At 40.7% G+C, this 143,675-nt stretch overlaps 4 protein-coding genes across 7 annotated transcripts; all 4 read left to right on the forward strand.

Moving 5' to 3' along the window:
• The first annotated feature begins 740 nt into the window (after nucleotides 1–740).
• LAPTM4A (lysosomal protein transmembrane 4 alpha) lies at nucleotides 741–18,495 on the forward strand. Its single transcript, XM_026014962.2, has 7 exons — nucleotides 741–1,419; nucleotides 9,232–9,352; nucleotides 12,655–12,731; nucleotides 12,837–12,959; nucleotides 15,751–15,846; nucleotides 16,400–16,498; nucleotides 17,820–18,495. Exons 1-7 carry the CDS (start codon nucleotides 1,309–1,311, stop codon nucleotides 17,892–17,894), a joined length of 702 nt encoding a protein of 233 aa, XP_025870747.2. The 5' UTR covers nucleotides 741–1,308; the 3' UTR covers nucleotides 17,895–18,495.
• An 11,868-nt stretch (nucleotides 18,496–30,363) lies between these two features.
• MATN3 (matrilin 3) lies at nucleotides 30,364–46,548 on the forward strand. The gene is made up of 8 exons (XM_026014948.2): nucleotides 30,364–30,589; nucleotides 35,334–35,900; nucleotides 38,468–38,593; nucleotides 39,308–39,433; nucleotides 40,146–40,271; nucleotides 41,698–41,823; nucleotides 44,238–44,348; nucleotides 46,350–46,548. The coding sequence occupies exons 1-8, from the start codon at nucleotides 30,370–30,372 to the stop codon at nucleotides 46,403–46,405; spliced, it is 1,458 nt and encodes a 485-aa protein (XP_025870733.2). The 5' UTR covers nucleotides 30,364–30,369; the 3' UTR covers nucleotides 46,406–46,548.
• A 2,982-nt stretch (nucleotides 46,549–49,530) lies between these two features.
• Nucleotides 49,531–107,103, forward strand: WDR35 (WD repeat domain 35). 4 transcript variants are annotated; one of them, XM_026014933.2, is made up of 28 exons: nucleotides 49,540–49,756; nucleotides 50,448–50,565; nucleotides 52,174–52,245; nucleotides 53,482–53,574; nucleotides 55,063–55,191; nucleotides 58,255–58,388; nucleotides 59,631–59,796; nucleotides 59,933–60,078; nucleotides 64,618–64,743; nucleotides 67,575–67,760; nucleotides 72,696–72,728; nucleotides 73,086–73,146; nucleotides 80,421–80,565; nucleotides 83,354–83,423; nucleotides 84,428–84,481; nucleotides 86,588–86,697; nucleotides 87,167–87,377; nucleotides 92,446–92,526; nucleotides 94,909–95,045; nucleotides 95,591–95,794; nucleotides 96,733–96,879; nucleotides 97,742–97,874; nucleotides 99,795–99,905; nucleotides 101,455–101,619; nucleotides 102,495–102,635; nucleotides 103,285–103,441; nucleotides 105,632–105,872; nucleotides 106,177–107,103. In XM_026014933.2, the coding sequence occupies exons 1-28, from the start codon at nucleotides 49,733–49,735 to the stop codon at nucleotides 106,325–106,327; spliced, it is 3,546 nt and encodes a 1,181-aa protein (XP_025870718.2). In that variant the 5' UTR covers nucleotides 49,540–49,732; the 3' UTR covers nucleotides 106,328–107,103. The 4 variants fall into 4 exon arrangements, with proteins under 4 accessions (XP_025870719.2, XP_025870718.2, XP_025870720.2 ...); XM_026014934.2 differs by lacking the exon at nucleotides 72,696–72,728 and having other exon boundaries at nucleotides 49,531–49,756; XM_026014935.2 differs by lacking the exon at nucleotides 55,063–55,191.
• A 3,084-nt stretch (nucleotides 107,104–110,187) lies between these two features.
• Nucleotides 110,188–118,043, forward strand: TTC32 (tetratricopeptide repeat domain 32). The gene is made up of 3 exons (XM_026014947.2): nucleotides 110,188–113,007; nucleotides 116,740–116,906; nucleotides 117,658–118,043. The coding sequence occupies exons 1-3, from the start codon at nucleotides 112,856–112,858 to the stop codon at nucleotides 117,789–117,791; spliced, it is 453 nt and encodes a 150-aa protein (XP_025870732.2). The 5' UTR covers nucleotides 110,188–112,855; the 3' UTR covers nucleotides 117,792–118,043.
• Nucleotides 118,044–143,675: the final 25,632 nt, after the last annotated feature.

Consider the following 143,675-nt stretch of genomic DNA (forward strand, 5'->3'; position numbering starts at 1 on the left):
AAACCATGCATTTTTTTTTTTTTTTTAAAGGTAAAAGCCTTAAGCCTCATGCAAATACGAAATGAACACGTGTCAAAGATTACATTTACCCAATGGGGAAACCAATAAACATAGCAGAACCAGTTTAAAAGGAAAATTTAAATCACCCATACTGTGGAATTGTGTGAATGAAAGATGAATTTACAAATAGATGCAAAATGGCTTTCTCCAGGGAGTGGTTAAGACTCAAAGTCCAGTTTGACGGGCAGGAGTGTTTCCTCCTGTGTCGTCTGCAACAGTTATACAGAGCTCCACAAAGACGGACGGACACCCACAGAGGCTCAGGACACCCAGAATGACGTGTCGCGCCGGGGCTGGTTTTCCCCTGAAGGCACCCCGTAGTACGCGATCTGTCGGTCCGTTTCAACGTATTCAATTTTTCCCGATTAAAAAAATCACTTTTCTCTGTATAAACCCAGCAACTAAGCAGTTCCTCCACTTTAGCTTTTATTTCCCTCAAGCTTCTTGCCTCTTAGTCGCCTAAATGTTTGGTGGCACTTAATTGCTCCCAGCAAGGAGCCTCCAGAGCGAGGGAACGGGGAAACCTAAACCTGCACTCCTCCCACAAACCCCAATTCCCACCCCCGCGGCGAAGGAGGCCCGGGAGGGGGCACCGGCCCCGCCCCTTCCCGATGGCCCCGCCCCTTCCCGATGGCCCCGCCCCCGGCCAGCCAAATAATCGAGCGGCGCGCAAAACGGTCACGTGACCAGTCGCGGTCCCGTGACGCCTCCGAAGCAGTACGTGGCAGAGACATCACTCAAAAAACGCCCTTCGTGCGCATTTTCTGCCACCAACTCATCTCGTCCCTGCAGCTACTCACTAAATGCCTCTTTTCTTGCCGCTCTCGCCCCGGGAATGGTAAACTACCAGGCCACCCCGTACTCTTCCGAGCCTACGAGCCAGCCCCTGCCCTCGCGCAAGAGGCGGGGATCCATTAGCGCTAAGGCGAGTCGCACTTCTGATTGGGCGTGACGTCCTGTCAATCTCCAAGGTCTTCCAATCAGGGCCCACGTCCACCCCGCTTTCTGCTCTTCCATTGGCCTGTGTGCGGGGAAGGTGGAGAAAGAAGGGTAAACCGAGGTCGCGCGAGAGCGGCGCTCGGCACTCAGTGCGCAGGTGCGAAGGAGCTGGCTGGGGCCCGGGCCGGGGGCGGGCTTGAAGACGCGTCGTTTGGTTTTGGAGACTGCGGCGGAGCTATCTGGGTTCGGCCTCTGGGCGGAAAGCGTTTGTCAGGGGCCCGTCCTAGAACGAAGCCTGTGGGATTCCCGATGGTGTCCATGACTTTCAAGCGGAGCCGCAGCGACCGGTTCTACAGCACCCGGTGCTGCGGCTGTTGCCATGTCCGCACCGGGACGATCATCCTGGGGACCTGGTACATGGTAAGGGCGGGCGGGGCAGGAGGGTTGGGGCTCGGGGCAGTGCGCATGAGCGGGAAGTGGGGGAGCCCGGGCTCGGACGGAGGGGTGGGCCTGGAAGCGGGGTGTTGGGTGGAGCGGGAAGGCATAAGCGGACTTCTTTTTTAGGTTCCTGTAACTTTGAGGGAGGAGAATGTGGCCGGGAGTCGGGGGTGGGGGTGGGGGTGGGTAGGAAGGGGGAGATCGTTCCTCGGCTCCAATTAGAGGAGAAAATCGGAGCCGGAAGGAGCCGGGGCTTTGTGGGCGGGGGCGGGGCGGGGGAAGAGGAGTAGGGGTGGGAAGGAGGGATGAGGATACTGGGGTTTCGTGGGGATTACTGGAAACTACCTGGTGTCGGTTCTTTTTTCTACTTCCGTGATCAGAAGGGTTCCCCGGCTCCCACCTATGCTCCCTGGGATTTTTTCTTTTTCCCCTACAAAACAACCAGGAGTGGACCTTGAGAAGTGCGACGCTTTCGACGTTGTGTTGCCTGAAAGGAAATGGAAAGATCCTTCTGTAAACGCAGTTGCCTGTGGCTTCGGACGTTATTTGTTACGGTGTGTTTGTGATGTGTTAGGCAGAAAGGCCTCTGTTGTGAATCTGGATTCTCTTGGAGGCGGAGCCTTTTGCCAGGATTTACACTCCCACCTGCCTTTTGGACGCTTTTTTGTATCAGGCTCGTTCTGTTTTTTTTTTAAGAGACCTTTATTGAGAGCCTTCTCTCTTCTGGCCACATACACTAAGCCATTTCCTGGATTCCAAGATCTATGTCATTCTGTGTCATAACCAAGTTGACAGTAATACTTTTGTGATTTCTCAACCACCATCTCCAGTACCCGTACACATTGAAACTAATTTGTGACTGTTGGAACTAGCTTGAGGCTATAATGATTTCACTGAGGCTTTGACAAACTTCTCATCCTGTTGACTTGATGAGCTGCTTTCACTGACAAGTTTGTAATTTGTTGTCTTTGTGTTTCGGTATGGAGGGTTGTGGTGCAGGGATACCGTATGGTTTCTGTTAACTTCTGTCAACTGCAAAAACAAAACACAAAAAAGGAAAAGCTTATCACATTCTTTTTGCCTGTTATCATTACTTCCCTACCCAGTTACTTGAAAACATTATTGTTTGAACAAACACCAGATGAGAATAATCTTAGGCAGATTTCATGGCCCTCAGATTATTTCTGACCACCTTGGTTTTTTTTTAGTTTGGCTTTATTGATGTACATTAAAAACAATAAAACTTGAATGTGTAGGCTTATTTGCTTGTTTCTAAGCTTATTTTAATATCTCCTGTACTTTCATATTCAGAAACCTCATTTTATTAGTATATCAGATTTTCCCCCAAAATTCCTTCTTGTTTTATATTCTAACTGATTTAAATTAATCAATTAACGGCAGTAGCAGTATTATATTTCTAACTTTCTTTTATCTCTTCCCCATTTTGCTGAGGGTCTGGGTCTTCAGTTTCTTTTGTCTTTAGCTCTGCCTTCCATTCCCCTAAATGAATCATTCAAATATTTAGGGTCCTCAAGCCTCTTATTCAACCCTGTCCCCCTCATCCCTAGGAGATGACCCTTCTCTCTGCTACTGAACTGAGAAAGTGGGTCCCCCAGCTGGAACTCTTTGCCTGCAAACCTAATCTTCCCGTTTCTTCTCAGATCCTTCCCTCCATTCACAGAACAAAGGATTTCTAACTCCGCAAGGGAATAACCACCATCCCAATTTCAACCATCTGAATATAATTGGCTGTATTTCTTTCCAGTCTTTTCTAGGCAGATTTAAAAAAAATTTTTTTTTTTTTAATGCTATGGGCTCAGCTCATAAAAATGAAAGGAATAGCAGGGAAAAATTTTGGTTATATACAGCAAAACCCAAAATGCAGAGAGAAAAACTTTAGTAAGGATATTTATTCTTATAGGGAGTGAGAAGTTTAAATTTATTCACCACTGGAGGTACTTGACGTGAAAACAGTTTACATCTCTCCCTTTTCCCCTGCTTTAGTTTTTGCAATTTTAGAAGGAAGCCGTAGCTGTTCTTATATTGCATGGACTTTTGGGTTAACAGAGCAGTATAAGTTGCTAGAATCAATCTGTTTTAAGTAAGGGACTTGTTGATGATTTGCAATGTAAAAGGCTTTAGTGGATATACAGAAAGAATAAATTGCAGGGACCATGTATTGTCTTTTGTATTTCTATTACCTGCCACACAAAGGCTCTCAAAGGTTCCTTGTCTTGAAAATGATGCTCTGCCTTGGGGAACGGTATTACAGAGATTTGTGGAGCACATGTACAAAAATGAAACTTATGGTACAGTGACAAAGAAGAGAGGAAAATGTGATTAGTAACATCAGATTCTAATTGGATGAAGGACTGGGAAAAGGCTATTGAATTTGTGGTGACTTTCAAAAGTGTAGCTTCAGTACCACAGCAACATAAGCACAAATATTGTCTAGTTGGGAAGACGTGTAACCTTTGAGAGAACAAGGCCACCTAGACAAAAATGTAGTATAATGCCTCTAATCAAAGAAGACTTGTCCAAACTGTTATTTTCTTGCTAGAAGCTTCTTTACTAAGAAGTAATAAGGGATTGAGGGAGGTAGAATGTTACGTGCATCCTCCATTACCTTGTCAAGATACTCCCTTAGTTTCAGGTGGGAAGATATTTATGATCTTCAGATTGCATCTGTGCTGTTTGAAACCTGGGATTGGGGGGTGCAGGGGACAGCCCTGCCTCCTGCTGGGCCAAGACCAGGTACGGTGAATGTATCTGATACAGTGACATTGCTTTCTGGCAACTGGTCTACTGTTAACACCATTCTGACACTGTATACTAAAGTATTCTGTGGTATTAAATAGTGCAGTAGGACATAGAGAAGCTGGAGCCAGTTTTATGCATGAGAGAGGTACTGGCCCTGAGGCGTTAGCATTTGGGGTTTTAGATTGGAAAGAAGCATAATCCCTAGTTAAGTAATACAAAATTTCAGAATGAGCTCTAGTTTAAATTCTAGCATTCCTCAAATTGTTTTCTCTATTTATTAAAAAATTTGAGAGGCGCCTGAGTGGCTCAGCTGGTTAAGCCTTCGGCTCAGGTCATGATCTCAGAATCCAGAGAGGAAGCCCTGCATCTGGCTCCTAGCTCTGAGGGGAGTCTGCCGCTCCCTCTCCCTCGGCCTGCAACTCCCCCTGGTTGTGCTCTTCCTTATTCTCTGTCAAATGAATAAATAAAATATATAAAAATAATAATAAAATTTGAAGCCATATGATTTCAAACAACTTTGTTATGTAGCATAAGTTCAAATGTTCATTGAATAATTGAAAATAGGCTTACAAGTGGGCCGTAGGAGGTGCCCTTCATGTTTGAAGGGCCCCTGGGTGGCTCAGTTGGTTAGGCATCTGCCTGCCTTCTGCTCAGGTCATGATCCCAGGGTCCTGGGATTGTGCCCTATGTCAGAGGCTAAGCAGAAGTAGGGAGCCTGCTTCTCCCTCTCCCACCTGCTAGAGCTCTCTCTCTCTCTCTCAAGTAAGTAAAATCTTAAAACCAAGAATACATTTTGAGCACTTGTAATAATTATAGGTCTTGGAAAGACTTAATATATATGGCTGATTTTGCATGAATGTCTCAGACATAAAATGTCTGTCTGAAATTCAGTAGCTGTGTGAGAAGTGAGGACAGGTTTCCTCAAGCTCTTCCTTTCCAACCCTAATTCCTGGTTCCTTTAAGTAATTGTATAACCTATTTATATTTCAGAGTTACTGTCTTTCCTCAAACACTTTTTTTGTGCCTCAGTACTTTTGCATGTACTATTTCTTCCCTCTCCCTGTCACTTTTTAAAAACTTTATTAAGGAAAATTTCAGATATAAAGAATAGTGAGGTGGTATTAACATCTCCCATTTACTCATCACCCAACTGTGACTATTAACTTTTTGCCAGTTCTGTTTAATTTTTTAATGGTCAGCTCAAATGTTATCTTGGTAAAGCTTTTCTTGTTTCCCAGCCAGAGAGATCTGGTTCCCTCACTGTGTACCGGGAAAAGTTTCTACATACCACTTGTATGTACTTATTAAATACTACTTATTACATGATTACTAGTGATTATTTTTCTCCCCTACAAGATGTTCTTGAAGTAGAAAGTTGATAGATCTTACTCTATAAAAGTGTATAGTAAGCTAGCTTGCTACTTAGAACATTTGAAGTATTCATAAGACATTTGTAAAATTAATTGTCTCATCCCCAAAATAGTAAGAATAACTCATTTGTAACTGCACATACCAGTAAACAACAAAGTTTATATGTGAAACATTTAACATAATTTTTAAAGATTGGCCATTTTGATCTTTATCTGCTGACAGTTCTTCACTGACTCACTCCCAGTGGAGATACTCTGCCTATGAAACCCTTATCAGAATGCCCTGAAGCACATACATTGTTTTAATTATAATCTCAGCCTGTGCTGGGTTGTGGCAAAATATACTGTGGGAACCTAAAGAATAATTATTTAAAACAAAAATCAGCCCCCAAAGAATCTTCTGGAATGGGTGTGGCAGTGAGATGAGAAAGCAAAGAGGAATTCCTCTCTGGAGGCTGAGTACTTCCAGGAGTCTGATAATTGTTCCTTTGTAACAAGTAAAGTCTACACTCTGGTTTTTGTAATTGTTCACTTATACAAGGTATGCAAAAGGCTTGCAAAAATAATGCAAACCATATAATTTGACCCAATAAATTTACAGGACTGCTTCTACATTGAATGGTATGTCCGCCCATGCCGTTAACATATTTGCTATATTCAGTATCCTCCATATTGAGAGCTTTAGAAGTTAATTATTTTAATTGCATTTTTGTTTTCTTTACTGAAATTAAAGGGGAAAAAATCAATTGGGAATAAATATCCTAAAATTGAAGATACTTGCTATTTTCAGAGAAATTGTATATCAGAAATTTTATATTGCAAGACTATAAAGCTGATTTTATGTATTTGTTGGAAAATGCTATGTGGAACTTAGTCAAAATACCCATCAGAAGTAAATAGCACAGGGCCTAAATAGGAGCTCAGTTTAAGATCACAAGGATGGATTTTCCAGGAAAATGCTCTAAAATGTAAGTTGAAGTTCTAATGAAATCCAACTCAGTGAAGATTTGAAGAATGGTTTGAGCTTTTAAAGAAATAACACTGCTATTTATTTTATCATTTCTTGATCATTTGGTTAGAGCTATGATTTTTGTTTAATACTCTGGGTTGTGACAGTGCAATGAAACTTGAAGTGTTACTAATACTACAAGAGAAGATAATAGTGGATGAGTCTGGCTTATCCATGTAAGAGAACAGGTTTTTATAAGTCCAACATGCAATAAAGTATTTAGGAAGAGAAAAATTAAGCTCCTGAGTATTTTGGTTGTGTCTTTTCCTTCATTTACTCATTTAGTTTGTGTGTTTCTCTTGATAAGAGAATGTTTTTACTGTGCAGAGCTTTTTAACTAAGACTGTACTGTTTAGCAAAGGATACTTTGCTGAATTGATTTCAAACTGATTTCAATATGCAGAATCTATAAGATTTCAGTAGATACATCTAATTGTTCAATAATTAATTTACCGAGTTGTATGAGCTCCTACTTATACACAACATGGTAGCCAAAACCCATTGCAGTGAAAATGGGGGGAAAAAATCAGCCTTACTAGAGTCACCTTGTGAGTATGATTATCCTCTGTGAGACCTTTCAGGAGTTGAAAAGTAAAGTACTTTGCTTTGGAGCATTGCGAGGGAAAATGCATGTTACCAAACATACTTATTTGGACAGTAAAGTATAAATATTTTATAACCTTAGATAATGGTTTCTTTTGGAAAGACCTCAAAACAGGAGTTGCTTAGGAATAGGCATAACTAACCATGTGCTATGAAGCAGGTTGTTTTAAAAAATCAGCTTTGTATCCTAGCTCTATCCTCTACTAGCTCAGTGAACTCATCACAAATTATTTCGCTTAACTTTCCACATCTGCAAATGGGCTTTAGTAATATTTGCTTCACCAGTGGTTGTGAGGAATAAGTGAAATAATATATGTAAATATAACTGGTGTATAGTATAGATTCAGTAGATGTCAGTTGATTCTGAATTTGATATTGTGACATAGTTTAGATCCCCTAATCTTTTTTTGATCCCCTAATCTTACTGAATGATAAAACCTGGGTTGCTTGTTTAAAGAATATGAAGTGCCTTCAACTGAGAAACTATTATCACCTAGTTGTATGAGCTTAGGATGAACAAGAGAGCTACATAATAGAGTTTGTTTAAAGTATCAAATATTCAGATTTCACAAAGGGAAGAGGACAGATTTGGTAAACTTTTAAATAGGAAGCCTAACTCCAATCCAGGTGGTTTTCTGTATTGAATCATTAACAGTACTGTTCTTGAGCATCTCAAGGAAGTCGTGCTTCCTGGGATACTATAGGGATTCACTAACCATTAGAGGCATGAGTAGTTTTTGTTTTTTTTTTAATAGAGTAAATTAGGAAAATACATCAGATATTATGATGGAATTTCAGCAGTAAGTTTGACAAAAACTCAAGATGTTTCTCTGAAAGTGATAAAGAATTATATTCAAAGATTTCTGATTAATGCAAAGAGGACAACCTCTGGATACCTCCTGTGGTTGGTCCAGTTCTCTTTTACTAGTGACTGAGATGGAGATACTGATTGCATGCTGATCATATTTTCAAATGCTGGAAGCTAAAAGAGATAGGAAATCGGTGGGGTGTCTGAATCTAGATCCAGAACATCTTGATGGGCAAGTATATAATGAGATTCTAGTGTGAATGTATAAAGGCTTATGCTTGGGCCTCTGAATCTAACTGTATGGGTTCAGGTGGTAGCTTAGCAGAATCAAATGTGAAAAAGAATGAAGGGAAAAAAAAAAAAAGAATGAAGGGGTTTAGGGAGTTACTCTTATATGACATTCCATTTATCAAGCCAGTACCATTTCAGGCTGTGCAGGTTAAACTTTATTAGCTTAGGCTATAAGAACCGAGATCCCTATGTGCTGTGACCAGGCTGATCTTAACTCATTTTAATGGTATGTCCAACAAACTGGAGTGTGTGTCTAGAGGAGAGCAGAAAGGAAGTAGTGAGGTAGCTGGACAGTGTTAAACCATTAGAGAAATGGTTTAAGTACCTGAATGTTTATTCTAGAAAAGAATATTTGGAGGCTCGTGTCTACTCCCCTTAGGTGTTAGAGGAGCATTTACTCAAAAGGGAGAGTACATGATCTCAAAAGGTAGAATTAAGGCTAGTGGGTGAGAGTCAAAATGACATAGTTAAAATCTTGGAAAGTCTTAAGCATTTGAGTCAGGTCTAAGAGAAAATAGTTTTCTATCATTAGGACACAATGTGGAGGAGTGTCAGGCTTATCTGATAGATTACATATATATATTTAACTGATGGGTATTCTGTTTTTCTGCTGGATGAGTATATTGGATGAGCTGTAGTTTCTTCAAGCCCAGAAATTCTTAGATTGGTGTATGAATAAATACATAACTCTGAACACAATTTGTAATGATTCCTATTGTTTATTAACAGAGGTTCAGCCAACACATCTTGTCTCTGAAACATTTCGGTTTATACTTCAAGAAATACTATTTTTCAACTATTTTTAGAGTGGTATTGCATGTTATTTTATCTATAAGTAGTCTGCTTCTATTTTCTGTCTTTGTTACTTCAAGTAAAAAACAGTTTAAACATGGGAAGATGACTGAAGATGGTTTCCTGATTAATATAATTGGTAACATCTTTATCTCTCACAGGTGGTCAACCTATTGATGGCAATTTTGCTGACCGTGGAAGTAACTCATCCAAACTCAATGCCAGCTGTCAACATTCAATATGAAGTCATTGGCAATTACTATTCATCTGAGAGAATGGCTGGTATGTTTTTAGTTGAAAATATCTCCTGCTAATTATACACACAAAATATTTAGAGAATTGATTATATTTAAGTTATTCTACTTGCTGTGGCATGAAAGTGTTTTTATGGGTTTTTCAAAGATATCCAGAGAGAATTATAATTGAGAACTTCCGGCCAGAAAATGCTACAGACTACTAGAAGATTTCTTGAGAAATATACATTGTGTACCGTGATTCCTGTCAGTCTTGGGATGATAAGGAATTACAAAAAGACCTGTGAGCCTTCTAGGGTCAGCTGGCAAGTGTAGAAGAGGATGGCGAGCAGATAAGGTTACAGGAAAATAGGAAATATGAATTACTGGAATATTTGCTGATATCCTTCCAGGGTCACAATTCTAAAGATATTTCTATCATTTAGATGAAGGAAGACGATGTTGCAGTTAAAAGTAGAAGATATTTGTGGAAATTACCTTTTTAAACTTGTTTATTCTTTGACGGCATTTTCATTACCTTTCTCTAAACAGGTGCAGAAAAATTCTAGTTTTTGTATTATAAATTGTTAGAAATTTAGTGTTCAAACAGAAAATTATGCCTCAAACTTTTCAGTGTAGAGTTTTTGCATGTTTAAAATTTCACTTCAGAAAAATATTGAGTTTTTTTGTGTAGAGTTATAATATTACAGGATCTAAGTTTATTTTTAGGTTAGTAGCTCTTATTATAAATTCTTGAGTTTCATTATATTTATGATCTCTGATAAATTTATGAAGTTTTTTAAACAAAATTTTGGTTAATTCAAATAATTTACTGTCCATAGGGCTCACTGGTGTATCTAGGATTCAGTAGAGTTTTGTGGCCATCTATTGACATTGTAGTATGAGAACATTTAAAATTGTTTACACTGTTTTAAGTGCTTTTTAAATGAGTCTGCTGATTGTCTATTCAGATGTCTATAATCCTTTAATTCTGTTGTCAAATGCGATAAAAGAAATAACCAAGAACATATTAGAAACATCCCTCGTGGTGTCGGTTTTTTCTTCCTGAGTTAGTCTATTTCTATTTAAAAATCAAAATACAAAAATGAATAAAACGTTAGTTTTTAATGGCTATTTTTGGTACTTTAGGCTGTAAAATTATACAAAACCTGATAATGTCAGCATTTTTTTCAGGATGCAGTGTCAGTATGTGTTTCTCTTAAAATCAAGGTGTAGGGATCCCTGGGTGGCGCAGCGGTTTAGCGCCTGCCTTTGGCCCAGGGCGCGATCCTGGAGACCCGGGATCGAATCCCACGTTGGGCTCCCGGTGCATGGAGCCTGCTTCTCCCTCTGCCTGTGTCTCTGCCCCCCTCTCTCTCTCTCTCTCTCTCTGTGACTATAATACATAAATTTAAAAAAAAAATTTTAAATCAAGGTGTAGAAAAAGATTGATGGCTGTTGACATTCATGTAGGTCTGTAGAAGTGGCTGCCTTGGCTAGAGCTGCAGGGATGAAGTCAGGGGTTTCCTGCATGTTGCATGAGTGCTGTGCCTGCTGTTGAGAGAATCATATGTATTTGTTATCATACTTGTGTTGCTTGCAATTGTGCCAAAGCCCCGATGCTTGAGAGAATGTTAAAATGCATAGTTCTTGGTCATATGGTAGTTTGTGTCTCTTTGGAAGTGGAAAGTTGACTTTCCCACGGACCCAGTGTTAAAATGGCAAGTTGAGTTCTGATCTTTGGCCTGCTGGGTGATTTAATTTTAATTTTTTTTTTTAAGACTTCATTTGAGAGAAAGTGAGTGAGAGAGCACAAGCTAGAGGAGAGGCAGAGGGAGAAGCAGGGACCCTGAGATCATGACCTGAGCTGAAGGCAGATTGTTGGAAGGCATATGGTTAACCGTCTGAGGCATCCTGGCTTGCCAGCTCATTTTAAATGATAAGGTTCATGGTTAGTTATTTTTAATCAGCTAAACAGGATATATCCCACTCAATATGTATGAAATGCTTTTGCAACACATAAAAGCCGTTTTTCAATCATGAATTTAACTTTATTTACATTCACCTTGGTAATGGGTGAACAGTTGGAGCCCCCTGGAGGAGGTTCTTGAATGTGGTGGTGGCTGGAAACCTGAGATTCATATATGGGTATTTAGCCCTCATATTTTGTTTGCTTTATTGACTCACAGATATTGGAGCGTCTCTTATTTTTCTAGGTATTATATATGTATTTTTCCCCCATCATCCCATTTCTCCCCTATTTTACTACAGAGCATCTAGAGGATATCCTATATCCTCTAAAAAAAAATCTAAAGAGGGCTATATTTACCCAATTTATTGCCAGATACTGATGTTTGTACTGCCAAGTGACAAGATGATACCACTCTTCTTGTTCTTAATAATCTATCTAAAGTCAAAGGATTAATTTTAGATCTGTGTTAAGAAACTTGGGACACCTGGGTGGCTCAGTGGTTGAGCATCTCCCTTTGGCTCAAGTTGTGAGCCCCCAGGTCCTGGGATCAAGTCCCGAATCAGGTTCCCTGTAGAGAGCCTGTTTCTCCCTCTGCCTATGTCTCTGCCACTCTGTGTCTCTCGTGAATAAATAAACAAAATCTTAAAACAAAAAAACCCTCAAGTCATGTGTGGCTTAGTAATGTTGAGATGTTGTTTTGTGAGACAAATAATGAACTTGGGTAATGTAGAAGAAGGGGACAACCTGAGAAAGAGGCCTGTAAAGTCACAGAGAATCTTGAGGGAAGGAACAGGGAGTAGTGAGTTCATATGTTGGGGTGGCAAGGAGGTTGTTAGTGGAGAACCTTGAATTTCTGATGATGTATTTTATCTGAGGTCAGAGAGGGGCGCGGCTGTGGCACTCTCTATTTATTACATCTGTGTGTTTCAAGTAAGTACCAGCCTCTCCCTCCTGTTGAACCCTGACTCAGCCTGCAAGACCCAACTTGTGTCCTTTCTTCCATATTTTCTTCCTGATTCTGCTTTTGTTGTAGCACTTGCTACATTGGATTATCATTCTCTTTTTGCACACCTTCAGACTTTAAGACTCTGGGCAGAGATCTGTCTTCCTAGCTGAGTGACTGATGATCAGAGTTCAGTGAATTGTAGCCAATTTAATAAACAAGAAAAACAAATGTGAAGATTCTTCAAACATTGTTTCTTAATGCTGAGACAGATTGTTTTTTTTAACATGCCTGGTCTTAGATTTTTTTATTTCATAGCCAATCTTGAAAATACTTGTTTTTTTAAGCTAGCTTGAAAACATGACTTTGACATGAAGAGTTTTGTTCTTTTTATTATGTAAGTGGCTTAATTAGATTTTTGTTTTTGTTTTCTTAGATAATGCCTGCGTTCTTTTTGCTGTGTCTGTTCTTATGTTTATTATCAGTTCAATGCTGGTATATGGAGCAATTTCTGTAAGTATCCTCTATTTTTGACCTTTAGAGTTTGACCTTTACCGAGTGGTACTTAATAATTTCTTATTTGTGCTGTGACTTTGTGGTTGTTATTTTTTTCTTCAGTATCAAGTGGGTTGGCTGATCCCATTCTTCTGTTACCGGCTTTTTGACTTCGTTCTCAGTTGCCTGGTTGCTATCAGTTCCCTCACTTACTTGCCAAGAATCAAAGAGTATCTGGATCAATTAGTAAGTGTGTTTGCCAACTAAGCTTTTTTTTTTAAATTTTAAGTAAAATATTTAAATCGAAATTTTGAGTTAACTTTAGGGACTATTTTTAATCTACCCTACTTATTTTTGAAAGTGTTTTAAAATAATCATTACTACTCTTAACTACCGTGTTGAAACCAGTAAGGTGTAAGTAGCATATTTTCTTGCCATACCATTTGGATATTCCAGTATTAAAAGTCTCTAAAGATGGATGTCCTAGAACATAAGGTGTAGTTGAACTTTTGTTTTGAGCATTCTGGTTATGTAATAATTTGGCTCTAGAGGTTTCCCCCTCTATTCAAAAGTAGAGCATTCCTGTGAAATCTTTTGTAAGCTGAAATATTGTAAATGTTTGTTCCCAAACCCTCACCCCCAAATAATCTTGTTAGTCTTTTCTGATACCCAAGGGCACATCTCGCTAAGGGATGCACAGAATAAATAGAGATAAAGCACAGATATGCACAGACAGTTCAGAGCTCTGGCGGCTGGTTGCTGAAGATGCCGAGTGTAGCTCTTCAAGAAGGAGCTGGGCGGGGCCACTCTGGCTGCTGGGGGTGTGCCCTGCCTCTCTAGCAGCTTGCTACAGCACAAAGCTGGATGCTGGTTTTGCTCTTCCTCTTTTTTCTTTGTAGGCATCCATAGCAAATACTTGAGTACTTACAGTATCCTTTACTCTATTTGAGACAAATCATTGGTGAATGGTGTACCTGTAAGCATAGCTTCCCTCTCTTTGAGGAGCAGCCCATGGATTGGAGGAGTTAAGACATGAAGAGGTTATCTGTGATAATGACCTAGAACTGTCACAGGACAGCATTAAGTGTGGAGCTTAGATTAGCACTGTATGATGAAGCGAATGGGAACTCTGTGGGCTGGGGTATGGTCTGGAAGGATGCATGGAGTCCAGATAAATGAAAGTTCATTTCAAAAGTGCTGTCTTTTAGGAATTTTCTCTCCACTTTCATATTTCCTGCCTAGTCCATCTTGCATATGACCACATTTATCATTCATTCATTCAGAAAACATTTGGTAGTTTCTTATGTGGATGGCACTCTGCTGGGTTCTTGGGATACATCAGTAGAACTTATTTGCTAGTGAAGGAGTTAGAAAATTGACAATTACTGCATTAAAACTGGTAAAAAGCTGTGAAGGAAAAGTGTGGGCTGCATGAGTAGATGTCACACAAGGGTTAGACCTGGGCTGGGAAGCAAGACTTGAATTGTGCTCAAGAGTCTTGAGTAGGAGGTTAAGACAGGGCAAATACAGAAGCAAATGTTCCAGGTCACAGAGACCCCTCAAGGCTGGAAGGAACATGGTGAGTGTAGTCAGAGGACTAAAAGGTGACCATGGCAGCTGGCACTGAGTAAGGGAAGGAAGCAAAGCAGCATATGATTAACGGGAGAGAAGTAGCTGAGGGCAGGGTCTAGTGTTTTGATTGGCAGTGGTAGAAGCTTCCTCATTCTAGATCTCTCTTGTCATGTCTGGCTGAAAAATTGCAAACCTTCTGAATAAAAGCTATAGCATTTCCCCATGAGCTGGTCGCATTCAGTTTTGTCTTTTTGTTTATGAATGAAACTTAAAGAACAATTGTATCTCAAGGATACACTTAGCTAGTTGGTGCGTGCATACTTTTTTGGTCCTTTGGGATTTTTGCATGCTGCTTTTTAAGGAAAATTATTTGGGCCTTTGTGTTGACATTTCCATTAAAAACATCAGATTTTAAAAATTAGATGAGCTTTAAAGGAGAACATTAGAATGAATTTTTTACTATTCTGTTATAGACTCCAGTGGTTTCTCCCCTCTGTTATATTCACTTGGTCTCTCATATTGGCAAGTACCTTTACTATTGGCCAGCTTGTAAATCCTAAATTATTCTTTGATAATGCCTTTTTGGAACTCATCTTAATTGCCTTGTACACAGTAAATGCTATATAAATATTTAAGTAAATAAAATTGACCCTTCACAGTAGAATGTAGTATGTCTGCAGTAAATCAGAGTCTTGCCTGCTTTGATAACCAGGGATGTTCCTTATATTTGCCCCTTTCTGAGGAACGTTGAGATTGATGATTGGTTTTTAGAAAAATTACTTTACCAGGTAGGAGTCAGTGACCCATGGAACTTAGATTTAGCACCTCCTGACTTAGTGACCCAAGGACAAATCTGCAGTTGTATACAGGAGGTGGTGTTTCTCCAAAGGCCAGAAAGATCTAGAATAGTGAAAAGTAGAGAGAAGATCAGCTCAATTTGGACAGCAGTGTTCAGATGTGTTTTAAGTGTTCAGTGGCGTGCTTTGATGATGATGAGGCTTAAAAGTACTATGAGTTAAGTGCTGTTTTTAAGTTTTTATTAAAAATAAAAACTTCTGACTTTAGTGCCTTTTTTGGTGTATTTTTAAGATACTCTCTAGACTATCATAAAGTGCAAGTGCCATAGCTGAATTTTGAGTGTGTGTGTTAATAAACTTCATGGTTTAGAGCAGTTATAGGTTAACAGCAAAACTGAATGGAAAGAGCCACCCCCCAACCTCCCCCAATGACCACATCCAAACCATAGTGGTCCATTTGTTACAGTTGATGCACCTGTACTGACACATGACTATCACCCAGAGCTCGTAGTTTACCCTAGGTTCACTTGTGTGCATTCTGTAAGTTTGGACAAGTGTGTAAAGATGTATATTCATCACTGTGGTATCAAACAGAATAGTCTCACTGCCCTAAAAATCCTCTCTACCCTGCCTGTTCACCTCTTCTCCCCACCTCCCTTTTTTTATAGCCTGATTTTCCCTACAAAGATGACCTCCTGGCATTGGACTCCAGCTGCCTCCTCTTCATTGTTCTTGTGTTCTTTGCCTTATTCATTATTTTTAAGGTGAGTTACTGACTAAATACTTGGGCGACCAGTTAGACTGTGACACTGTCTAAACCTTTTTTGCCTTTTCTCTTTAGCATTCACAGTGAGGGGACAGTATTTATTATGACACGGTAGTAAAGATAGCATCTGGGGGGATGTCTTCCCTCTTGTTTCCAGAGAATGGTTGGAAATGGCCAGGATCCTCCTGAGTGTAAGGAACATCGTATTTTTAGTTCATGATTTTATTTTAGTTCATGTTTTAGTTCATGATTTGACTGAAAATCTGTTAAAATTCCAAAGGTTCAGAGACACAATTTCTTTTGCAGCACAGTAGTTACCGCACCTGAAATGAAACCTCATTTATGGTTTCTCTGTAAAATACTGTCAATAAAACTTGGGATATTTAAGTGGGAGCAGGTAGGCAAAGGGCCTGGCCTGTGCTAGGTTCCAAATGGATATCTGTTCCCGTCTCTGTAGAGCACATGTGGTGGAAAGCATAAGTCCCCCTAATTTTAGAGTAGGTGATCTGTTGAGTTTCTAGCGTATGGAAATTTTGTTTGCATTCTTTCAGGCTTATCTAATCAACTGTGTTTGGAACTGTTATAAATACATCAACAACAGAAACATGCCAGAGATCGCCGTGTACCCTGCCTTTGAAGCACCCCCACAGGTGAATGACCTTTTAATATATTAAATCTTCAGTAGCCATTGACTATTCTCAGGAGCCTAGATCTTGACTTCCTCTCCAATGCCATATGATTTTGGGCGTGGGTAGCTTACATCTGCAAGATTTAGCATTTCCCTTTGGAAACCTGGGTACTGGGGTGAGAGACCCCCCTGCACTGCTCATTCAGCTTCACTCCTAGGTTGTCTCCAGGGCGGGGGGTTGCATTTTGTAGGAGAGATCAGACAGGAAGTGGCCCTGTGAATCATGCTGGCCCCTGGAACTTCTAAGGATGGGGTGCCATCATGTGCAGCTTGTGTTGCTTTCAGAAACATCCACGTGATCAAAACCGGAAACTGTTTGTTTTGTGGGGAGATGGGTTCTGTGAGTCTGTGGGGAGATCTACTTTTAGGGGCCTTTAGTTACTGCTGTATTAACTTCTCTACGTTTTCAGCAGAATATATATGTGACCCCTGTAGGGCCAGTCTGTCACACTTGGAGTCACTTGGGTTGGAATGGCACAGATGTGCCCTTTTACCCTAGAGGAAATGATAAAAGTGCCTGATGATAGATTCTGATGAAATTCAGGATCCAGCATCATTTATTGGAGGCTTCCTTGAGCGTGATTCAGCGGTTCCCTTAACCTGGATTCACAGCCCCCGAGGCACTGGTCCTTAGTCACACGGAGAGCCATGCCACCTACTTCCTTTCCCGTCAGGGCTTCCTAGTAGCCTCTGTCTGTTCAGAAGCAAAGTTCTGCTGCCCTCCCCGCCATCCCTCGGTCTTTAGTAGTCTCAGACCAGACAGCTCCCCTCCATTACCAGTCCTCTCTACACCCAGGAACTCTTCAGCTAACAGCTTCTTCAGCTAAAATCTGAAAGCTGGGGGCACCTGGGTGGCTCAGGGGTTGAGCGTCTGTCTTCCCCTCAGGGCGTGATCCCGGGGTCCTAGGATCGAGTCTCACATCAGGCGCCTCCTGGCAAGAAGCCTGCTTCTCCCTCTGTCTGTGTCTGTGCTTCTCTCTGTGTCTCTCATGAATAAATAAAATCTGGAAAAGAAATCATTATTTAAAAAAATGAAATCTGAAAGCTGAATTATTCCAGGTAGGATTTTTTTTTTAAAGATTTTATTTATTTATTCATGAGAGACAGAGACACAGGCAGAGGGAGAAGCAGGCTCCATGCAGGGAGCCTGATGTGGGACTTGATCTCAGATCCCGGGATCACGCCCTGAGCCGAAGGCCGAAGCTCAACCACTGAGCCACCCAGGCATCCCATCCAGGTAGAATTTTAAGTGCTTTAAGTCCAATATTTTTTTCTCTCCTCAGTATGTTTTGCCAACCTATGAAATGGCCGTGAAGATGCCTGAGAAAGAGCCACCACCTCCTTACATACCTGCCTGAAGAAATTCTGCCTTTGTCAATAAACCCTATACCAGCTTTTTGTCTTGTTTATTTTACAGAATGCTGCAATACCGGGCTCTTCAAACTTGTTTGATATAAAATACATTTTCCTTTGTTTAAGCATTTATTTTTAAACACTAATAAGCTTTTTGGACATCTATTCAAAGTCAGGAAGTCAGGTTTGGGGTTTTTTGTTTTTGTTTGTTTTTGTTTTTGTTTGTTTGTTTTTTTTTTTTTTTGGTAAGTCTATTACATTTTAATAGTTTCTGGAGACAATCTAGGTTAAGCAAGAGCAAAGTGCCATTGTTTGCCTTTAAGGGGGGGAGGGGGTATTCTCTACACATTTTCTTTTTTAACTTTGCACTTTCTTTATATAATAGTTTGCATTTTGGTTATTTGCTACCCTGGATACTTTCAGGAAGAATGAATTAAATATTCAGGGTGAGTGAGTTAGGTATAAGATCTGAAGTTTTCAGCTGTGAAAACAGGAAAAATATATAACATTTTAACTTGACTGTGGAAAATGACGGTTGCATGTTTCTAATTTGTATGTGTTTCCATCTTTGTGATAAGATGCTTTAATAAATCTCTTAAATATTGACTGTTGTCATTTTTTAAAAAAATCTATTACCCTTTTTTGGTAGGTAGAATCTTAACATTTTCCATTACAATGAACTCAGACTGTCAGGTCTTTTGGCACTTGGAGAATACAATGCAGACTTAATTAGAAGGCATTTCTTTAGTCTGGTAGCTCACATATTATTTAAAGTTATGGTGAAGATATGCTCAAATCACAGGCCAGAAATTAATATTGATGTTTTGTTAGAAAAATCATTGGATGAGGGTAGCAAGCTGTGGTTTATGTGGAGATTTAGTATTTAGGTAATGAGTTCATCGAGAATAATTCAAGAATAATTTAAAAGTGCATCAGTTGGCCTTCAGAGGAAAGCCAAAGGAAAAAGCAAGTGAACTGTGGCTTATAGACCACACAACTAAAAATTTTCTCCTGAAAATATTCCACCTTGCATCTTGCTAAGAATGTAGCAGTAGTGGCCTTATACACATCTACCATGTAGACACATGAGCGTATTTCACACATTTCTCAAAGGATGAACAGAATTGTTTGGCTACAATAACACTTTTATAAACACCACCACCAAAATAAAGGGTAGACAATATTTAGGAAGTACAGTTGTGTCTGGGAGTATACCCAGTATACTGGGTATATAAGATATTTTACTGACCTTAAAATTTTAGAACATTTTGGGATGCCCAGGTGACTCAGTGTATGAGCGTCTGCCTTCAGCCCAGAGTGTGATCCTGGAGTCCTGGGATCAAGTCCCACGTTGGGCTCCCTGCATGGAGCCTGCTTCTTCCTCTGCCTGTGTCTCTGCCTCTCTCTCTCTGTCTCTCCTGAATAAATAAAATCTTTAAAAAAAAAAAAAAAAAGATTTTAGAACACTTGAAAATCGGGGTAACTTCTCTGGGCTAGGTCTTAACTTTGTTTCTTTATGAAAACTACAATAGAAATCTCAAATTCAAGTTTCCTTAGATATTACTGTTGGGTTTAATTGTGTTTTCTGTTGAAGATCATGCTAAGCAGTATTTGGATACTAACCGAACTCTTACTAGCTCTTTATTAATGATGGGATTACATCAAAATGTGAACACATCAGGACCCTGACTTGGGGCTCCTTTTAGGGCTGGGGATGGGAGTGGCATTTGTCCACAATCCATAGCTCAGTGGGCCCAACTGGGCGTTGTTCCTCCTAGAGTGGAAATGGTGAGCCATTATGACCTTTAATCGCAACTTCATTTGAAGCAGGTTTATATTCTGGAAAAGGACACAGGCCTTGAACTTGATAAAAAATAGTCACAATGTGTTAAGCCTAATCATTTCCCCTAAGGAAGGGGAAAAACATGATTGTTAAGGGGTCCTGTTTCCAGTAAAGGGAAATCTGTTGTCACATAACAAATATCCTCGTAAATATGCCAAAACTGTTTAAGAAGGTAATTTTGGAGAAAATTCTGTTTTTTGAGAAAAGCATTAGTAGTTTAGAATATTTTATTCTAAAGTTCAGGTAGATATAACACTGAAAGATAAATGTTTAGATGTTTGGGTTTGTTTTAAAATAGGAAGTAGCTTCAGCTTCAGTAAAGAGCTCATAAATCTCCCCATTCTGATTTCTGAGTTAGGCACTGCCTCTGAAATTCCCACAAAAAAGTCTCATGAGATCCTGATGCCCTCCTAAATCACAAATTCCTGTTATGCTTGCTTGCTTTTTTTTTTTAAGATTTATTTACCCAGAGAGAACAAATGTGTGAGCACGGGGAAGAGCAGGGGGAGAGGGAGAGAGAATCCCAAGCAGACTTCTGGCTGAGCACAGAGTCCAAAGTGGGGCTCAAACCCAGGACCCTGAAATGAGCTGAAGTCAAGAGCCAGATGCTCAACCGACTGAGCCATCCAGGTGCCCCCCTATTATGCTTTCTAACCTCAGTTTTGGCTTTTATCATCCAACGTTGTTAAGTACCCAACCTCAGCTTTCCCAACTTTTTGCTGAGGTTTGCCTTTGTCATCTGTTCAGTTTCCTTCTGTAGCTTTTTACCTCCATCTGTTTTTGTCCACTCTGTGCTCTACTTTGGCCTTCTTGCTTCACTTTCTCAACATTTACTTAAATGAATGTGGCTGGCTATGAAGCTCCATAAAGTTCCAAGTGTTTCTGAGACCTATCAAACAAAACTTGAGCCCTGTGAGGCCCTTGTTTCCAAAATTGAACTCACAGGAGTATGCATATTCCCTGACTTCGTTAGCACACTTGATGTAATGGAAAGAGGATGGTCTTAGGGATTATCTGCTGGGTTCAGTACCCAATTCACACTCTAACTTTGATCAAAAGTTTAATATGTTTTGAGCCTGTACTTTATTCTAAGTGCAAGAGACAGAGTGATGGGCAAAACAGTAAAAGTTCCCTGGTCTCCTTTTGGTGAGAAGAGAGATGATTAAAAACTATATAGTAAGTTACTGATAGAGCTATGGAGAAAAGGAGACAAGAAAGGGGGGGTTGTGGGTACAGTTTTAAAGGATGTCAGGAAAGGCTGCAGTTGGAATAAGGTGACATGTGAAGGAGACCTGAGGGACGAAGAACATCTCAAGCAGAGGGATCTGAGGAGCACACTTGGCGTGCTCAAAGAATAGCCAGCTCCAACAAAGAGTGGAAAGGGTGGCGAGTGGTGGGTAGTAAGTTCGGGGAGGTATGGGGTTGGCCACCATCTGTCTTTATGACTGTCTTTTAGTAGGAGGGGAAGCTACTGGAGGGTTCCAAACAGATGAGAGTCCTAAAACAACCTGTGATAGAACTCTGAATCTATTTTCTCATCTAGAAAAAGTCTCATAACTCACGGAGTTGCAAATAATAAATGATAGAATTGATGTGCAGAATCTAGAACAGTGCCTGGCACAAAAGAAAAAAATCAGTAGATACTATAAAGCAGGTTGTATAGAGGAGTTGTTGAGAAATCAGATCCTGGATTCAGATAAGCTTGGTTTTAAACTTCAGTTCTGCCTCTGATTTGTTGTGTGGGTCTGGCCCTGTCACTTAACCTCTGTGAGCTTTAATAAGCCCCAAATGACTTCCTAAGAGAAGGCATTGTATACAGTGCTTAGCACAACAGCTGACTGACTTGCAGCAAGTCCTCAAAGAATACATCTATATATTGAAATAGGTCAAAATATTACTTAGAGGGTTTCACTACATTAGGTAACTTCTGTAAATTGGCCACTTTCTCTTTTGATCATATGGTAAATGGGCTACCAATGACTATGCTTTGAAGAATGATTTGTTGAATGGGCCTGCTTCTTTTCCTCTAGCACCTAAGACATCCCTCCATTACAGCTTGTGTTTTATTGCGTCTGTGTCTCTGTTAGCGAAAAACCTAGAGGTGAGGCCTTGCTCTTTTTTCCATTTACAACACTTGGCACAATGACCCACACAAAGTTGGGAGGGAAAAGGAGAGTGGTGAGTGTTCAGTGAATGAAATACTTTGTCTCCATAAAACTTTACACTGCTAATAGACTATTTTCAATATGAATTGGATATGATCTAGATGTCGAGGATACCACACCTACATTTAAGGGTACTTGGTATACAAAACCAAGAGACTTTCCACAGATGAATTGTACATTTTCTTCCATCTGTACCTAATCCCTGTTTTTTAGTCTGACTAATCTGTTCATAGTCATCGTGAACATCGAATTGTTTCGATGTCCCTTGCAAAAAATGATAAAAGTCGTGATACTTTCTCATACTTCGAGTATGAGCAAATAATTTAGAAGTAAGATGAGTGCCAAACAACATGGAATTCAGGCACACGAGAGGCAGTAGGGGCTGGTGAAATGAGCATGCAATCTGGAGTCAGAAGATTGAAATTTCAGTCCTCACTCAAGCTATGAATCCCTTATGCTGGGGACTTTAACTCAGGTCTGAGATTTGATTTCTGCATCTGTAAAATCAAGAAGATGCACCCCTGACGTACACACTTCTGGGAGTTGTTTTTAGGATCAAGTGAGGACACAGAGGAGTTGGGAACTAAAGTGTACATACTATCACAATGGGTGTGTGTGAGCAAGACAGGGCCAGAGGAAGGACTCAAAAGAGAGAAGAGAATGTGACCTGGAAACCAGAGAGAGAGCAACTGTTTCTGGTCTCTTAGGAGTTTGGTACCTGCCACCATTCAGTGAGGTAAGTTTATAGGAAACCTGATTTATATTTCCTGGCCCTCCCACCATTCAAATGACAGTCAGTAATTAATTTGCAAATGAGTGGCTGACTAGGTTCCTTCTTGTTTTGACTTTCTGTAACACTTATTTTTAGTTACAGTTAATTATCTTTTAAAGAAGAAGATAATTTTTTAAATTACATATGTACCCGTTCAGTTACCATTTCTGGAGTTTTTCATTCTTATTGTAGATCTACATTTCCACTTGGTATCATTTTTCTTCTGCCAGAGAACTCCCTTTAACTTTTTTTTTCAATGTGGTTCTGCTGCTGCTGAATTTGTTTGGCCTTTGTATGTCTGACTATGTCTTTATTTTACCTTTGTTTTCAAACAATTCTGTCCCTGGATTTTGAATTCTTGGTAGTCAGGTGCTTTGTTTTGTTTTGTTTTCCAGTGCTTTGAAAATGCTTCTCCACTGTTTTTTTTTTTTTTTTAAGATTTTATTTTTTTATTCATGAGAGACACACAGAGAGAAGCAGAGACATACATAGGCAGACTGTCTTCTTGTACACATTGTTTCTACTTAGAAATTTTCCATCATCTTTAACTTTATTTTTTTCCTTGTCTTTTGGGGATTAAAAGTTTTGCTCTGTCACTGGTTTTAAGCTTTTTTGTTTTTATATGTTCCTTGATTTAAATTTTTTTTTTGAGATATAAGATAGACAAAAAATGCAAGGTTTTGTGTGTGTGTGTTCCTTGTGCTTGAGGTTCATTGGGTTTATCAGTTTCATCAAGTTTCAGATGTTTTTCAGCCATTATTTCTTCACATATTTCTTCTGTCTTCCCCTCCTTCAGGGATTGCGTACAGCTGGAAAGATAAGGATAAGCTTCTGTATTGAAGTGATTTGAGATAGGCTTTGAGAACTGGACATTTGAGAATTGAGATTTGAACTGGTGGAGATGTGGGTAGAAGACTTGGTAATTTTATTACTTTTTTTTTTTTTAAGATTTTATTTACTTATGACAGACAGAGACAGAGGCAGAGGGAGAAGCAGGTTCCCTGCGGGGACCCTGATGTGGGACTCGATCCCAGGACCCAGGGATCACACCCTAAGCCAAAGGCAGACACTCTACTACTGAGGCACACAGGCGTCCCAAGACGTGAAACTTTAACACAAGGGGATCAAGAGAGGATAAAGGACATCAAGCTTCATGCTCACGTGGCTGAGAGAATGCTGATTCCACAGGCGAAGATGAGGTGTAAAAGGGAGCTTGTTGGAGAGGAAGATGTGGAGGGTCACCTGGCTGGCTCAGTCAGTGGTGCATGCGACTCTTGATCTCAGGGTCATGAGTTTGATCCCCAAGTTAGGGCTTTAAAAAAAAAAAAAAAAGGAAGAGGAAGATGTTGAATTCATTCATGGAGATGGCTGAGGTGCTTTTGTGACTTTTGAATGGAGCGTACAATAGGCAGAGTTATCAATGTAAGTCTGTTGCCCAAGAGCAGGACTGGGACAAGAGATATTGATTTGAGAATTACCACTCAAAGAGAGAGGTGGCAGCTGAAACCACACGCAATGGAATTCCTTTTTTTTTTTTTTTTTTTTTTTTAAGATTATTTATTTACTTGAGAGAGAGCACAGGCACTAGCTGTGGGGAGGAGAGAGGGAGAGGGAGAAGCAGACTCCCTGGGTGGGGAGCCCAACATATGGCACCATCTTGGGACTCTGGGATCATGACCTGAGTTGAAGGCAGATGCTTAACTGACTGAGTCACCCAGGCACCCCTCAGTGGAATTCCTAATCTGATAGTACACAGAGGCCCAAGAAGGCCTAGTCATTGAGACATTCTACTACCAACAAGTTCTTCTATGGAAAGAATAATAGTTCATAATGATTCATAAAAGGAGATTCATTGAAGCACTGTTTATAATTAAAAACAAGTAGAAACTGGGACGCCTGGGTGGCTCAGTGATTGAGCATCTGCCTTTAGCTCAGGTCGTGATCCCAGGGTCCTGGGATCGAGTTCTGCATCGGGCTCCTCTTAGGAAGCCTGCCTCTCCCTCTGCCTGTGTCTCTGCCTCTCTCTCTGTGTCTCTCATGGATAAATAAATAAGATATTTTAAAAAATTAAAAACAAGTAGAAACTAAGTGTCCCACAATGGAGAACTGCAGAAATAAATGGAATATGATGGAATACAATACAGCCATTTAGAATGATGTATTAGAAGAATATAACAAAAATGTTCACTATACATTAAGCACAAAAAGCAAGTAATAAGATCACAATATACAGTGTGATCTCATTTTTAATAAAAATATATGAATATATAAGCAGAGAAAAAGATAATACCACATAGCTTATCTTTGGACGGTAGTGTTTTGGACAGTATTTTCTTATTTTTTCTGATTTACATTTGCTAAACTCTCCACAGTAAGTTGCATTACTTCTATGGTTAGGAAAAAAATCTATTACAATTTTTTAAAGGCTGACCTAGAAAAAATCTTGTGGATGTCTAGACTGTGGAATATGGGAAGCAAGAAAGGCAGTAGAAAAGGATTTAGACAATTCATGTAGAATCAAGATTACACACCAGCTTTGCTGAAAGGTGCTAAAACTGGGACACTTGCCAAAAGTGGAGCTGTCTGAACTCTCCGAAGAAGACTTTGGATTTGGTGATCTGAATTTTAGTGACTGCTCTTGAGAAATGTGATGAAGGAGAGAGACTATAGTCACTCCCAGGCCCAAGATGTCTTATGACCACACAGTCAGTCCCTCAAAGGCCGTCTGTGTTGGGTCACCACTTCCTTGCACCTGCCCTTGCATTGGATCCTGGTCTGAGCCCGGTGTTGAGACCATTAGAACCAGGACATTGCAAATTCCCTGAGGTGGCAGTTGCCTATGGAGATTGTTGAATGCAGATTCCTAGGCCCAGTCCCAAACCATCATTATAAAAGAATCTGGGTACTTGCCTTTTAATTCCTGAGTATCAGGAAGCTGCCTTTTAATAAGCCTCCTGAGTGATTCTTAGGCTCAGCCAAGTGGGAGAACCTCCGCCTTCAGGCATGTACAATAGGCCTCCTTCCTTTAGGTTTCTGGCTCACAGAGTTAGAGAGAATTGAATCTGGGAGTTTCTTAAATTAGCATAACTAGGTGTTTTGGTCACGAATCAGTAAGTCCAGGATGTGAGAAAATAGCTCTTGGAATCCAACTGACACTGTGGCCTTGCCTATGTTCTGGAAGCCTTTTGGAGCTGGGCAGCAGTACACAACCTGAGGGTAAGAGGGGGGCGTGGCCCTGGTGGTGACAACATATCAGAATAGGCTTTCAGAGACATTTTGCAGTGGGTCTGAGCTGAGAGCTAGTGTGGCTCCCCTACTCACAGGATACCAAGCAGTAGAAAGAAATCAATCTACTGAGGCTCTCCACCTGTGTAGCTGGACAGCTGTTAGAAAGTGGTCAGGATTAGGGAAGCCTGGCTGGCTCAGTTGGTGGAGTGTGGTGCTTTTGATCTCGGGGTTGTGGGTTTGAGCCCCACCTTGAGCGTAGAGATTATTTAAAAATAAAATCTTAAGAAAAAAAAGTGGTCAGGATTAGATGGCCCAAAGGAAAGGGCCTCAGGTGAGAAGTCGATCGGGATTTGGAGGCCAAAGATTCTTACTAATCCAGAGAGGAGACATCAGGGGGCACCCATCCATCCCATTATAAAAGATGTATAAATAAATTGTGCTAGATTGTATTATGGTTTGCAATGATAGGCTGTAAAAGCCTTCTACTCCTGGAGGATAACACAGGCAGCAACCTTTGTGACCTTGGCCACAGCAACTTCTTACCAGACACATCTCCAAAGGCAAGGGAAACAAAGGCAATAACAACTATTGGGACGTTATCAAGATAAAAAGCTTTTGCACAGCAAAGGAAACAGTCAACAATACCAAGAGACAACCAACAGATGGGAGAAGATATTTGCAAATGGCACATCAGATAAATGGCTAGTATCTAGGATCTATAAAGAACTTATTGAACTTAACACCCAAAGAACAAATAATCCAATAAAGAAATGGGCAGAAGACATGAACAGACATTTCTCCAAAGAAGACATGCAAATGGCCAACAGACACATGAAAAAATGCTCCACATCACTTGTCCACAAATCAAAACCACAGCAAGATACCACCTCAAACCAGTCAGGATGGCTAAAATGAACAACTCAGGAAATGACAGATGTTGGTGAGGATGCAGAGAAAGCGGAGCCCCGGTACACTGTTGGTGGGAATGCAAGCTGGCGCAGCCACTTAGAAAGTAGTATGGAGGTTCCTCAAAAAGTTGAAAACAGAAGAGCGACCCTAAGACCCAGCAATTGCACTACTGGATATTCACCCCAAAGATATAAATGTAGTGATCCAAAGGGGCACCTGCACCCCAATGTTTATAGCAGCAATATCACAATAGCCAAACTATGGAAAGAGCCTAGATAAATTGAAATCTTGCTATTTGCAATGATGCATGGATGGAACTAGAGGATATTATGCTAAGTGAACTAAGCCAATCAGAGAAAGACCATAATCATATGATCTCACTCATATGTGGAATTTATGAAACAAAGCAGAGGGTCATAGGGGAATAGAAGAAAAAATAAGATGGAAATAGAGAAGGAGGCAAACAATAAGAGATGGTGAACTGTAGGAAACAAATTGAGGGCAGCCAGAGAGGTGGGGATGGGGGATGGGGTAATGATGATGGACATTAAGGAGGGCAGGTGATGCAATGAGCACTGGGTATTGCATAAGCTTGATGAATCACTGACCTCTACCTCTGAAACCAGTAATATGTTAGATGTTAATTAATTGAATTTAAATGAAATAAGATTTACATTAAAAAAAAACTTTCTAATTCCCCACTCCAGGACCTGGCTTGCCCACATGACTTGCTTTGGCCAATCACATGTGATTGGGATTGATGTACTCTACTTCCTTACAGAAATGTTAAGATCTGTCATCTGTTTCTGCTATCTCTCATTTCCTTCCTTTGCCCTAAGACCTGGTTGTCTCAGGTTGGGTCCGCCCCTAGCCCAGATTCCAGAATGAAGACGACATAGGGAAGAATTGCAGCCAGCCTGTGAAAGCCACATAACGGGGCAAGAAAGACATTTTTCTTGTTATGAGCACTTGGGATCTTACGGTCATTCTTACTACAGCCCAACCTAGCCAGAGCTGACCAGTAAAGAAATAGTTTTTTAGGATTGTAAAAACAAAGTGGCAGTGTTATAATGGATCTTTAGGGAAAATTACTCATAATTCCTTCCCTACCCTAAACAGTCTTAATCTTCACATACGCTGACATGCAAATGTGCTGAAACAGACCATTATGTTTTATGTTGCTTCTACCTCTGAGTTTCTTCAGAGGAGCCTGGTGGTGGAGGAGGACCTAGTCCCCACTAGAGGAGGCCAGAGGGAAGGGCTGTCTGTGGAGCCACTGCTCAGCACAGAGCCTCCTGTTGTCAGGCAGTGAAGTGAAACTGAGCAAGACCACTTCCTCAGCATCCTCAGGCTCTTGGAAAAAGGGATGCCAGGTTATTTCTTCTTTTAAAAAATATTTGATTTAAATTCAATTTGCTGACATTTGGAGTAACACCCAGTGCTCATCTCATCATGTGCCCTCCTTAATGCCTATCACCCGTTATTTCTTTTATCACAATCTATTGTGCCTGTTTACTATCCTGCCAAGACCGGGTTAACATTCAGCTCTGTTCTATGATCTTCTATTTCCTAAATATTCAGTCCCACTATAGACTGTGAACCTGCATGCAGTAAGGTGGAATTTATAGGAAGTCAGCACCAAACAATGCAGGCGTCAGCTCTTCCCTTCTGGAGGCTACAGTCTTGTGGGGTGTAAAAATAAATAAATTTAATATATATCAAATAATTACAAATTGAGTAAATCCCCCAAATGAAACACAGGACGCTCTAATAGATTAGAAAGGCAGAGACAGCAGGAAAGAATCTATTTAAGACAGAATTTTTTAAACTGCCAGCTGGGGAATATTAGGGAACCCCAAACTTATGTGCTCATGATCACATTAAAAAAAACGAGGGGGATCCCTGGGTGGCTCAGCGGTTTAGTGCCTGCCTTTGGCCCTCGGGCCTGATCCTGGAGACCCCGGATCGAGTCCCACATTGGGCTCCCTACGTGGAGCCCGCTTCTCCCTCTGCCTGTGTCTCTGCCTCTCTCTCTCTCTCTCTATGTCTCTCATGAATAAATTTTTTAAAATCTTTAAAAATAAAAAAAATTTAAAAATGAAATAGAACTGAATGGAGGTGAATAGAAGAGCATCCAATGTGGTAAGCGTTAGTGTCGTCTTGTGCAACCATCATCTCTGTGGATACACGTGTTATCTATTTATGTAGCTGCTGGCTCATAATATAAAATGTAGTTGTTATAATGGGTTATGGTTAAAAATAAGTTTGAAAAACTAATAAAGAGCTGGCCTCTGATGACCAAGATGGGAACAGGATCGGTGTCCTCCAGGACACGCTGGAAGGCTAGCATGGTCGAAGCATGGAGAGCAGGAATATAGTTCTGGATGTTGGTCAGTGCTGCAGAGGAGGTGGGATTGAATGTCAATGAGCCAGGTTGGCCCTGAGAAGGAATGTGGATTTTGCTGGAAGTGAAGGGGCAAGGTTTAAGAAGAGAAGGGATTTTAAGGTTACTGCCCGAGTGTGGATTTTAGAGGGCTCACAGTCTGGAAGCAGGAAGCCTGGATCGGATCCGTTGGAACTCACATTCATTGTGAGGGATTTTAGGATCCAGGGCAAACCTCACCTGTTTTTAGAAGCCTTCCTGCTTTCCTCAGGCAGAGCCAGTCTCTTTTTCTTAAATTCACCGTGTTCCCTTAAACAGGTAGACCATTTATGCTTTCCTCCCAGTAGACAGGGTCCCCTGGGTGGCCCCCGGGCCTGGGCTGCCACATTACTCTTCGGGGAGGAAATGGGATATGGGGGCGCCTTGGAAGCCTCTGTGGGTACAGGCTGCCCGTCCAGCTGGCAGGGGGCTCCCTGGGGAATGTATGTTTGACTTTCTATTCCTGGTTAATATAAGTTCAAATGTTTACGGATGTTTGAAGCTGGGATGAAAGCATTTCTATTCATGCTGCTCGAATCTGTGAGGCTTTTTTTTTTTCTTTTTTCTTTTACTGAGAGCCCACAGCAAAACTTGGGTTGCTTGGCTGGGGAAAGGAATGCGGTGCGAGGAGGGAGGCGGACCCCGCCGCAGGCACCGCGGGCGGGAGCGGGAAAGCAGAGCCCGGGGCCTCGGCGGCGCCCGGGTCGGGCCTGCAGGGCGCGGGAGGGCGCGGGAGGGCGCGGGGCGGCCGGGGGTCCGCAGGCCCGGGCACAGGGTCGGGGGGCGCGGCGCGGCCAGGGGCGCCCGGCCGAGCCCACCCAGACGGGCCCGGGCTCCGGGCACCGCGCCGCCGCCGTCTCGCCCCAGACATTCCGCTTCTGCCGCCGGAATGCGCCGACCGGCTCCCGCGGGCCCCGGGCGCCGCGCCCGGTGGCTCCTCCCGCGCTCCGGCGGTGGGCGGGGCTAGGGGCGGGGTGTGGGCGGGGCTAGGGCGGGGCGAGGGCGGGGCGCGGGGTGGGCGGGACGGCGGGGCGGCGGGACCTTTAAATTGGCCGCCAGGGCGCGCGGCTGGGGCGCTGGGCTGCTGCCGCGAGCCGACCGACCCTCGACGGCCGACACCTGCCGGAGTGCGGAGCCCGCTATGCCGCGTCACCTCTCGGGACTGCTCCTGCTGCTCTGGCCGCTGCTGCTGCTGCTGCCGCCGCCGGCCCCCGCCGCCCCCGGCCCCCTGACCCGCCCGGGCTGGCGGAGGCTGGGCACGCGCGGCCCAGGGGGCAGCCCCGGGCGCCGCCCCGCTCCGGCCGCCCCCACCCGCGCGCCCCATCCCGGGGCCGGCCAGCCCGGCGGGGCCCGCGGCGCAGGTACTGGGGCGGGAGTGGGCCCCCCGCCTGGGAGGGAGCAGCCGGCCGGGAGGAAAGGGGGAGGGAGGGAGGGAGGCAGGGAGGGATGGGGCGTAGGGAAGCGGAGCATCGAGCTGCAGACGCCCCCTGAAGCCGCCAAGTGCTTGGTCCATCCCAGCCTGAGCCAGACTGCGATGCGGGAGGAAGAATCCCCTCCCCCATGAATCCTGTGGGGAAACAGGTCCAGAGAAGGGAAGGGGGATGCCCAAGGTCACTCATAGTCGGGGCTAGAATTTGGGTCGCCTGAAGCTCAAACTCCAGCCACTTTCCCTGGAAGATGAGGCAGCGAGGGAACACCTGCGCCTCCCAGCCCCCTGTGCCAGCCCCTAACTGTGCAGCTGAACAGACCCTTCCCGAGACTCTGCCTTCGGTTCTCAGGAATCACTTCATCTATAGCCCCAGGTCGGTGTGTGACCCTCCTTCCTCTGGCCACAGCCTTCAGACTGTCTCTGTCCAGTCTAGGATCTGGACCAAAATTCAGACTGGAATTCACACCAGGGAGTGGGGGTGGGAAGCCAGGAAGGAAACCTAAGGAGTCCCCTGGATGGCCCCAGACCTCTCTTGTGACCATCCTGGTCTCCACCTCTTCTTCTGCCCCTGACCAGGTGTTCTGCTTGACTGGGTCCCAATCCCAACCTCTACTCTCTTAGATCCTCAAACACCCAAGACACTGGATCTTTCATGAACAATTCCATTGCCCTTTTTGGTCAGTAGTTGGTTCCTCTGGCGGAGGTTCCTAGAGCAGCAGTTGGAAGATCATCTGACACAACCCCTAAAAGCATATAAACTGAGGCTTATCAAATGACTCAGGAAATCAGTGTCAGAGCCCAGAATAAAACACAGGGCTCCAAAATCCTACACAAGGATCTTTCTGCTGCTACCATCTACCAAGCTCTTGAAATTGTTTATGTAAAATTTGGTCTTCATTACCAAAACGTCCAGTGTCGGTCTTGCTGAAGAGAGGCTGCACCAAACTATTTTCTGCGTCTCCAATCTCATTCATCCAGGGACTCAAGTCAATCTCTTTTGTCTATGCCCTTCTGCACCTTCCTGGATAATGTTGAGAAAGAGCACAAAAGATTCTTTGCTGCATCAGCTCCAACGGGCTGGATCCGAAATGGTGACAGCATTGTCTTTGAGCTGGAGTACCACGGTTCACAAGGATTAAATTCAGAGGGTGGGTGGGTTGGCAAGTGTAGGGAAACCTTTCTTCTAAAAGGCAACCTGGCCTCTGGCCCTGACACACCTCCCTTGGGAGCAGGACTGGGAGAGAGGAGGGATCTGCGCCAGTTGTTCATGTTCCCCCAAAGCAGCACTGGCCCTGCATTACTTGGAATCCAAACTGATCTTGCTTGAGTGATAACCCCTTAATAAACATCATATTTCACTCTTCCCCAAATTCCCTCCTTTTTTGCAACTGGAAATTGCTACGCTTTGCTATGGGCTTTTGTTTCTAGCAGGACTATCAAAAGTCAGCAAAATTGTAAGTATGGAAATCTTTTAGGAAATTCAGATTCTCCCTTTCTTGGTTTCTGAGAAAGTGCTGCAATCTAGTAAAGGGGAGTGAGATTCAAAAACAATGATGTTGCAGAGGGGGTCCAAATCTGGGAGTAAGCAGATGCTCACAGAATTTCCCGCCATCCTTGTTGAAGCCCTATATTAGATTTCTATTGCTGCTGTAACAAATTAGCACAAACTTAGTGACATAAAAACAGTACACAGTTATTATCTACGAGTTCTGTAGATCAGAAGTCCAGTACTAGTCTCAAAGGGCTAAAGTTGTGTCAGCAGGACGGTGTTCCTTTGGGAAAGATTTTGGGGAGGCTGTTTCCTTGCCCGGTTCAGCATGTAGAGGTTACCTTCACTCCTCGACTCATGGCCTTTTCCCTATTTTCAAAGCCACCAAGGGCAGGTTGGGACCTCCTCACATCTCCTCACTCTGATCTCTCCTGCCTTTCTCTTCCACTTTTCGAGGCCTCTGTAATTACACTGGACCCATCCCAATAATCCAGGATAAACTCCCCATCTCCAGGTCATTAATATAATCACATCTGCAGTCTTTTTTTGCCATGTAAAGTAACATACAGGTTCTGGGGGTTAGGACCTGGACATCTTTGGGGGGAGGGAGCTTTATTTTGCCTACCATACCTCCCGTAACCTCTCATAAAGGATTCTGTGTGAGAAGGAAGGAATCCTGCACATTTACCATGAGAATATAACCTTAACATTAGTAAGGATACCATTTGGGTATTAGTGAAATCACTGTCAAATATGGATTTCATATCACCATGTATTTTTCCTTTTATTCCAATTATGTAAAAATACCTACATCTATGTCCAGGAAGGATTTTCATCATAATTATTCTTCCTTGCTCCTGTTTCATGGTAATTAAGGGATGAAATGAAATTCGAGAGTTGTTTAAAAAAAAAACACTTAATTTCTTTTGACTTAACTAAATACATGACATACAGCATATTTCAGGTGGTGGCTCAAAGTCAACAAGCAGGATGTTTATTTACTGGGTACATGAGATAATGTTGATTTTTTTGTGGTGGAAAATATTGCCTCAGAAAGAGAGGCAACCATTCAGTGAAAAGCCCCATTAGGCTGGGAGTCAGGAAACCTGGAGTCCAAACCATGACCTGCTGTTTTCTGGCTCACACACCTTCCAGAACCTCAGGCTTCTCTCCTATAAAATGGGTATTAAAAACAACCTCTGCATCTCTGACTTCACAGGGTTGTTTTATTTGTATCCTGTGATCTCTAAAATGTTGTTGAAAGTAAGGTATGGTTTATTTTCTTAATTGAATACCTCTGGGAAGCAGGATAAAACTGAGAGGATAATTTTCCATTTTTAGAAGAAAACTATAACGGAGGCATCATACCTGTTCCAGATAGGGCTTTTACTGTCATAAACTGTCTTGCCTAGGAGTTTGTTTTGAATCTATCTTTTCCCCTTAGTCACTGAGTAAATCGCTTTCTTATAGTAGCGTCACCGTCCAGATCCTGGAAGGAAAGAACCCTGGTTTGATGCTTTATGCCCAAGCACCAGTCACATTTCCATTTAGGACATTAGGTGTGTGTGTGTGTGTGTGTAGAGGAGGAGGAATGACTCGGAAAAGATGTTTAATTACTGTTTTTTCTCTCAACCAATCCTGACTTTTGGACTTGATTTTGGTGGCTAGGAGAAGAAGGAATGTAGAATGAGATTGGGGGAAAGGGGAAGAAAGAAGAGATGAAAACGAGCACGTGTGTGGTTTCTTTCTTTCTTTCTTTTTTTTAAAGATTTCATTTAGGGGCATCTGGGTGTCTTAGCTGGCTAAACATCTGCCTTCTGCTCAGGTCATGATCTCTGGGTCCTGGGGTTGAGTCCTATGTCAGGCTCCCTGCTCTCAGTAGGGAGCCTGCTTCTCCCTCTCCCTCTGCCCTGCTCCCCTTTCCCCCCCAACCCCCTCTGCTTTCTTGTTTGCTCACTCTCTCTATCTCAAATTTCTCAAATGAGAGAGAGAAAGGGAGAGGGAGAAGCAGACTCCCTTCCCCTAAGCAGGGAGCCTGGTGTGGGGCTCAATCCCAGGACCCCAGGATCATGACCCAAGCCAAAGACAGACGCTTAAATAACTGAGCTACTCAGGAGCCCCAAAGATGTGTGGTGTTATTACAAGGTACTTGGTACTTTTTTTCCCCCAGAGATTTATTTATTTGAGAGAACACACACACACACACACACACACACACACACACACACACACACACAGGATCTCAAGCTGACTCTGCACTGAGCACAGAGCCAACTCAGGGCTTGATGTCAAGACTCTGAGATCATGACCTGAGCCGAATGCTTATCCCGCTTGTGCCACCCACGTGCCTGGTGCTTGGTACTTTTGAGTAGGAAAGATACAAGCTTCTTTGCTTCTGTAGCCCCAGGGTTGAATACATGACATGTCTCCAGAAAAGTATTTGGTGAATGAAAAAAATGGAAGAGATGACTGCGGGAGTTTGTGGGGGGCGGAGGGTAGACACCAGTGGGCATCTCTGCTCCTGAAAACCAGACACACGCAGAGTTGGAAGCATGACAGACATGTATCAGATTAAGTTGTCATTCTTCTTTTCACTTTTAAGTATCTCAGACTCACGGGGTTCACTAAAGCCTGATGAATGATGAGAAGGAGGGGGCGCTGACTGGGGACAGATTTTACCCTGCTGGTGGTGAAGTAGAAGAAGAAAGCCTCCAGGAAAGCACCAGTGTGCTTGTCTCTGATGCAGCCATTGCCTGAGGTATCTGTGAGGCCTGGGCAGGGCAGCGAGGTTGTCCTGAGTTCACCTTTCACGCCATTCAGGGACACTGTTCCATTGCCCTGTCCAATGGTCCCATGGCCCAGGTGCCCAAGAAAGGTCTGGAAACCTTGGGAGTCAAGAGGAACCTTGGGAGCTATACCTGAAGCAGAGGAATGAGGTTGTAGGTGGAAGTTTGGGGTTCAGCCAGCCTGTAGGGAGATATTTGGAGGAACTTCACCTCTTCTTCTGTGAATTCTCATAGGGAATTTGGAAGACCTTGGTGCTTTCAACCTCTAAAGGGAGGATGGTCTTGGGGACGAGAGCAGATAGTAGTGCCTCCAACCCCAGGGCTCTCCGAGGATTGCCCTGTCTCTGATTGGGATCCCATCATTGCTCAGCCGTGCTTGTTGCCCACACCTTTCTCTGCAGGTGTTTGCAAGAGCAGGCCGTTGGATTTGGTGTTCATCATCGATAGTTCTCGCAGTGTGCGGCCCCTGGAGTTCACCAAGGTGAAAACCTTTGTCTCCCAGATAATTGACACTCTGGACATTGGGGCGGCGGACACACGGGTGGCAGTGGTGAACTATGCTAGCACCGTGAAGATTGAGTTCCATCTGCAGACCTACTCGGATAAGCAGTCCCTGAAGCAGGCCGTGGCCCGGATCACACCCTTGTCCACAGGCACCATGTCGGGCCTGGCTATCCAGACAGCCATGGATGAGGCCTTCACCGAGGAGGCAGGTGCTCGGGGGCCCACTTCCAACATCCCTAAGGTGGCCATCATTGTGACAGACGGGAGGCCCCAGGACCAGGTGAACGAGGTGGCGGCTCGGGCCCGGGCATCTGGTATTGAGCTGTATGCCGTGGGCGTGGACCGGGCAGACATGGAGTCCCTCAAGATGATTGCCAGTGAGCCACTAGATGAGCATGTTTTCTACGTGGAGACCTACGGGGTCATTGAGAAACTTTCCTCTAGATTCCAGGAAACCTTTTGCGGTAAGTCTTTGCTCTCAACTAGAAAGGATGTTATTTTCAGATGTTGTGTATCCAAAGAAAAAAAGATTTATTCTTTTTTTTTTTTTTTTTTTGTGGAAACTTTATGGAAAACTGAAATATAAGCAGTGCTTTCCTTGTGTTTTTTCCCAACTTAAACACACTTTGTTGGTTTAGGAATATAGAGTTGCTTTATATGTAACTTGGTTTGCTCATAAAAATCTTCATGTTTGCATTAGAAATGTGAAGTTCTGGAAATATCCAGGATAAATGATCCTGCTGTTCCCTGATGAGCTCAGAAAAAAATAAAAATGAAAAACTCAAGACACCTCTTTTCTCCTCTCTGCCCACAACTCCATTTTTCCTAGATATTTTCTTTAGCTTTACCATCTCAGGATTTGAACAGAACTCTGCTTGTTTTCCTGCAGAAGACAGGGAGCAGTATCTGTCTGCCCATGGAAGGATCAGTTGGTGTTCAGTGTAACTGTCAGGGTTTTGCTTATTCTCTAGATACTCTTAGTTTTCAGATTCTGCTCTTCATCTGATAATTCTTTGTGGAGGGACAGGATTAAGAACCAGGGGTGGGGGGGTGGGTAGGATTTCACTTCACTTGTGAGGTAGCCAGAAGCAGATTAAAAAAAAAAGAAAAAAGATTGTTACTGTCCTTCTGTCTTTTTTCCTTTAGGATGGAGTTTGCGAATGAGCATGCTAATTTAATTGGAACTAATTTAATTCATTTAGCATGTATCAGTCAAATCCATGAATATGAATCCATTTACTGCTGGGCTCTATTTTTAGATCAGAATTATGAATGTATGAAACATATTTTTTTACTTTTAAGTTTCTCTTTTTCTTTGCATCCATCTATCTGTCTATATGTCTGTCTATCTATATTCATGCTTTATTTATTTTTTATCATTTAGAGATATAGTGTTTCAAAGCCATCTGTGGAATTATCCAACAGGTGTGGGCAAATTTCTAGTTCAGGTGAATTTTTAAATGTAGATACCTTTTGCTGTATCACCTACTCCCCATCTCTTTATTTGATACATATTAGTGGATCACTGATGACACAAGGATAAAGGTATCTTTACAAAGACAAAGGTACCTCCCTACTTTCAAGCAGTAGTCTGGAGATGGTGATGAGACACACAAGTGAATCCGTAATTACAATTGTGAATTTCAACGAGACTTTATATCAAAATCACTGTGGAGCTCAGCAATCACCCTAGTTTGTCAGGAAATGGGAGATGAAGTCTTGGTCTGGAGCAAAGTTTGGCCTCAACTCAGCCAGACCTGGCTGGTGGCCCCTTGTCTTTCCTGTCCCAGGACACTGGGCCTTCACAAGCTGTCCTTGGCTTTGGTGGCATCTACTTGGTATTCATTGGTTTCTCAAAAGAACATGGCTTTCTTTCACCCAGGAAAACCCCCTGTGCTTGCGGGTGAGAGCTTTTCCATAAAGACACTGGCCTGTGGCAGAGTTGGGTCTCAAAGCTAGCACCTGGGGTTGGGCTTGCAGGCCATAAAGTAGCAAGTGGTGAGTGGTGATCTTTTCCTTCTGGTACAAAAGACCTGCTTGTTCTGGGGGAAAAAATGTCCTCTCTATGGAAAAAAGACTGAGGGGCAGCTTGTTGTAGTCAACGGGTTGGAAAGATCGCTCCATGAAAAGGCCCTTCTTTGGGAAAATATTAGCCTTGACCTGTTGCCAAAACAGTCGAGGCTGGGTTACCTGCCCAGGGGTGCCAGCCTCCTCCAACAGGCCTCCTTGGTTTCTCAGAAATGACTAAATTCATTGATTTTTCTTTCAAAACATGTCACTAGGAAAAAAAAATCCAACAAGATATAAACACCTCCAGGAGTGAAAAGATGGGGATGCAGCCTAGATGACATAATCTCATTTATTCCATTCTTCCTTTTCTTTTTACCTGCTTGTGTTGAGCATGGGAGCCCATTCACCTTGTAGACGTTAGTGGCCGTGAGGCTGCCTACGTGGACGTTTAGGCTCATGCATCCGTGCTGCTCATTCAGAAGGCAGTTACCTGCCTTGCCCTCCATCGTTTACATGTTCACATCTGTAACTCATCCAAGAATGAGCGAGTTCCAGGCTGAGAGGCCTACCTGTGTGTGAATTCTGTTCTGACCCAAACTGTAGAGCCCTTGGAAAGCAGATTCTGGCTGCAACAGGACAACTAGCTCATAGATCTTCAAGAAGTATGTTGTAGTTCTCCCCATGTCTTGAGTTGGGAAGTAGAAGCCTTCATCCTGGGCTGGGTGGATACATTGAATAAAATATCAAGTTGTCTGATCCCTGTAAGTGTTTGGCTTCAGCTCCAAATTCAAAATTTCCTTTTCCTTTGAGAAAGCTGACAACGAGATCTATAATTTTAAACTAGTAACATGATTAATGTGAGAGTGGTATTTCCAGTGAGCCAGAGGCAGAAAACAGGCAGTTTTTAGAGTGCACTATAATTGAAAAGGAGCCAGAGAGCGAGGTCTTTTTGACATGGAAGAAAGTGTCTGGAATGTTTTTGATGTGTCCATACTGATTCCTGTAAACTTCCCATGCACAGCTTCTGACCCGTGCGCACTTGGCACACACCAGTGCCAGCACGTGTGTGTCAGTGATGGGGACGGCAAGCACCACTGTGAGTGTAGCCAAGGATACTCCTTGAACGCCGATATGAAGACATGTTCAGGTGAGGCCCGCTTCAGGGAGAGTGCCTGGCTGGGGCTTGTCTGGGGACCTACTCTCCTGGCCATGGACCGGCCTTCTGCTTTTCTCCTAATTGCTCTTTAGTGGGTTCCCTGTTGCTTATCAGTGTTTTTCCTCCAAAACTGTTGGAGAGAAGTGAGGTAATACATGAATCAGTTTATTTATAGTTCTTATAATTAGTTTTAGAGAACAGGGTTAGTAGGGAAATGGGTTAGTAAGGAAGGGAGTCAAAACTCTTGGTCCTTTTGAGGATTTGGAACTTGTCCTGGATTTTACTTGATTAAATACAAGCTGCCCCTTTGTCTCTGTGACCACAGCTGCTCATTGGATTTAGACACAGAAGAAAGTTTAGACAGGTTCTTATTTATCTGGTATATGAATATACACACACGATCAGTAAAGATAGGAATTAGGGCCATTTTGGTTTAAATCCTCAGAAAAAGTTTCTGAGAGGAAGGAAACTACTCATTTTTATAGATGATGTAATTGAGAGCCAGGGAAGGAAGACTTACCCATGTCATGGGGTCTGTTAGTCAAAGAGCCAGCACAGAAATCAGTTCCCAACCTCCTGTCCTGGGGCTTTTCTGTTGTGCTAAGCAACCTTGTTTAGGTAGTGAGATGTGTGTGTGTGTGGTACTCTTAATTAATTTGCCACGTTTTCCATGCATTCACCTTTGTCCTGATGATCTTTTGATAGCTATTGATAAGTGTGCCCTTAATACTCATGGATGCGAACACATCTGTGTGAACGACAGGACTGGCTCTTATCATTGTGAGTGCTATGAAGGCTATACCTTGAACGAAGACAAGAAGACATGCTCAGGTAAGTGGGGGAGAAGGCTTTATTTTTGCTACCTCCCTCTCTGCATACCTACCTAGCCAGTATTGGAGGGTAGGTCACAAGGTACTTGGTTTTTCTCTCTTGGGCATTTGCGATTTCTGAACCTTCCTAGAAAAGTCAGAAATGGCAGTGTGTTATGTCGTATCATGGCCCACATGGGGGAGTGTGTTGTGCATTCCATTCTCTGTACCTCGCCCTGGCAGTGCTTTCCAAATGCTAAAGACAGTTTAGTGAATTACAATGAGAGAACGAAAAAATAAAATAAAATCAAAGAATGCTCTGGGGCGCCTGGATGGCTCAGTGGTTGAGCATTTGCCTTTAGCTCAGGGCATGATTCCGGGGTCCTGGGATTGAGTCCTGCATCGGGTTCCTTGCTCTGTGGAGAGTATGCTTCTCCCTCTGCCATCTGCTCCCTCTGCTTGTGTTCTCTCTGTCTCTCTGACAAATAAATAAGATCTTAAAAAAAAAAAAGACAAAGCAGTTGGGAAAGGAAAAAGAATAAGGACTGTGCGCATAGGATTTTATTCAACTCCGCTAACTTCCAATGTGAACCGATAGTACGGATGGCTGTGGAAGGTTTCCAATAGATTTGCTTCTTATCGATTTCTAGCTACAGGTAAGAAGATTTCTACATATGGGTAAGAAAAGACTTTTCCATTTTTAATTTCTTTTCTTCTGGACTTTTGTTTGGCAGCTCAAGACCAGTGCGCTTTTGGTACACATGGCTGCCAGCACGTTTGTGTGAATGACAGAGCTGGGTCCCATCACTGTGAATGCTACGAGGGCTATACTCTGAATGCAGACAATAAAACATGTTCGGGTAAGGTCGCTCTACAAATTCTTTCATAGCTGGCACTTTCTGTGGCAGTGAAACCAACTTGCGATTCACACAGGAAGAGATTCTTGAAGATATTTGAAAGAATCGGGCTTTAGACCTTCCACCACGCTTATAGACTAACGCATGCATTGCTCAGACAGCAGTGAGCTCACTTGATTTTGCAAACATAGCGCACTTTAGAAATGGGTAGGGAGTGAGAGTTATGAGAAACACTCATTGAATGTAGGATCCTTATCCAGGAAAATTTTATGACTCCGTCCACTGGGGACTTGTAAAGCAAATGGGAGCTTTAGAGGAAGTCAGTTGGACAGTAACTGTTTGGTGTGATAGGCTGAACTGATCTTTTTCCAATTAAAACTTGGCCTGGAACTTTTCTGTAGTGTTAATCTTAAAGCTGGATCCTTTTAGTAAAGGAGACTTTGTCAATGACTGAGTTAGGCCCACACAGGTCTTCCAGTAAGTTGGAAGTAAGTTCTTCCCTGACAGTTTCTAGATGATCAATCTTCTGTGAATCTGAGCCTTATGACTTGGCTAATCCTCATTAATTTGATTTAAGCTCACTGGCAGAACAGGGGGCATTTGTAATGTGAAAACACTTCTGAGAATTCCTACCGTTTAAGACGGTGTTTAAAATTTTGGCCTCATCAAACTTTTTAAAGATTTTTATGTATATGCTCCAGGTTTCTCGAGGAGGGATATTATGTGACCCTTTCAAGAGAGACGAAGGGAAATGGCACATCACCAATTCCCTTAAAAAAAAAATCAATTAAAGAGTACTGAGCAACTATTTGGTTCCCAGGACTGTGCAAAGCACTGTGGGGATGTAGGGAAGCACATTTTCTGCCTCTGAGCAATTTACAGGCTGGGCACAGAAAAGAATGAACATCTTGAGAAAGCAGAGACTAGCCCGGGAGAGGGACAGACAGTAAGGGAGGGCCCACTTTGTATGCTATCAAGGGCAGGCCCTTGGTCATCACAGCAGCAAATTTATGTGAGCATCAAAGTTAGTTCCCTGTGCAAGTGGGTCGCTAATATGTTATTTTTGGTGATGGTGAAAATAATCCCTGTGTAGCTGGAGATGCTGGAGGCATTTTTGGGCATTGGGAGAAGCCAAAGGTAAGTTCTGGGATATAATCAAGTCTCAGTGCAGCCCCAGTATCCAGGCAGGAGAAAAAGGGGAGGGGCTCCCAGATATTGGCAGGAAATGAGTAGGCAAGGGGGGAGGCAGTAAAGGGAGGGATGTGGGATGTAGGCAAGGAAGACCGGTTTTCTCCTGAAAGCTGACAACTAAAGGGTTCATTCTAAGCATCTGTTGCAACCAAACCAAAGCTTTTGTCTCTCAGAAATCCATGTTTACTTTCCCATTGTAACCTGGGAATGTTTTCTCTCCTGCCCTGCTCTCGGGCAGTTGGCAGCAAGTGTGCTCAGGGCTCTCACGGTTGCCAGCACATTTGCGTGGATGATGGGGTGGCGGCCTATCACTGCGACTGTTACCCCGGCTACATCTTGAATGAAGATGACAAGACGTGTTCAGGTAAAGGCTGTTCCTTCTAGCCTGTTTTGTTTGGAAGGATCATCTTATAGGAGGAAGCTTTCCTCTGGCCCAAGTCCTCTGGAGGTCCTCGGCTGTCTTCCCAGCCATTCTTCCCTTGTGATTCCTTTCTCTCTCTTTGTGTTTCCTTCTAATCAAAGTCTTTTCCTAAGTTGGATTTTTTTGTTGTGGTGGTGGTGGCAGTAGATCCACATAATGCACAATTTCGCATTTTAACTATTTTTAAGTGTATAGTTCAGCTGTGTTATGTGCATTTCTACAGTTATGTGATGGTTCTGTTGTCCATCTGCAGAACTCAATCATCCCAAACTGAAGCTCTGAACCTGTTCCCTTCTCTCCCTGCTCCTGGTAACCTGTCTTCTTCACCCATTCATTTCTTTTGCCTCTGCTGTCCACATTACGTGGATGAGCAGATATTCCAGGAACGTGCCCTGCCCGTTTCCACCCTTTGCTGGGACCCCTTTCCCTCACCACTTTTACTTGTCAAAATCCAAGGACAACAATCCTTGCCAACATTGGGTTTTGTTGGGTTCAATTTTTGCCAGTCTAGTGGAGGCAAAAAAGTGTCTCCCCATGGTCTTCATTTTTTCATTTCCTGGCTCCTTGAGAGGTTCAGCTCCTCTTCCTGTATTTATTGGTCATTTGAAATTTTTATTGGGAAATGCCACTTATGCACTTACTTTTCTATTGGGTTATTTGTATTTTTATTACTGACTCAAAAGAACCCTTCACATTTCTGGATATAAATTCTTTGTTGTCCTATGTGTTGCAAATATCTTCTAGTGTTTCTACTTTTACTTAAATGATGTCTCTGCAACAGTATTCATAATATTTTAATTCTTAAGTTATGTAGCTTTATTAATTAGTGTTTATTTTTATTATGCTTTATCACTTGCCTAAGTGTTCTCTAAATTACTTTGTGTGAGTCAAATGCTACAAAATAGTGTTTGTATGTATTTCTTTAATTCCCAGGCCTAGTTCAATCTTACCCCTCTTCCAGAGTTCCCCTTTCCCTTCCATTGGGCTATGTCCTCTTTCAGCCCAGGACACCTTGTGTTGGGGTTACTTGTGTGTTCCTTCAACCATTCTATCAGCCATTCAGTAAATAGACCATCTACTATGTTCTAGGCACTAGGTATATAATCGCGAACCAAATGGATATGGTCTTTGATAGCAGTCTAAGGGGAAAAGACAAGGAAATAGCAATTTATGAATGAAGAGCCATGTGAAAAGAACAGGGTCCTGAGACAGTGGGGACAGTGGGGGTTAGGGAACTTACTTCAGGTTGGGAGTGTCTCTCTGTGGAAGTGACCTCTGAAACCCGAGGACTAGCTGTGGTTACGTTGGGATTGGGGTGCTGGCAGAGGGAGGGCGGTGCCAAGGCTTGTGTGGTGGCTTCAGGGGGAGAGGAGGGGAGAGGCAGCCCAGTGTGAGGGAAGCACCACCAGCCCAGGGAAGTGTGGTGCCAACATGGAGAGTGAGGCAGGGGCCACGTCATCCTGATCTGTGGGGAGGGAAAGGAGTTTGTATTTTGTTCTATGGAAAATGGGAAGTTGGGGATCCCTGGGTGGCTCAGTGGTTTAGCGCTCCTAAAAGTTAACAGAATTTGGACAGATAGATTATATTTAATCAAGTGAATTTATGGTCACGTTAGCCCTATATCCTTTGTGGGAGAAAACATAGCAGTGAAGGACCATTCTCTGTCCTCAGATGATGGTAATGCTCAATTGGAAGATTATACATCAGTCTTCAGACCTGGGAAGTTACTCTTATTTCTATTAGGCAACTTTAGGGGCTATGATAGTGAGTAGGAATAGCTGCCTCTCTGTATTTCAGAAAGAACTAGGAGTTAGCGTTATCATTCTCCCAGGTTCTTTACTTAAATGCGGATACAAACCTGAATTTTTACTTCCAAAGTATTTATGGAACTTTCAGTTCAGACCATTCAATAGAATAAGAGTCTGAATAAAAAAATCAGGAATTATCTGATTTTAATTCTTGAAATATTTTGGCCAAAGAGAGAATTGTTCTCATTTTCATTTCTTAATGAGGACATGGTATCATAATAAGATTAATTATCTTAGCTCTGTGTTCTTGGCTTCCCTACATCAACTTTTTACATATTTATATCATTGAAAGTTTCCAACAGTCACAAAAGTATAGTGAATGTAATGAACTCTACTATAATCAACAGCTAGGTTTGACAATTCCCAACAACTAATTCAATTTCTTCTGACATTAATATTCCAAAGTATTTTTTCCTCTATGTGCTCTTATATCCTTTTACCTCCCGGAAAATGCATTTAAGTCTTACAAATGGAAGGACTGAATTGTAGATTTCCTGGTTTGCTATGATTTCTAACGAGCTATAACATTTTGTGTACTGTCGTCATCAGCCATTGAAGAAGCACGAAGACTCATCTCCACAGAAGATGCTTGTGGATGTGAAGCCACGCTGGCATTCCAGGATAGGGTCAACTCATATCTACAGAGATTGAATGCCAAACATATCCTTTCTGGAAGGTTTTCTTCTTTGAGCCATCCTAGGTAGTACAACCGAACCAAACATTTTAGGACATTCCATGGATAAGGGCCCTATTCATTACATTTTAAGATGAGCAATAGTAATAGTGTTTACTTTTTTTCAGTGTTCTTTTAAAATGTTTTACTAGACTGTTTTGCTCACTTAATATTTACATGTTAAAAGCTGCCGAACTATTTCTTTCTCTAGTGCTTTTCCATAGCAGTATATGCTAAGTGAGTTATTAACAGATGGAGCTATTGTGCTGATTCCTTAATATGGGCTTTCTTAGTTCAGAATCTGTACAAGTATGGAAGGAATTGGCTGATCAGTGAGGGGATAGCTCAGATGACACATACTTTATGCTGGCCAGCCAGATGGTCAAAAGCAGATTTCAACATGTAACATGTACCATCCAAGAAACATTCAAAATCAGTTCTTTGACCAAAGGAATAACTCAGGAAAAGTACTTTTTCTTAGCTCAAGTTAACAACACTGTCCCTAGGGATCTTAGAGGAGTGGTATTCAAATTGTGATAGGGATATGGGGGGTGGGGCACAGAAAAGTTTTTACAAAAATCCCTTTGTAAATCCTTAAATTGACCTACCAAAAATGCCACAGGGGGTCAGTTGGCATTTTCTGTTCCCATTCCTCACTTCACTTTGCCATTCTCCTAACTTTACAGAAGGAAGGCATACCTCTTATCTCACCTGAATCTTCTAACGTGAATTTCTTGGAAAAGTAAAATCTCCAGAGAGCCAAACAAAGGGACAGTTCAACAGTTTTGTTTTTTTTTTTATTGGAGTTCTATTTGCCAACACATAGCATAACACCCAGTGCTCATCTCATCAATTGCCCCCCTCAGTGCCCGTCACCCAGTCACCCCCACTCCCCTCCCACCTCCCTTTCCACCACCCCTTGTTCGTTTCCCAGATCAAGTTTTTTAAAATCAAAGCTTCATAAACACCACTTCCCCCAATTTATTCCATTAAGAGGTATTTTTCCAATTAAACTCTTTTATTTTCAGTAATTTTATGTCAACATTTATAATTTATTTGTCATTTGATCAATTATGTGCTCATAATAGTTGTAATGATAACTCAATCCCGATGATTAAAAAAACTGGGGGCCTTATGGTCAAAGAAAACTAAAGGTAGTTTTAATATAAGTGTTTATGTGCTTTTTGTTTGTAAATTTTCCTCAAAGAAACCTTGGCGATCAAGAAAAGATTTTCAAGATTCAAAGTAGAATAAAATTCTGTGGAGAAAGTATACAAGGAAACACAAATTGCTTTGACTATTTTATTTTAGACTTTGGTAGGTATCCATTCAGTGTGGTATTAGTATATAGGATACACTTGAAAGACCAATTTAGATTTTATATTTTAATTAAAAAATGTTTTAAAGACTTATTTATATCTTTCAGAGAGAGAGAGACAGACAGACAGCATGAGCTGTGGGGAGGGGGCAGAGGGAGACAGAAAGGGGATGCAGACTCCCCGCTGAGCGCAGAGCCCAGTGCAGCGCTTGATTTCCAGACCAATGAGATCATGACCCGAGGTGAAACAGAGTCAGACGCTTAACCAACTGAGCCAACCAGGTGCCCCTAGATTTTATTTTAAAAAAATCATTATTTATGATATGGTAGAAATTGCATATTTTGTAACTGAAACTTAGGATGAAAATTTTCATATAGTTTAAATATGCACAGACATCACTTATTTGTCAAAATTATTTTAGGGGATAGGAGCAAAAATGTTTGCAGACAACTGCTGTGTATCATCATCTCTGAGGATCACTGCTTTATAACATGCTCTCTAAAGAATACCATTTGAATTTTAGAGTTTTGATGAGAATATAATTTCACTTTTTCTTTATTTACAATAGAACGTAATTATTTTCTGTTATCTTGTATTGAAGTGTTTGAAAGTGTGTTTATGTTTTCTGATGTCTAAAAATAAAAGGCATTGGCCTTAACAACTAGTCACTTGATGACATTTTGGGGAAGTTGCAAGCAGATGAATATGGACAAGTACGTCGTTGAATTACTCAGATTTTTCACCTGGAAATACCAAGAGCTTGATTTACTTCATATTTTTGCATACTTCAATGTTCCTGCTAATAATTTGCCATTGCAAATGCTTGAATATTACTGGATAAGTAGTATGAGGGTCTTTTTGGAGAATCAGTATTATTTTTTTAAGGAAATAAACGTTCAGATCCTTAAGAGCAAACTTTAGTGTCTCTAAGCTATGACTGTGAAATGATTCATAGGAAATAGAATGAAAAGTTTAATATTTCTTTCTTTACCAATTGAGCCATTTAATTTTTAAATGTTTATTTCATTCATTCCTTTCTTACGATGGAAACTTTTGATCTATTTTCTCTTGGTAGTATTTATAGTATAAACCAGTTTTATTATGGAGAGTGTAAATTATACAAAGTATTTACACATGAAAAAGCTCATATAATTAAACTGAGGTGAATATAATTTACAACTGTTTCTTTAAGGATTTGTTTTTTTGCTCACTTTTTGCTGGAGTATTACTGAAGCTGTGATCAAGGGATTGTAACACACATATCTAGATCAAGTGAACATTACATGAAACATTATATAAGAAACACATAACTAAAGACTTTAGTTTTGAATCTAAGAGTATTATAAACTTTTTACCAAGGACAAAAAAAAAATCTTACCTAATCTTTACTGTTTGACTTTAGGATCCAATCAATAAAATTATGTACCTAGAAATACTGCTCTAACAAGTAACCACACACCTAATGGTGACTTTTTAATTAAGCATAACTTTTCTTACATACTTGGTATATGTCTTTTTTTTTTTTCAGCTTGAGAGCTTATAGTTTTTAGAAGGGAACAGTCTTTTAAATTGTGACTACTCAATTTTTCTTTTTTTTTGGTTTCTATTGTCTTTAGTATAATAAAAAAGTTACTGTCTTTACATATCATTGTTATGACTTTGTTTTTGTGACCTGTATCAATTTTGTCTATTAACATACTTTCTTAAACTGAATTACCAATTATTTTGAATATATAATGGTTTCTTTTCAAAGGACACATATTGTAACTCTTCCTATAATTTAATCTCATAGTTTTAAAGTTAAAAATTAAGTTCAGGTTAAATAGGTTTTTATCAAGAATGTTATGGGAGAGGGAATAAAATGAAATGATTTAAACTTGGATAAAATAATGAAGTACATTTATATAAGCACCTGAAAAGTAAATATAACCTAGAGATGTAAACCTAAAATCAGTCAAAAATTTAAAAAAGAGGGCAGCCCGGTAGCCCAGCGGTTTAGCGCCGCCTTCAGCCCCGGGGTGTGATCCTGGAGACCCAGGATCGAGTCCCATGTTGGGCTCCCTGCATGGAGCCTGCTTCTCCCTCTGCCTGTGTCTCTGCCTTTCTCTGTCTCTCTCTGTCATGAATAAATAAATAAATAAATCTTTTTAAAAAATCTAAAAAAGAAACTTTAAAGGAAGAAATGAAAAATAAGTACATCAAGGCAGTATATATTATATGAAACGTACATTGTCATTCCTCAACATTTTTGAAAGATGAGTTAGAGCAGTATTATTTTCCAAACTTATTTCAACACAGAATTGGTAATATCTATTAATGTATCACTGACAAATGGTGCTGTAGGAGGAATAAATGACAACTCTTGTGCAAGCACTAGGGGAAATTATTTAAAAATGAGATGATTTTTTTAAAAGTGTGGCCATCAGTAACTAGTTTCAACTAATCATCTCTTAAACTTGACTAATTGGAATCCCCTGGCTTAGATAATTCTGATTTGTTTCATGAGCTCAATATTGGGAACTCATCGTGCACAGGTGCCAACAGATCTTAAGGATTGATAGTTTGATGTTGAAAAAAGACACACGTTTGAAAACAAATGTATTATCTGAACGGAATGGGGGTTAAGTTTGGAAATAATTTCTCAGGGAGACCCGATTTGTACACTTGGCTAGGCACAATTGGCAGAGAGGGTATGATCATCACAGGACATAAAACGGCCTTGGAGGCAGAAAGCATATTGGCTTGCTTAGAGTGAGGGCATTTCCCTATTGATGGAAAATCTAATTTAGCTGTTTTTTTTTTTTTTTTTAATCTATTTATGAGAGACACACAGAGACATAGGCAGAGGGAGAACCAGGCTCCCTGCAGGGACCCCAGGACCAGACCTGAGCCAAAGGCAGACGCTCAACCATGGAGCCACCCGAGGGCCCCTTAGCTGGGGGTTCAGATGTGACGGGAAAGGCACCTGATCCTAGGCAATCCTTGACTGTGCTGGGTTAGGCCACAGACTCGCTTCAAAGGCTCTGAACAGTACTTATCTGAAATGTGGAAAGACTACATGGGAGAATTAGCAGTCGCTGCTGCAGCATCAAGTGCCAGCCAGATTATACAACAGCAGTAGCCGCAGAATACGGTAAAAAAAAAAAAAAAAAAAGGAAATCAGACAGAAATGAAAAGATGAGCTAGGCTAAATAATTGCATGGGCCTTTCTGCCCTGTGCCCAAATTGTGGGGCTTTGGAACTCTCCAAACATTCCAAAAGGACAAGGGACAACGAGGAAAAGAATTAAGGTAGAAAAAGAAGAGAAGAGAGAACAGTAGGTCCCAGGCGAGAAAATACCAAACACACTTAAAATGGACTCAAAAACCGGCAGGCTAGGCTTCAGGGGCAATTACAGGCTGCAAAAGCCCAAAGCTCATACACATCCCTTTTACATGAACACCGGGCTGCAGTCATAGCTTATAAGCTGTTAAAAAGTCCTACAGCGAGCAGAGCGAACACCCATCTCCTGCCCCCGAAATGCCAGGGGGTCCCCCGGTCCCCAAAGGCGTTGCGGGAAGGCCCGCGCTTTGCTTCGGCAGCGGCGCCAGCCCCAGCCCATCGAACGCACTGAACGACCTTTCCCTGCAACACGCCGGGGCTCGGGGGCTCACAGAGCCCCCAACCCTGTGACCCTTGTGACCTCATCTCGCCGGGCGCCCGCTCCCGAGCGGATACGGACCCCGCAGGCGAGCTGCACCGTGGCGGTCGGAGGCGCGGCGCCGAGGCTCACCCCCCGGCCCAGCCGCTCAGCCCCGCGCGGGACCAGCGCGCAGCTGCAGCTCCCCCAGGCCCCCGCCCCCCCGACGTCGTCCGCGCAGGCGCACCACGTCCGGCGCCCAGAGGCCGAAGCCGGAAGTGTCCCTCGGCGCCCCGGATGCGCCCGGGCGGCTGTGGTTGCCAGGGCGACGGGCGCTCCCCGGAGCGGCTGGTCCTCGCGCCTGGAGAACTCTTAGACCAGGTTTCCTTTGGCGGGCCCGGACGGTTGGGCTCGTCCTCTCGGAGTTCCCAGAATGTTCTTTTACCTGAGCAAGAAAGTGAGTTTTCCCCGCGGGGGCCCTCGCTTCCCCTTGGCGCTGGCGACCCGCGGGCGACTCCCGCACCCTGCGGGCGGGATCTGGCGTCCTGATGCCCCTTCGCCTTCTCGCGCCTTCCACCCTCCTGCGTCGTCCAGCCTCGGACGGTCCCGAGCCCCGGATCGTCCTCGGCGGAGCCCTCAGCCCTCCGGCCCCGCTCCCCCATCCCTGCCCCCCGCCAGCCCTGCAGGTCGCTGCGTGGCTCTCTCTCTCCCTCCACCTATTGTGTTGTCCAGGTGACTTAAAGTCTTTGGAGTCTCATCCAGAGAGAAAAGTAATTATAGAAGGGTAGCCCAGGTGTTGGCGTGTGGAAAGGGAATATGGACCGATGGTCTGGGTTTATACCTCTTCCTTCCCTTCTTTCCCGTAAAAAATTCATCAGGTCCCCCCCCCCCCCCCCCAATGTTCCTCCGCAATCAATGCCCTAACTCTGTGCACTTCCTTCTGTCTTTCCCAAATGGTAGGGCGCCAGGCAGGGCCGAGGGGATCGTACCATGGCCCTTTTCAGAACATCTTACGCTTTTTTTTTCTTCTGGGGGGCAGTGGAGGGTGGGGTGGGGGTGGGGTGGTGGATTTTCTTCAGCCTTCACCTGTAACTCGCCAACCAGCTCCTTCGTGGAGAGCTGTGCAAGTGGCCGTGGTTGCTTTTCAGATTGCCATTCCCAATAACGTGAAGCTGAAATGTGTGTCTTGGAACAAGGACCAAGGATTCATAGCATGTGGTGGTGAAGACGGATTACTGAAAGTTTTGAAATTAGAGACCCAGACAGGTAAATGAATGCAAGCCCAAGTGTTTGAACCTGATGGAAAATTGGCTAGTTATCATTTGTTCAGTGAGATTTGCTCACGGAGTTTGTCACTATGCGATTTTAATTCTTTTAAAACGAGAAAAAGCAAAACAAAACTCCCAAACGTTTAGTGGTGTTTTGGCAGTAAGTCAGTTCAGAGAAAGTAAAATGTAAAAATCAGATGGCTTTTTCTGAAGTTATTGATGGAAAAGGGAAAAGAATGAAGAATGAGAACTGAATCACTATGTTGCCTTTTGCTCTGTTTACTGTGCCCTGTTATTTGGAGTCTAATAAAAATGATGTGAATTTGCATTTTGGTAAGGTCACAGAATCTCACATTTTGTCAGATTGTTTGCAGGCCTGGATCATCCTTTCTGGTTCTCAGGTGTGTTAATAATTATTCACCTAGTTCCCAAGAACAGAAAACGAGACTTCTAAAAATATTTTTTATCAATACATTTCTTGTGATTGCAGCTTGATTTCTCTTTTTTTTTTTTAGTTTTCTGGAATCATAGCAAACAGTTTCACATTTCCTTTAGCATCTGTAGTGTTTCTCTAGAATGGAGAGAGCTAGACAATCCTCCATCTACGTTGGAGATCTAGATGAGATTGGAGTGGGGATCTCAGCTCTGCCATGCTGGATGACTTTCAGAAAGTTGGTGAATGTCTTTGGGTTCAAGTGCACTCTTCTGTAAAATAAAGGGCCTAACTAAATTCCATTTTGGATTCAAAAGCTCTACACTGCAGCCCCAGAGCCTTTGCACTTGCTATTTCTGAGCCTGGACTACCCTCCCTTTCTCCATCTTTTCCCCATCTTTTCCCCACCTCACTTGGCTATCTCCAATTTATTCATCAGTCTCAGTTTAAACATAATTTCTTTAGAAAGTCTTCCCTAGTTCTCCCTCCCTCCCTCTAATCTAAATGAATCTCCCTCTGTTACTATCTCTTTATTATGCCTTTACTTCCTCAATTTTTAATTTTACATATATGCATATATATTTATGGGAGGGGATGAATGTGTGTTAAATATCTATTCCCTCAGTAGACTGCAAACTCTCTGAAGGGAGAGGCCTTAATATTTGTGTATCATTTTATATTCAGAAGCCTCCACAGTGCATGGCACAATGTAGACATTCAGTGAATGAACTAATGAATAAAAGATTCTGCAAAATATAGTAAAAACCAATTTCCAAAGTCTTTGCTTTCTGATCCCTCTTATGCTTTAGAATTTTCAGTCTATATGTCATAAATATTTCTATTTGTGATCTTTTGGGAAAGAATAAGTAGCAATAATAATTACTAATATATTTAACATACTGGGTAAATAATGCTTTTTAAAAAATATATTTTGCTTTATATTGTCAGAATAATATCTTTATAAGGGGGCACATATTATTGTCCATGTTTCTACCATGAGAAATATAGATCAGAATGAGGCATACTTAAAAAAATTTTTTTTTTTTTTAAGGGGAAAAAAAACTTTCTAATATCATCCAGGAATAGAAACTCCTTTCAAAATAAGCAAGAAATGTCAAAGTCTTATAATTAATGTCTTATTTAATATATTTGCCATAATATCTTTTTTTCTAGATGATGCAAAATTGAGGGGTCTTGCAGCCCCTAGTAACCTTTCTATGAATCAGACTCTCGAAGGTCATAGTGGTGAGTCATGTAATTTTTAAAATCATATTTGAATAGTCTCTAGGCATTTAGAAACCATCTGCTTAAGGCAGAAATGTTACCATTTTTAATAATGGTGATATTCAGAGTAATCATTTCTGTGGAGCATAATTAGTTAATTGAGCCTAGAGTCCTTCAACAACTTTTACATGATTAAACAATATCTTCAGTAAATCTGAAACAAAGTCGGTCTTATTTTATATATTTATATATTAAAAAATACTGTTATTTGTCTATGGATAGAATCCTTTTTTAGAATCTGTCCTATGGTTCCAGATGAGAGTGCACTTAAAGAGATATGACAACTGAATGCACTCTATGATCCTAGATGAGAAAAACAAGTATCTATAAAGGACACTATATATATATATATTTTTTTTTTTTTTTAAGATTTTATTTATTTATTCATGAGAGACACAGAGAGAGAGGCAGAGAAAGAGGCAGAGGGAAGAAGCAAGCTCCCTGCAGGGAGCCGGATGTGGGACTCAATTCCGGGACCCTAGGATCACGCCCTGAGCCAAAGGCAGACGCTCAACCCCTGAGCCACCCAGGCATCTCAATAAAGGACACTATTTGGACAATTGATAAAATTTGAATATGGACTGGCATTAGATAATAACATTGTATCATTGTTAAGTTCCCTAATTTGTAATATGGTTATGAAAGAGAATGTCTTCTTAGGAAATACACTAAAGAATTTAGGGGTTAAAAAAAACTAAAAAAGAAACAGTTGTTTCTATAACCCAGAGGTTTAACATATGCTCAAGAGTATATTACTAATAGAATGGAAAACAAGAGGGGGAAAAAGAGAAATTAGGGCATATATCAACCACAGATGGTCTCCACTCCCCTAAAAAAACCCCAGGTAATTAGTATGATGTCCTTTGGGCATTATTATCCTTGGGAGTCATGCCAGTTGGGTAAATCTTACTTATATGTGTTTCTGTCATTATATCTATGGCAGCTCTTGCATCTGACCATAATAGGTGCCTCTGCTGGCCTGAAATAGGAACAAACATGGAAGTTAGTATCACATGTTGTAGGAAATGAGTAACAAGAGCCACTATGTTCCTATGAATATTTTTGAGTGATATTAAAGATGGGTTTGTTGCACAGGAACTTTATTGATTTTAACATGCACTTGATGTTTATTATAAAAATACAAATTTGAAATTGTCAACTTTTTTTTAGTTTCTAAATTGTTTTATAATTTTTTAGGTTCTGTTCAAGTTGTAACATGGAATGAACAATACCAGAAGTTGACTACCAGTGATCAAAATGGGCTTATCATTGTTTGGATGTTATATAAAGGTAGGCTAGGAGAGCTTATGTAACCTTTCGCAGATTGGAGTCTGAGTTACAGCATTTGAATGGGGAAACAACATATTAGAAATAGACCCCTTTTAACCAGCAGCAGGAGTTCATCCTTGACTGCATAAGGGTAATATTTCTGGATTTATTGTTGCTTACTTTTCCTTTTAACTTTATTTATTTATTTTTTTGAACTGTGACCTTGCATAAAGAAAGTGAACTAGGTGACTGTTGGTTTTCTCCAAAATGAACTTAGGCCTTTAGCAGAATAGTTTCTACTTGAGATAGCTGTTTTTCCCCAGTTTCCAATAAGAATTATTTTCTGTGTGATCAGTGGCTAGATTTAGTCCAGTGGGTAAAAACATTTATTAAGAAGTCAGGGGCAATATTCATTCCCTTTATTGAATCATTTACCTTCTTTTTCTTTTATGGTACAGATTTTATCTCAGCTTTGACTATTGGCTCATGATTTGTACCTTTTGCCTACAAGAGAGAGCGAGAGAAGGATTAATTTAGGTGCATCACTATTACTAGAAAATAATGCATAATACATGATCTCTTGGGGCCTGTAGCCATCATCTTTAAATTAGAAGGCTACCTTAGTTCCTGTGTGTTGTTTTGAAAATATTCAGGGTATACCATTTAAAAATTCTTAACTAAAAAAATGTGCTGTGGTACATGAATTTATGTTTTTCAAAGTTTATGTATGTGTGTATGTCTGTGCAGGGAGTAGAATGTGAGAACACAGAAGATGAGGCTAAACTGTGTTTTTTTCCAAGGTGGGTCTTCTCTGAGCCTCAGTCCTAAAAATGCCCTCCTTGACTAGTTATTCCAAATTATGAGATAATTTGCTTGGCTGTAGGCCAGAATTCCTGATACCAAAATGTTGTCAAAAACAAAACAAAATAGCGTTGTGATTTGCCTCACATTTGGTTACACCTTGAGACCTCTCACTCCAGCCTGTGTACAAGAATGTTTTTGTTATTCAGCATTAGTGATGTAAAATCACTAAGTGATTTGAACTGTTGAAACTTTTTTCAAGCAGGCTTAGAGTTTTTAACCTAATGTACATGTATTTAATATTCTTATAATTAAATCACCGGAGAATTTCTGCATACATATGAAATTACCAAGGTTATTTTGTTTTTTCTTTGATTAGTCTCTGAAGTTTTAGGCTTTAAGAAAAATCAGTGTTTTTGACCTATCAAAAGCAAATAAAGTTTTATTTTTTAATGGATGTAAAGGAAGAAAGAAAGAAAAGATGGGCATTTATTGTGTTTTCTGTGATAATCTTTGAAGCAGTTGTTGGTCAAGGCCTCAGCTTATTTTTTATTTTGTTTTTGCTGGATTTGAAGGTTTTATAGTTTAATGTCTCAGGCTGTAGAACATTTTGCAGTTACTTATTCCACAGTATATTTTATGGAATGTTTTCAACTCTTATGTGAAAGTTTTGACTTGTATTTTTTTTTTTTTAATTTGTGCAAATAGGCTCTTGGTACGAGGAGATGATCAATAATAGAAATAAATCAGTGGTTCGAAGTATGAGCTGGAATGCTGATGGACAGAAGATATGCATTGTATATGAAGACGGGGCTGTGATAGTTGGTTCAGTGGATGGTAATGCTTTGTTGCACACAGAACTAAGATCAAGATTTGGTTGGCATTTTTTTCTTTAGAGGTTTAATTATATGTTGGCTTTTTGACAGAAAAAGAAACATAAAAAAGAGAAAACAGTTGATATACAATTTGACATTCAGGGAACGTTTATTTATTTATTTATTTTTTATGTATCTTTTTAAGTAAACCCTCCACCCAATATGGGGCCCTAACTTACAATCCTGTGATCAAGAGTCGCATGCTCTATGGACTGACCAGCTGGGTGCCCCTAAGAAACATTTATTTTTAAGTATACTCATGTAAAAAGTCTATTAAAAAACTTACCTACAATAGCACTGAAAAAAAAAAGTGAATTAATTTTTCAGGATTAAAAAAATAAAAAATTTTTTTCAGGATTATTTTAAATGTGTCTGCCTAGTTATTTATTTTTATACTTGTTAGACTATTATAAATATGTAGATCTTAATTTCAAAAAGTATATAGGAATATAACAATCTGGCTATTTAAAAAAATTGAACTGTTGCATATAATTGACATAACATTAGTTTTAGATGTACAACATAATAATTTGATATTTTTATATGTTGTGAAATTATCCATCTGGTCATCTTTTAAAAGAGCTGAGCATGTTATTGTGACTTGTGTTTTATAGCTTTAAAATCTATGTTTTTCAAATCTGAGTTCATAGAAAACATTGGGGCTTCTGAGAGTCTGTATCTTCATTTTAATGTGAAACCCTATAGAGAAGTAATTTATTTCAAAATGACTTTCATTTTTCTATTTGCTTTTTTCTAGTATAACTTCATTTATTCCACAAATATTCTGAGAGCTTATAAAATCACAGCTATAGTTCTAGGCACTAGATATGACAAAAAATATTTCAGATCTAGAGCAGGAGAGATGGATAAGTAACCAAGGAATTACTGTGCCTTGTGATGAGTGCTGAGACAGGAAAAATACAGCAACATGTAGTAGAAGTATCTAACCCAGGCTTGGAGGGATCAGTGAAGACATCCTGGAGGAATTGATATCTGCTGAGGCACTAGCTAACAGGACGGTTGGTTTGTAAAATGTCCTAGACCTAACAAGTAGCATTTGAGGAGGTCCACAGGGTTTGAACTTTAGCCATATGTAGGGTATTGAAAACAATTTTGAGAGTCAGTATAACATAACACCAAAAGGAGAAGAGTTTTATGTGATGAAATTAGAGACATTAACGGAAGCCAGAATGTGAGTTATACAAGGAGTTTGGACTTAACTTTATGGGCATTGAGGAGCGAATAAAAGCTTTTAAGAATGGGAGCAATGGGATCACATTTATTCTTTGGAAGCATCTCTGTGACTGTAATATGAAGACTGAAGGGAGAAAGAAAAATAGGGGGCCGGGTGTACCAGTTAGGGAATTATTCTGGTAATTCAGGTGAGAGGTGATGTTGGGTGGTAGCTGAACTAGGATAATGACAAAGAGGATGGAAGTCAGTGGGCATATGCTAGAGATACTTAGGAGGCAGAATAAATAGGACCTCGTTATTGATCAGTTTGGGGATGATGGGATGGAATTGTCTAGAGTAATAGTAATAGATTTTTAGCTTTGACAACTGGATGGATGGTGATACCACTGAAATAAGGGATGTGGGAGAAAGACTGATTGTGAGGGAAGATTTTGTTTTTGGGCATGTTGATTTTGTCATGCTGTAGGACAGCCAAGTAAAATATGTCTAGACCATAGTTAGATATATACATCTGTGGCTCAGAAATATCTGGGCTGGAGTCATAGTTTTGGGAATTACTAGCATTTAGCTGGTAATTTAAATCATTGTAGTAGATGAAAATCTGTGGGCCACCTGTGGAATCAGAACTTGCAACATTTAATAGATAGAAGAGAATTCCATAAAGGATAGTAAAGTACAAGTGTTGGAGATAAAGGAGTAAACAGACTCACAGAAACCAAGGAAGAAGGAAGAGGTGGTTAAAAAAAAAGAAAGCCTGCAGTGTACCTAGCAACAGGCCATTAGGGACCTCATGAAGGCCATGTCTGTGGATCTGTGGGGGCGGAAGCCAGATTGGGCAGGGCTGTGGGTTGAGGGGAAGATGGGGAAGTGGTGACTGCAGGTGTGAACTCTTTCAGGAAGCTTGTCTGGGAGAGGAATGGTGGAAAAGGGTAGTGGTTAGAGAGGAACTTGGGGTTGAGGGAGATGTTCTTTGTTTTGTTTTGTTTTTTTTATTTGAGGTGATAGTTTTGAAGAAGGATAGATCTGAGTATATTTAAATACCTGTAAGAAAGGGCCTGGGAAAAAAAAAAAAAAAAGAAAGGGCCTGGGAAGAAGAGTTTAAAGAGAAAGAAAATGTGAATAATCAGTAGAGGGAGATCTTTGCAAATCAATGAAGGGCTTAGACCAGAAAGTAGGTAGATAGGTTCTCCCTAGATGGGTGTCTGGTTGGGGATATACCTCTTTCCTTTGTACTAGGACCCAAAGAAAGGGTCATCGTGGATTTGGTTTTGTCCTGAATGTTTGAAAGTGGGAATGAAGGATTTCTTTTCTTTTCTTTTTTTTTTTTTTTTTTGGTTTTATTTATTTATTCACAAGAAACATGGAGAGGGGGTGGGGGGCAGGACATAGAGGAAGAAACACATTCCCTGCAGAGAGCCTGATGTGAGACTTTATTCCAGGACCCCAGGATCACAACGTGAACAAAGACATGAGCTACAGGCAGACACTCAACTACTGAGCCACCCAGGCATTCCTAGGGATTGCTTTTTTTGAAAGCTTTTATTTTCTTTCCAAAGTTGAAGGTGAATTCATCTGCTAATTGGAAGTAAGGTCCAAGATTAGAATTTTGAAGAGAAGGTAGAAAGTTGGAAGCAGCTTCTATTTAAAATGTTTAATAGGGTGTCTGGCACATAGTAGGTGCTCAGTAAATATTTATTGACTGCATTATTGAACAAACACATGGTGCTGTGAAGAATGTGAGAGCTCTTTAGGGAAATATTTTTAGGGGAATTACTGGAGAATCATGACTTGAATTTTTAATGAAATAATTATGTTTTGTGTTTTATTTTAGGGAATCGCATTTGGGGAAAAGACTTGAAGGGTATACAGTTATGCCATGTAGCATGGTCTGCAGATAGTAAAATCCTACTTTTTGGAATGGCAAATGGAGAAATACATATTTATGATAATCAGGGGAATTTTATAGTAAGTTTATATATTTTCATATATTCATTAGTTTTAGTTACACAATTTTATGATGGTTTTATATATCATTCATATATGTATACACATTTATTTATTATGATAGTTTGTTATCAAGAAAGTCTTCAATTTAGTTTTTTTTCCCATTTAGATTTTTTTAATTAAAAAAAAAAAAGAGTTGCTTCAAGGTAAATGAATGCTTTTAGTTCTGAATTCCTGGTAATTGGGAAGGACAAGAGTCCAGTGTATTGAAGCTGAGGGATAATGAGTTGGATGAGGTATAGTTTATTCTTTCTGTCTTCTAATAGCAGAAGCCAAAGTTTACATGAGATACCACGATATATATTTAAAGGTATTATTTATTCATGAGAGACAGATAGAGAGAGAGAGAGAGGCAGAGACATAGGCGGAGGGAGAGGCAGGCTCCATGCAGGGAGCCCAATGTGGTACTTGATCTTGAGACTCCAGGATCACGCCCTGAGCCAAAGGCAGATGCTCAACTGCTAAGCCACCCAGGTGTCCCGATATATATATTTTTTCCAATGAGATTTTTATAACAAGCTATTCAAAGGTTGTTTGGAAAAAGAGAATGGAAGACTTAAACAGTAAGGAACAAAAATCAGGTCCATAGAAGAGGCTCAGCTGGCATGATCTTAAGGAAAACTCTACCTTTGTGAGATTCAGCTACATTTGATCTCTGATCTTACTTATGGGGCAGTTTTGTGTGTAGTGAAGGTGAGGACATTACATGAATCTACTTTTTGGTAGAGATGATAATAGCCAGCTTTCCCATGACACTTTGCTATTTTATAGGTACTTTCATATGCCTCTTGTCACTTAGTCTCATAAATTCTCTGAGATTTTTTTTTAAAGATTTATTTATTCATGAGAGACACACACACAGAGAGAAACAGAGACATAGGCAGAGGGAGAAGCAGGCTCCATGCAGGGAGCCCGATGTGGGATTCGATCCCCAGGACTCCAGCATCACGCCCTGAGCTGGAAGGCAGATGCTTAACCACTGAGCCACCCAGGCATCCCATCTGAGATTTTTTTTTAATTCTCATTTTGCAAAAGGGGAAAACTGAAGTTTGAAGTGGTTTGTCCCTGGATTGGTAAACCAGTAAGTGATGGGCCTGACATTTGAAACCAGATTCTTAAATCCTGTCTTCAGTGTTCTTTCTATAATACTCTATGTTACTCTGTTTTAAAATATGAAATATTAACTTAACTGATTCTCTTTAGATGAAAATGAAACTGAATTGCTTGGTGAATGTCACTGGAGCAATCAGTATTGCTGGAATTCATTGGTACCACGGCACAGAAGGTTATGTGGAGCCAGATTGCCCATGCCTTGCTATTTGTTTTGACAATGGGAGGTGCCAAATCATGAGACACGAGAATGACCAAAGTATGTAATTTTTCTTTCTCTTTTTTTTAGGGTAGAGAACTTACAAAATATTTTTAAATTGTTCTGAAGATTATAAAATTCTGTAGGCTAATTATTTTGCCATAGCTAATCTCACTTTTTTTTCTTTTTTGACTAGATCCTGTTTTAATTGACACTGGCATGTATGTGGTGAGTATCCAGTGGAACCACATTGGCAGCGTGTTAGCTGTGGCAGGCTCCCAGAAGGTTCTCACTCAGGATAAAGATGTAAACACTGTGCAGTTTTACACTCCATTTGGTGAGGTAAATGTCTTTTTTCTTTCCTGTGCAGTAAGGTAGGGGAAGAAAGAATGGAGGAAGAGGTGTAAACTTGTCACATTTTTGAAAAGGGACATTTTGGGTAAAAATGTTGGAATATTAGGAATCTTGTCTTTGAATAATATCCTCACTTGTAAGTCTTGATAGTTGTATTTTATCACGGAATTTAGTTTGTATTCTGTGCATTTAGAAAATGAGCTGTTTCACCTAAGAAATCACTGTGCAGGAGTTATTTTCTCTGTGATCTGAATGTTCATCTCTTTTTCCCAGCTGGTTTTCTTTTCTTTTTTCTTTTTTTTTAGAAAGGGAACACAAATAACTTTTAACAATTTTATTTGTTTGGTTTTTTTTTTTTAAAGATTTTATTTATTTATTCATGAGAGACACAGAGAGAGAGAGAGAGGCAGAGACACAGGCAGAGGGAGGAGCAGGCTTCATGCAGGGAACCTGACGCGGGACTTGATCCTGGGTCTCTAGGATCAGGCCCCAGGCTGAAGGCAGCGCTAAACCGCTGAACCCCCCCAGCCTGCCCCCCAGCTGATTTTCAAGTTGGTTTTAATGGAATTTAGTTTCAGCTTAATATTTTGGATTTTATTGTGATATATTAAATGTACATAGATATTAAACACAACATATCTGTCTCTCCCTCCTTAAGACTCCTTTTTTTTTTTTTTTAAGACTTTATTTATTTATTTGAGAGATAGAGAGAGGGAGAGAGAGAGAGAGCAAGGAGGGAGAGGGGCAGACGGAGAGGAATGGAATTCCAAGCCGACTCCCTTGAGCTCGGAGCCTGATGTGGGACTTGATCCCAAGATACATAAGATCATGACTTGAGCTGAAATCACCAGTTGGACACTTAACCCGCTGAGCCACCCAGGCACCCCTCCCTCCTTCAGACTTCTAATAGTTTTAATTTGTTGAAGAATAACCAACTATTTTAAGAAAGTCTACCTTAATAACTAATCTTAGATGATGCTATGTTAAAATACAAGCATTGTTTTAATAAATGCATGTGTTATCCTTCTCAATAGTATTATTGATATTTTAAGATTTTGTTCATTTATTTGAAAGAGAGTGTGGCCTCTGCAGAATGGGAGAGGCAAAAGGGAAGGGAGAGGGACAAGCAGACTCCTTGCTGACTGCAGAGCCAAATGCTGGGCTCTCTCTTAGGAACCTGAGATCATGACCCGAGTAGAAACCAAGTCAGTTGATTAACCTGCTGAGCCACCCAGGCACCACTAATGAATTTAGTTTTTAAGGAGAATTTTATTGAAGTGGTAGTGGAAAATATCCAATAGGAGAATTAATATATTGTGAATTTTAAGGAATTTAGAAAGTGAGAACTTATTAGTAACTAAACTTAATAACTTTTTACCAATTTTATTTTCTGTCTCTAGACTCTATTTAGTCCCTGTTTTTTTTTTTTTACAAATTCATCACAGACTTGAATAATATGTGTTTTTGCTACAGAAAAGCCTTACCCAGTTTTAATATTTTAAAATACATTTTAGTAATTTCTCTGATGGTAAGAAACAGTATCAGCTTGTGCTTTTGAATCAGTATCTCAGAATACCCAGTTGAATGTGATGTAGAGAACAGATTGTACGTTGCTAGTTAATAATATTTCTGATACATGTTAAAAGCCAAGGAAGGGCAGTCCGGGTGGCTCAGCAGTTTAGAGCCACCTTCAGACCAGGGCATGATCCTGGAGACCCGGGATCGAGTCCCATGTTGGGCTCCCTGCATGGAGCCTGCTTCTCCCTCTGCCTGTGTCTCTGCCCCTCTCCCTCTCTGTGTCTCTCATGAATAAATAAAATCTTAAAATAAAAAAAAAAAATAAAAGCCAAGTAAAAACAGAAATACAGTTCTCAAGGTTCCTAATATTAAGAATCCGAATTTCTTCTTAATTCATGTTCTTTATTGGTAATTTTTGTCAACTACTGGCTTATTTATTATATTATCTGCTTATTTTTCTTAATTCAACCTTCTTTAAGTAGAAAAACATGGATTCTAAAGCCTCCTTGTTTTATCTTGCAAAACAGTGTTATGTGTTAAATTGAAAACTGTAAGTTGGTTTGGTTGTGATTGAAGATATCTAGCATAGTTCTTCAATGTATAATTAGTCGCTGAGTATTTTTTTGAATGAGTGAGTATATGGGGGACTTATTTTGGATTTATGTTATTAAGATCAGGAAGGTAACTTGGAAGGGCGTTATCTAAAATTTAAACCTAAGGGAACCTCAGGGAAGAATTTATTTTTGATTCAGAAGGCTTGAATCTTCTGGCTCTTACCCTGTAGTCTTAGCCAGGGAAGGGGATGACAGAACATGTGTTTGTAGTCAAGTTGGCCTGGTTTTGGCTTTGAATTCTATTTCCTCAGTGTTGTCTCACTAGGAGAACTTATTTCACCCCTGAGACTCAGTTTACTTATATTCTGAAATAAAGGTAACACCTCATGGCATTGTTATAAAAATTACAGGAGATAACAATGAGGAAATGCCTAATCCAGTGCTTAGTGAGTGAATGCTTACTACAACGTGAGTTTTCTCTCCTTGCTGCTGCCATCACCTGGCTGGCTTGCAGAGTTGGGAGATGGCCTTATTCTTCTAGGGCGGGCCCTTGATACCAGGAGTGCTGCTGTGAGAGCCTGCCTTCTCCCTTTGATTTCATACAGGCAACAGGACAGATAGAATGGACCCTCCTAGGTTAAAACATTTTTAACCCCTCATCAGTTTCCCTGGCAACATGGAGTTTTATACATTAAATCTGACTTTTGAGTGTATCTGCTTAAGAACAAGGGACACCCCAGAACAATTTGTTAAACTTCTTTGGTCTGTCCCAAAAGCATAGATTTGCAATATTTTCTTTTTATGGCCACATTAACTTATTGTATTAACTTAAGTGTATTAACTTATTCACTTGTTAATTTAGCCATAAAATGGGCTATATTGAATTGAAAAGTGTAAGTTGGTTTGGTATGGTTGTAATTAAAAGTATGTAGCATGTCTTCATATATAAAGACATTAGTTTGAATGCAGGATACATTTATTTACTTAGTAGATATTTACTTTGTACCTGTTTGCCAAGCAGTCCATGAAGGGATAGGGACATAAATGTGAATATGACGAAGTTAGTGCTCTCAGGTAGCTCACTCTCTGAATTCTTTGGACCCATAGAAGGAGGGAGAAGGCAGGAAACAATATTAAAGTTGTGTCTTGGAGGATGGAGACCAGGATGCAGGAGGTAGAGTAAGGCCAGAGAGGCATTGGGAGAGGGAAGGAAGATCTCAAGCAGAAGAGATATATTATCTGGGCCAAAGGTTTGGAGGCACAGTAACATTTTCATGAGGGAGGATGCAGGAATAATGGCTAAATAGTAAGTACTGAGGTAAAGAGTATAGTTTTGGGCCACATGGCAAGAGGCATTGTATACCCTGCTAAAGGTATGGGAAGAGGCTGGGAATGAGGAAAGAGATGAAAGGTAAAGATTGCAGTTAGACCGTTACCATAGTTTATTCAGGAAAGGAGACAGAGGCAGTGGAGGGTAGATGGGAGTGAAAGCAGTAAGCCTTCGTGACCAGTTGGCTGCGGGGGTTGAAAGAGAGGCCAGACTAAAGATTGCATTTATTCTACCACAATGGTTCATTCATTCCAAGAGGCACATTTTTTTTTTAAGATTTTATTTTTAAGTAATCTCTACACCCAACATGGGGCTCAAATTCACAACCACTGACTGAGCCAGCCACGTGCTCCCAAGACACAGAAATTTTTACGACTCAAAATTGGGATGAGGGATCCCTGGGTGGCGCAGCGGTTCGGCGCCTGCCTTTGGCCCAGGGCACGATCCTGGAGACCCGGGATCGAATCCCACATCGGGCTCCCTGCATGGAGCCTGCTTCTCCCTCTGCCTGTGTCTCTGCCTCTCTCTCTCTCTGTGACTATCATAAATAAATAATAATAATAAAAAAGTCTCTTCTTTAAAAAAAAAAAAAAACAAAATTGGGATGAATCCTGTAATCAAAGTTAACCTATTTTAATTAACAATGTGTCTTATTCTTTCCTTTTTTTTTTTTTTTTAATTTTTTTAATTTATTTATGATAGTCACAGAGAGAGAGAGAGAGGCAGAGATACAGGCAGAGGGAGAAGCAGGCTCCATGCACCGGGAGCCTGACGTGGGACTCGATCCTGGGTCTCCAGGATCGCGCCCTGGGCCAAAGGCAGGCGCCAAGCCGCTGCGCCACCCAGGGATCCTGTTCTTTCCTGAGTTGTACATAAAGATGCATATTTAGATCTCAGGCATCTTAGATTTGATGAAATTAGATACTGAATTCTTTCACTTTTGTTCGTAAATTTCTCCTATCCTGTATGTTTTTCATTATAAAAATTCAAGGAAAATAATTTTAAAGTGAGTAGTAACCTTTCACAAAATAATTTTTATACCACCTCTGATCTCTATGAAGTGATTGGCAATGTTTATTTTATTTAATTGTGATTCTTTAGGCTAAGTATAATTATTTTTTTCAGCATTTGGGTACTTTGAAAGTTCCTGGAAAGCAGATGTCTGCACTGTCTTGGGAAGGAGGAGGACTGAAAATTGCACTAGCTGTTGATTCTTTTATATATTTTGCAAATATTCGGCCTGATTATAAGGTGAGTATTGTGAGCAATTGTTAAAAAAAAAGCTGTATTTACTAAATAATTTTGTTATAGCTCAAAGTATAATGTATATTTTTTGCCTGTATTCATAGCCACTTTATTTTAGAAATCAGATGAAAGGAGGTGTTTTTACTGTGAAGACTTGATTTTTTTTTAAGATTTTATTTATTCATGAGAGAGACAGAGGGAGAAGAAGGCTCCCCTGGGGAGCCGGATGTGGGACTTGATCCCTGGACCTCAGGATCGTGCCCTGAGCTGAAGGCAGATGCTCAACCATTGAGCCACCCAGGCGTCCCAGTAGGAAGACTTTAGAACCAGAAAACTCAGGCTCAGCATACTCAAAAGAATAATTGAAAAGAGATTGATGTAGGGTTTATTACAAAGGTACAAGCAGGCTTAAGGGGTCCAGTAAGGGATGACAGTACAGGCATCCAATGATGAGCAACAGTGGGCAAGATAAAGAAGTATTGTTCTTGGAACCCACTAGAGCTGTGGCTATGCAAGAGAGATTATCCTGTGGGAGCACAGCCTCTGCTGGCTTGCTGAGTAGAAACAGCTCTGGGGAAGAAATACTTCAGCCCATCTCTCTACCTGCTCTGGTGCCTTCTATTGGCCAGACCCAATGGGAAACCAGAAGGCAAGGTAGCCCACATGATGGAGTTCACAGAAGTTAGTCTTCAGGGAAGAGAACAGGGTAAAGAAAGGCAGAGAATAGATCAAAAGGGGAAAATGAGAATAAGCAGCATAATACTAAGCAATATTTTATCTTAAATTTAACATTTGACCCAAAACAGGTTTGGAAGAATGAGATTAATTAATCTGGTAAACTACTAAGAATATTTGTTATGAAAAACTTACTTCATTTTTAAAAGGCAAAACACCTTGGAGAACTGTCTGATTTTAGGGCTAAGGTGGGAAAAATACATGATGAGCCTGGAGCCTCTGATAGTGCCAGAAAGTAAGGAAGTGCTCAAAACACAAAAGGATGGGGCTTACCTGGAAGAGTTCCTGAAGGCCAAAACTAGAACAATTTGAGCAAGAATATAAATGATGTAGCATTGGATTGTAACTCACATTATAAAATAAATGCTCATGAGCAAAAACTGATCTAAAATAAACTAAATAAATGGGGGAGAAGAGACCAATATTCCTTACAGAAGTATTCGAATTACTTCAGTACTACTACCCCAGCTGATACTCTGCTTCCCTCACTTGAATGGGAGTTGCATTTAGTGACTCACTTCTGAAGAGCAGAAAGGGGGAAAAAGAAAGTCACTTTATAGTGGAGAGACCTAGCAGATACCACCTTGTCCAGGTGATCAAGGCTGGCATCATCAGTGGTATCATACAGATATCATGTACCCCCTCATGCGGTGCATGAGAAGAGCTCTTCACTTCTGTGGTGGTCTCCCTGAAAACTGATAATCCTAATCTGAGCAGGAGAAAAACATCAGACAAATTGAAGGACATTCCGCAAAATACCTAAACTGACCAGGGCTCCTTAAAACCATTTAGGTCATTAAAAATAAGGAAAGACTAAAAATCATCACATTCCAGTGGAGTCTGAGGAGATATGACTACTAAATATAATGCATCCCAAATAGGATTCTGGGAGAGAAAAAAGACAATAGGGAAAAACTAATGAAATCCAAACACAGTGTGGAGTTTAGTTAATAAGACTGGATCAGTCCTGGTTTCTTAGTTGTGACAAATGTACCATGGTAGTGTAAGATGTTAACAATAGGGGAAAATGGGAGAGGAGTATAGGGAACTGTCTCTTATCCTCATAACTTTTGTCTTTTTAAATTTTTTTTAGAGAGCACATGCAGAAGCAGGGATGTGGGGATACATAGGGAGAGGGGGAGAGAGAATCTTAAGCAGTCTCCATGCTCAGTGTGGAGCCCAACACAGGGCTCAATCTCACAACCCTGAGATCACGACCTGAGCTGACATAGTCAGAGGCTTAACCGATTAAGCCACCCGGGCATCCCTATCATTGTAACTTTGTATACATCTAAAACTATTTTAAAGTAAAAATTTATTTTAGAAAGTACTCATAGTATAAAAGGAAATATGCCTTAGTTTTGAATAATAAACTCAGTCATGATAATATCAATTCCAAATATTGATTTATTCACAATTACATCTGAATATATTGGGAGAGTTAGCCCCAGAGAAAAAAGTTCCATTAAGTTCTCTAAGTTCCACAATCAATACATATGTGATACGGAGGTAAATAACAAAATAGTCGAAGGTCAGAGTTGTTCATGGCTATCCCTGGGAGGAAATTAGTCAGTGGGGTCTGCATTTTATATTTGTTTTAAATAAGCCATATAGAATTATTTAACTCTAAGCTATGTGCATATGTTACTCTGGTGAAAACAAATGTAGAAAATGTGGATGGGAGAAAAAGCAAAGAATCTGTTTTTGAATTTTGGCTTGGGGGCCGAGGATTTAAACTTTCTAGGGACCAGTCATCCTGCTGTCCCCCATGCTGCTGTTAATGACTGACATTTTTACCACTGAATCTTAAATCTCATAAATGAAAATAAGGAAAGTTAAACTAAATTGATCTTTGCAGTACATTCTTTGACAACTGTATTATTAATATTAGATTTTTTTTGTTATTTTAGTGAGAGAAGGTAGTAGGCTGAATGTTCAGTCCTCTGTCTTCTATTCCTGAAGAAGATATTTTGTCAGCACCCAAAAACCACATATTTATGGTATACAGTAAGAGTTTTCTTTCCCCGTGTTAAATATTTTCTCTTTCTCTCTCTCTCCCTCTCTTCTTCCCTTCTGTTCTTTGCTTTTTCCTTTCTTCCTAGTGGGGCTATTGTTCAAATACTGTAGTTTATGCTTATACCAGACCTGATCGTCCAGAGTATTGTGTTATCTTTTGGGATACAAAAAACAATGAGAAATATGTGAAATATGTGAAGAGTCTCCTTTCTATTACTACCTGTGGAGATTTCTGCATTTTGGCTACAAAAGCTGATGAAAATCATCCTCAGGTAGGTGTTCTTTATATGTTAAAGCTGAGACGGGTTAACTTTTACCTTCTCAAGCATAGCCTAGCCTCTGTACGGGTAGGTACCACAGAGTATTGGGTCTACTGGCCATATTTGTCTAGACCTCTGTTTTGGAAAATTATGTGACTCCGTTGGTTCTTTATCCTGTACTTTTTTCTCCAATCAGCTAATCCATTAGCATTTCATATTGAGTGGCTGAATACAGTAGCTTTTTGCCTCTGAAATATATTTAAAATGTGATAATCCTTTGCTAAGTTAAAATTCTGCAGAAAAAATGAATATCCAGACATCTAGAATAATGCTCAAGAAATTATGTAACGATAACCGTTATAACACCTGGGGAGCTTTGACGTGGAGAAATATACTTTTACTTGGAGTTACATTGCTTTAAAAATCAATGTCTCAGAGTAGAAAATAAATAATGTAAATAATACCTTTTAAAAAAGTATGGTAACAATTTAAATATTTGCAGAATCATAAATTTTTCAAAAAAGGCTTACCATTGTCTTTGGCCAGTTTATAAATTATTTTATCTTATTAAAAATAAAGAGTTTTTAGTTTAAGGTGGCCATCTGAACAGCCACCTTTGGTTCTGTTCTCTCCTAAAACTCACTAAAACAACAGTAAAGGTATTTTTAAAAAAAACTCATAAGCCCATAGGGACCAGAAAGGGAGAGGAAATGGCAGCATACTTTCAGAGGTTAAAGAGAAGGTGGATTAGTGGTAATTACCTTAGCAGACCTAAGAAAGCTGAATCTTAAGTCATCAATGGAGAAGGCAAAGAATTAACCAGTTTTTATCCCAGAATCCCAAAGAGACACAGGACTTAATGGTACCTGGTAGGAGAAAGAATCAAATGGAAAAACAATTTGGAAGTACCAGGGTTTATGCAAAAAGGAGAAAATTAAAAAAAAAAAAAAGGCATGTAAAGAGTCCTGTTTAGATAATCTGACCAATTCAAGAGAAAAGACCTCTTAAAGTTACTCCTGAGGAGTCCCCCTGGAAAGATCCCTGCCCTGTCACCTTACTATGAAGACCAGAGTCATGGGGCTCACCCATAAACAAATAGATTCCAAACAGCTTTTCAATGTCTTACTTTCTTTTTTTTTAAAGATTATTTATTTATTTATTTATTTATTTGATAGAGATAGAGACAAGCAGGGGGAGCAGCAAAGCGAGAAGGAGAAGCAGACTCCCTGCTGAATCGAGAGCACTATGTGGGGCTTGAGCTGAAGGCAGATACTTTAACCATCTAAGCCATCCAGGCACCCCTTAGTGTCATACTCTTAAATAGAAGCAGATAGGCAAAGATTGTCAGACATTTGAGAAAAGCATTCCGTTTAACAGATACAAAGAAATAAGCACCAGGGGAAAAGAATTGGGAGGAAGCAGAGACTAATGCAGAGAGAGGAATAATGCAGAAGAATCATTTCATATTCTCTTTCTAGAGTTAAGAGATACTACATCCAAAATATCTTTCTAGAGTTAAGAGATACTACATCCAAAAAAGAAGGAAGGGATGCTATAGAAAAGGAAGTTCAAAATGATAATTGGGAATTACAAAAATGATAACAGCAATGAAAAATTTGGTAGAGGAGTTAGAAGATAAAATGAAGGAAAAACTCCTGTAAAGTGGAACAAGAAGGCAAGGAAGTGGAAACAGGAGTGAATAGATAAAATCAGAGGCCCAGCCTTGGAAATTCAGTGAACAGGCAAAGTGAAGGAGAGTAATTCTGAAGAAAATATTCAAGAAAATTTCCCTTGAGTTTCTAGATTGACAGTGCCTAGCTTAGTGAGTAAAAAATATGTCCACATCGAGGCATATCACTGTGAAATTTTAGAACACTGGGGATAAAAAGATCCTATAAGCTTTCCAAAAAACAGACTTCATAGAGTCAGGTATCATAATGGCATTCAACTTCTCAACAGCAATACTTCGGAGAATTGTTTTTGAAATTTTGAGGGACAGTGATTTCTCATGTTGAATTCCTTATCATAAACCAACTATGAATTACAATGAAGGTAGGAGACAGATTGTGCTTCTGGCATGAAGGTTATGGACACGGTGGCGTCACCGGTGTAGGTCTCTGTGCTCATCCAGCTTGGCCACTACTCCGCCTGTTTCTCAGTGTCACCTATGGAGCCAGGCTCAAGTTACCTGAAGCCTCCGGCAGAAGATGAAAGAAGAGCAGCTGAGGAGCAAAAGGAGCAGGACGAACAGGAATGGGTTGATAAGAGACACCTGGCCGGAGCCCAAGACGACAGCACACTAAAGTGAGCCTGCTTTTCTCTGGAACAGTGAGGATGAATAAAGCTTTCTGTGTTGTGTGAAGAAAATAAAATAAAATGAAGGCAGGAGAAAGACATTTTTAGATGTGCAAGGTCACCAAAAATTTACGTTCCAAGCTTTCTTATCTTAGATAGTTACTTCCGGATATGGCCAACCAAAATGAGGCCTGGGCCAAGAGAGAGGAAGAAACTGGATAACCCAACAACAGTGGTGAAGAGGGTACCAGCTGACAGGGTGCAGCATGCCTCGGGCACCATTGGATGACAGTAGTCACATGGCTCCAAAGGAAACTCCAGATGATATTAATAAAAGACTTAATGTGATTGAACCCTTGAGAGGAGACATACATACTTGGGAGGCAACTGGGAACTTGAGGCAGTAATGAATACAGAGGAACTAAGCAAAGGGAAAAAATAAAGACAATTACCAACCATAGGGAAAGCAAAATGCGCTTGAAAGGAGAGTAAATCATGGTGTGCTTATAACTCAGCTTTGAATAGCTCTTACGTAGTTAAAATGATGTTTTTTTTAATGAATTTTTTGATTAAATGGATTTTTTTAATTGAAAAACCCTTTTATCTGGAGCATAATGACCTAAAATTCTGATCTAACAAAATTGTAAGTGGAAAGCTGGAGGGATGGAAGTGTGCCCCCTGTGTGATGGGAGGCTGGGAATGAGGCTGAAAGAGAGTTACATACCTCTCTGTGATAGTGGGAAGTCAGTAGAGAATATCCCAGATTGAAACAATAAAATAAGAAGTACCATCATGAACACATTACTTAGGATTGTGGAGGTAAATATCAAAAGGTTGAGTTAAAGGATCTGAAAGTTGTTGCTTCAGGGAGCAGAAAATGGTAAGTTAGATGGGAATCTCTATTTTCTTTATTTATTTTTATTATTATTATTTTTTAATTTATTTATTCATAGAGACACAGCTAGAGAGAGGGGCAGAGACACAGGCAGAGGGAGAAGCAAGCACCATGCAGGAAGCCTGATCTGGGACTCGATCCCGGGTCTCCAGATTCATGCCCTTGGCTGCAGGCGGCGCTAAACCGCTGCGCCACCGGGGCTGCCCGGAATCTCTATTTTTAATGAGAAATCTTATAGAACTACTTCATTCATTAACCTTGAGCATGTAGATTATATGTGGATTAGAAAATACAAGTTATTTGTGATATTTATTTTGTGGCAATAAATCAGCTTATTTTAAGTAGTGGAAGAGTAAGTTATATTTCAGTATAATTTTTGTCATTTAGTTTAAAAAAATTTTAAAACATTTTTCTATTTTTCATAACATTTTAATTTTACTTTTTAATTTTTATTATTTTTTTAATTTTTTAAAAAAGATTTATTTTTAGGGAGAGAGAAGTATGTGTGCCTACATGTGAGCAGAGGGGAGGGGCAAAGGGAGAAGGAGAGAATCTCAAGGAGACTCCACTCTCAGCATGGAGCCCAATGTGGGGCTTGACTTCAGCACCCTGAGATCATGACCTAAGCCCCAATCAGGAGTCAGATGCTCAACCGACTGAGCCACCCAGGAGCCTCTAAATTTTTAACTTTAATTCCAGCATTATTAATATACAGTGTTACATTAGTTTCAGGTATACAGTATAGTGAGATTCAACAATTCTATGCATGACTCAGTGCTTATTACGATAAGTGTACTCTTAATCCCCATCGTCTATTTCACTCGTTCCCCCACCCTCCTTCCCCTCTGGTAATCATCAGTTTGTTCTCCATGGTTAAGACTCTATTTCTTGGTTAGTCTCTCTCTCTCTTTTTTTTCTTTGCTAATTTGTTTTGTTTCTGAAATTCCACATTTGAGTGAGATCATACGGTATTTGTCTTTCTCTGACTTATGTGTTGCTTAGCATAATACTCTTTAGCTCCATCCATGTTGTTGTAAATGACAAGACTTCATTCTTTTTTATGGCTGAATAATATTCCATTGTATATATCTATATACTACATTGTCTTTATCCATTCATCTATTGAATAGAGACTTGGGCTGCTTCAGTAGTTTAGCTACTGTAAATAATGCTGAGGTAAACATAGGGGTGCATGTATCCCTTTGAATTAGTGTTTTTGTATTTTTGGGGTAAATACTCACTCAGTAGTGTGATTCCCAGATCATAGGGTGGTTCTATTTTTAAGTTTTTGAGGAACTTCCATACTATTTTTCACAGTGGCTGTGCCAGTTTGCATTCCCATCAATAGTCCATGAAGATTCATTTAGTTTATATTTATGACATTAAAGAAGTTTTACTTGAGAAGCTGAAAAAAGAAAAAAGACTATATGTAAATAGTACATGGAGAATTGGTTTATTTAAAATCATTATTCTAAAAAAAAAATCATTATTCTTATCAGAAGAACATCTAAGTAAAATAGTATTTTTAGCACAAGATATAGAAAGGTGACAAGCGGTAAGAAAAATGAAATCACTTTAGAATAATATGGTGTAAAGTGTGCATTATGCTTGTTTTCTCTAATATTAACTATTGGTAATTATGTTTGTGCTAGCCAGTAGGCATTGTAAGTAATTTTTCACTAGATTGGATTATGTTTTTTTCTGAGTTAATTGATTTTTTTCTTAATTTCTCATGTCATTTTTATATTGCTTCAAAGGAGGAGAACGAGATGGGAACATTTGGTGCAACGGTAACAAATTAAATTAGTTCTTATATAGCACATCATAGGATGAAAGTGAATTTTGAGGTTACAGGTGATCAGGAGTTTTAGAAGTATAGATAATGAAAAGTAGCTAGTGTACTTGCATTTCTTAGATAGCCTCTTAAAAACCACAGTATTCCATTATATTGAGGAATCAGCCTTGGTTTAATTTTAATTCATGCTTCCTTATGTTTAATGCTATGGAGTATATTCTTTGCACTTAACAATTTTATCAGTTATTTCCCAGTTGTGATACTTTAAAGAGATAAGCATGATATCTTAAGCATTGTTTCCTTTATTGTAAAGAAGCAGGAGTTCTGATAACTCTTTGTTTTTTATTCACAGTTTGTGCTAGTTCTTTGTAATTCTATTGGCACACCTTTGGATCCCAAATATATTGATATTGGTAAGGAAATGTTAATGCCTATTCTGTCTTTAGTCAAGTTTTATATGTAAAAACTAACTTAAAAACCTAACAATATTATTATTAGTTAAGAAGGTATTCTCTAAAGCAAGGATGACCATTCTTCCTGGTTTGACAAGTCCAGCACCAGTTTATGCCTATTATCGTGGTACAATTATCAATAATGCTCCACTTCACTGTCAGAAGTATCTTGTTTAATAGAGTGAATTATAAGGCTACTCTATCTAAACGCCCCAGTAATCTCACAACTGCTATACTGCCATCATTTGCTTTCAACGGGAAATATAATTGTATAGGAATTGGTATGCAGCGTAATGATTAGCATGTAATAAACTGAGGATTATAGAAAGAATTTTGCTGTTAAACCACTTCTATTATTAATAAACTGCTTGTAAATACCTCTCTTCCATAAAAACACTTTAGCTGCTTGTAAAAGTGTATTTGCCCTTTCCAGATTTTTCTAATGAAATCAGTCTATTAATAGGGACAGCTTTTAAAAATTCCTGACTTTTTGTTTTCTGAAGACATTTGTTACTTTAGATTTACCATTCTCTCTAGCCGACAGCTGAGTCACCAGTAAAAAATTGCACATCTTACTCCTAAGTTTTTTTGTTAAAAATCATTACCAAATATTTTGTTACCATTGCACTGCAACTTCCAAAAGTAATATTTTTTTTAAAAGTGTGGTAGTTTATTTGGATATAGTATTAGAAAAATTATTAGATTTCAAAAGCTAAAAAACCATTGAATTATTTTTTGAATCTGAGAGTGTTTTTTATAATTTATTTTTTTTAGATTTCATAGTCAATCTTAATCAAATGTTAGTGTCTGTCTTCTAAGTATATTTGGCTAAATTCTTTGGGGGGATACAAGCAAATGTGAGAAATACTGGCTTCAAAGATTTTATGCTGTTTAGAGTCTTGGTAATTCACTTTTACAGTGAAACTTTTCAACTTCATGTCTTACATTCATTGTTACCATAGTATGCTTATATGTTTATAGATGTGCATACATGTATATGTTAGAGTTCCTTTTTAACGGCTTCACTTAAAATTATTACAGATTCTTGTCACATGAATATCTTCTGTTAGAAACATAACGGTCTTTACGGTGTAAATTTTGCCAGTCTTTATATGCTTTTTCTTTTGATGTCAAAAGTTTTAACATAAAATGATGATGATAGGGTTAGCCTCAAATTTTAATCACAGGTAGTCTTTTTTTTTTTTTTCCCCATACCAGATGTCAACCCTTCACTTTCATAAAATAGCCAATACTTGAGGGCATGATTATTTGTATTTTTGAGTCTCGAAACTTTTTTTTTTTTTTTTTTGCAGTCTCACTGGCTGGAATTTTAACAAATAGTTCTTTCATTGGTCTGCAGTAAACCCAGCCAAAGACTCAACATTTTTGTTTCATACATATCCTGTAAAATTCCTTTTTTCACTTTGTATGCCAAATTTTCATGAGAACCGGAGGCTAAAACGAAAAAAGTGTATAACTGATGTTGTTCTGGAAAGTGTAATTTTTGTTGTGCTACATACTCTTCCTCTTGACAAGCTCTACAGAAACTTTGTAAAAGAACTTTATGCATTATTATAGAAGTTTAGTTTGTGGCACTCTTGAACTATACGTGAGGACATAGGTGCCCTTTTTTGATGCTCTTCCTTTGAGCCCTTAAAATACCTTTGGTGCTCTTCTATTCACAGTACTACTTTTTATTCTACACTGTGATTATTGATTCTCTTGTTTATCTTCCCCACAAGATTTTGAACTTTTTAAGGATTTATGTCTTATTCATTTCTGTATCTCCTTTGCCTAACATGGTGCCTGCCCCATAACAAATGCTTATTGAATGTATGGGAAATATTTATTTTCTATCATGAAAATAGAGGATAATACATTTATTTAACAAACCTTCAGTCAGTTTCAGGTACTGTACTTACTAAGTATCTGGAGCTAAAAGAAATTGACTATGAAACTTCCTGTAGGATATCTACACAAATAATGAAATGAAATACAGTTACTCTTTTGAACACTGGCTCACTGCTCCCCATCTGTCTAGGTTTCGTGCTGGGTATTGGTAACTGGATGTTGGTGAATAAGAATATCAGGGACATCTCTCCTACTTAGAGACAGTTTCATTGCAGCTGAATTTTGAAGGATAACTATTTCTTCAGGTGACATTTGAAGGAGAGAAAACAGCATTTGCAGAGGACCAAAGGCATGAAAGTGCCTGGAAAGTACCAGGTGCCTGTGCTTTAGCTGTTTTGGTGGGAGCGTGTCGGTGGCTTTCTAATGATGGTTTCTAACACATGCACTCTATATAATGTAGAGAAAGGCAATTTGATGAAAACACGTCTGTGCAATTTCAGTTTACCAGCTCTTTAAGGGGCTGAGAAATGAATGAGTAGGAAAGTAGGGGAACATTAGAGATGTAGACATTTATTTCAGGTCTCTGTTAAACTGTTATAAGCAGGTTTTACTTATATGTGAATTCCTAGATTGTTTTACATCCTTGCTTGGCTGATAACTACTACCTCTCAGTGTTAAAAGTTCAGTTAATGGAAGAATAATTCTTTTTTAAAAATTTGTTTCAGAGGTAGAATTTAGTGATTCATCAGTTGCATGTAACACCCAGTGCTCATTACATCACATGCCCTCCTTAATGCCCATCACCCAGTTACCCCATGCCCCCCACCTCCTCTCCGGCAGCCCTCAGTTTGTTCAGTGTCTCTTATGGTTTGCCTCCCTCATAGTTTTCATCTTATTTTGTTTTTCCTTCCCTTCCCCTATGTTCATTTATTTTGTTTCTTAAATTCCACATAGGAATGAAATCAGGTGGTATTTGTCTTTGACTGACTTACTTTGCTTAGCCTAATACCTTCTAGTTCTATCCATGCCGTTGCAAATGGCAAAATTTCATTCTTTCTGAGGGCTAATATTCTGTATGTATTACCACATCTTTTATATCCGCTCATCTGTTAATGGACATCTGGGCTCTTTCCATAGTTTGGCTGTTTTGGACAGTGTTGCTATAAACATTGGGATGCATATGCCCCTTCGAATCACTATGTTTGTATCCTTTGAATAAATACCTAGTAGTGCAATTGCTGAGTTGTAAGATAGCTCTATTTTTAACTTTTTGAGGAACCTCCACCCTGCTTTCCAGAGTGGTGTCACCAGTTTACATGCCCACCAACAATGCAAGAGGGTTCCCCTTTCTCTGTATCCTTGTCAGTATCTGTTGTTTCCTGAGTTAATTTTAGCCATTCTGACTGGTGTAAAGTGGTATCTCATTGTGGTTTTGATTTGTATTTTCCTGATGCTGAGCGATGCTGAGGATTCTTTCATGTGTCTGTTGGCCATCTGTAGGTCTTCTTTGGAGAAATGTCTTTTCATGTTTTCTGCCCACTTCTTAACTGGATTTTTTGTTTTTTGGGTATTGAGTTTGATAATTTCTGTATAGATCTTGGATAGTAGCCCTTTATCTGATACGTCATTTGCAAATATCTTCTCCCATTCTGAGGGTTGCTTTTAGTTTTGTTGACTGTTTCCTTTGCTGTGCAGAAGCTTTTTATCTTGATGAAGTCCCAGTAGTTCATTACTGCTTTTGTTTCCCTTGCCTTTATAGATGTGTCTTGCAAGAAGTTGCTGTGGCTGAGGTCAAAAAGGTTGCTGCCTGTGTTCTCCTCTAGGATTTTTATTTTTTTAAGATTTTATTTATTTATTCATAAGAGACACACAGAGAGAGGCAGAGACATAGGCCCCTTAACCAGGAGCCTGCTGTGGCACTTGATCCCAGGACCCCAGGATCTCGCCCTGAGCCAAAGGCAGATGCTTAACTACTGAGCGACCTAGGCGTCCCTCCTCTAGGATTTTGATGGATTCCTGGCTCACATTTAGGTCTTTCCTCCATTTTGAGTTTATTTTTGTGTATGGTGTAAAAGAGTGGTCCAGTTTCATTCTTCTGCATGTAGCCATTCAATTTTCCCAACACCATTGGTGAAGAGATTGTCTTTTTCTTAATAATTTTTCCCCAATAATAATTCTAAATATTTGAATTTTTTTCCAGATAATGAATAGTTGAAGTGCTTTTATCCTGGTTGTGTTCTTTTTCTAAAGTGTTCTTTTAATTTTTTTTTTTTTTTAATTTATGATAGTCACAGAGAGAGAGAGAGAGAGGCAGAGACACAGGCAGAGGCAGAAGCAGGCTCCATGCACCGGGAGCCCGACGTGGGATTCGATCCCGGGTCTCCAGGATCGGGCCCTGGGCCAAAGGCAGGCGCCAAACCGCTGCGCCACCCAGGGATCCCTTTCTAAAGTGTTCTGTTAAAATTTGCATTCTTACCTTTTTCTTGGAGGCTTAGTTCTAGGAAACTAAGAACCAATCCACCTGATTGGGTTAGATCTTTTAATGAAAATCTAGCATAATTTTTGTAGATGGAATTATCTACTTATATCAATTTGCTGAAATTACTACCCTACTGATTCAAAAGAATGTATGTTTCAGATACATTTATATTGACCAGTAGGTTTGTGTGTGATTTTATTATAAAAACCTATGTAGGTATAAAAAGTTAAGACAATAATAGTAACCACATCTAATACTTATTAATCCTTAATGAAAAGCTGTATGCCATAGTGGTTAAGGACATGGCTTCTGGAGTCAGATTAACTGGGCTTGTGTTCCACCTTCTACTTTCCATATGTGTGCTTTAGCAAGTTATTTAACCCCTCCATCATTCTGTGTCTTCACCTGCTAAATGGGGATAATAATGCTTGCCATATGGAGAGTTGTGTGTGTGAGAATAGGTACTATGGAGTATGTTCATTATATATTAATACAATTATATAGTGTGTGTATTATAATTACGTAATTATAATTACTATATCATTACATGTACCTCTTATATATATATACACACATATATATATTTAAATTCAATAAATATTGGCTTTGAAGTGATTATTAAGCATTCTATGCTTTATTTTTACTATGCTTTATTTTTACTATCTCTTTTAATCTTTAAGCAGCTGTATAAGGTTGGTATTATTATCATCTTCAGTTACAGTAAATAAACTGAGGTTCAGAGAGAATACGTGATATATATAAGGCCACAGGGTTAATAAGCAAGTACCTGTCGCTTGAATCCCAAAGCCTGACTCTTTCCATGAACCATAAACATCTTAATTTTGAATTAATCAGGCTAATGATTAGTTATTGTAGTTATTTAGGATGTATCAGAAAGGAACATGAATATAATATACAGTTGTAGGTAAATAGTGGTTAGAGGAATGCTTTTATATGCTTAGGAAAAATTATATTTTATTAGAAAATAGTTAAAAATTTTATGAGCTTCCTTCAAATCATACTCTGAGCAGAATAGTCAGCATTAGAATATCTATGCTAGAATTTACTAAACATTTAACAAATGTACTAGGACTCAGTGAAAAACGGGGTCCAAGAAAGCTGAGCAAAGCTTGGGCCTGGCAGGCTCGCTCATCCCACTAGGCTCTCCCCAGTCCGTTAGGACTGCCTTTCAACCACTTGTTCCCTACAGGAAAGGCTCTGGCTCCCTCTAGAGTTCAGCATCAGTATGTGGTTTGAATAGAAAAATGTTTAACAATTTTAATGAAAAAAAATTTTTTTCTTATGATTCAACTATAGTAAGTTACTTAGCATATAGGAATTCTTGGATTTGAGACTCAAAGTTGGTCTCAAATTGGTTAATATACTCAATTAACATTTTACCACTTGTCTGATTTCTAATTCTTTGTCCATTTTCTAAGTTGGCCTTAAGCATCTACTTGGACTCTGGCAAGAACTCCATAAGTGGTAGCTGCTATTAACAGCATTCTTGTATTCTAACCATGTGAATACTTTGCTTAATATTTAATGAAACATAAATTTTATACTGTTCTGATTCTTCATGAATTTAGAAAATAGGTATTAAAATGATCTTTTATGAAGGTTTTTTTTTGTTTCTGTTTTTTATATATTTTGTGTGAATATATGTGCCTTTGTTTTATGGTGTTTAGTATGTTTTGTGACCTTGGACAAGTTATTTTACTTCTTTATTCCTCCATTTTATAATCCTAAAGATAGATTTGATAATACTGTCTATCAAACAATATGTAATAGGAGCTTAATTAAATGTTCTTTAAGAAACAGAACACATGAAAAGAAGTAATATGGTTAGGAGAATATATTCCTAAGTTAGGAAGGAACTTTGGAGAATTTTCTTTTCTAAATTAATGAGGAAATAGAAGATGTGAGATCAGAGGGAATGATAAATGCCCAAACCAAGCAGTAATAATGCTAGTGGAGACAGGAGGAACGAGTGGGAGTTGATTTATCTATTCATCGTTAATGGACATTTGGGCGGTTTCCACTTTTTGACTGTCATGAACAATGCTGTTCTGAATGTGTGTGTGAGCTTTTGTGTGACATTGTTTTCATTTCTCTTGGGTATATACCTAAGAGTGGAGTTGATGGGGCCTATGGTAACTCTATGTAACATTTGGAGAAACTGCCAAACTATTTTTCAAAGTGGATGTACTACTTTATTTTCCGACCATTTGTGTACATCCTTGGCAATACTCATTATTGTCTAACCTTTTGATGCTGGCCATTATAATAGGAGGGAAGTAGTAGCTCATTGCTGTTTTGATTTGCATCATTTGCTTCATGGCTAATGCTATTGAACATCTTTTCCTTTGCTTGTGGCTGTTTATATATCGTCAGAGAAATGACTTTCATATCTTTTGCCCATTTTTTAATTGAATTATAAGACCTCTTTACACATTCTAGAAACAATTCCTTATCACATATATGATTTGCAGATATTTTCTTCTGTGGTTGTCTTTTTACTTTTTTGATGGTGTCCTTTGAAACAAATGTTTTTAATTTGATGAAGTCCATTTTATCTACTTTCTCTTTTGTTGCTTGTGCTTTCAGTGTCATATGTAAGAAACTCTTGCCTAATCCATGGTCACAAAATTTATTCCTGAGTTTTTTTTTTTTCTAGGATTTCTACAGTTTTAGCTCTTACATTTAAGTCTTTGAACCATTTTGATGTAACATGTTTTTGTATAGTTCTGCAAGCTTTTGATTCTTTTTTGATTTCAGAGACTGTGTGAGGTATATTGTCTGAAATGAGGGGTTGAATGCAGTGCTCACTGAATTCCTTTGCAGCACAAACATTCTGCTGTTCTGTGTAACTGTAACCTAATTGTCTTAATGCTCTTTTTAATAGTACCATTATTTGTTGCAATGACCAAAACCCATGTGATAGCAGCTTCGAAAGAAGCATTTTATACCTGGCAATATCGTGTGGCAAAGAAGCTCACAGCATTGGAAATTAATCAGATCACGCGGTCTCGAAAGGAAGGGAGAGAAAGGTATATCTTTTGACGCATGGTTTTTAGTAGCTTGACCATATCGCATTTAAATCAGTCATAGTTAATTATACATTGTCATGCTTGAGAACTGTAAATTGTTTTGATTACTAGAAATAATATTTTCCCATTGATTTCAAAATCTTTCAAATTATTTGTTTAAATTTATCAAAATAAATGATAAGTAGTGTGGTGTAATAAAAGAAAGCCCTTGGAGATAAAGAGTGGAAATCTGTGTTTTTATAAGGAAGTAGCTATTCTCACTCATCTGCTCCTACCAAATTAGGGTTATTATGCTATACTTGAAATATGATTATTCAGTTGCATGTCTAAAATTCATTCTTACGGGTTAGTGGTATAGGTCTTTCTAGAGGGGTGGGGGCGATTGTAGTATCAGTCTCCACAGGAGAGGCAGGTTCTTAGATACGGAGAAGGTCTTCAGGGGGGTGAACTGGTCACTTGGCTTGTCTTGCCCTGGATTCCAGGGAGTCTAGGGTTGAATGGTAGAGGGGTCTCTACCACACTGAGGAATTAGGAGCTAGGATGGGGGGGATTCCCTGGGGTGCAGATGCATTTACTATGTTTTGTTAGTTTTGTTGTCTCTGTTGGTGATACTCTTTTGGCCCTTTTGTTGTAACCCTAAGACTTTAAAAAGAGCATTTTGTTGAGTGTTTTAAGCTAATGATTCTTAATCAGGGTGTAGGCCTGTGTTGGTGGGAGTGGGTGGCAGGGGGTCATTTCAGATCATCTTCCTTCACACATGCTTGAGATCTTAATGCAGTCTTTCCTTTAAGACTCACTAAGATAGGAGAACTGTCTCCAGTAAAAATATTTTAGATATGAGAATTCATGTGAAAGCAAAAAAAAAAAGGCAACCAAAAAAAAAAAAAACCCAGTTGAGGGGCACCTGAGTGGCTTAGTTGGCTAAGTGTCTGACTCTCAATTTTGGCTCAGGTCATGATCTTAAGGTTGTGGGATTTGCCCCTCATTGGGCTCTGTGTTGGGCCTGGAGGCTGCTTAAGATTCTCTGGCTCTCCCTCTGCCCCTCCCCCACTTTTCCCTTTCTTAAAAAAACAGTTGAAAATACTATATTTTGTTTTCTCAGTAGTTCTGAAAGTCTAAATGGGAAGAATCTTTGGCCTCTTTTAGAACAACATGTGAAGACAGAAGCAATAATAAGCAAAAGAACCACAGTCTGCAGGGAGATCTTAGGACAAAGTTGGGACCAAAGAGTCTAGCCTCTCCATAGAGAAAGTGTCCTCTGAGACCTAGCTAAAGATATTCTGGCTTTAAGATGGCAGCATATGCCTCTATTTCTATCTGGGACACACGTGCTAGTTTTACAGACGGAGAAGCATCTCTCTGGGCTTTATCTGTAAAATATGGTGAATGATGGTGAGAATAGCCATCATTGATTGAATACTTTTAATGTGCTAGATACTACAGTAAGTGTAGTCAGTACTCTTATTAATCCTGTTTCAGAGAGGAAACTAAGACACAGGAGCTTAAATTATTTGCCAAAGGTCACCACCTGATAAGCAGAGATGGGCTAGAGAACCAGGTTGATCTTGCTCTGAAACGCTCACTCAGATTGGCCTTTCTTGCAGTACTCTACTTGTTTTATCAGATGGAAGGTGCTCACAAAATCTCTTAAAAGACCTCCTATTCTGACCTTTGACTTTTATTTTGTGATAACTAAGTAGACATATTAGCTGGATATACTTAATAGAAATGTATTAAGATGTAGAAATCTGGCACCTCTGAAATTATTTTCTCTTTTTAATATATTTTCTTTCTGCATTTGATACATATCTATGTAACAATTACGATTTCAACTTAATGATAAAAATTTCATAATATTTTAAAGATAGGAAATGGTTTGATTTTTTTGTGACTGTATTCCATGTATGATTTCTTGATGATCAGGCTCTGTGCATAGTGCTTTACAAACCTCACTTTATTTTTGCCTCTTAAAAAACCCTTCAAAGTTGCCCTTATTCTCCACATGGAGAAATTGTGGCTCAGAGAAGTTAATTAACTTGCCCAGGGCTTAATAGCTACTCTGATGTATCTTCCCTATTATGCCCCACTCATTTTAATATTTTTCCAGCAGACTTAGAGCACCTGACAGTGTGTGGCACTGTGCTAGGCACTGGAGACATGGTCTTTGCCTCCAGGAAACTCATCAACTGGTGGGAGAGACAAAGTAATAGAGATACTGTGGTGTGAATAGTATTATATAAAATGTATTAGATGGGGGAAGTCCAACAGTAGTGCATCTTCATAACACAGGGAACAATTCTTTACTTCAGAATAAGAATTCCATTAACTACAGCTTCCCAAGTTTATTTAAGCTTTACCTTTATTAAGCATATCAATAGAAGGGAAATTATGGAGAAATAACAGAGAAACTTAGTGTATTAGAAATTATTCCTGAGTGATACTCATTTGCAGAATAAGGTAAAATATCTTTTGTGGCTTAATGAAATTCATTGGAAATATGTGATTCAATGTTCAAGTATTTTTTTGGCAGAACTTTCAGGAATGTAACACTTGCATAACTAGTAAACACCTGGTGGATGATTTCTACCTTTGTGGGATGCAACTGTGTCAAGAACTCTTTTTTTTTTTTTTTTTTTTTTAAGAACTCTTTAAAATAATCAGGACGTTTATGTTATATAATAATATTCATGGATGTCATCCAATCCTTTAATTGTTCTAGAAATTAGGAAATGGTATCACCTTTACTTATTAGACCATCTTTGAAATTCTCACTTTTTTTTCCCCTCAGAATTTATCATATTGATGATACTCCTTCTGGATCTGTGGATGGGGTGCTTGATTATAGTAAAGCCATTCAAGTAGGTGATCTTATTATTGCCAGCAAATGTTGATATCTGTAAATTTGGAAATACTGTAACTTTATTTTGAGATCTGAGGAAGAATTTTTTTTACTAAATACCATCTTATTCTAGTAATTCTTTAAAAAAGTCTCTCAAAAAACTGTTTTCTAGGTCTGCTTTTTTTCTTTTGATTCTTAAAAAATTTTTGAAATAATTATAAGCTCACAGGAAGTTGTACAGATAGCACATAGTTTCTCTTTACCCTGCATCCCTCAAAGGTGACATCTTCTATAACTAGGATAATATAAAAAACAGGGTATTGATATTGGTGATGACACCATTAGCTAGACTCCCACCCCATTCCTTAATTTCCCATTAATGTACGTGTGCATAGTTTGAGGTAATCTCACCTTTGGGAAGGGACTTGCCTCCTGCTATGTCTTTTTTTCACACTTGCTTTCCACCCTGTGCCTGCCCCCTGGCAACCACTAATTATCTCTAGTTTCCTCACTCTGAGAGTTTTTTAAAGGAATGGAATCATGTTGCATGTAACCTTTTGAAATTGGCTTTTCTGCACTAAGCATATAAGCACCTGAGATCCACCCAGGTTGTTGCAGTGCTGTGCTACTTCCCCTTCCTCATTCTGGCCTTGGCTGGCCCTTCTGCCATCTGTTCTCTTATGACAAAGCTCAGGTTTTTGCCTCCCCGTGCCCTTCTGTGTAGGTGAGACGTTCCTTCCTTTGGTGTGCTTGTAACTCGTGAGCACACCACTACTTTGATCATACTGTACTGTAATTAGGTGTTTGGTTGCTGTCTTCCCCAGTAGGCTTTGGAGGAATCCTGGAGGGGAAAGATTTTATCCGAGTGTCTCTCGTGCTTAGTTCAGTATCTATCACGTGGTAGGTGCTCATTAAGTAAATGTTAGGTTAAATACATTGAAGTATTCTTAGTGAATTGCATACTACCTTATACCAGATTACTTATTCAATAAATATTTGTTAAAGAATAATGATTTATTTTAGGGCACCCGGGATCCAATTTGTGCCATAACTGCATCTGATAAGACACTGATTGTGGTAAGTTAAAAAAAAAAACTAGCATTATGTATAATAATTGTTTAAATTAGAAAAATAGAGCAAAGTGAGCAAATAGAGTAAATGCTTTGGATTTGAACACCTATTTACGAAGTCCAGTGTAAAAAATAAGAAAATTTTAAAGATTGCCTCGCTAATTGTTAAGCATTTGCAAAAATAGCTGCTTATAAAAGCAATAGAATGGTGGCCAGTTGGGGAGAGTTTGACACTGGGTCGAATGACAAGTTGGCAGGTGTGGAGTGGATTGGATAGCAGTAGTAGGTCTTAGAAAGCTTCCTCCTCTAGATGGCCTGCTATTTTGTGGTGGAGAAGTGTTTTGGCTCAGGTACTGTCATAAGACTTAAAATGAAGAGGTGATGTGTTTGCTAACCAATAAAATGAAGAAGTCTAGGCAAATTTTTCAAATAAAATCGATGTTGTAGTGTCTTTTCTTGAGCTCTGGCATTGGAAAATACTAATTTTAGAACTAAATGTTTACTTTAGTATTGTAATGCTGGTGAAGTCATTGAATTTGAATTATGTAATCAGAGCCTTAATAGTGTGTATTTACAGTTCTGGTTACGTTCCTTAGCCATTAGATAATTTTATGATGGACAAAATCTTAAGAATGTAGTATTTGTTTTTCCTCATCAGTATTTTTAAAGCTGTTTGTCTTATAGAGCCTCTTTTTTTCTTTTTAGATTTTTTGCTGTATGGCAGGGAGTTTTTGTTTGTTTTTTTTGTGTGTGTGTGTTAGCTGTGTTTCTGACATTTGCAGAAAAAAAAATAACATGCAATTCATAGCAATCACAAAAATTGACTTAATTCCTAAATGACAGAGTCTACCTATAAGAAACATACTTGGATAGTTTTAATACCAGTCAGAAGTTTTTTTTAATTTTATTTATTTTATTTTATTTATTTAATTTATTTTTTAATTTTTATTTATTTATGATAGTCACACACAGAGAGAGAGAGAGAGAGAGAGGCAGAGACACAGGCAAAGAGAGAAGCAGGCTCCATGCACCGGGAGCCCGACGTGGGACTCGATCCTGGGTCTCCAGGATCGCGCCCTGGGCCAAAGGCAGGCGCCAAACTGCTGCGCCACCCAGGGATCCCCCAGTCAGAAGTTTTAATGGAGAAAATATCTTCTGCATTTAAAACTGCTTTTCACTGTTGAAATGTAAAATATTTTAGAATAATTACTTTTTCAAACATTCAAAGCGCAGGACCACTTTTTTCAAAAAGATCTTATTTCATACCCCAATATGGTAAATCTTCTGAAACCCATGCTTCCCTTTTACATATTAAAGTATATTCTCCCTCTCATCCTTCCAACCTTTCTGGTAGTCCTCTCTTGAGAATCATGCTGCAAAAACAGTGCTGCTCTGATTAAAAAGGGGAGAGGGAAAGATTGGCTGAGCAGAGCCTTCTGCTTTGTCCCATTGCCACGGCCAGAGGCACAGAGCATTTGGAAACTATAGTTCTCTCCTGATCCTTATACCAACTGTTGATCTGTCAGCATTAAGGCTTGCACAGAGTTGCATAGTAATTTATAATCTGTTTTATTTTTAGACCCATTTAAACTAATACTCATTGTATCACTGCTTTCTGATCATCTCCCTTTGCCTCTAACTAGTATCAGATAAGTGGCTATAGCGTAAAAATGTAGACTTTCAGTAACAACTGTTTTGCATGGTGATCTTACATTGGTTTTTCATATATATGAAATTTAATTCAGTAAGTGTTTTATATTTTAGCTTTTTTGTGTACCCTGAATATTAACCTAGATAACAACTGTTAAATAACCCTTATTTCTTCCTTGTGATGTAAGACTTTATGTATTATTGAACAGCTAGATTCCTGACTTCTTTTGAATGCCAAATTAAAAAAAAAAATCAGTTCACCTTCAGCTACTTTTAAAGGGTTTTAATTAAATTAGGAGATATATATGCACTCAGCAATGTGATTTAGTATTAGAATTGGAAATTAGTTATGACACTATCACTTTGGTTTTGAAACAAATGTATCAACATATAGAAAGGCCTGTAGTTGTAATTTAATTTTATTATGTAAATACGCTTTAGTAATCAAAAGTAATTTCCATAGGGTCGTGAATCTGGTGCCATTCAGAGATACAGTCTTCCTAATGTTGGTTTAATTCAAAAATATTCCCTTAATTGTCGAGCCTACCAGTTATCCTTGAATTGCAACTCTAGGTAAGTCTGAAATTTCTCCTCATGTAGTTGTGGGGTATAGAAGTTATCAAGTGGGATTGTTGGATTTATGTAATAAATACAAAGACGTGTGTTGTAAGCTTGTCTTAAAGTTCAGTGTGATATTACTATACTAGATTTGTATTTAGATATTTGTATTATACTGTGTTTAGATGGTTTTCTCTAATTGGGCAAAATATAGAGATTCTAATGTAATACTTTAAATTGCATGTCAGTTGCTTTAATTCTTTTGGATACTTTTTCCTCACAAGGAAGCAAAACAGAGAATAGTCCATGTCTTCTATCAAATTTATAAAAATTTAAAACCATTTATTTCTTTAAAGCCATTTCTGCCTTCTTCCCAGTTTTAATGAACTGATTTTGCAGAAGAACAGTAATAGGTCGTAATATTTGTGATTGCTGATCGTCATTTTACAATTTTGTTTCCATTCTCCAACATCATTATTTGTAGTCGTCTGGCTATCATAGACCTCTCAGGATCTCTAACGTTCTTTGACTTGGATGCTCGGGTAACAGACAGCACAGGACAGCAAGTCACTGGCGAGTTGTTAAAATTGGAGCGGAAAGATGTCTGGGATATGAAGTGGGCCAAAGATAATCCAGATTTGTTTGCAATGATGGAGAAGACAAGAATGTATGTTTTCAGAAACTTGGATCCTGAGGTAAACACAAAAAAAGGAGCATTAACAGTACATAAATAATGAGCCAGATAATCAAAACGTGACTTTTTCCCTTTGTTTCCTTAAGAGGTTTGTTGGTGTTGGCTGCATGAATTTCTGAAAAGAAATAGAAACATCTCTGTGGAATTGTAACATATTTGGTCTTGAGTGGGAATAATACTGATTGTTTAAATATTTTCTGCTTTCTCTGAAAGGCACTTCCTGAGCATTTATCTGTTCTTTTTAGAAGATGGAGTCATGATCTCTAATATATAGTCTTTATTTTTTACTTGTCAAAGTTAAGAAAAAAAAATTAGTAGTAACGTTTACCAAAATTGCTTAAAACAACCTAACCAAAAAAATGCTGTTTTGAAATTGCTTTGTGCTTTTATCCTCTTTGCCTCTCTATCTACTTTAATCTGTGCTTCCTTGGTCTTATTTATATTCACACCAATTCTGTTAGCCACGAATCCTGGACTTTTTCACCCTGATAATTTTATGAATATGCAAGTATGGACTGATTAATCTACCCTCTCTGGCACATCAGGAAGCCCCTGCTCACTAGTTTTAAAGTTCTGTTTTTGATTTTCTCCTTGCAGCTCACAGCAGCTAATTTTTCCTTTGTCTGTCTGCATCAGCATTTGTGTTTAGGAAATTCAAAATCATTTGAGTGGTAGCCTAATCAAAGCATCATTGAAATAAATCTTTTATACAATTTTTGAATAATTAATACTTTTTCAATTGGGAATTTTCTTTATGCTTGATGTACCCAACAAATGTAAATAATAGGAGGTAACTTGATAAAGGCTGTACAATTGATGTGTGGATCTACAGTTTCCTTTTTGGAAAGAAATTGAATGCTTGGGTCCCTGAGGTGCCAAAGATCTTCTAGAGTAATTTGCTTAGTGGTAAACTATTTGTCCCTTTAATAGCCTAAATTATTTTCACATTTCCTCATTTTAGCTCTACTCAGGCTCTGTGGGTTGGGAATTGACCTGATATAAATTGCTCTCAAAGGCTTTGTTAAGGGGCACCTGGGTGGTTCAGTGGTTGAGCTTCTGCCTTTGGCCCTGGGATTAAGTCCCATGTCAGGCTCCCCACAGGGAGCCTACTTCTCCCTCTGCCTATGTGTCTGCCTCTCTCTGTGTGTCTCTCATGAATAAATAAATAAAATCTGTTTTAAAAAAGGATTTGTTAAAACTTTTAGGGAGTCTTAAGGATCTTTGTGACTTTTAGTTTCTGGGTACTGTTTAAAGGAAAGGCATTTGAGGCTGCTGCTGCATTTAACCTGCAAGCAGGGGCTCCTACCAAGGGTCCAAGGGAAATCTGATGCTTGCCACAAAAACAAGTGTGAAAATTTGACAGGTAGCCACAGGATAACCTTGAGGATGGGAGAGGAATACTTTTTGAACGTTAGAGTCCTTTTTCTGTCATTGACCCTGAGTGTCCTATGTGAGAAATCATATGCCTGGACAGGTGAGAGTGTTGTGCTGGGCTGTTTATAATGTGTGTGTGGCACACCAGGGGAAAAGATGTCTTGGCCCGGTGCAAAGTGCTTCTTAAGTAGTTTTAACAGAACAGCCTTTTTCTTTTCTTTTTGCTTTTCTTTCTTCTTCTTCTTCTTCTTCTTCTTCTTCTTCTTCTTCTTCTTCTTCTTCTTCTTTTTTTGAGTTTGTTTTCTGCCTTGGCAAGTAGTTCAAGTTATGTTGGATTTAAAAGTAGATGAATTTCTCTCATCCTTACCACTGACTGGATTTCTGTATAAACCCTGCCATTCTTTTCATTCATGAGGACACTGGCTGGCTGTGAGCCCTGCTTGGTTAGTTACTCTGCTCTTCATTCCTGTAGCTGCTTTGATCATGTAAGGACACACTCTTCAAAACAATTTACTGGGGCTGCTTTAGGACATTGTATTCTTTTATTATTCAGGAGATAGGCTATCGTTTGACAATTAATACTGAATACCTTCTTATCCATTTGAGTGGTGTTATGAATTCTAGATTCATACCTTTCCTTTAAGTTGTAAAGTTTTCTTCAGATTATATGTGGAGAAAGGGTGCCATTTGTATGTGAAGTTGTAATTTACTGATAAAACACACTTTCTTTGAGAATTTGGAAATGAGTAATTTAATGTTGGTATTCCCTGCTTGATCATTTTTATCTCCAGTGACCCTCTCAAGGGACTCATTCAGCTTTTCTAGTCTTTTTCTTGGATCTTCTCTCTCATTGGTGCTATTTCATATTTGTATTCCTTTCATATCTCATATTTTTGTCACTCACCCTCTCATTTTTATACACCTCTTTACCAAACAAGGGGTTTCCACACTTTTGAATCCATACCTTCATGTATGCGTAATTATTTATTTAGAAGTTATATACATGTCCTACCACATTAATAAAAATATATTTTTGAATCATGTCCCTGAAATAGAAATTTTAAAAGAATGAGAAAAAAAAAACAGGAAGTAAACCTTATTTTAAAATGTCATAGTATTATGGTTCAGGCTACCTTTAGCTGATATCTCAGGCGTAATGCACACTTTATATAGAATATGGAATTATGGGATCCCTGGGTGGCGCAGTGGTTTAGCGCCTGCCTTTGGCCCAGGGCGTGATCCTGGAGACCCGGGATCGAATCCCACGTCGGGCTCCCGGTGCATGGAGCCTGCTTCTCCCTCTGCCTGTGTCTCTGCCTCTCTCTCTCTCTCTCTCTCTCTGTGTGACTATCATAAATAAATAAAAATTTTTTTTAAAAAAAATGGAATTATTAGTAAGTATAAGTCCCATGTTTCAAGTAGTCTTGATAATTTCCATTTTTTAACTGACTTTTTGTCAGACCTGATTAGACAACAATGGTTTTCACTCTGTGATGTGGTTAACCCTGGAATTTATGCTAGGAGTAAGAAGGGTGACTGCTTGCTCTCGCATTACCAATATTCTGCTAATTCACAGATTCTTTGCAGGAAGATTTTTAAACGACAGGTCCAATTTATGAAGATTAGCTAAAAATTATGTACTATAATCCTTAAGTCCTCTAAGTCTGTACAAACTTTGGTATGTCACAATATGCTAGAAGTGAGTGGATAAGCCCTTCACGATACCTGTTCTGTTGTCCACGTTGAGACCTTTTGAGTTATGTACTGAATAAGAGTATTTAATATAGTATAGATTGGTGAAGTTGTAAATACTTTCTTGATAAAAACAAACTTGTTATGCACTGCATAGGGGAATGTGTCCTGCTTTTGTCAGCCACTGGTCTAAAACTTCAGTTGAAACGTGGATGATACCTAGTGAATTTTGGAAAATAAAGAGAATTAGTTGAGATCCCTCAAGCAGAAGTTGACTTTTTAAAATCTGAATTACACAGATATTTGCATATTTACTTATGTGCCAATAATCATAGATTATTTTGGAAGCTCTTAATTTTTTATATCTCCTCCTACCTGTATTTTCTTCCTTTCTCTGTTTTTGGTGTAACTTTTTATCCACGCATTATCTTTTATGACTTTTTTTTGGCTACCTTGCTTTGTGTTTATCTAGCCAAAAATAAAACCATTTTCTAATGATAAACATTTTTATACAGGTATATTTAGATACATGTAGTATCAAAATAATTAAAGGGTACAAAAGGCCTCTATAAGAAATATGTCATTATATACTTTCTTTTTGAATTAAATTTGTTCTGATTCTCTCTGGATGTTCATTGCTCATAAAGACATATTATTTGCCTTTACATAGTACAATTTTTTTTAAGAAATAAATGGATTTTGTAAAATTTTCTCAATCAACAATTTTTACTTTTTTTTTTTTAAAGATATTTATTTATTTATTCATGAGAGACACAGAGAGAGGCAAAGAAATAGACAGAGGGAGAAGCAGGCTCCCTGTGGGGAGCCCAATATGGAACTCTATCCCAGGACCTGAGATCATGACCTCAGCCAAAGGGAGATGCTCAATCACTGAGCCACCCAGGTGCCCCCAATTTTTATTTTTTAAAAGAAAATAATCACCTTAAGACTCAATAAACACATATAATATGTATGTAAGAGCCCTAAACTTCGACATACTAAATGATTCAACTTTTACCTGTAATATCCATCTTTTTAGTATCTTCCTATTATAATTTTTGTAGTTTCTATCTATCATATGAAGAACTAAGTTTCAGAGTCATAAACTCAGTATGTTTTTCCTTTGGATTTTGCTTTCTGTTTCATGATATACACATAAACACATATTTTAAAAAATTACATTCTGGTATTATTTCCATTACTAGACATTATTTTATCCTTTCTACAGTGTTCTTTGGGGGTAGTAAGTATATTGAGAGTTTTTTTCTCTTTGTTTACATAGTATTTATACTTAACTTTTTCTACTACGGATTTAGGGCAGTTCACTTTACATTGTAGTTTGCGTTTACTACACTTGATTTCTATAAGCCTGCATAACACTAGGATAAGAGACAGACCTGTAACAGACTTGTGTATTTACAAATTGGCAAATTAAGTCTTCTTATATAGACAATCTATCAGGAATGCTCTCTGGTTAATGTTACAGAGGGTGGACTTTCAGTATGGTACTTAATTTCTTTGATATATGTACTTACATACAAATATAGTGCTTGTCAGGTAAATTTAAAATTAAATTTCCTGTTGCATTGCATGAATAAGAATTATCTAGTGGTATTGAGAAAAATTGGACTGATATTAGATGCTATTAGGGAAGTAATACTGATTACATAAGGTATAGTAATAGTAACGTGGCTATGTAAAGAGCATCTTTTTTTTTTTTTAAGAACGTCTTTATCTTTTAAAGATATGTACTGAAATAGCTAGGGGTGAAATGTCATAATGTCTATAAATTTACTTGATTTACTTTAAAATACTATAGCCAAAAAAATTGAAGCATATTTAGAAAAATGTTAATAACTATTTAGATGATGGGCATATAGCTGTTAATGACATTTTTTGTACTTTTCTGTTGGTTTGAAAATGTTGATAATAAAATATAAAATCACATACTAAAGGAAGGAAAATTTTGTTCAATTTAACATAACGTGTTTTTATCTTTAAAGGAGCCCATTCAGACTTCCGGATATATTTGTAACTTTGAGGATTTAGAAATTAAATCTGTCCTTTTGGATGAGATACTGAAGGTAATTCTTAAAAAACAATTGTATTTCTGTTGCTGGCTTGGCTGGATTTATTTTTTCACCAGGCAGTGTGGTGTCCCTGTTAGGAATGTGGATCGGCCCTGCTCTGTCACTTGTACCACTTTAGACAGGTTCCGTCACCTTTTTGAGCTTCATTTTCCTTTCTTGTTTATGAACCTCAATTTTTTGTCTCTAAAATATGGATAATAATAGAACCTATCTTACAGGATTGTTATTGTGTAAGGTAATGTGTAAAAAGCACTTACCACAGTGTTAGCTAGGATCAAGAACTCAAAAAATGATAGCTAGTTGTTTTTGTCATTGTTTTTATATTAATAACAGAGGTACTGAAATTTGACAGTTTACTTTAGTCTTCTGTAATTCTAGGGTAATTGAGTAACTTTTTGTTTGCAGGGCTACTGTCCTGTTTTTTTTCAGGCTTTATAAAATAATTCGTTTCTGATTTCAGATATCTTTTTGAACCTCTACTTTGGCCTTCCTTGACCAACTTTTGAGAATTTCTTTTCTAGGAATATATTGAAAACAGTTTTACCTTTGTTTTATACTTTTTCTCTGTACTTTACCCAGTTTTTTTGAATACTAGATTTTTATATTTCCAGAGTTAGTTGCAGTTAGTTGTAGCATGTTTTCATGTTTGGGTTTAATATGTAAATTGTACCCCTTTTGTTATAACTCACTTCTTTTTTTTCCCATGAGAAATTTCTTGGAGGATTAGAACAGGAGGAATGCAAAAGGAAAAAGAAGGAATTTATTAAATTTACATTTGCTAAAGTACCTCTCAAAGGAAGTGTTCATTTGTCATTTGTCATTATATATCATTGTTCATTTGTTGTTCCAACCATGCCTGGTACATATTGCACAGATGTCATTTTTAGATGAAGAAGGCTCTTAGTGAGTAAAATGATTTACCAAAAGTTCATCTGTTCATTGACTCAGGAAATGTTTACTGGCAGTCAGTAAGACACAGTTCCTGGCCTCAAGTAGAGGGGTTGGGAAGATAGACAAGAAATTCAGCAACTAGACAAGGGGTGGGGGTGCTGTCGTTCAGTTGGCAGATGTATCCCTTCAAAAGTCTGTAGTGAGAGAACATTGGGTCAGTTATGAGACTGTGAGTAATATGAATAGCACAACCAGGCATTGTGCTAAATGTTTGATGTGTGTTATTTAATCCTTACAACTCTAGGAAGTAAGTTTGAGTATTATCTTCATTTGTTCAGATGAAGAATCTGAGGCTTGGAGAGAGAAACTAATTTGCCAGTGACACCCAGTTAGCAGTAGGCAGAGACATGATTTGACTCCAAGCTGTCTGGCTTCAAAGGTGGTGTGTGTAATTGGTAGCGCTGGCAGAAATGAAGAAGGGAACGGTCATGGGGATGGTTGGCCTGGGTTATAAGAGGCCTTGTGTGTCTTCTGTGGAGTTTGGACTATATCCTGGACTCATTAGAGGCATAAAGCAGGAAAGTGACATGATTGGGTTTCTATTTGGAGAAGTTGGAGGGGGGTACAGCAGGTTTTAGAAAGTGTCACATAGCCAGTGAACATTGGAATTAGGATTTAAACTTAGGTCTGTTTGAATTCAAAACTTATGCTCTTTCCATACTACTTTCTACAGTGTGCCAGGGATTTCCCGGAGAATATTTTAGTTTCTACATGCATTGGTTTGGTTGCAGGGTGAGGAGGGGGCACACGCAACTCAGTTCTGGGAGCCATTACTGATTTTTCTAACTTTCTTGTATGTTCCACTTTTTTCCCTTGGAATATGTAGGATATTGGTGAGTTCATAATTACTATTTTCTTTCTTTGCCCATTAGCTAGCTCTTTCCTGCAAGGCTGGCCTTCAAAATTTTTTATTTTCTTTTGGAGGGGTCAGCTTGCAAAATTAAAAGAAAAGAGGTGATGAAAACTTGCTCTTTTTCTTTTATTTGCTTGTCTGCTGCCCAACAGCACCCGGAGCAACAGTTTCATTGCCCCTGGCAAGGAAAGAGGAGATTAAGGCATGAGGGGGTAGAGGCCGCCACACATGTGTTTTCTGCTCTGGTGGAAGCTACAGCACTTTGGGCGAGGAGAATAGCAGCTCCTGGGAACATGACATTTAAGCTGAGGGAAACAAGGCTGCATAATTTTAAGAGACCCCCTTCTTCCATCACTGCCCTATTCCCCAGGGCAGCCACATAGCCTCAGGAGGAGTGAAGCTGTGTTGTGAGTGTTTTCCAGACAACTCGGAAGACCCACACATTGGAGTAGCTTTTCTTCCCATTTTTGGATTATAACATGATGCGGTTGTTTGTGTGTGTGCGTTTTCCTGTAAAAAAGAAACACAACTCTAAAGGCAGCCATTTGACTTTTTTTTCATGTTACTTTTAGAATCCCGAACATCCGAACAAGGATTATATAATTAATTTTGAGATTCGGTCCTTGCGAGATAGTCGAGCATTGATTGAAAAGGTTGGAATTGAAGATGCATCTCAATTCATAGAGGATAATCCACACCCCCGACTTTGGTATTTAAAAATAAAAAATCTGGGGCGCCTGGGTGGCTCAGTTGGTTAAGTGTCTGCTTTCAGGCTCAGGTTATGATCCCAGAGTCCTGGGATGGAGCTGCATGTTGAGCTCCCTGCTCCCAGGGGTGAGCCTGCTTCTCTCTCTCCCTCTGTCTGCCAGTCCCCATGCTTGTACCCCCCCACCCCCGTGTCAAATAAATAAGTAAAATCTTTAAAATTAATTAATTAATTAATTAAATAAAATAAAAATCTTCCCCGAATGACTGGTATATGCTTTTAAAGTCTTAGCTCTATTGTTCCCCACTCTCGTGGTAGCCTTCGTGGGGGTAGACTTCCATTCTTGCTCTTCTTTTTAAATACAGAAATTCATTTCAGATTTGGAAGTACTCAAAATGAGCATAATATTAAGTGAAACGTGTATAAATATGTTAATGACTTCCCACCCTGTTTAACTGAAAAAAATTGGTATACTAATTGAATTCTGGTTCAAGACTTGTTTATCTCAGTAATTGCAATAAGCTTTTTTTTTTTTTTTTGTAATAAAGGCGTCTGCTGGCTGAAGCAGCTCTTCAGAAACTGGATTTGCACACTGCAGAGCAAGCATTTGTGCACTGCAAAGATTACCAAGGCATTAAGTTTGTGAAGCGTCTGGGCAATCTGCAGAGTGAGCCCATGAGGCAGGCCGAAGTTGCTGCCTACTTTGGCAGGTTTGAAGAGGCAGAAAGAATGTACCTTGATATGGACAGAAGGTAGGTAATGAAGGCCCAGGCCCCTGCTCTACTTTGGTGTTGGTGATTTTTTTTGTACAAACGAGGAAGGTACAGTAGACTAAATAAATGTATCCTACCATTTCTTTAGAAGTTAATTTCAGTTTTGATTGCTAGCTGGATATTCCAAACGTCCCTTATTAATTTACATTTTATAATTCGGAAGCAGTTTTCTTTTCTGTTTTTATATATATTATTGGCTGGCCATGGGAGACTTTTTCATTTGGTCAGAAAAAAACATAAGACTACAGAGAATGGGGGCTTTTATCCTTTATGCAGCTCAATATTTGGGTTTTCTTTTTTGGTTTAGGCCTTTATTTTTTGTTGTCAAGGAACATGAAATAAAAATGGTATTTAGGGATTGATTTTTATTCTTTATGTTCATTTTGGATTTATATAAAATAATGTATGAACTTCATTTTAGAGATTTATTTTTATTCTTTATGTTCATTTTAGATTTATATAAAATAATGTATGGACTTCATTTCTTCTAATTTTTGTCAATATTACTTGTACTTCCAGGAGTCCCGACTATAGCTTCAGCCCTGAAAAGAAAGATAAAACCAAATTTGTTTATATGTGTGCTTTTTATATTTTTTGTTTTGTGCTTTTACATTTGTGCTTTTTATATTTTTTGTTTATATGTGTCTAAGAAATTGATGAAAAGAAGTTATTATTATTTAAATCATTATTTTGCTAAGAAAATTGGAATCTAGGAAAATAAAAGGAAATTACTTCTTTTTCCCTATTTCAGATTTTCCTCATTGTTTCCTTCCTGATTAAGTTTCTAAAATGTTTGGAGAGGTACCTTGTCTGTCAGTTCACTGCTGTGTTTTCTAGTACCCTAGAATTGAACCTAGCATGTGGTAGACAGTTGATAAATATTTCTCAGATGAATGAATAAATGCTGTCATTTGCAGAGATCTTGCTATTGGCCTCCGGCTGAAATTGGGAGATTGGTTTAGAGTACTCCAGCTCCTGAAAACTGGATCTGGTGATGCAGATGACAGTCTCCTAGAACAAGCCCACAATGCCATTGGAGACTACTTTGCTGATAGACAAAAATGGTAGGTAGCCTATGTGGACCACCTCTTCTATTCATGTGGCACTTAATATGGTAGCTGCCTGAGTAATTCCCTATGACACAGTGCTGGGGAAATTGAAGGCCATCCTCCTGGATCCTAAAATTCAAACGCCTTTAGATTCACATTAGAGAGCAAGAAATCCTTAGATAAGTATTGTAAAACTTTGGAGTTTCCAGACTTACAGGACATGTGCTTAGCTCCAGGCAGCTTTCTACTGTTTTAGACCACAGTGTGCATTTCAAAGACATTTTATGATTTATTTCTGAAAAAGTTAAAACAAAATTTTATATTTGCTTGTTTTATTATAGATTATTTTCAGAAATCATTGGCTTTTATTCTTAAGTTTTCATTTTGATCAGTATGCTTATTTATTTACCTCAGGGTTGGAAGTAAAATATATCAGATTACAACAATATTTCTTATGAATATCCAAATAATGGGGGCACCTGGGTGGCTCGGTTGGTTAAGTTTCTGCCTTGGGCCTGGTTAAGTGTCTCCCAGGGTCCTGGGATTGAGTCCTGCATCAGGCTCTCTGCTCTCCCTCTGCCTGCTACTCCCTCCCTTGCTCATATTCTCTCTATTTCTGACAAATAAATAAATAAAAATCTTTAAAATAAAAAAAATATCCAAAGAATGTTGTAACTAAAATATGCTTCACGGTCTTGAGATTCCCCCCTCCCCCCAATTTATATATGCTTCAAAGACACACTGTAACTGAAGATGGTAACTAGAGTAATACGAGTAATACTAGGAATTCTAATGAAGGAATGTTTTTGGTGAAAGTGCTTATTTATCAGGAGATTGACATTATTTTTAAGTTATTGCTTTCTAAAATTTTCCATAGGTTGAATGCTGTACAGTATTATGTACAAGGCCGGAACCAGGAACGTCTAGCTGAATGTTATTATATGTTGGAAGATTATGACGGATTGGAGAATCTTGCCAGTTCACTTCCGGAAAACCACAAGTTGCTTCCAGTGGGTATTACAAATGTTAGGTTTTAGAGTTATTAGATTATTTTATAAGGTTTTTATGTTATAGTCAGGAAGTATCCTCTGCCACAAAGAAAATTTAAAATGAATCTATAATCTTATAGTTTCTTTGATGTGGGATGATACTTTTAATTGTTAAAACAATATGTCAGTGACAGAATGCTTGAAAATGGAGGGAAAATTAGTCATATTCCCACTACTTTAATATGTTCACAATGTATGGTAGTCTTGTCAGTTTTATAAAATTGCTTTTAAAGTTAGCTGAACACATGAAATATTTCCAGTTAAAATGATAACTTATCAGATATTTGCTTCAAAATGATCCAAGCTGGGTCTGGGGATTAGAGTGTCTGTATGTATTTGAAATTTGCTGTAACAAAAGTTTAAAAAGATAGCTTGACTTTTATTAGGCTATTTTTCCCTCCTTTTTTGAGGTTATATTAACAAAGTATTAATATTAAAAAAGAGAAAAAGCAGAGTTCTCTGGAACTTTGTTTTGAATGTTCTTTTTAAGTGTCTTAATTATTGAATGATGTTAATGAGTTTATATATTTTTTGTCTTATCTAAAATGTAAATCAGAGTTGTATAATATCAGTTCTACCACAAAAATTTTGTCAATTCACAGATGAATGAATAGAATTCTGATAATTCGGTTTTCTCTATTGTGAATTAGAGCAGTTTTCCCTGTAATAATGGCATTTTCATGTACCTTTATTTTCAATCTTGTTTTTTCTTGAGTAGGAGAGAAACTGAAATTATTTTTAATCCTGGGTATTGGGACAGGTTACCCTACATTAATGTCATCTGTTAGGTGTGTCTGATGATGCAGAAAATAATGTTGCTATAGGATATCCAGAATAGTATTGTTGCTGAGTAAATACTAAGCAAAAGTAAATACTAATTATAGCTATAATAATTAATTAAAGTGATTAAAACTTTTTAGTAGTGTAAACTTTAAATCAAATTTTTGGAGGAGTTTTTAATAATATGGTAAAATGTACCTAATATTTAAGTAGGAAATTCAGGGTACAGACTATATATAATATGACAATACATACACCAACTCATACATACATAAAGATTCATAGAACAAAGACATTAGGAAATTACATCAGACTATTGAGATAAATTTCCTGTGGGTAGTAAGATTATCAGTAACTTTACATTTTTGTGCTTTCTAACTTTTTCTTTTTTACCATTAGAATGTGTTACTTTATAACCAGAAAAATACAAATAGTTGAGTCCAAAATGTACTTTTATGGTTTTCCCAAAATACTTTCAAAGTAAGAGTGGGGAGAGGAAAGCTTTGGCCAAATAGATATTCAGAAAGAAAAAGAAAATAGATTTTTTTCAAAATGAAGAGAAAGCCGGATGGGTATGGTCTGTTTTGCTGTGGTTCTCCCTTCTCACCACCACCCTGCAAGGCAGCTCTGTCTTGGATCTAGCTTCCTGAACTCAGGAATGGCCAGCTTGTCTGGGGGCATTTCTTTAGAGAGGTATGCGAGAGCTTTGTGAATGTGAGATTTCCCCTAGGCCTCTAACAATGACCATTGATTATACCATCAGTTGCCTTAAATGTTTCTTTTACACACTAGTCTGGGGTTTGTTTCAGAACTTGACAATTCTGTAAAGTTGCTACTATACTGAGAGAAGAAAAGAGCACAATGTGTTCAGGACCTGGTTAAAAATCAGATCTGTGAGCCAGTGAAACACTGGTTTTATAGAAAGTGATGCCTTAGCATCCTTTCTGGTTTGTAGCCTCTGTCCCTGTGTATGTTTCAACGAAAAATGACTGTAACCACCAGTAAATTTAATATTCCTGTGTCCCTATGGAGTTTTGTAAATGAAAATAAAAGTGATTTCCTTGGTCCGTGAAATCTGATAGTATTGTTCTGTCCTTACAGGAAATAGCACAGATGTTTGTGAGGGTTGGAATGTGTGAACAAGCGGTAACTGCATTTTTGAAATGTAATCAACCAAAGGCAGCAGTAGATACCTGTGTCCATCTCAACCAAGTAAGGAACTGAAAATTAAAGTCTCTATTCATCCTTTTAGGCTGTTGCCAGTATAGGCTTGAGGTGAATTTTGTGAAAGGAGCTAGATACTCCTGAGGACCTAGAAAATGTTGGCGTTTGCGCTTACCTCCTAAAGTGCTACCATTAAGAGTGACCCGCTCATAACTAACTCAATATGAGGACAAACCCTGTGCTTCTAGTCTGGCAAGTTTATGTCTGGAAGTAATTTCAGAATTTTCTGTATTTTATTAGGGTTTTGTTTCCAAAGAAGGACTAGTTAATGGTCATTGCAAGAGGAAGGAATTGAGTTACCTTATCAATATTTATTTTGGCAAATCTATTTTCCTGTCTCTTTATAGAAAATATATATTTGATATTTTTAAGAGCTGGGATTTAACTAAAATAAAGTGCAGAATTGTGGAAATTGTTGAATATCAATGTATTCCTTCAAGTATTTTCTTAAGTATTTTTTAAAAAGATTTTATTTATTTATTTGAGAGAGAGAGAGCACAAGCAGGGGGAGAGGCAGAGGCAGAGGGAGAAGCAGGTTCCCCACTGAGCAGGGAGCTGGACGCAGGCTCCTCCCAGGACCCCTGGATCATGACCCGAGCCCAAGAGAGACACTTAACTGACTGAGCCACCAAGTGCCCCCTTTTGAAGTATTTTATAAAGCTCCATTTGCCTTTTATTTTATTATTTTTAAAGGCTTTATTTATTTATTTATTTATTTATTCATTCATTCATTCATTCATGATAGACACGGTGGGGGGGGGGGGGCGGCAGAGACACAGGCAGAGGGAGAAGCAGGCCCCATGCAGGGAGCCCGATGTGGGACTCGATCCCAGGATTCCAGGATCATGCCCTGGGATGAAGGAAGGCGCTTAAACCGCTGAGCCACCCAGGCTGCCCTCCGTTTGCTTTTTAAAAATAACTTTTAAATGTTAAATCTGATAGGACATTTTCTTTTTTTTTTTTTAATTAATTTTTATTGGTGTTCAATTTACCAACATACAGAAAAACACCCAGTGCTCATCCCGTCAAGTGTCCACCTCAGTGCCCGTCACCCATTCCCCTCCAACACCCGCCCTCCTCCCCTTCCACCACCCCTAGTTCGTTTCCCCGAGTTAGGAGTCTTTATGTTCTGTCTCCCTTCCTGATATTTCCCAACATTTCTTTTCCCTTTGATAGGACATTTTCTTAACTGAAATTGCATATTTTCTTTTACTATAAGCAAATGTAGCTTTTTCTCAATCTTTGCTGGTGCAAAAGTGAATTAAAATATTGTGATTATAAACGTTGAGGCTTTCCTTTTCTGATATACTTCTTAAGCAAATTAAAGGCTTAGATCATTTAATCATTTTGACACGTTTAACTTATAAGACATAATTGCTCTTATTTTAATTAGTTATTTAAAAAATATATACCAGTTTTTTATTTTGATGTAGTGTTATTTATTACTATAAACCGAAAGCTTTATTGTATGAATTTTATGACATATGTGACTTTAAATGTTTGGGTAACTGAATGGTAGGTATATTTTTCCCCTTAGTGGAACAAAGCTGTTGAATTGGCTAAAAATCATAGTATGAAAGAAATTGGATCCTTGTTAGCGAGGTATGCGTCTCATTTATTGGAAAAGAATAAAACTCTTGATGCCATAGAACTCTATCGGAAAGCTAATTACTTTTATGATGCTGCTAAACTGATGTTTAAGGTAATATAATAATCTTGGTGAGTATTTGGTATGTTCTAGTTACTACCAATGTTCTCTTGTGACTAAAGAACACGTTTTCCATTTTCTTTGAAAACAAATACTTGTTATAGCAAAATCCCTCTGGTTTTATTAGTACTATAATTGTGCATTATCTTAGTATTATTACCTTTTACTAAAAAGGCTGTTTATTAGTGTTAGCACCTTATTGATACCTAAACAATTGAATGTTTACTTAATACTGAAGTTAGCAAAGAATTATAGAATTTTCAGGGACCATAAATTCCCTTAACTGGGAATTAAATCCTGTTGATAATAGAATTTTGAATCCTTTTAAATGTATACATTTTAAAGACATGACATTTTTTCATAATATGCATTTGGAAGGAAGATGAGCAGTACGGTATTGATGTATGCAAAATTTACATCCTATTCTATTTTTTTTGCCATTTGACTTAATGAAACAGGAAAAATTCCCCTCAGTCTTCTAAATAAATCTTTATTTCTTGTGGCTGTACCATGTTAAAGTCCTGTTATTTCAGTGTACTTGGAACATCATTTTAAAAATCTTCCTTATAGAAAATGCTACCTCTTCAGTGAAACCTCTCTTCATTGTGACTTAATTATTTAAGAGCATTTGTGATTTTTCTGGGATTGTTACAAGTTGTAACGCTGTGGCTAAATGCTAAGGGAAGAATAGAGGCCTTATAAACTAAGGAAAAGAAAATGAGTTTTAAAATATTTATCATAAATGAGTGGTGTTTATGTTCCATCCTACTGGTTTTCTCTTTTTTTATTTAAAGACCAAATTTCAGAAATGATTGTACAAATATAATTTGATTAAGGAATGTCTTCCCAAATTCTTTTAATATTTAAAGATCGCAGATGAAGAGGCAAAGAAAAGAACTAAACCTTTACGTGTCAAGAAGTTGTATGTCCTATCAGCTTTACTCATAGAGCAATACCACGAGCAAATGAAAAATGCCCAAAGAGGAAAAGTTAAAGGAAAGAGCTCAGAGGTAAGGCAGAAGAACATTCTAGAACATGAAATCATCGGATACGTTTAAGAGAAGAAAAAAAAAACAACTATCAAACTTCTCATTAGGGACAGACCATTTAATTTGCTTGTTTGCATTTATATTTTTAGAGGGGGGAAAGGAACGACTGACTTGGAATTAGTACTCACACTGAGAAATTTCCACATATAAATGCTGAGAATTTTTTCTGCAAGACTAATCTGTAGCCTTTGCTTTAATTTTTTTATGTGGTAAATCATTTCTAGCCAGTGAGTTTTAGAAACTTCTCTAGAATATGTATATTATTTTATATGTAAATGAATCTCTTATTAACTTAAAGTTTATACTCAGTTCTCTTTTAAAATTTGACCACACCATGGATCACAATGTATTATGTGTCAGATCACGAGGTCCACTTTTACCATCTTGTAATTTTGTCAATTATACCTCAGTAAAGCTGAAAGAAATTTTTGATTATACTGGATTAAAAAATTATGAATTCTAATGGAGAGATTAAATCAGTAGTGACAGTTTTGTCATGATAAAATCAGCTTACTTGGATATTTTAATGTCTAACCAAATCAGAAGCTATCTTCACTGGAATGCCTCTCATGGTTATGCTGACAAAAATGTGGTTCTGCTTGACTCATAGGCTACTTCTGCTTTGGCTGGTTTGTTGGAGGAGGAAGTTCTATCCACAACTAGTCGTTTCACAGATAATGCTTGGAGAGGGGCTGAGGCTTACCACTTCTTTATACTTGCACAGAGGCAGCTGTATCAGGGATATGTTGACACCGCCCTCAAGACAGGTGGGCATATGACCTAATGTATATAATATGTCTAAAAATGATAAATAATAATGTATATAACATGTCTAAAAATGATAAATTGAATGCCCATATATTAATTTTGATAACACTTTTATCTATGGGTTTATTTTCATGTTTGAGATTTGCTGTTTGCAGTTTGTTTTATTCCCCTTTTTGAAGCTCTTAATTTTTTTTAATACACAGAAAGTAATAATTATGGTTCACATTAAAATCAGAAGTTTGAGATAAGCAAAAGAAACATCTATAGCATTCACTATTCTGTTCATCCAAAGTCACTCAATAGCTCAGTCCATATGCTTTTGAATATATATATATATATATATATAAATTTGTTTTTTTATGATATCAGGAGTATAACAGACCATACCTTTATGTCGTTTTTGAAAAACGATATGTTGTAAAATATTTTCATATTAATAGATCTTTCCATAGCATTAAACTTGTTTTTAATAAAATGACACTTATGTTAAAAAATGAAATTTATGCAACAATTTAAATCAAAACCAAAAAAATACAAAGAAAAAGGTAAAATAATCTAATAACTTGTAAAATAATCTTATAACTCAGAAGTAATGATTACTAACATTTGGGTGAACTTTCTTATAGACATTTCTCCATGTCTACAAAATTGTAGACAGTTTTCCTTAAAATAATATCTTACAGTATATGTTGTTCAAGAGCTTGCTTTATACTCTATGATGTATATTGCAGTCATGTTTCCATTTTGACAAACATATCTGTGGTACCATTTGTATTAACAAGGGGACTGTAAAGGTTTTTTCTAATTGGTTATTAGTTATACATTAGAATCAGTTTTATTTTTGTATGTTTATAACTGACCTTCATTTAATTTTAACTGATTAATATGTGGTATAAATTATGAAGTTATGTTTTAAAATGGTTGGGTTAGGGCAGCCCCGGTGGCTCAGCGGTTTAGCGCCGCCTTCAGCCCAGGGTGTGATCCTGGAGAACTGGGATCGAGTCCCATGTCGGGCTCCCTGCATGGAGCCTGCTTCTCCCTCTGCCTGTCTCTGCCTCTCTCTCTCTCTCTCTCTCTCTCTCTCTCTCTCTCTCTCTCTCCTCCCTCTCTCTCGCCGTGTCTTTCACGAATAAATAAATAAAATGTTTAAAAAATAAAATGGTTGGATTATATATAACTTATACACAATTTCTAGACTCATAAGGCAAGTTAGAACTTCTTTTTTTTTTTTTTAGAACTTTTTTTTTTAAGATTTTTAAAAATCTATTTATTCATGAGAGACACAGAGAGAGAGGAAGAGACACAGGCAGAGGGAGAAGCAGGCTCCATGCAGGGAGCCTGACGTGGGACTTGATCCCGGGTCTCCAGGACCATGCCCTGGGCTGAAGGCAGTGCCAAACTGCTGAGCCACCCGGGCTGCCCAGCAAATTAGAACTTTAACTTGAGAGTTTTCACCTACTAGATGAAGAAATCCATATACAATCTATTAATTCTACAGTACATTTTAAAGAAAGACTAGATCTCTAGTATAGAACAAGTGAAAATAAGATATGGTAGCTAAGTTTATTTTATTTATTTATTTATTTTTTTGGTAGCTAAGTTTAAATGGTCTGAACTTAGAGTTCTTTGTCACTTCTTTTTTCTTTCTTTTTTTTTTTTTGTCACTTCTTTTTTCTCAAAGTTCTGTTGTTTCGGTGAGACAAACAAAAAAAATGTGTTCAAAGAAATGCAAAGAAAAAAACATAATTTCATACTGCTTTGCTTTTTTACCAAAAAGAAACATGATGTTATCTTGAAAATTATGACTAGCAGTATAATACTAATTTACTTTTTCTGGATTGCCACAGAAATTTCTAATGTATTTATGTGAAACAAAGGATATGTGTTTTGATAACAATTTTTATTTTTTTGTCTGTGTGTGTATTTCTAACTGGCACAGCATGTACATCATTTGGTGGTAGCTATTTTTGTGGCACCTGGGCTGTTGGCTAGTTTTACAGAACTGTGAGATCACGTAACTTACTTCCTTACTTCCTTCTACCAGCACTTGGATCGCCCACCATTGTTTTCTTTAAGTTTATAAAAGTTCATGTAGGTTAAACTAAAACAGCATAACACAGATTCTTTTCCATGCATGATCATGATACTATGATTACTTTTCAAAATCTGAACTGTCCTCTTTTTCTTAGCTCTTCACCTGAGAGACTATGAAGACATCATCCCTGCTGTTGAGATCTACTCTCTGTTAGCAATCTGTGCCTGTGCCAGCAGAGCTTTTGGTACTTGCTCAAAAGCCTTTATTAAACTTGAATCTTTAGAGACCCTCAGTTCAGAGCAAAAACAGCAATATGAAGACCTTGCTTTAGAAATCTTCACAAAACATACTCCAAAAGATAATAGAAAATCTGAATTGGACAGCCTTCTTGAAGGGTAGGTGGATTGTAACTAATATATATCATTCACTTATTAAAAGCTGGGATTTCTAGAAGTGTAATAGTGTGATATAATTATTTAGGCACTTAATTTTAAAGTAACTTACTTATTTTATTTAGTGTATTAATGTTTTATTTTCTCATTGTAAGGAAAGTTTTTAATTGAAAGTTGCCTTGAGGTGTTTTAAAATAGTTTATTTTTTATTAATAAATAGTTTAATTATGTATAATACATAGTGTAATAAATAGTTTAAGTAATTAGAAGTTTTAAAGTATAATTTTTTTCCTTTTTGCTTTTACAGAGGGGAAGGGAAACTGCCAACATGTGTTGCCACGGGAAGCCCGATCACTGAATATCAATTCTGGATGTGCAGTGTGTGCAAGCACTGTGTGTTGGCTCAGGAAATTAGCAACTACAACTTCTGTCCCTTGTGCCATAGTTCAGTGGCATAAAGAAATGACAAATTGCATATAACTGTAAAATATATGTAACATATATATATATATATATAGATAGCTATAACTGTATATATAATGAGGTTGATTCCCATACATTTTATATGAAAATTGGTATCATTATTTCGTAGTAGTATATTTACACAAAATTATATGTATAAATTATGTACAGATAATGTCTCATATATATACATGTATATTATGTATACATATAATTTTTTGTAAAAATACAAATGTGGAATAATAATGCTGATTTTCATATAAAACATGGAAATCAACCTTATTTCCTTTCTGTTATGATTACATAATACTATGATAATATTCCAAACGAGAAATTTTTCTCACAGTTTCAAGGTTACTAATTCATTAAAAACTTTGAGGGGAGGAGGTAGGAGAAGCCTGGGAAATGGGGCAAAGGTGAATCTAGGGAATTGACATAACCTGTATTAGAAGGCGGTTAAACAATTGTTACAGTTAAATGAGCTCTGTTGCTAGCTGTGTTTCATTAAATAAGCATAGAATGTCTTCTGTATTTTATTTTCAGAAGTGAGAAGGCATTTTAAGATATTTTTTATAATTTGAATTATTTCAAATAGCCTTATTTTTATATAGCTTTTCCTTTTTTATCTACCCTTTTAGTCTCATCTGTGAGATGGCATTTAGTAGAAAACTTGGCTTTATTTATAATGATAAAATTTATACAACAATATCCATTTTGTAGTTATAGTTTTAATTGAAACATTGTCAATAAGCAGAGATCTTCATTTAAACAACTCTAAGGTATGGAGAATGATTCTTTCTAGATAATGCATGTGTTTTGACTTATCATTAATTAAAAAAGAAAAAATTATAACCAGCAATGGGTATTTTCTTACCTGTTTTATGTAGCTAATAGTGTTCTCCACTTTATTCCCATGAACTGTGTCCTTTCATTTTGCAGCTGCAGGCCAGACTCTAGCACTGTGTTACCACGATTACTTGCTCAGGTTTGGCTGATGTTTATTAGAGGTAATAAAGGGACATATGTCACATTGGTATTGCAGCTGTGATACATAGGTTAGTCACCTCTCTCAAAGTGCTATATTTTCAGTGCTTTAGAGACAAACCTGTTGCAGATTGAGAGTAGTGAGCTCTGAGAAAAGGTTTAGAGCCTACATGAGCTTACAGTAGCAGGCTCATATGCTTAAATAAAATGAGAGGACCAGAAGTCTTAGAAGTTTCTGTCTGGGTTTAAGGGCCTTGTTGGAAGTTACTGTGATACACTGTTAGTCTCCAAATGTACTACCAAGCAAGCCATTCCAGAAGTCATGGAACAGGAAGGGGTACAGACCAATGAGGATGCTTTAAATCACGCGGTTTATTGAATCAATTTGAAATACACAGCGAGGAATAGGAGAAAGCGATTGGGCAGTTATTAGGGTAGTGTCAGTGGGGTAGAAAGATTATAGTACCAGGATCCTGGGCTATGTTCTGTTCTCATGTCCTGACTCCCATTTGCCCAATCAGCTTCCCCCTGATAGTATGATTATAAAGATAGTATGGGCCAGAGCCGAGGTTTGAGCCAAGTGACACAGTCACATGGAATGTGCCTAAAGCTAGTGATGGACACTTGCTGTATAGAAGGGGGTATTGCACACCAGGTCAGAACATAGGTTGCCAATTAGTTGGCTGAACAGTCATGGATTTGATTGTATTTCTTGGGCAGAGGACTGACCAGAGTGTCACCAATGGGTAATTGAATCAAGATATCACACATATTGAACAATTTACAAGTCTCTTGCATATTTAGTGTGTCATGAATAGTACGTTGGTTGCCTTTTGTACTCCTAGTGCCTCTTTAATATGAGGTATGATCATACATATATGCTCTATTAACTTTGTCTAATACACCTCATAAGTCACCTACTTATTTAACAGTTTCATCTGATTTGTTTTCTTCTATGACTAGAATAGAATGTTCTTCCAAATCAGAAAATTACATACTATCAAAAAGCTCAACCCTAGGGAATGTATCTCTTCTTGAGCTTAATTACATCTTTTTTTAAGAAAAAATTCATTTGTTTATTTGAGAGAGAAAGAGAGGGAGAGAGCACGAGCAAGAGGGGCAGAGGGAAGGGGACAGAGAGTCTCAAGCATACTGCATGCTGAGTGCAGAGTCCTACATGGGGCTCAATCTCACGACCCTGACATGCCCTGAATTGAAACCAAGAGTCAGACACTTAACCAACTGTGCCAGCCAACCACCCCTTACTTACATCTTTTTATAAGACTTTGTTTTCAGAATAAAATTATTCTCCACTTCATCAATGAAAGATGCAGGACTGATATTCAGAGTTGTGATTCTTAGTCCGTGGTCTAATTCCTGATATATCTTCTTTCACTTTTCCTTTCCTATCCCAGGAATCAGCTGAGAACTCACTTAGATTGTCACTCCTCTAGACCTTAACTGTGCTTGTTGATATACTCCCTGTTGCTTTCATTCCAAAATCAGCTGTTGGCTCCTCAAACTTTTCCTAACATATCTTTTGGGAACTCTCCTTTTAGAGCCTTCTCATTTGCCACTAATTCCATGTTGCTTGAACCCTAGACTTTTTCTTCCAACGAATTATTTCAGGTAGATCCTGAGTTCCTCTACTTTTTATTCAGCTTAATTCAATCCACAATCCCTGAAAACAACCATTATACCTTGTATACCTAATTATCACATATGTAGATTGTGTATACATACATGTAAAACACATGTATACAGATATATCTTTTCTACTATTGTGAGAGCTTATGCCTGTTTGGGATTTATATTTCTGAAAGTTTTAGTAATCTGCCATAGTATCTTGGGGACCTTTGTCTTGCTTAAAAATACTAAGGAAAGATCCATAGTATGAATTGACCTAATTTGGTTTCTTCATCCTGAAGATAATTTTAGTATAACAACAAAAACAAACTTTCCTGATGAAAGGAGTAAAGAGAAGCAAAATTGTCTATATGTAGCAGATACTTGGGAAGAAGTTGGACAGAATGATGCATATGCTGAAGACAGTATAATGAAACAATTATGTTATTTTCCTGTAAGAAACCTGTAAGGATTCCATTTAAGTCATGCTGAGTTGTTCTTTTTTTTTTTTTTTTTTTTTTTGAGTTGTTCTTTATCATAAAACTTGGCCTGAATTATGTGAAGTTTCAAAGTAGAATTATATTACATTTCTGAGTTTCAAAATACTTTGGTAGGCCAAGGTATTAAGATGATGGGACCAACTGATGAAGTTTATAGTGATAACATGCTTAACAAGCAATATAACATTGTTGACCTGCTATCATACACAAATGACTTTATTACACATTTTTTTTTTTTGCTAAAATACATTTTAGGTTTTTTCTGTTTGTTTTTAAAAGATTTTATTTATTTATTCATGAGAGACACAGAGAGAGAGGCAGAGACAATAGGCAGAGGGAAGAGCAGGCTTCCCGAGAGGAGCCTGATGTGGGGCTCAATCCAAGGACCCGGGGATCATGCCCTGACCTGAGCCAAAGGCAGACGCTCAACCACTGAGCCACCCGGGCATCCCACTAAAATACACTTTGAATGATCTTTTTGCATTCCGAGAGCTTAGATTTTAGGTTTCATGAGGCACTAAGTAAAAAAAAAAAAAAAAAAAAAGAAAAAAAATAAGAAGTATTGAGGTAAAAATGCTTGTATTTATTTCCAGTTTCCTTTACCTATAACTCACGGATAGCATGGTATTTGTTTTGGTTTGATTTAAATATTTTGGTGGGGATTGATTAGGAGGGTGTTAGGCTTCAGAGTGGAGGAGAGAAAGGGACAAGGAGGTCCAGTAGATGATGTATAATGTTGCTTTTTTTTTTTTTTTTGCTACCAAACAGAAAAGACCACTTAGGAAGGTACTAGGCAAATGTCAGATGACTAGAAGTTGCAGTGAATTACTCTAGAAGCCATGCAGAGTTCTCATTTAGAAGTTGGGGGGAAATTATTTTACCAGACTTTCAAGAGAATATCTGAAGTGCTTGATAATGTTATAGCTCTAAGATATTGCTCCTGAGTTTCTAAAATGAAAATGGCAAAAAAAAAAAAAAAAAGGAAAATGGCAATATTATGTTGCCCTCTATTATGTTGTCTATTCTTAAATTATTCTCAAATAATTTTTTTAAGAAATTAATGCTTATTTTTCGAGAATAAGCATATTTTTGGAGGAGTAACATATGTCCATGGTAGAAAACTACAAAAGTATACAGAGCATTTATGAGAGATGAGAAGTAAAAATGAAGTAAAAATGATTTTAATATTCTCTTTAAAATGAGAGGCAGTAATGTATGGTTTAGTTGAATTTAGGAGAAGAAAAACCTGGTCAAACAAGAAATTATTCTAAGTTTTCTTCATGATGAGCTATTAAGAAATTTCTCTAAAATTTAAAGAAAAAGTGGACATGAAGAGGCTTAGAGTTAATATTTTATTTAACTACTTGCTTCTTATTGCCATAGCTTAAATTTCTAGTTCATAAAATCCAGAGAAAAATGGGATATGCTCACACATCCTCTAATAGCTAAAATTAAAACTGCCAAGTATTGGTAAGCATATGAAACAACTGAAACCCTTATACACTGTTGATGCAAATGCAAAATAGTAGACCTGCTCTGGAAAAGTTGGGTTTTAGAAGTTCTCTATATATTCCGGGGGGGGGGGGGGCGGAGGGGGACAGTAGATGTATGTGGGTGTGTATGTGTCTGTATTTTTTTCACTGCTTTAGTCAACTAAAGTAAAGCTTTACTGAGGCCCCAGGGCCATGGGGCTCAGGCAAGAGGCTGCCCTGCAGGGGAAGGAGGAACCCAAGGAGGGACCTTATTTGACTTTATTCTGAGGGCGTGGGTGGTTGGTGTGGCCACACTTTATGCAGCACTTGACAGTATGAGGTTGCAGGGGAACATAACACTTTCAGGAGGTCACCTTGTTCCTGCCGTATTTCTGGGTGAGCTGGCAAAGGGGAGGCTTGTTGATGCCACCCCCAGGCAAAGCACCATGTGCAGGAGGACTCCATGAAGATGGATGTGAGACTCAGGGAGGCACAGCAACTGAGCCTAGCCCAGCTCCAAAATCACAGGGCAGGCCCTCCAGTGTCCTACAGACCAGGGCTTGTTAAGTGGGACAGACACACCATGTCAGAATCCTTTCTGTGTCTTAACAGTAGATGGATGACACCAGACCAGCATCTCAGTTTCCCTTCTCAGGCATATGATTTGTAGATTATTTTCTCCCACTCTCTGGGTTGTCTTCGTACTGTTTATAGCCTTTTAATGCACAAAAGTTTTAAATTTTCACGGAGCCCAGTTTGTTCTGCCTTTGGGGTCTATTCAAGAAGTTGCCAAATCCAATGTCACAAAGCTGTTGCCTTATGTTTTTTTTTCTAAGAATTTTCTGTTTCACTTCTAATGTTTAAGTTTTTAATCTATTTGGAGTTAATTTTTTATAGGGTGTTTCTGTCCAACTTTATACTTTTGCATGTGGATATCGTTTTTCCAGTAACATTTATTGAAAAGACTGTACTTATGGTAACACCATAGCGTTTTGATTGATTGTTAGGTTTTGAAGTCAGGAAGTGAGTACTCTGTTATTTTCAGAATTGTTTTGGCCGTTTGGGTCCCATTGAATTTCCCTATTAATTCAGGGTATTCTTTTTTTTTTTTTTTCCATTTCTGTAAAAACATCATTGGGATTTTTGAAATGGATTCCACTGAATCTGTAGGTCCCTTGAACACGGGGGCGTCTTGCCGTTTGTTAATTTGTTTTGTAGTTTCCTTTGTACAGATCTGTCAGTTCTTGGTTAATTCCTGAATATTTTATTCCTGAAATTGTTCTCTTAATCTCCTCTCTTTACATAATTCCTAGACACAGTGTACTTAAGGGCTCTCCGGGTTTCCCTTCGGCATTCCCGGCCAGGGAACGGGAACTAACCAACAGGCGGACTGTCGGCACGACGTGTTCCACGGACCCCGACCCTACCCAGGGCTGCGGTGTGCGGCGCAGGCTCCTGGAGCTCATGCAGGGATACGTACGTGCATTCGGTCACCCAGGCTCGCGGGGCTTCGGCAGTGGCACCCGCGGGGGCACCCGCTGCCCACCCGCTCGTCCTCGTGGGTAGAGTCGTGGTACGAGTTGGGGCTGTAACCAAGGATGAGCTCTCCCCACTCCCGCCCACGGACCTGGAAACCAGCTGGGGTCCATCCATCTACCGCTTTCCTGGAACAGGAGGCGGGCAGAGCCGGCAGTCAGAAGAGAACCAGGCCGCAGCGGAACCGGCCAAGCCTCCCCGGCCGCCCGAGCTCCGCGCCCGCCCCCAGCGGTTCATCTCGCGAGACGACGGGTCCCCGGGAGGCACACACTTCCCCTCTGCGAGCGCCGAGGGTTTGCCGTCAGGTTCCATTCCGGGAGCGCGGAAGTGCCTGTGGTGCCGCCGCCGCCGTCGCCCAGAGAAGCCAACCGCCTTTTCTACACAAAAAGCCGAACCTTCGGGCGCTATGGATGCGCGGCAAGGGCGACAAGACCACGCAGCCCTAACGCTCGCCCAAGCTCACTTCCAGAAGGGCGAATACGCGGAAGCCGAGGCGCTGTACTCCGCTTACATTGGCCAGTGCGCCTGTGCGGGCTCCGCGGGCGAGGCGCCCGGGAGGTAATATCGCGAGACGTGGCGCGGGCGCCTCCGCGAGGCGGGGGCAGGCGCTGCTTTTCCAGAGGGGCGGTGAGGGGCGCTTCCTGCGGGACGCCCGGGGCGCCGCCGCCCCCCGCCCCCGCTCCGGGGGGCTCTCCTCGTGCGGGCTCGCTCCGACCCAGAGACCCGGCGCGGATGGGGCCTCCCACCTGCTGTTTAACAGGCGGACCCGGAGAGCTGAGGCGGCGAGGTGACGCCGGAGCCTGGGACCGCCACTTCCACGTGTGTGTGTGTGTGTGTGTGTGTGTGTGTGTGTGAGTGTGTGTGAGTGAGAGTGAGTGTGTGTGAGTGTGTGAGTGTGTGAGTGTGTGTGTGTGTGTGTAGTCGGGGAGGATACAGCCGGGCCTAAATATTGTCATTTCACCTGCACACACTCACCCGTGGATATTTCAAAGTGCGTTTCTAAAAATTAAGGATTCTTACACAAACAGCCACGGTATTATTATTATTATTATTATTATTATTATTATTATTTATTTTATTATTATTACTATTATTATATGATCCCTTGGTTAATAACGTGTTTATTTAGCTGATGTGTTTTTTAGCAGTTGGGTCAAGGCCGGATGCCCCCAGGCCTCTTAATCTATTAAGGCTCCCTTTTTTCTTTTTTTTCTTTTTCTTTTTCTTTTTTTCCTTTTTCTTTCTTTTTCCTTTTTTTTTGCCCTTGAAGTTTGTCGAGGAAGCCAGTCCCGTGTCTTGAGAGTGCGGATTTGCTGAATTCATCCCCCGGAGGTCATCTCCTGTGGTCCCCCATCCCCTACACCGCTTGTGAGTCGGTAGTTAGGTCCTGAGGGGTGATGCGGTTCAGATCCTGTTTGACGGCAAGTGCAGGTTTTGGGTGGTGCCGTGGACTTCTGTCAGAGAGCGTGAAAGTCTGTCTGTCTGTGACAGTAGCAGCTTCACCCGCGAACACCTGCTTGCCCAGAGTGCCTAGGGTTTACGCCTGGTTGTATATAGCGTTTGTTGTTCCTCCAGGGTTTGTCTTTGTACTTGTGGATGGAGTGGTGTGGACTAGGGTGAGAAAAGAACACCCACAGCAGGGGAATGAACGGCTTTTTGACAGTGTTGAATCCTCTGCGCCAGCATTCTCTCCCTGCAAAGATTTAGTTTTTTTTTTTTTTTTTTTTTAAGATTTTATTTATTTATGCATGAGAGACGCAGAGAGAGAGGCAGGCTCCATGCAGGGAGCCCGATGTGGGACTCGATCCTGGGTCTCCAGTTTCACACCCTGGGCTGAAGGCGGCGCCAAACCACTGAGCCACCCGGGCTGCCCAGATTTAGTTTTTCTTGACAGGATACCAGCTTGTCTTTTGTATGAGGCTCAAAGTTCTTCTGTTTGCTGAACTCATGTGGAGTTAAACCAGAATAATAAAAACTGCTTTCATATTTTGATAATACATCAAGGCTAACAGTCAATTGAGGTTTCTGAACAGTCAATAAGACACTAGCACCATCCCCTGAGACTCCCCTCCCCTGCCAAAAAAGATCGGTAAACATAGAAAATGCAGTTTTCTATCATTTCAAGCTCAAAGGATGACCTATCTAGTTGGTTTCAAAAAGTATATATCAGCAGCAGGTCTGCCGACACCAGATAGTCTCCTTTGCACATCCAGCCTAAAAGCACCTATGTGTTTATGGCAAATGTGGTGTCTGCTTCTTCCCAACACAGGAAAGAAAATCTGCTGCCTTGGTTTGCTGGACACCCAGCATGCCTGAATGAACTTTCTAATTTCCTTACAGTTCTGAAATTCTTCTAGGAAGTCATGAATTTAAAATGGATTCTGTCATTTCAGATGATTTCCTAAATATGTCTTTTAGCTTAAAATTATTTTTTAAAATAGTAGGTCACTGAACCACTGTGAAGAAGTATTTGTGATTTTTGCATGCCTATCACTCAGAATGGTTTATAACATTTGCTTTTCATATCCCAAAGTGCAGTCTAAGCCATAAACCTAACTTCCAATTTTTTTTTTTTTGGCTAAAGTTACAAATGCAAAAAAAAAAAAAATCCACATTTGTATTAGGTAGTTAAATTCTAGTATGATAAATACTATCATTACAAAAATCGTAATACTACAAAAAAATTCATCTATGATTAGTCCATGTTTTCATTTTTTTTTCTTAAGGATTTTTTATTTGTATATTTGAGAGAGAGAGAGCATAAGCAGGGATGAGGGAGAGGGAGAAGCAGGCTTCCCACTGAGCAGGGAGCCCAACTCGGGGCAGGATCCCAGGACCCCAAGACTATGACCCAAACTGAAGGCAGACACCCAACCGACTGAGCCACCCAGGCGCCCCTAGCCCACATCTTTAAAATATGAAGCAGTTTCCACATGAAAAGTAGGCTTTTAGAATTTGTTGTAATGAGATCTAGTTCTAAACCAAACATTCTATGATCCTCTGGATGTAAGAAATTTATTTTAGAAGGTTTTGAAGCTTAAAATTTGAATGACTGTATCCTTCCTGGAGTCCTGAGGCTGCATTTTTCTTAAAACCCTTTACTGGGCAGCAGTTCTCTTAGTGTCATAGCAGAGAGTTGAAGGGAGTTGTGTCCTCCCGTTCCCTAGGTTTGAACGTTGGTGCTTGTGGCATCTAGAAATATTCTTGCACCCAGTCTGTCATAGCTCACAGAAGCAAGTTTTTCTCATGTTGCAGTTCTGTCCATCGTTGGTGAACTTTTGCATGAGCCCCCTGTGAGTGCCTCTTGTATCAGTGGTTGCTGTGCCTGTCAGATGTCAGGGATCTAGATATTAAGTCTCTCAATAGCACTGACTGCTGTCACAATATTTTCTGAGGACTATACTTTGCGCTATGGGGCATAATGAAGAAATCAGGTAAATATAGCTTGCACCTTTTCTGTTTGGTTCAAATTTGAGAATCCCTTTGGAAAAAAAGAAAGGAAAACAGAACTGTCTCTGACACGGAGCAGAGTCCATTAATGTTCTCTGTGCAAACGGAATAGTCTGGCAGGAGAGGGTGACCTGCTGAGCCAGTGGCTGGTCTGAGCTCCGGGGGGCAGCCTCTGGAGCTTTCCAAAGCAGAGCCCATTCTGCACACAGGATCCCCAGAATGTACTTGAGCCTGATGTCCGTCCTCCTTGCAGGAGGCCAGTTTAGCCTTGGGGGCAATTCCAGCTAAGATGAGAGGGAAGGCACTGTCTCCCTGCCTTGGGCGACAACATGTTGTATCTTCACTTATGGTTAACTTGTGCTTCTTTACTGGTGAAAAATGATTTAAAATCTCATTTTTGGCGGGATCACTTAAAAATTTGAGAATAACACTGGTGATTGATTTTGTGATATGTCCATTGCAAACTGGAACTTTTGGGCTGGCTTTTTCTCCTTGCTCAGCACGAATCCGATCTGTCTTCTTTGCCCCGCTGGTGCGTGCTTAGGAACAACCATTTGAATATTACATTCTGCAAAACCAGTTGACAACGAGCAGGGGCTCCAAACACGCTATAAAATTAATGTGTTTTTCGGGCTGATGTGGTAGCACTTCCACCCTACCATGTAGGCAAAAATCAATTCTGCTGCTTTATTCTTTGCACTTCGTTTCTTCAGCGTGGCTTCTCAGCGTAGATACTGCGTGTTACAGGCTACGAAGTTTGACAATACCCCAAAGAGAATGAAAGTGGAAACGAGAGGAATTTGGTAACGCACATTTTTAATGTGAACTTTTTGTTTAAAGCAAATGCAGCCCGGAGGATTTGGCTACTGCATATAACAACAGGGGGCAAATCAAGTACTTCAGGGTTGATTTTTATGAAGCCATGGATGACTACACATCTGCCATAGAAGTCCAACCCACTTTTGAAGTTCCATATTACAACAGAGGGTTGATATTGTATAGGCTGGGTAAGAATTTTTTTTTCCCCTTTTGTCCTTGACTACATTTTATGAATTTAGAGCTCTCAAATATGAAACTAATGTAGTAATCATCAAGTCTTAAATTTATATCAAATTCGGGTGTACAAGCCCGAAAAAAAGGAAGCATTTATTTCAGGCTTTTGGTAGGCTTTACAGACCACAGTGGAACACTGGGGTGGGAATTGGACCTGACGCCGGATGAGGGTGACCCCATTACTCTGTGCCTTTGCATTCCCAACTGTGAAATGAGGACAATGCTGAGGACCACCTGTGAAACTTTTCTGAGTTAAAATTTTTAAAGGCACATGAGACAATATAAAGTGAAGGGGTTTTAGATCCTTGGATTAAAGGGACTGTAGGTACTGTTTCTTTTTTAAAGTGTTAAAAAGAATACTAATTTTCTGTTTCTTAATTTTACTGTAATCACGTAAAATAGGTGATAGGATTTTGTTGAGATTTTATGGCGATTTATGCTATTTGCCTTTTAAATCTCAAGAAATAAATCCAGAGCTAATTTTAAATATTAATTTAAAGCTAATTTAAAATTTTAATTTTAATTATTCTATAAAGGCATACAAAATTACTTTGATATACACATCCATATATCATAAGAAAAAAAATACTAGGTGTAGTTGAAAGCTTATAAATATAAAAGCATGTGTATCTGAACTTTACTAGGAAGAATGTTTGGAAATACTCAGTTTTATTATTATTCTTCATTTTTGGGGCCCTGGTACAGGCTTCTTTGATGATGCTTTGGAAGATTTTAAGAAGGTACTAAGCTTAAATCCTGAATTTCAAGATGCTACATTGAGCTTAAGACAGACTATTTTAGACAAAGAAGAAAAACAGAAGAAGAAATTATTGAAATAAAATTGACTCATGGTCCTTTTAATACTTGACATCTTATAATGTAAAATAAGTGTTAAGCAATTTTTTTTGTGTTCAGCTATTTTGATTTATATTTGAGATAAAGATATTCATGCATTAGCACTGAGAGTTAAATGATATATTTAAAGTAGTTAATTTCAGATTGAGTAACTATGTTGAATAAGTATGCTTTTCATAAATGTAAATAATATCAATGCATAGTTGTATGTTATTACAATAAAATATTTAAAGAAATATGTGGCATTTTCTTGAGTAAAGCTCTGTTTTTTATTTTCATTTTCAATTTTTTATTTTAAAAAATTTGATTTCTGGACTGAGCCACCCAGGTACCCCTTTTCTTGGCTTCTATTCTCTTTCCTTAATTTTGACTAGGGTCAAATATAATATTAAGAAAAGAAAAAAAGAAAAAAACAAAATACCACCAAAAAACAACTCCATAAAACAATTTATTTGGTTTCTTGGATTCAATGATTTTTCATCCTTTATAAGAAAAAGATAAAATCACTGAAGGTCAGAATCAACACTTGGTGATTAGAACCCAGATACTTATTTTTCTCTTGTCTTTACTGGAGATAACTGAAGAATAATATATTTTTATCATTGGGTCAAAGCTTTAAGCATGACACAGATTCTAAATTTCTCTTTTATTAAATAAGCTTTGCTGTGTGCCTTAAAGATACTCTTTTATGTGTGCTATTGCTCAGATTTTTCTTATTTTAGTAGTTCTACTAAAAGTACCCCAACTATGTCGTCTTCCAGCTATTCTCTCTGCAAAAACAAGTCAGAAAACTGTGGTTTGTTACAAAGTAAGGTAAGAGAATAAATGGACGTATGTTACTTTTGAGCTTAGAAGATTACTCTAACGCTAATTGAAAGCCTGGAGCTATTTATGTTTTTTTCTGAAATCTAGGACTGAATGAAGCCAACAGACTTGCTTTATGATAGCAAACCGCACTCTGCTGGTGGAACAGGAGCTTTTGGTCTTTATCTCTTTGCAGTCTCCTGGATGCTCTCTGGTTTTTCTTTCACAGGCTTCTCTGACGTCCCCACACTCACTGCTTAGTCTTGTGCCCCCATCAGTTTGCACGTCTGTAATAAGCCTTTCTTGGGGTGTGGCAGATGCAAACCTGCCTTCAGGGCAAATCAATTTGGCATTTAAAGTGGATTTTAGTATCATCTCTGCCAAATCTAGTCCCCTTTAAAATCTTAACTCAGAGTTTCTCAACCTCTCTCTTGCCTAAAAACTTTATACTGAACCAATACCAATACCGAAGAGCTTACAGACAGAACAGAGATTGCTGAAGGTTCGTCTCATCCACGCCAACTCGTGCTGGGTCACTGGGAGGGTATGGCTCTGCCTGAAGCTGTGACACCGAAATTTCACTTCTAGCATATTTATTTACTGTATTTGAATGAAGAGGTTGCTGTTTATAAGAATTGTTGACAAACACGTGGTATAACTTTTCAAGATCCTAGTGAAAAGGGAACTGAACAATCACTACATGAGCTAAGTGTGGTATTATAATAGCTTCCCGATAAATTCATGTTTTGGTGTTTTCTACATTTCTCAAAAATGGGACAAATTATTGGAAAGCGATTCCAGTTTAAATGGCATCTGGTCAGAGAGAGATCTTTTAAATTTCACATCTAATGTTAGGGGACTTAAAAAAACAAAACATTGTTATATTCTTTATAAAAAAGGAAAAAAGGTGAGGAATACATTTTTTTTTTTTGAGAAGTAAAACAATTGACAAGATTTAAAAACATAGTTTATTATCTCAAAATCACATGATGATGAAAGAATACATCCATGTAGCAAAAAGACAAATGATTTAAAAACCCACAAGGGAAGCCCCAAAAGCAGAAATTATGACCTGTGAATGTACACAAATGGTGAGCGAAGAGCACAGCGGGGCACTCCCAGGGCTGTGTCCGCCAGCATGTAATCTCACAGGAACGCTGTGAAGAAGTCTTATTTTTTGAGGAGGGTGAGGCTGAGGCTAAGAAATTCAGTAACTTGCCCAAGGTTATGTTCCAAAATCTACGAAAACATTCAAAACCGCAGTTAGTATCAATTGATTTTTGTTGCTGGCATCAACTCAAAGCAGACCCAAGAACTCTTTTTTCTTTCTTTGATCCTGGGACAAAATTTAAATTGCTTATAAGTTGTCTTAGCATCCATCAAGGTGAGTAGCAAAACAATATTAAGATTGGTTTTTACAATCAAACATTATTGCAGTTCTAAAATTGCTTGTTGGTAATTTTCTTTCCTGATTGAAAACAGGCACGGAAGATGGTGAAAAGCAGATTAATACTAAGAGCAAACTCCATTTGGAAATTGGAAAGCCACAGCTGCCAATATGTAAATTCTTATCTTATTTTAAGAAAAAGTATCCATCTATAAATAAGGCAAAAAGGAAGATTGTGTATCCTTTCAATAATCTGCAGAGCATGGCCTAACAGACCACTCCCCACCCCCCCTCTGCTCCCCGGGGACTTTTTAATTCTCTGAGATTACATGTAATTTACAGATTTTTGTCCAGAGGAGACAAAACTGATTTCTTTCTGGTAGAAATGATGACCCCAAAGATCGTGGTTTTTATCACCTTGGAGAACATTAACTAGTTTTGATTCTAATCTAGTGACTTAATTTCCCAATTCTTCATTGACTACAAATACTCAGTATCTCAAATGTTCTTTAACAGTCCTGGTGGTTCTCTCTTTCATGAGTTAAATAGACATTTGCCGTGTGTTCATTCTGTTAGAAGAGTCATGCTTAGTTTTAAACAATTTATAATTTGATACCTTTATTTAAAAAAAATTAAAAAATTATTTATTCATGAGAGACACACAGAAGCAGAGACAGGACACAGGCAGAGGAGGTGGGGCTTGATCCCAGGTCCCCAGGATTACGACCTGAGGACCTGAGCCGAAGGCAGACATTCAACTGCTGAGCCACCCAGGTGCCTCTGTAATGTGATACTTCTATTGATAAAACAAAACTAACTTTAATAGAGTTTATCATTATATAGTCTCTTAAGTATTTCTCACAAGACTAGGAGAAAAGCAGCTGGAAGTTTCTACGGCTTGTTTATTTGAAATTTCAATAATTCTTGTTTGGATTATGAGAAGATTAATTGACCTCTGACTGAAGTAAAGTATAGGAAGGCTTTAACCAAATTACAATGCATGTAAGTACTCCTTTGAAAAGTAGGCAAAAGCACAGAGATGTATTATAGAAGCGAACTCCCCCCATCACCCATCCAAACCACTGTTAAACTGTAACTATCCCTTCCAGATCTTTCTCCATGTACAAATACACAGCAGACACATGTATGCATGTACATGCACGGAATTATGGCATACATGTCATTCAGTGATTTAAATTATCGGGCACCGGGATGCCTCAGTGGTTGAACAACTGCCTTTGGCTCAGGTTGTGATCCCAGGGTCCTGGAATCGAGTCCTGCATCAGGTTCCCTGCAGGGAGCCTGCTTCTCCCTCTGCCTATGTCTCTGCCTCTCTCTCTCTGTGTCTCTCATGAATACATAAATAAAAATTAAAAAAAATAAATTATTGATTATCTTGGACATTCCTCTGTAAAAATGTAGAAATCTGCCTCGTTCGGCTTGGACCCATGATTTTAAAAAACCACATTAAGTAAGGCTTGCCAGTTTTTTGTTATAAAATTAATAATGCATATGGTAATAAAAATTAAAAGCTAAATGGAGACTAAGATCCCCCCCCCCTCCTCCTCCACATTCCCCTCCAGAGGTGACTGCTTTAACCAGAACAGCTGGAAACAAAGCGTCAAACCGCTCACTTTCCTGTTCCCACTACTCACATCTTTAAAACATTAGTTTTTAGTTCTTTTCACCACCTTTGTGGATCTATGCCTGCTAGGCAATTTTGGCCAGTTTGTACCAAGAATACCTCTGAGTGGATGACCTGGGTGGCTCAGTGATTGAACATCTGTCTTTGGCTCAGGTCGTGATCCTGGGGTGGTGGGATTGAGTCCCACATCAGGTTTCCTGCAGGGAGCCTGCTTCTCCTTCTGCCTATGTCTCTGTTTCTCATGAAAAAAACAAAAACAAAACACTGAGTCTGTCCTTCTGGCACCACATCTACTCAAACCTATTTCCCCTTTCTTAGAGTGCCCTTTTTAAGATGGGCATTGCCACAGTGCAACCTGCGCTTGTCAGAGCTGGAGCTCTTGGGGGCTCCCCACTCTGCATTCTGCTGCTCCTGGGGCCACACCCCCAGCCTCAGACCCCCCAGCAGCAGGGGCACAGGCCTGCAGGCACCCCTCCCCCCAACTTGCCCCCCCCCCTTTTATTTGCAGGTCTCTGGTCTCTCAGGCACACAGGCTCTGCTCCTCTATCAGAGCAAGCAGCAGAGTTTTCCCAAATGCCTCAGTCAGTCAGGCATCTCAAGCTTGTGTTTGGGGCTCCCTCCCTGCCCCTCATCCCCACCCCCTGCCCTCTCCTCCTTCAGGCCTTTGATCTTTTGTCACCTAATGGTGGGGCAGTCTTCAGAGCACCCTGTTGAGACACACAAATCCCCCCCCCCCCCCCCCCCCCCCCCCCCCCCCCCCCCCCGTCATCTCACTTTTTCCTTTTTCCTCTGTCTACCCATACACTGTGTTTATTCCTTGTGTCTCCCTGTCTTGTCCCCCTGGAGCATAGGCTACTCCAGGGTGGGGATTTGGGGCTGCTTTGCTTGCTGCTCCATCATCAGCACCTCCAGAGCCTGGCACACAGAGGGGCCTCTACTATGTTGAGTAAATAGTGAATTCCTTATCAGATCTACTCCTTAACTTGCTGCTTAGGTCTTATAGGTGCATTGCTGGTTATCAGGTGTGGGGTGGACAAGTGTTTGATCCCTTATTTCTCAGTTGATCTTGAAAAAGGGCCTGATGTGTACTTGTGTTTATTTTTATTTGAACAGCTCACTGTTCTAGTTTAGAGGAAGAAAGTCCTCTAAAAGAAAAAGTGAATTCAGCAGGGACTTTATGTTTTAACACAGCTTTGTAACAGGTACCTGTTCTGAGTTGAATTGTGTCCCCCCAAAAGATACATTGGAAGTCTTTTTTTTTTTTAAAGATTTATTTATTTATTTATTTATTTATTTATTTATTTATTTATGTAGACAGACAGAGAGAGAGAGAGAGAGAGAGGCAGAGACACAGGAGGAGGGAGAAGCAGGCTCCATGCCGGGAGCCCGACGCAGGACTCGATCCCGGGACTCCAGGATCACGCGCTCAACCGCTGAGCCACCCAGGGATCCCCCTACGTTGGAAGTCTTAACCATCAGTATCTCAGAATCGGGATGCTATTTGGGAAGGGAGCGCTTGCGATGTAACTAGTTAAGGTGAGATCATATTGGAGCGGGGCGGACCCTTAATCCATTATGCCTGATGTCTTCAGAAGAAGGAAACTTGGATTCAGACGCAGGAGAGAGCCATGTGAATATGGAAGCAGAGACTGCAGGCCTGCAGCCACGTGCCAAGGACCACCTGGGGCCACCAGAGGCTGGAGGAGCGCCCGGAAAGGTCATATCCTAGCACCTCTGGAGGGAGCATGGCCCTGCTGGCACCTCCATTTCAGACTTGCAGAGTCTCCAGAACTGGGAGAGAACACGTTTCTGCTGTTACCAGCTCCCCAGTTTGTGGCGCTTTGTCACAGCAGCGCTGGGAATCTAAGCACCTAGTAAATATCAGTTCAATTTCCAGACGACAGGTGTTTTACACGTGTGCCGTCATGTCCTTGCACCCACAAATGCCACCTGCAAAAGGAGGAGTAAACACCTGGTCAGAATGAACCTGCAAACTAAAGATTTCCAAAGGGGCCTTATCTCCCTTCCTCCTGACCAGATCAGGAGCGGGGCTCAGGACCAAACACCCTGCACAACATACCGGTTTGTCCTTGGCTGTCTGCTCAATTCATAACCACCCCATGTGCCTTCAAGACACTCAACTCTTGGAGGCCAGAGGCTCCTCTGGCTCGAGACTGAAAAGAAAAGTGGGAGTCCTCTCAGGCTGCCAAGCAACAAGCCATTGCAGCAAGCCAGGTGAGACGCCATCCAAGTTGGCTGAACCGCCAGGACTGGGAGCTGTCAGTGGGGCTTGCAGGACAATCATCGTTTCCATTCTGAAGCCCAGCTGCTAGTAGACTTATTGGAACTGGAGCCACCTCTTGCGTGGGGAGGAGATGAGGTGGGCGAAGGGAGTGAGGCACTTGCACGTGGAGCCCAAGCCTGCGTCCGTGGCGGATGCCAGCCTGTGACAATGGTCTTTGGTGTGGTCCTCTCTACCCTCGTCATCCTCCTTCCACCTTCCTGTCTCTGCTCATCAGTGTTCTCTCCCAGAACACCCTCTTTCCCTCATTTATTCAAGTCCTGGCCCTTCTTGAAGCTTCAACTACCATTAACCCTTCCCTGCCAATATCAGCCCAGACTTGTGTCCTCATTCTCCAGTTTTTCGTTACGGTCTAGATGGAGCACGTTTTTACCACTGAATGTGGTCCGCAGACCAGCAGTGTTGGCATCAGACGGGTCTGTATCTCAGAGTGTATTTCACCGGCCCCTGCAGAAGACTCCAGAAACACTAGAGCACTGACCTCCAGGAACACTTGTCGAAATCATTCAGCTCAGCATCTACTTATGCTCTTCATTTCCTGGATGTGTATCTCTCTGCCCTCGAGCTGGGGACCCTGAGGACAGGATCTGCATTTGTATGTGTCTCCCTGGCACTTGGAGTGACTGATCAGTGTATCCTCCCCCAACCATCCGTTCTATTTGTTCTATATTTGTTCTATTGGAGTAGTGGAGGAGGGAACAGGAGGAAAGGACAAAAGCCGAGAGACTCCCCTTGGCTCTCCTGAGTCTCTCCAGGACTTGAGTTTTTTCGGGGAGGGTGGGTGGTATGTTTCTTCTCTCAAATTGGAGATCACATCGGTACCATGGAATTTGGCATAGCCGATAACATTGAGTTATCACGCCTCGATCCAGGATTCCGTCTGCAATAGTTTTATGTGGGGTTTCCTCCCTGGAAAAAGCCATTGCTGTTGAGCCAATAAAGCAATGCTGGCTAACCGTTCCTTTTTCTGGATCAATAAGTCCTTCGTCTGGGCAAGTAGCAGTGGTTAGCTCTGCTGGCATTCAGTATCAGGGAGAAGGATTTTCAGACATGACGAATGTATAGGCTGCTCAGGCTGCCTACTCACGGGCTCTCATAAAACCCCGCTGCGTTCCATCATCATCAGTCCCTACCACAGCCAGCAGTCCCGGCCCGGGAAGCAGACTGTCCTCGCCTCAAGTGCTCTTCCTCCTCGGTCTGCTAGATTTCACGTTTCGAGACATAATTCCTTTCGAATTGCTTAATGGCCACATAATTTTAATCAGACTCATATGACACTTGAACTGGAAGGAACTTGAGAAGTCATCTCCTTTATTGTATCATTCGCTTATTTTAAAGGCTTTATTTTGTAGAATTCTAGGAAATTAAGGAGGAAAGTACAGAGATGGACACATACGTTGTACCTTCCACACAGGCATAGCTTCCTTCATGACTGACATCACTCACCAGGATGGTGGGGTTTTTTGTTTGTTTGTTTTTATTTTATTTTTTTACCAATAAACCATGGATGTATCCATGTAGGACACCCAAAGTTTAGAGCTCACTTTGGGTTCACTCTTTGTAGTGCACATTCTGTAGGTTTGGACAAATGTGTGAGATATATGTCCATCATTATACAACAAAGAGTGTCTTCACTGTCCTAAAAATCCTTTGTGCTCTATTTCTCTCCTCCGCCCTCTCCTCAATACCTCTTTATTTTATAGGTAGATGAACAGATGCAAAGGTCATATAGATCGTTAATAACAGACCTTGAGCTCTTCTGAGCTCTCAGTTTATTTATTTATTTTATTTTTTATTTTATTTTATTATTTTATTATTATTATTTTTTGAGCTCTCAGTTTAAAAATAACAGTGGCTTCTATTTAGTGAAGTACCTCAGTTTCTACTTGTTTCCACTAATCTTGATGCCAAATGTAGACCTGCCTCAAGATCCCATTCTCTGTCTGGGACCATCCTCCAGAATGGGAGCCCCGCAGCCCCAACCCTGTGATGAATTGGTGTGAGGATCCAGAAACCTGATGTGGAGAAGCATGATGTGCACAGGCACCCGAATCACACCCCTGAGTGGAGAGGACGCCCCAGGTGGGTTGTGGGGGAAAGGAAGCCAGAATAAAAAACTTCAGGAGGGTAGAGGAGAAAGGAGAACATAAACCCAATGGTGTTTCCACCCATGTAAATGTGGGTTATAATTTTATCTGCAAGCATGCAAAAGGGAACGGTAAATTCACATGAAACTGGAACTCTCCTGGGATTAGGGTCAAGGACTAGTTAGAGAAACTTCCAGTAAGACAAGTGCCTGTCAACTTCCATGTGTTCTCATAATATCCCTTCTGCATTGATAATATTTCTATTTTACCAAAAAGGAAGAGTCCTGATTTTTTTTTAAGATTTTATTTATTTATTCATGAGAGACAGAGACAGAGGCAGAGGGAGAAGCAGGCTCCCCGTGGGGAGCCCGAGGCGGGACTCGATTTCAGGACCCTGGGATCTGGCCCTGAGCTGAAGGGAGGCGCTCAACCACCTGAGCGACCCAGGCATCCTGGGAAGGGTTCTGATTTAACTTAGGCTTCAATTAGCCTTTAATTATGCTGGAGTCAAAGTTCACAGAAAGTCCCAGATTCTTCTTTTCCTTGTACCTGAGCTGCCTCTGGGGGTGACCAACTTGAGCTGGTTTGGCCAGGACTTTCTTGGTTTTGAGACTGGAAGTCCAGCGACCTTGGGACCCCCTCAGTCTGGGGCAAAACGAGCTCCTCCCTCTTTTTGCCCCTTGGGGGACAGGCAATCTCGACTGGGAGCCCCTCTGGCTCCCACAGGGCCTGAGTCAGGCCTGCTTTGCTCAGCTGACTGCGCCAGCTCCCTGGCTCTTTGGTGAGCTGTGATGGAGTCCATGGCCCCAGGCTGCCTGCTGCCCAGCCGGCTCCCGCCACACTGCATTTTACTGCGGAGTGCTGGTCAGACAGGAGAGTGCTGTCTGGCCGGGTCTACTTTAGCACAGATGACGAGGTTGACAAACAGGAAGAGAAGGGACTCAGCCATCAGGGGAGCCAACCCCCTGCTCTTTCCACCTTGGGACAAATTTAGGTGCAAGACTCAAAACTTACTCAGCTTCAGTGCAAGTCAAAAGGGACTTTATTGTAAGGATACAAGTTTCATGGGGTCCAAGAATGAGCTACCAGAGCCGGCCTGGGGAGGGGGGAGGTGTGGGAGTGGGCTGCCCACCTGCCAGTTCTTCCCAGCCCAGCATCCCCGGGGTCTGGAGGGGCCCAGTCAGTGGCACTGGGGTTCGAACCAGACAGGCCACACATTTACAGGGGATGTTGGCCTTCTATGAAGAAGGGTGGAGGATTTAAGTTAGAGAGAGAGCGGAATGGTTTTCCAGCAGCAGAGCCTTGGAACTAGGACACGGCACCTGGCCACACTGCACTGCCAGGCTGCGGTCTCAGGTGAGACTCAGGGTGGGGAAGAGACAAGAGAAGTGCGCAGGCTGAAAGTGGGCTCCTCCGGGGACAGTGAGGGAAGGAGGAAGTGGCCCAGCTCTGCAGCTGGGGTCTGCCCCCCACTGCTCGGGAGACTGGCCGGGGAGCCAAGGCGGCAGAGGGGCACTGCATGAGGTAAGGAGGGGGGGCGGGTATATGGAGGGCACTGCCAGCAGGGCTCAGGAGCTGGGGAGCAAGGCTCTCCTCTCCCTCCCAACATGTGGCTGCCGGGGGCCGTGGGTCACGGCCACCACCCACACTATGGGCAGGGGGGCCTACCCCTTGTGCTCCTGAGGCTTAGAGACCCCTTCCCTTTCAAGAAGCTCTGGATTGCTAATTCCTTGCTGAAGCCTTTCTCACTCTCCTCAGAGCTATTCTTCCTTCTCTGAGTCGGTTTACACCCACTCCTTAGGGCCTTTTGCTTTTTAAAGCGCTTCAAGTGTTCGTGATTACATGCGAATCCTGTCTTCTTAGGGCCCCTTTAAGAATCTCCTTTATGTAAACCAATGCCTGCACTTAAATGGTGTCCTTCCTCTTCTTTAATGCCCTTGGTGTTTCTCGAACCTTGATAATGACCTGGGGGCCTGAGGTCCTCCATGGAAGAAGATGCCAGCATCTTAAAACCCTCCTGGCTCAGCAGGGGTCGCAGCCCCAGTAGGGACTTCCGCAGCCAGGGCTCTTTTATGGCCAAGGCCAAGAGCGGCCCCCCACCCACCCCACCTTGGCCCTTACAGCTAACCAACCCATGACGCTCAGCTGAGTTAACAAGATGGACCACCCATTTTTATAGCGAGAAACATTGCCCTCCTGAGACAGTTACGTGGGCCAGGAAGCAGAGTGGGGGCCGAGCTGAGGGCTCAGTCCATGACAGCATCATCTGGAAGCAAGACAAGCTCCGGAACTGGGCCCCAGGGAGACATTCTTACCACCCTCCTCAGAGACTGCTGTGGGACCCAGCCAGCGGGGGCCCCAGCAACAACAGGCCCACAGCTCAGGCATCAGATCACATGTGCGGGAAGCCAGAGCTGGGCCAAGGATCATCTCCAGGCTAGACCATGTGTATGACTCCCAGCATTGAGGTAAACCTTGACCCTGCGGGGGCAGGGTGGGAGGGGAAGATGGTGAAGACGGTCACATGGGCACCCCTGGCAAATGTGGAGCAGTGGGGTAGCTGGGCTTACAAGCAGGACACGGTTGCCCTTCACGGGTAAGCAGCCTGCAGAGAAAGTAGGGGGCAGGCTGGAGCAGCCCCTGCAAATGCTCATGCTCCTTGGGAGCCCTGTCTCTGGGCAGTTCTCTCCCCCATGAATGGGCTCTAGGCTGCAGTAACTCCCCTTGTCCCCATGCTTCTTTGCTCATAGGAAAGCAGACAACACGGTCCTGGTCCCTCATCTCATTTTATAAAGCAAATGCTAAGTCAACAAGCTTGGAGGGCCTCTGCCGTGGAACACTGAGTGCTGTCCCTTGCTCAAGGAAGGGGCAGGATCTCCGAAACAGCACATCGCCTGTGGGGCTCTGTGGGCCACATGCTGGGTTAAGTGTGTTCATCATACTTGAAATCAGTTGTCATTCATGGATCGGCTCATGGGCTACCTTGGATGGTTTCAGCATGGTGGCCACTGCTGTGATGAGGAAGCAGGTAGCCAGCCAGGACCATAGCCAGGACCTTTGAGTGCTGCTCTGTGATGAGGGAAAAGGCAGGGTCTCAGGGGCTCACATGACATGCTGTCTAAAGTTTCCATCTCTGATCTTGACCATCTGGCTAGCAGGCACATTGCCCCCATAGTCACTGAACCCGAGCTGGATGTACATTTTCCTGGTCTGAGTTCAGGGTGGACATTGGGTGGGGGATGTCACTGAGGCCGGAAGACTGAGATTTTGAACTCATATGGACTCTCTTCCAGGACTTCCTTCTAGCAGGATGACCAGACTTGTTAAACATCTCATAAAATGCCTGAAAATTAGCATAGCCAGACACTAGACAAGCTTGATGGGTGAGAGCCAGGTGGTTTGGCCAAAGAGCCTTTATAACTCACCCAAGATCTGCAGGCAAGGCACCTTCAAGCAAGAGTTTGTTGGGCTGAGAAAGCAATATGGGTCTGCCCAGATGCTGCCTTGATGCAAAGTGCTGTTCAGACAGCTCTGCAGAAAGGGTTCAGAGTTTTGTTGGGACTCGAGGCAGCTCTCAGAAGGTTGGACTCTTCTGGGAGGACGGAGGGGAGAGGTGGGGATGTTTGTGGGCAGGACTATGGACAGAACTTCTCAGTGTCACCACTGTACAACGTGAAAGAGCTTTGCCCTCACCTCTTCTTCTTCCCTCAGGAGAGCACTGGCCTGGACAATGCCCCAAAGGGTTCAGGTGTGGCCAGACTTGGGCCATGCACTATAGACACACACAAGAACAGAAGTAGGGGACAGTGGAGACTCCCTAACAGCAAGTTGACATATTGGATGCTTTATCAACACTCCTAAAGTCTTCAGTAACCTGAATGAGGTTCAAGGTCCCATTTTGCAAAAGCAGGTGGTGAGCTTAAAAAGGGGGATATGTCTAGTCCAGTCCACATAGGTAATGACGGTCCAAGCAGGAGATCCCCTAGAAGTCCAACTCCTGCCTCCCACCAATGCTTACACCCACTCGTTACCTACTTCCTGTTGGACTTGACCTCTGAACGTTGATGCCAAATCACCAAGCAGTATGTATGAGCCAGATCTCTTCCCCAAAACCTAGAAAGTATCCAGGGCCTGGGGCTCCCCAGGGACTTTTCTTAGTGTCACCAAACTGTCCATATGCCTAGGAGCCTAAATTCTTGCTTTGTGGTTTTTCCAGAGCATCCCTCTTTGGGTCCAGATGCCATCTGCTTCGCCACCAGCCTCCTGACCCGTGAGGGGTACAGGACTCTCTCACTCTGGGAGACAGGGTCAGAGTCTACCTCCAACAGGTTATTATCCTCTGCAGCTGACAGGAAAATCTGGAGACAAGGCGTGAGGCACTCGGAGAAAGCTTGCGTACATCAGCATCTCCCTCCGGTCCACCCTGGCCCCTTCCTACACTCAAGGAGGCCTGCACAGGGGCTGGAGAGAGATGCTCGGAGGTCAGGGGAAGATCTTGGCCGAGAAATAGCACAGAGGAATGGATTAGGTTTTTGGTAGGCTCAGGTGACGCTAAGATCCACTGGGAGATTAGGTCCCCAGTTTAGCAGCCTTGCTCTGACACATGAGATGTCCTTACAGAATCTCGAGCTATTATATCCAGTAGGATTGGATTTCTGGGTCTGCCCCTTCAGCTTTTAGCTGAGTGTATTTGGCTTTTACCATGGGGTCCCACTGGGTGCTGCTGTCAAATTCTGGTGACGCTGACACTCAACATGTGTCCAGGGGTAATTCTGTTGTGGTATCCACAAAGCTCATCAGCTCCACCTCAAAGAATACTGACTCCAATGGCTGACTCATGGTGTCATTTCCTCATTGTGGAACTTGGCAAAGGACTCATCTTAGGAAGGGAAGCATTTGGTATACTCATGGAGAACTTTCTTTTTTTGCCTTCTTGCCTCCAGAATACCCTTACCTTTGGCTACTCTTGTCTAGATCTCCAGGTCTGTTGGCCCCTCCTGGGCTCTGCTGAATGAGAGTGTCAAGCCTAGGGCAACTGGGTGGAAATGCTCAAGGGAAGTTCTCCCTCAGTCTCTGATCTGGGACTGCAACACCACTGAGCCATCTTCTGGTGACAGAACAGCTTTCTTCCTTGACCTGTCCTCATGCCTGCCCCTCAGGTTAGTGTTTCTTTAACTTGGTAATAGCAGAAAGGCATTAACCTAGGATAAGAGTGGAATCAAGAGCAGGTTCTTTGATTTGTGGAATTGTGGAATTGCAGAATGATAGAGGACTCAAGGTAACTCTGTTTCATGGACAAGGGGACCTGTGGACTGGACAGGGTTAGAGACTTCACGAAGGTCTCAACTGGTGAATGACAAAGATGACAGAATTGGGGTTTGAGCCCAGTACAGACAGCCTACTACAGAGATTTATTCTTCTGGTCTTTTCCATTGGTGAGTGGGCTATATTCTTGATGGATCATGATCTAGTCATGTCATAATTTGTTTATAGCAACAGAAGATTAAGTAATCTTCTAAAGGAGAGGGTCACTCAATATTATTCCAATTTACTTATACTTCCAATATGAATAGGTATCCGAGGAGGAAATAAGGTAAAACAATAGCCCAAAAAGAAAAAGAAAACCAAGCATGGAATCTAAGCATTCTGACACTTTGAGTTCCTTCTACAAAGTCTTCTTCAGTGTTCCCTTCCCTAATCAGGTGGGATTTCCTTCAAATGGGGGTGGGGATAACTGTGGGGCTAAGCTCAGGGACACATGTAACCTTCTTTCAGAGAGTGCCCATCTCACCTGGAGTCAGGGTTTCTAGTGATTCTTAGCCGTCCTTTTACAGCAAGGGCTTCCTTCTCATAGATAACTTCATTTTTATATGCACCATAGTCACCTTTAAAGTAAATAGCCCAAGATTTTAGAGTATATTGAGAATATGGGACTGAGAAGGAATACCATATAAGCTGTTTTAAGAACTGGCAAGAATTCCCCTCACAGAGAAACCACAGTGGTGATATTATAGTAGAAGAACACTTGGTTTCTGCTAGACTCTCTTGGTTTGCAGGTATGGCTGTTCAGTGTGGCCTTGCTCAGGCCAATAGAATGGTCAGTGGCCATCCTCGTGCTGGGGAACCATGATAGACTATTACCACAGTTCCCACAGCCATTTCTGCTCCCAAGCATACTCTGACCAAGGCCTGTCCCTCACTTTATCTGGGGGTTTGTGGCCTGGATCTGGGCTGAGCCTCTGTGCTGCTCTATGATAGGATTGGCTCCCTGCTTGAGGTCCTGTCACAGGTGACCTCATGCACACTGATTTAGGTTGTATCCTTAGGCCTTCAAGGAGGTGGTGACAAATATGGCACTTGACTCACTCTCACATACATTTTAGGAGTTGAATTACAAGCCTGAATACTACCAGAGGCAAAGATCATGGCCCTATCTTCAAGGAAATACAAAAGGAAGGGAAAATAAGGATGAAAAATTAAGGATAAATAACCAACCAAGGTAGAATATGGTTGTGACTTTGTGATCATGAGAGTTCAAAGGAAAAGGAGTTGGGGATGAGGGAGGGAAGAGAAAAATTTTATAGGATTGGCAGAATTTGAAATGGACTCTGAAGCCTGAGAATTCACCTAGGAAGAGACAGGGGTAGTTTTCATGAAGGAGGTGTGGAAGTGATACAAAGTGGATTTTAGCTGTGACAGTCTAGTTCATCTTCCCCAGTGGGGTGGAGAGATCAGCTAGTCTGGAAGTGAATTCCACCAAGGCAGATGCTCAAAGCCTTCTTCACTCAAGGTGGAAGCAGATGCTGTGTCTTTGAAGGAGAGCTGGCAGTGGGTCTGACGACAGAATTGGAAGATGGAATGAGGCAGGGCAGAGACCAAAGGTCTAACAGGATGCAAGGGTGTTGGAGACTAAGGAGGCCTCTTGAAACACCAAGCAGGAGGCCACATGAGTGGAGAGCCAGAGGCGTATCTACTGGCCAATGAGGTCTGAAGAGGGATGGACATATTTCATGGAGGAGGCTTCTAGAATCTCTAGTGTATCCACTTTCTTCAGAGCCACCTCAAATTGGGCATGCATCCTCTGGAGGAAAAGACCCTTCCTGCAGCTGGGTTCAGCTTCCTTGCCAGAAGGTGAGGCCCAGCAGTACTTACCATGAGAGGCAGATTTGACAATTTATACCTATCAGGCCTGGCACCTCCGAGAATTGCCTGCTTGCTTGAGGAGGCCTGGGATCTGGAAGCCACTTCTAGTTCTAGGGGTTAGAATGGTATGCCACACATGAAAACTGTGCTAGGCTTGTCTTAGAGACACAGAACACTGTGTTAGGCTTGTCTTAGAGACACAGGGGGCACCCAGATAGAGATGGCCCAAGCCTGCACTCTGCTGCTTGGATGCAAGCTTCCAATTCTGGCCACTGCCTTGTGTCTGACATGCCAACATATCCCTTTTTGATTGATGGCCCCAGGCCCTCCTTGTCCTACCAGCTCAACTGCTTTCAAAACTTACCTCATGGTGCCCCTGGGGAAAAGACTGGTACTGTCAACAGCAGATGGGTGGAGTTATTTCTTAGGAGGAATAAGGGCTCAGGCCCTGGTGTCCCATGCAGAGCTCCCAATGGCAGAATGAACCGGTCACTGGGACCGCCATGCACAGAGTTGCATGGTTGCAGATGCCAGTAGGGTGGGTAGTTCTGTGGAATGTGCAGAATGGGTACATGGCACTCAGGTTGGGGTCAGATTCTCGTGGTTCATTATCTAGCCGTGGCCCACTGAGGCTGAAGTGCTAAGTATTTGTCATCAGGCTCTTTGGTCTTTTTGCTTCTCCCCTGAATGCTAGTAAGAAGGCCCTTAAGGATTAGGGTTTGGTTTTAACCCAAAGGATTTATCTTGTGGGGAATCTGTAGCAGAGCTGGAGGTGGCCAAGTGGCAATGGAAGATCCTCTCAAGTCACATCTGGGGGAGATCTATGCTCAGCCCTGAGTTCTGAAATGCCAACATGGGGTAGGGAGAAAAGCTGGGGGTCCCAGGTGGGCAAGGTGGTGTAGGTGTGGCTCTCCTCCCCAGAATCCTGGAAGAGCACAGCGAAAGCTGAACTGTGGTGTAGTTTAAAGCTGGGTTTTGAACCTGCCCTCTGGAGTGGGGCCATCCATACATTGTGTGGGAAAGAGGAAGGCAGGTTGAAACAGGCTGGGCAGGGATTGCCAGGCCAGTCCTAAGTCCTCCCACTGGGAGCACAGCCCAGCCTGTGCTCTGGCATCCACTGCTTAGGGTCCTGAGCTTCAGAGGCCATGGGCACATAGCTCTTCATGGACACCTGTCCCCAAGTAGAGCTCGTTATCTCGGTAGTGTGTCATTTCCATGTCTTCCCAGGCAGGACCCACCCTGCGAAGCTCAGAGAGGCTTCCGGATCTCTGCACCTCATGAGCCTCCTTTGCCCATAGTCATGTGCCTCTTAGCCTCCTTTCTGGGTCTCCCCCCCGCCCCCCACCGCATGGCCTCTGTGGTTCACTCACATTCCCCAGACCTGGCCCAACACCTGCCTGCACTGGCCCCTTGACATCTTCCAGCGCAGGAAATCTGCCCAACATGACAGTTAATTCATGGGAATGACCTTTTCTGTTGGGACCTAGGATCTCCTGAGACATCCTAAGGGAGGAGGGCCTGGTTGGGGCAGCAGCTCTGACATGGCTGTTGTGCCCAAGGCAACAGTAGGAAGCTACCTGGTGGGTAGAGATTGCTTAGAGCCTACCTACCTCCAGGCTCGTGATCCTTCACCTTAAATGATCTTTTCTCCTTCTAATGTAATCAACCGTTGCTTCCAGGAAAGAGTCTAGTTCACGGCTGATAAGGCCTAACCACCATGGGGCTCTGTTCCATGTAAATATAGAATGAATGAAGTAATTTCAGTGCCTGGAGACCTGGCATTCTGGCTGGTGTTCCTCATGCTTCCTGTACCCGACTCAGGCTCTGCTCATCTCCATGTAGTTCTTTTCTTGGGGACTCTCCCTTGGGGCCCATGTAAAGTAGGAACTGAACACAGTAGAGCTGTATGTGGTTTCTTCTGCAGGTTCTACAAGTCCAGACATCTTTATGTTCACACTGAGGGAATCCTCTATCAACCTGCAAGAAATGCAAGAAAGCACCTAAGTCTCAGGGAAGACTTGGCAAGAGTTGAGTAGAGAGGTCCGATCGAGTCCCACACATCTTGGTGGGACTGAGATCCTAGTCTCTTGTTAGTAGATAGGCAGGTGGAGGTGTGCAGGGAAGGAGGAGTGTGATAGAACAGAGCAGGTAGAGAAGAACAGGTGCAGGATTTAAAGATCTAATTATGGGGCTCCTGAGTGGCTCAGTTGGTGGAGCATTTAACTCTTGATCTCGGGGTCATGAGTTGGAGCCCTACATGGTCATAGAGATTACCTAAAAATAAGATCTAATTTCTAATCTCACTTGCTCTGTTTAAGGACTACTGACAACTCCAACATCCTCAGCGCCTTGGGCAGGGCCTGGGTGTTCTATGTTGGTATGTGGGACTTGCCTTGGCTGTTGAGTTTGGGCCTCGGGCTCCTGTTTCTCGGGGCAGTTGAATGAGAGCCCCAGCACAGAGGCCAGGAACATGGGGTTTCCCCTGATGTGTTCAGACAGCACACAGCCACAGCCACAGTAGGAGGATGGGTGGGCATCTAGTGAATAGCAGCCCCCAGAAAAGTCCGAAGTGGAAAAAGTGGGGTGACCTTCCAGCCCGGGGGAATGTGGCACCCTTCAGTGCCCCTACTTAGGGCAACGTTCCAGGCTGATCCTAGGGAGCAGACTGGGGCTTCCTCCTGGATGGGTGGGTGGGCGGATGGCTGGAAAGGCAGGCGCTGCACAGCTGGAAGGTGGGTTGTGGTGGAAGGCCCCTTGACTCACCATCTCTCCTCCCCCTGGCCATGCCAGTCTGGCCCAGTTGGTTAGGGAGTGGAGAAGTCTGGTGGGATGGAGGCTGCTCTGGGGACACCGGGCTGTAAGGACCCACAAGAGCCCTTCCCCTCTCATCCACAAGTTCAAGGTGCAAGGTTTTGCTTTCCAGAAAGCTTGGGGTAGATGCATACAGAAGATGCATATGCATGCATGCTTCCTGGCCATGCAGCTGCTCCCCAGGAAGCCTAGGAAGACCCTGGGAGAGGGTCTCCTCCCTGATACCCTTGTATCATACTCCTCAGGGCACTTTCATCCAATCCTAATGGACCTGGGGGCAGTAAGGGGCTGGCTTGGGTGCCCTCCAGCTGAAACCCTGGTGAGAACAGGAGCAGAAAGGTAAGCCTGAGGCAGAGGAACAGGGGGCAGAGGGCTTAGAAGGGCACTTGTCCTGAGAGCATAGTGACTTGAGCAGGGCTGGCCAGGCCACCCAGGTGGGAGGCTGGCCCACCCGTGGGGGGTCAGCTCCAGGTGAGCTGGTGGGCTGTGTGGGGCTATTGCTGCTTGGCGGCCTGAAGGCAGGTGTGTGCCTCGTGTTGAATGCTGCTCTGCTTGTGACTCCCCAGCTCACGACCCTTGAGGTGCAGGATGGACCCTCTGGCTCCCCGTGTTTGGCTTTGCACAGGGGGCACCTATGGGAAGGCAGAGACAGAGACAGGGCGGTCAGTCCATTTTTACCTATAGGGACCTAAGACCTAGGGATTTGCTTCCGTTCATTCTCATCAGGATCGTGTGTGTCAAAGGCCGTGCACTTTATGGAAGTGAGGGGAAGAAGCACTGCAGTGAGTCATGTAATGGTTCTGGGAGTGTTTTGAGGCTCTGCCCCAGATGGGACTGTTCATGCTTCTGGGGCAGTTGGTGTCCTAGTTCATGGATCTACCTTTTATTTTTTATTTTAATTTAATTTATTATTTTTTTAATCTACCTTTTAAAAAGAAACCGCCCCCCCCCTCACACACACACACACACACACACACACACACACATCATCCATCCGTCCATCCATCCATCCATTGTAAAACATGACATAAGTATAAAAATGCTTGAAATAAACGCACAGTTTAAGACAATTATAAAGCAAACACATCATGTTCTTGATTACCCACAACAAAACAATGCTTGCATTCCAAAAGCCTCCCCTTCCTCCTCCACAGTGATCTTGATTTATTTACTCAGCCTTATCTGTTTTCCTGGTTTTAACATTGCTTTCATGGCTACAGAGTGTGCAAAACTGTTCCCCTCCTCTTGAATGTGTGGAGTTTGCAGTGTTTCAGTGTTATAAATAATGCTGAGATAAACATTTGTCTGTAAGGATGCTTTCCTTAAGATGAATTCACAATAGTGAAATTTTAAGCCAATTATTTATTTTCGAGATTCTTGGAATATGTTGTCTCATTCTGCTCTCCCTTCCAATACTTTTGCTAATTTACACACCCATGAGCAATTCCATTTATTTATTTTAAATTCAATTTGCCTACATATAGTAAAACACCCAGTGCTCATCATATCACGTGCCCTCCTCAATGCTTGTCACTCAGTTACCCCCCTGCCCCACCTCCCCTTCTGCAACCCTTCATTTGTTTCCCAGAGTTAGGATCCTCTCATGGTTTATCTTCCTCTCTAATTTTTCTGCACAAAGTTTCCCTCCTTTCACTATGGTCCCTTTCACTACATTTTATATTCCACATATGAGTGAGACCATGTGATAATTATCTTTCTCCAATTGACTTATTTCACTTAGCATAATACCCTCCAGTTCTATCCACATTGATGTAAATGGTGGGTATTCATCCTTTCTGATGGCTGGGTAATATTCCATTGTATATATAGACATCTTCTCTATCCATTCATCTGTCAAAGGACATTGTGGCTCCTTCCTCAGTTTGGCTATTGTGGACATTGCTGCTATAAACATTGGGGTGCAGGGGTCCCATTGTTCCACTACATCTGTGTCTTTGGTGTAAATCCCCAGTAGTGCAATTGCTGGGTCATAGGGTAGCTCTATTTTAACTTCTTGAGGAACCTCCACACTGTTTTCCAGGTGGCTGCACCAGCTTGCATTCCCATCAACAGTGCAAGAGGGTTCCCCTTTCTCCACATCCTGTTGTTTCCTGTCTTGCTAATTTTAGCCATTCTGACTGAGGTAAAGTATTTCATTGTGGTTTTGATTATTATTTCCCTGATGACAAGTGAGGTGGAGCATTTTTTCATGTGCTCTCTGGCCATGTGTAGGTCTTTGGAGAAATATCTGTTCATACCTTCTGCTCATTTCTTGACTGGATTGTTTGTTTTTTGGGTGTTGAGTTTGATAAGTTTTTTATAGATCTTGGATATTAGCCCTTTATCTGATATGTCATTTGCATATCACTAGCCCTTCTCCCATTCTGAAGGTTCCCTTTTGATTTTGTTGACTGTTTCCTTTGCTGGGCAGAAGCTTTTTATCTTGATGAAGTCCCAGTAGTTCATCATTGCTTTTGTTTCCCTGAGCAATTCCATTTAATAAGTGCCTACAGTGATCCAGTCCCTCGGAAGAAATGGAGGGTCTGTGTATTGAGTGCCAGGTTCCTCACATCCTTGGGAGCACTGGGTTTGAGTTTTCTTAGACCAACCAAATCTAAGGCTCATCTTCATTTGCATCTTTCCAACCTTAAGAGAGCAGAACATCTGTGTGTGTCTGTTTACTCATTGGAGCATCTTCCAATTGTATGTTAAAATCATCCATTTACCTCTTGGGATGTTGATATTCCTCCCTACTTGGAAGCACTCTTTATGTAGTAGAAATAGCTGCCCTTTGGTATTTTGTGTCAGAGACTTCTAGAACTGAAGTCTGGAGTTCACTTGGTCCAGGCAGCTCCCCAGAACATATGTCCATGACCTCATGCCCAGAATCTGTGAATGTGACCTTAGTTGGAAGAAAAATCTTTGCAGAGGTAACGAAGGTGAGAATCTTGAGATGAGGAGATCACCCTGGATTACTTGGGTGGACACTAAATCCCATGACAAGTGTATCTTAAGAGAAAAGCAGAGGAAGATTTGAGGTGGAGAAAAGAGGCCATGTTAAGTCAGAGGCAGAACATGGAATGATGTGGCCACCAGCCAAGGAGCGTCAGAAGCCACCAGAAGCTAGAGGCAGCCAGGAAGGATTCTGTCCTAGAGCCTCCAGAGGGACTGTAGCCCTCCCAACACCTTGATTTCAAATTTCTGGCTGCCAGAACTGTGACCAAATAAACCTCTGCTGTTTTAGGCCACCATGCTTGTGGTATTTTGTCACAGCAGCCCTAGGAAATGAACACATTCCCCATTTACAGATGAGAAGAGTATGAGCGGCAGGGCTTGCTGAGGGTCAGGTCCAGGCTGGAGACTGGCTGGGACATCTGCCTGCAGGTGCCCTTTGGCGCATGACCTGGCCTTCCTAGGGAAACCTAAGGTCATAAGAAACGGGGTTGGTGAAGTTACCTCATGTGTTGGCTCAGAACATACAAGAATCTGGGCTCTGGTCTGGCTCAGCCACTTACTGACTCTGTGGAATGGAGAAGTTACTCTTCTGTGTGGGCCTCTGTGGCCTCATGCTGTCTGAATAACACTGTGGCAGCTGGAGGGGTCCCCGAGTCTGTGAGGTGCACACACTGGCTTTACCCCAAAGCTTTACAAGCATGGGCTCTTTGGGATAGTTGCGACCTCTTGCTCAGAAGTTGCACTGTATTTTCCTTCCTATACTATGGATACTTTTCTTATGGTTTGACTGTTCATGCTACCCCTGGGTCATCAGGAGGGTTCTGGGACACACAGCCGGCCCTATCATGGAGGAAGTCCAAACACACTGAGTTCTTGGACAGGACAAGAAGAAAGACATGGGTTTTAAAGTTTTCTCTCAGTGTGATTTTATTTAAGAATCACTTAAAGGGTTTAGAGCTGAAGTGTCCAAGTTGGTAGACACTAGCACATGTGGCTACTGGAAACCTGAAATGTCTACTACTGCTGCTGAATAACTGATTTTTTTTTTTTTTAAAGATTTGACTTATTTGAGAGAGAGTGTGCACCTGTGTGTGAGCCGAGGTGGGAGGGGCAGAGGGAGAAAAGGGAAAAGCAAACTCCCCACTAAGCAGGGAGACTGATGGGGGACTCAATCTCAGGACCCTGGGATCATGACCTGAGCCAAAGGCAGACACTTAACCCACTGAGCCACCCAGGTGCCTCAGGAATTGAATTTTAAATTTTATTTGAATTAACATAAATTAAAAAAAACCTCAGTTTGGTTATTTAAAAAATTTAAAGGACGTTTGGAACAACACATTCACGTTTAAAGCGTATGAATCTACTTTTCCAACTGCAGGGTTTATGAAATCTAAATACAGATCAAGTATTTTTTATGAAAATTTAGTGTTCACATCAAGCTATTTTGTGTTTTATACACACACACACACACCAGATTTTGAAGACTCAGTACAAATTAAAGAAAGTAAAGTAATCTCATGAGTATTTTTTTGACTCTGTGTCAAAATGATAACATATTTGGCAATGTTGGGCCAAAATTAAATAATATTAAATTTAGTTGCCTGTGCTTGTCACCTCTGACACCAAGCTTCAAGGTCATGAAGGCAAGTTGCTCACAATGACTCAGACAGCATCTGAGCCGCAAATGCCATCAGGGGTGGTTTACTAAACTCCATCATTGCTGCCTCTTCAGGGAGGGGGGCATCAGTTGAGGTTGGGGCAGCGGCTCCAACAGGTCCTGGTGCAGAACCTGCCCTAGAACCCAGGTCGCTGCTGAGGTCCCGCCACCACCTGATGCGGGTGGCTGCAGGACCTGTGAGCTCCCCGAAGAGCAGAACCCTATTTGTTAAAGGATCAGCCCCACTGGTCTGAACGCCAGGGCTCAGCTGCCCCACGTTCGAGCATGGTTTTCTTCTTTTAAATAGCTGCCCAGGCGAATAGACGGTCCTTGTTGTCCCTCCTAGGACCTGGGGTCTCAGCTCAGAGCCCAGAAGACATGGGACTGAAATCTGACACAGCCACTTGGGTATACGTGGTGCACAGGCGGCCAGGCCCTCAAGCACCTTTTCTCCTGCCCCGCCCCCGGGGCCTGAGCATGTCATTTCCTATATGGCCACTGGGTGTCGCCGTCGCCCCACAAGTGGGCCTGCCTGCCGGGTCTAGGCTCCTGGGTGCTGGCCCCAGGGAGGTGCTGGGCAAGTGTGTCCCTCCTCTGGCTCTCAGCTCAAGGCGTGGGCCTGACTTTGACCTTCCGTGATTACCCCTTGACAGCGCAAAAGCACATGCTGTTTGTAGGTAACATCAGGCATTTATTCATCTTGTTTAACAGAAAGCTTGCTTTCTATGCGGGTCTCAATGACAGGGCGTCTGAGGCTCACCCCTGGGTGTCAGGAAGCTTTTGCACCTTCAGCGTCCCGGCTCCCTGTCCCCGGAGCTTGGGAGTGTTGGTGACTTGGCTCCTGTCCTTATGTGAGGAGGGATGGAAGACTCTGGCAGCATCTAGTCCCGCCCTCCCGCCGGGGTGCCTTGTGGAACGCAGGCCTGTCCTCCTGGGCCCTGTCTGCAAGCAGGGACCAGGTGGGAAGGGGCTGGCACCCACTTTCCCCGGAGCCACTGATGAATAAATGATGGTCAGCCTGGGGGATGTCTTGCTCAAGGTCACTCAGGGTTGAGGAGTCTTCTGTCCTTGTTCCATCCCAGCAAAGGTGCCTGTTTGGGGTTGAATCTGTCCCACGCCACCCTGTCGTCCCATTCATGTGTTGAAGCCCTAACTCCGGGACCTTGGAAGGGACCTTATTTGGAAATAGGGCTACTGCAGTTGTAATTAGTTAATACGAGGTCACAGTGGACTAGAGTGGGCCCTAACCCAGTGTGCTGGTGTCCTTACAAAAGGCGGATGTTTGCACACAGAGAGAACCCCATGCCAAGATGAAGGCAGAGGCCGGGGTGATGCTTCTACTTCACCATTTCACCAATGTGCAATGTTGGTGCCCAAAGTAGCCAACACACGGGCAGAAGCCAGGGGAGACCGGAAGGAAGTCCCCAGAAGGAAGCCACGGACCCCAGAAGGAAGCAGCGCTGCGGACACCTTGATCTCAGACTCCTGGCCTCCAGGTCTACGAGGCAATAAACTTTTGTGGTTCAAGCCGCCAGCCTGTGGCACTTTGTTAGGGCAGCCCGAGCACACGAATATGGTGCCCACATCTGAGAGGCTGTTTTGGATCTCAGTGCCTCCCCTCTGGGCCTCTGATGGGATCACAGGCTCCTCTCTTTTGTCTCCTTATTTGGGGTCCCGACTGAACCAGTCCTCTTTCTCTCCCCTGTTCTAACCAGGTTCATATTATACCCCTTGTTCCAAAATAACCCACCCTGTATCAGTTCTCCCACAGGATCCATTCTTTTAGGAAGTTGACTTCTACCAGAAGGCAGCAGGGAAGCGATCTGGTGCAGCTGAATCATACTAAAGGGTGAGTGACTAACACTTTTGTACTACGATTCTAGGGAAAAGCGTCACTTAGCACTCCCACGGGCAATCATGTGTCCGAGAGAAGTTTGCTAATTACTGTGGAGGACACTTACTGAGTGAAGAACACTTTTGTCGTGTGTTTGCCCCTAAGTGCTCCATTGAACATGTCCTGTGTTTTCCTTATGATGAGGGCAGCACCCTGGAGCCTATGTATGTGCTGCTGTCCTGGGGGCCTGGGGCTGTTCCAGCCTCTTCACAGCCTCCACCTGTGAGGGTGGAGATCCGCCCTTCAGCCCAGCCACAGAGGCAAGAGCCAGTCTTCCTACCTCCTTCTGCAGGGGGAGGGACCCAGGCCAAGCTCTGCCCAGCCCTCAATACCTCCTCTCCCCGCTCCCCTCTCCCCGCAGCTCTGCCCTGGCCTTGTAAAAGCGGGTTTGCTCACAGGGCTAGGGCTGTTTTAGTTGCTCTGAGCAGACAGGTTGCTCCTGGGGATGGATGGTGCTGGCAGCCAGGCCTCGTTGGCCTCCTGGGAGCGGGGCTAACTGGTCATGATGACAGCAGGCCACCCTGCCTGGCTTTAATGAGTGGTGACCTATGGTCTTTAGCTGGAGAGGACTGGCAAGGTGCAGGGAGCCTAGGGATTCTGGAAGGAAGGCAGAAGGTGGGGCTGCCTTCTGAATGCGGTGCAGGAGCCTCTTTCTCCAGGAGCCTTGAAGAAGGGACTAGAAGCTCTGGTCCCTGGGCTAAGGGCTGGGAAGGTGAGCAGAGTCCCTGGTGGGTAGAGAAATGGGTAGCAGCTGGGCTGGCTGAATGGTCCCCTCTCATGCCATTCTTCTTCGGGTTGCCAGTCTCTTTCTGCAGTCCTGCCGTGCCTGCTCTGCGGTGAGCCAGACTGTGGGGGACGTGAGTGGTGTAAGAAGTGGTCCGCTGTGGTGATGCTCTGAACCCAGGAGATGCTTGCCTCACCTTGTCATGGCCTCAACAGGTGGCTGGGCTGTGCAGAACGGAGTGTGCACAGTAGAAATTGGAGCAGGTGAATTCAGGGAAAGCTTCCTGGAGGAGGTGGAGTTTGAGCAGGGCCTTGAAGGATAGATAGGTTTGTCCTGGCCAAAGGGGTGGGGAGGCCATGCTGATGAGGAAGCCCTCGAGTGTGGACTGAGCAGGCTGCCCCTGCAGGCTCTTCTGGAGCCCTTCCAGCATGGGCAACATCACCGTGGGGCTATTTATCC

This window comes from Vulpes vulpes, chromosome 8 (genome assembly GCF_048418805.1).
Source record: "Vulpes vulpes isolate BD-2025 chromosome 8, VulVul3, whole genome shotgun sequence".
In the NCBI taxonomy this organism is placed as follows: domain Eukaryota; kingdom Metazoa; phylum Chordata; class Mammalia; order Carnivora; family Canidae; genus Vulpes; species Vulpes vulpes.

Excerpts from the sequence above, each read along its gene's own strand:
- LAPTM4A (XM_026014962.2), top strand. The coding sequence starts at position 1,309 with ATGGTGTCCATGACTTTCAAGCGGAGCCGCAGCGACCGGTTCTACAGC. Across the intron at positions 1,420-9,231 it reads TCCTGGGGACCTGGTACATG|GTGGTCAACCTATTGATGGC; the intron begins GTAAGGGCGGGC and ends TATCTCTCACAG. Across the intron at positions 15,847-16,399 it reads CCTTATTCATTATTTTTAAG|GCTTATCTAATCAACTGTGT; the intron begins GTGAGTTACTGA and ends GCATTCTTTCAG.
- TTC32 (XM_026014947.2), top strand. The coding sequence starts at position 112,856 with ATGGATGCGCGGCAAGGGCGACAAGACCACGCAGCCCTAACGCTCGCC. Across the intron at positions 113,008-116,739 it reads GCGGGCGAGGCGCCCGGGAG|CAAATGCAGCCCGGAGGATT; the intron begins GTAATATCGCGA and ends TTTTGTTTAAAG. Across the intron at positions 116,907-117,657 it reads GTTGATATTGTATAGGCTGG|GCTTCTTTGATGATGCTTTG; the intron begins GTAAGAATTTTT and ends GCCCTGGTACAG.
- WDR35 (XM_026014933.2), top strand. The coding sequence starts at position 49,733 with ATGTTCTTTTACCTGAGCAAGAAA. Across the intron at positions 50,566-52,173 it reads GAAATTAGAGACCCAGACAG|ATGATGCAAAATTGAGGGGT; the intron begins GTAAATGAATGC and ends CTTTTTTTCTAG. Across the intron at positions 72,729-73,085 it reads TGGGAACATTTGGTGCAACG|TTTGTGCTAGTTCTTTGTAA; the intron begins GTAACAAATTAA and ends TTTTATTCACAG.
- MATN3 (XM_026014948.2), top strand. The coding sequence starts at position 30,370 with ATGCCGCGTCACCTCTCGGGACTGCTCCTGCTGCTCTGGCCGCTGCTG. Across the intron at positions 30,590-35,333 it reads CGGCGGGGCCCGCGGCGCAG|GTGTTTGCAAGAGCAGGCCG; the intron begins GTACTGGGGCGG and ends CTTTCTCTGCAG. Across the intron at positions 44,349-46,349 it reads ACAGAGATTGAATGCCAAAC|TTGATGACATTTTGGGGAAG; the intron begins ATATCCTTTCTG and ends ACAACTAGTCAC.